Raw genomic sequence first — 144,179 nt, 5'->3', positions numbered from 1 at the left:
TATTTAATCTCCACATTTTTTCTCTGGGTATAAAATTCCTCTTTAAAACTGATAAAACGGATTTCTGCTGTGTCACAATTCCGTCACAAGGTATTACTTTCTTAACACTCAACAGCTTTCTGTCCCTTTTCTTTACCAACAATTTTTACTATTTTAGATTCATATGTAATTGTAACAGAGCAGGGCCATGTGTAGGGCAATTGTATGCAAATGACCGAGCCATGTGCAAGATGATTTCACAGCAAGGGAAAAAAAAGATAATAAAAAAAGAATGTGTGCAGAGACTGACGATCACATTAGAGACACGTGGGCAATGTCACAACTGAAACAAGAAGTCACACATGGCTGGTGAAGGAGGAATAAAGGTTTTTTGTTAAAACCTGAAACGAGTTGAATTTCTTTCCTCTTGCTTTATGTTTTTTTAGACGAAGTCTACAACATGTTGGGTGTTTACATGTTAAAAACTATGTTACATAATGAAATGACCTTTCCTTTTCTCCAAAACAGTATTTGCATTCCTATCACCATTAAAGTAAACTTGTTACAAAAGTGATCGACACTTAAACATTGTGATGCATAGATAAAAATAGCTGGGAAAATTTTCTCATCAACCATAAACTTCAAGAGTATGATTCAATCACTTACACGATTAATATTAATCATTTTATCTATGTCTCCGCAATAAAAATAGCATCATCACCTTTTCACTTCCAATCCCAAACAACTTATAGTATCGATTCTTTTCCACATTTAACAGATTTTTGTCAACATCGCTCAATAAATCAAGAAACTCGACAATCTGTGCTAACCTTTCTTGCAAACTTTTAACCATCAAACTTTTAACCATCAAACTGCACACTTTGAAGTTCAATCAATTGACTTTGGGAGACATTTAATAATTAAATAAGGCAAAATTTTATAAACCAGATGCGATTCCGGATGCCAATCCAATGTGATGATGCAGACCAATATTTTTATCAAGACATCATTTGTAGATGATTTTTATGAAGACATTATTTGTAGATTATTTTTATGAAAACATTATTTGTAGATTATTTTTATGAAAACATCATTTGTAGATTATTTTTATGAAGACATCATTTGTAGATGATTTTTATGACGACATCATTTGTAGATTATTTTTATGAAGACATCATTTGTAGATGATTTTTATGAAGACATCACTTTTAGATTATTTTTATGACGACATCATTTGTAGATTATTTTTATGAAGACATCATTTGTAGATTATTTTTATGAAGACATTATTTGTAGATGATTTTTATGAAGACATCATTTGTAGATTATTTTTATGACGACATCATTTGTAGATTATTTTATGACGACATCATTTGTAGATTATTTTTATGACGACATCATTTGTAGATTATTTTTATGACGACATCATTTGTAGATTATTTTATGACGAGATAATTTGTAGATGATTTTTATGACGACATCATTTGTAGATGATTTTTATGAAGACATTATTTGTAGATGATTTTTATGAAGACATCATTTGTAGATGATTTTTATGAAGACATCATTTGTAGATGATTTTTATGAAGACATCATCATATTTTTATGACGACATCATTTGTAGATGATTTTTATGAAGACATCATTTGTAGATGATTTTTATGAAGACATCATTTGTAGATTATTTTTATGAAGACATCATTTGTAGATGATTTTTATGAAGACATCATTTGTAGATTATTTTTATGAAGACATCGTTTGTAGATTATTTTTATGAAGACATCGTTTGTAGATGATTTTTATGAAGACATCGTTTGTAGATGATTTTTATGAAGACATCATTTGTAGATTATTTTTATGAAGACATCATTTGTAGATGATTTTTATGAAGACATCATTTGTAGATTATTTTTATGAAGACATCATTTGTAGATTATTTTTATGACGACATCATTTTTAGATTATTTTTATGACGACATCATTTGTAGATTATTTTTATGAAGACATCATTTGTAGATGATTTTTATGAAGACATCACTTTTAGATTATTTTTATGACGACATCATTTGTAGATTATTTTTATGAAGACATCATTTGTAGATTATTTTTATGAAGACATTATTTGTAGATGATTTTTATGAAGACATCATTTGTAGATTATTTTTATGACGACATCATTTGTAGATTATTTTATGACGACATCATTTGTAGATTATTTTTATGACGACATCATTTGTAGATTATTTTTATGACGACATCATTTGTAGATTATTTTTATGACGACATCATTTGTAGATTATTTTATGACGAGATCATTTGTAGATGATTTTTATGAAGACATCATCATATTTTTATGACGACATCATTTGTAGATGATTTTTATGAAGACATCATTTGTAGATGATTTTTATGAAGACATCATTTGTAGATTATTTTTATGAAGACATCATTTGTAGATTATTTTTATGAAGACATCGTTTGTAGATGATTTTTATGAAGACATCATTTGTAGATGATTTTTATGAAGACATCATTTGTAGATTATTTTTATGACGACATCATTTGTAGATTATTTTTATGACGACATCATTTGTAGATTATTTTTATGACGACATCATTTGTAGATTATTTTTATGAAGACATCATTTGTAGATGATTTTTATGACGACATCATTTGTAGATTATTTTTATGAAGACATCATTTTTAGATTATTTTTATGAAGACATCATTTGTAGATTATTTTTATGAAGACATCATCATATTTTTATGACGACATCATTTGAAGATTATTTTTATGAAGACATCATTTGTAGATCATTTTTATGACATCATTTGTAGATGATTTTTATGAAGACATCATTTGTAGATTATTTTTATGAAGACATCATTTGTAGATGATTTTTATGAAGACATCATTTGTAGATTATTTTTATGAAGACATCATTTGTAGATTATTTTTATGACATCATTTTTTGATTATTTTTATGAAGACATCATTTGTAGATGATTTTTATGAAGACATCATTTGTAGATGATTTTTATGACGACATCATTTGTAGATGATTTTTATGAAGACATTATTTGTAGATTATTTTTATGACGACATCATTTGTAGATGATTTTTATAAAGACATCGTTTGTAGATGATTTTTATGAAGACATCATTTTTAGATGATTTTTATGACGACATAATTTGTAGATGACTTTTATGAAGACATCATTTGTAGATTATTTTTATGAAGACATCATTTGTAGATGATTTTTATGAAGACATCATCATATTTTTATGAAGACATCATTTGTAGATGATTTTTATGAAGACATCATTTGTACATGATTTTTATGACGACATCATTTGTAGATGATTTTTATGAAGACATCATTTGTAGATGATTTTTATGAAGACATTATTTGTAGATGATTTTTATGAAGACATCATTTGTAGATGATTTTTATGACGACATCATTTGTAGATGATTTTTATGAAGACATTATTTGTAGATTATTTTTATGAAGACATCATTTGTAGATGATTTTTATAAAGACATTATTTGTAGATGATTTTTATGAAGACATCATTTGTAGATGATTTTTATGAAGACATTATTTGTAGATGATTTTTATGAAGACATTATTTGTAGATGATTTTTATGAAGACATCATTTGTAGATGATTTTTATGAAGACATCATTTGTAGATGATTTTTATGAAGACATCATTTGTAGATGATTTTTATTAAGACATCATTTGTAGATGATTTTTATGACGACATCATTTGTAGATGATTTTTATGAAGACATCATTTGTAGATGATTTTTATGACGACATCATTTGTAGAGTATTTTTATGACGACATCATTTGTAGATGATTTTTATGAAGACATTATTTGTAGATGATTTTTATGAAGACATTATTTGTAGATGATTTTTATGAAGACATCATTTGTAGATGATTTTTATGAAGACATCATTTGTAGATGATTTTTATGACGACATCATTTGTAGATGATTTGTATGAAGACATCATTTGTAGATTATTTTTATGACGACATCATTTGTAGATTATTTTTATGAAGACATCATTTGTAGATTATTTTTATGAAGACATCATTTGTAGATTATTTTTATGAAGACATCATTTGTAGATGATTTCTTTGAAGACATTATTTGTAGATGATTTTTATGAAGACATCATTTGTAGATTATTTTTATGACATCATTTTTAGATTATTTTTATGAAGACATTATTTGTAGATTATTTTTATGAAGACATCATTTGTAGATGATTTTTATGAAGACATCATTTGCAGATGATTTTTATGAAGACATTATTTGTAGATTATTTTTATGAAGACATCATTTGTAGATTATTTTTATGAAGACATCATTTGTAGATGATTTTTATGAAGACATCATTTTTAGATTATTTTTATGAAGACATCATTTGTAGATTATTTTTATGAAGACATCATTTGTAGATGATTTTTATGAAGACATCATTTGTAGATGATTTTTATGAAGACATCATTTGTAGATGATTTTTATGAAGACATCATTTGTAGATGATTTTTATGAAGACATCATTTGTAGATTATTTTTATGAAGACATCATTTGTAGATGAGTTTTATGAAGACATCATTTGTAGATGATTTTTATGAAGACATCATTTGTAGATGATTTTTATGACGACATCATTTGTAGATTATTTTTATGAAGACATCATTTGTAGATGATTTTTATGAAGACATCATTTGTAGATAATTTTTATGAAGACATCATTTGTAGATTATTTTTATGAAGACATCATTTGTAGATGATTTTTATGAAGACATCATTTTTAGATGATTTTTATGACGACATCATTTGTAGATGATTTTTATGAAGACATCATTTGTAGATCATTTTTATGACATCATTTGTAGATGATTTTTATGAAGACATCATTTGTAGATTATTTTTATGAAGACATCATTTGTAGATGATTTTTATGAAGACATCGTTTGTAGATGATTTTTATGAAGACATCATTTGTAGATGATTTTTATGAAGACATCATTTGTAGATTATTTTTATGAAGACATCATTTGTAGATTATTTTTATGACATAATTTTTAGATTATTTTTATGAAGACATCATTTGTAGATGATTTTTATGAAGACATCATTTGTAGATGATTTTTATGACGACATCATTTGCAGATGATTTTTATGAAGACATCATTTGTAGATTATTTTTATGACGACATCATTTGTAGATGATTTTTATGAAGACATCGTTTGTAGATGATTTTTATGAAGACATCATTTTTAGATGATTTTTATGACGACATCATCATATTTTTATGAAGACATCATTTGTAGATGATTTTTATGAAGACATCATTTGTAGATGATTTTTATGACGACATCATTTGTAGATGATTTTTATGAAGACATTATTTGTAGATGATTTTTATGACGACATCATTTTCAGATGATTTTTATGACGACATCATTTGTAGATGATTTTTATGAAGACATTATTTGTAGATTATTTTTATGAAGACATCATTTGTAGATGATTTTTATGAAGACATCATTTGTAGATGATTTTTATGAAGACATCATTTGTAGATGCTTTTTATGACGATATCATTTGTAGATTATTTTTATGAAGACATCATTTTTAGATTATTTTTATGACGACATCATTTGTAGATTATTTTTATGAAGACATCATTTTTAGATTATTTTTATGACGCCATCATTTGTAGATTATTTTTATGACATCATTTTTAGATTATTTTTATGAAGACATCATTTGTAGATTATTTTTATGAAGACATCATTTGTAGATGATTTTTATGAAGACATCATTTGTAGATTATTTTTATGAAGACATCATTTGTAGATGATTTTTATGAAGACATCATTTTTAGATTATTTTTATGAAGACATCATTTGTAGATGATTTTTATGAAGACATCATTTGTAGATGATTTTTATGAAGACATCATTTGTAGATTATTTTTATGACGACATCATTTGTAGATGATTTTTATGAAGACATCATTTGTAGATGATTTTTATGAAGACATCATTTTTAGATTATTTTTATGAAGACATCATTTGTAGATGATTTTTATGAAGACATAATTTTTAGATCATTTTTATGACGACATCATTTGTAGATGATTTTTATGAAGACATCATTTGTAGATGATTTTTATGAAGACATCATTTGTAGATTATTTTTATGACGACATCATTTGTAGATGATTTTAATGAAGACATTATTTGTAGATGATTTTTATGACGACATCATTTGTAGATGATTTTTATGAAGACATTATTTGTAGATTATTTTTATGACGACATCATTTGTAGATGATTTTTATGACCACATCATTTGTAGATTATTTTTATGAAGACATTATTTGTAGATTATTTTTATAAAGACATTATTTGTAGATTATTTTTATGAAGACATCATTTGTAGATGATTTTTATGAAGACATTATTTGTAGATGATTTTTATGAAGACATCATTTGTAGATGATTTTTATGAAGACATCATTTGTAGATTATTTTTATGACGACATCATTTGTAGATGATTTTTATGAAGACATCGTTTGTAGATGATTTTTATGAAGACATCATTTTTAGATGATTTTTATGACGACATCATCATATTTTTATGAAGACATCATTTGTAGATGATTTTTATGAAGACATCATTTGTAGATGATTTTTATGACGACATCATTTGTAGATGATTTTTATGAAGACATTATTTGTAGATGATTTTTATGACGACATCATTTTCAGATGATTTTTATGACGACATCATTTGTAGATGATTTTTATGAAGACATTATTTGTGGATTATTTTTATGAAGACATCATTTGTAGATGATTTTTATGAAGACATCATTTGTAGATGATTTTTATGAAGACATCATTTGTAGATGCTTTTTATGACGATATCATTTGTAGATTATTTTTATGAAGACATCATTTTTAGATTATTTTTATGACGACATCATTTGTAGATTATTTTTATGAAGACATCATTTTTAGATTATTTTTATGACGCCATCATTTGTAGATTATTTTTATGACATCATTTTTAGATTATTTTTATGAAGACATCATTTGTAGATTATTTTTATGAAGACATCATTTGTAGATGATTTTTATGAAGACATCATTTGTAGATTATTTTTATGAAGACATCATTTGTAGATGATTTTTATGAAGACATCATTTTTAGATTATTTTTATGAAGACATCATTTGTAGATGATTTTTATGAAGACATCATTTGTAGATGATTTTTATGAAGACATCATTTGTAGATTATTTTTATGACGACATCATTTGTAGATGATTTTTATGAAGACATCATTTGTAGATGATTTTTATGAAGACATCATTTTTAGATTATTTTTATGAAGACATCATTTGTAGATGATTTTTATGAAGACATAATTTTTAGATCATTTTTATGACGACATCATTTGTAGATGATTTTTATGAAGACATCATTTGTAGATGATTTTTATGAAGACATCATTTGTAGATTATTTTTATGACGACATCATTTGTAGATGATTTTAATGAAGACATTATTTGTAGATGATTTTTATGACGACATCATTTGTAGATGATTTTTATGAAGACATTATTTGTAGATGATTTTTATGACGACATCATTTGTAGATTATTTTTATGACCACATCATTTGTAGATTATTTTTATGAAGACATTATTTGTAGATTATTTTTATGAAGACATTATTTGTAGATTATTTTTATGAAGACATCATTTGTAGATGATTTTTATGAAGACATTATTTGTAGATGATTTTTATGAAGACATCATTTGTAGATGATTTTTATGAAGACATTATTTGTAGATGATTTTTATGAAGACATCATTTGTAGATGATTTTTATGAAGACATCATTTGTAGATGATTTTTATGAAGACATCATTTGTAGATGATTTTTATGAAGACATCATTTGTAGATTATTTTTATGACGACATCATTTGTAGATGATTTTTATGAAGACATTATTTGTAGATGATTTTTATGACGACATCATATGTAGATGATTTTTATGACATCATTTGTAGATGATTTTTATGAAGACATTATTTGTAGATGATTTTTATGAAGACATTATTTGTAGATGATTTTTATGAAGACATCATTTGTAGATGATTTTTATGAAGACATCATTTGTAGAGTATTTTTATGACGACATCATTTGTAGATTATTTCTATGAAGACATCATTTGTAGATTATTTTTATGAAGACATCATTTGTAGATTATTTTTATGAAGACATCATTTGTAGATGATTTTTATAAAGACATCATTTGTAGATGATTTTTATGAAGACATCATTTGTAGATGATTTTTATGAAGACATCATTTGTAGATTATTTTTATGACATCATTTTTAGATTATTTTCATGAAGACATCATTTTTAGATTATTTTTATGAAGACATCATTTGTAGATTATTTTTATGAAGACATCATTTTTAGATTATTTTTATGACGACATCATTTGTAGATTATTTTTATGAAGACATCATTTTTAGATGATTTTCATGAAGACATCATTTGTAGATGATTTTTATGAAGACATCATTTGTAGATTATTTTTATGAAGACATTATTTGTAGATGATTTTTATGAAGACATTATTTGTAGATGATTTTTATGAAGACATAATTTTTAGATTATTTTTATGAAGACATCATTTGTAGATAATTTTTATGAAGACATCATTTGTAGATGATTTTTATGAAGACATCATTTGTAGATGATTTTTATGAAGACATCATTTGTAGATGATTTTTATGAAGACATCATTTGTAGATGATTTTTATGAAGACATCATTTGTAGATTATTTTTATGAAGACATCATTTGTAGATTATTTTTATGAAGACATCATTTGTAGATGATTTTTATGAAGACATCATTTGTAGATGATTTTTATGAAGACATCATTTGTAGATTATTTTTATGAAGACATCATTTGTAGATGATTTTTATGAAGACATCATTTGTAGATGATTTTTATGAAGACATCATTTGTAGATGATTTTTATGAAGACATCATTTGTAGATGATTTTTATGAAGACATCATTTGTAGATTATTTTTATGAAGACATCATTTGTAGATGATTTTTATGACGACATCATTTTTAGATTATTTTTATGAAGACATCATTTTTAGATTATTTTTATGAAGACATCATTTGTAGATTATTTTTATGAAGACATCATTTTTAGATTATTTTTATGACGACATCATTTGTAGATTATTTTTATGAAGACATCATTTTTAGATGATTTTTATGAAGACATCATTTGTAGATGATTTTTATGAAGACATCATTTGTAGATGATTTTTATGAAGACATTATTTGTAGATTATTTTTATGAAGACATTATTTGTAGATTATTTTTATGAAGACATCATTTGTAGATGATTTTTATGAAGACATCATTTGTAGATGATTTTTATGAAGACATCATTTGTAGATGATTTTTATGAAGACATTATTTGTAGATGATTTTTATGAAGACATCATTTGTAGATGATTTTTATGAAGACATCATTTGTAGATGATTTTTATGAAGACATCATTTGTAGATGATTTTTATGAAGACATCATTTGTAGATGATTTTTATGAAGACATCATTTGTAGATTATTTTTATGAAGACATCATTTGTAGATGATTTTTATGAAGACATCATTTGTAGATTATTTTTATGAAGACATCATTTGTAGATGATTTTTATGAAGACATCATTTTTAGATGATTTTTATGAAGACATCATTTGTAGATGATTTTTATGAAGACATCATTTGTAGATGATTTTTATGAAGACATCATTTGTAGATGATTTTTATGAAGACATTATTTGTAGATTATTTTTATGAAGACATTATTTGTAGATTATTTTTATGAAGACATCATTTGTAGATTATTTTTATGAAGACATCATTTTTAGATGATTTTTATGAAGACATCATTTGTAGATTATTTTTATGAAGACATCATTTGTAGATGATTTTTATGAAGACATAATTTTTAAATTATTTTTATGAAGACATCATTTGTAGATGATTTTTATGAAGACATCATTTTTAGATTATTTTTATGAAGACATCATTTGTAGATGATTTTTATGAAGACATCATTTGTAGATTATTTTATGAAGACATCATTTGTAGATTATTTTTATGAAGACATCATTTGTAGATGATTTTTATGAAGACATCATTTTTAGATTATTTTTATGACATCATGTGTAGATTATTTCTATGACATCATTTGTAGATGATTTTTATGAAGACATCATTTGTAGATTATTTTTATGAAGACATCATTTGTAGATTATTTTTATGAAGACATCATTTGTAGATTATTTTAATGAAGACATCATTTGTAGATGATTTTTATGAAGACATCATTTTTAGATTATTTTTATGAAGACATCATTTGTAGATGATTTTTATGAAGACATCATTTGTAGATTATTTTTATGAAGACATCATTTGTAGATGATTTTTATGAAGACATCATTTGTAGATGATTTTTATGACGACATCATTTGTAGATTATTTTTATGAAGACATCATTTGTAGATTATTTTTATGAAGACATTATTTGCAGATTATTTTTATGAAGACATCATTTGTAGATGATTTTTATGACGACATCATTTGTAGATTATTTTTATGAAGACATCATTTTTAGATTATTTTTATGAAGACATCATTTGTAGATTATTTTTATGAAGACATCATTTGTAGATTGTTTTTATGAAGACATCATTTGTAGATGATTTTTATGAAGACATCATTTGTAGATGATTTTTATGAAGACATCATTTGTAGATGATTTTTATGAAGACATCATTTGTAGATGATTTTTATGAAGACATCATTTGTAGATGATTTTTATGAAGACATCATTTGTAGATTATTTTTATGAAGACATCATTTGTAGATGATTTTTATGAAGACATCATTTGTAGATGATTTTTATGAAGACATCATTTGTAGATGATTTTTATGAAGACATCATTTGTAGATGATTTTTATGAAGACATCATTTGTAGATGATTTTTATGAAGACATCATTTGTAGATGATTTTTATGAAGACATCATTTGTAGATGATTTTTATGAAGACATCATTTGTAGATTATTTTTATGAAGACATCATTTTTAGATTATTTTTATGAAGACATCATTTTTAGATTATTTTTATGAAGACATCATTTGTAGATGATTTTTATGAAGACATCATTTGTAGATGATTTTTATGAAGACATCACTTGTAGATGATTTTTATGAAGACATCATTTGTAGATGATTTTTATGAAGACATCATTTGTAGATGATTTTTATGAAGACATCATTTTTAGATTATTTTTATGAAGACATCATTTGTAGATGATTTTTATGAAGACATCATTTGTAGATGATTTTTATGAAGACATCATTTGTAGATTATTTTTATGAAGACATCATTTGTAGATGATTTTTATGAAGACATCATTTGTAGATGATTTTTATGAAGACATCATTTGTAGATTATTTTTATGAAGACATCATTTGTAGATGATTTTTATGAAGACATCATTTGTAGATTATTTTTATGAAGACATCATTTGTAGATTATTTTTATGACATAATTTTTAGATTATTTTTATGAAGACATCATTTGTAGATGATTTTTATGAAGACATCATTTGTAGATGATTTTTATGACGACATCATTTGTAGATGATTTTTATGAAGACATCATTTGTAGATTATTTTTATGACGACATCATTTGTAGATGATTTTTATGAAGACATCGTTTGTAGATGATTTTTATGAAGACATCATTTTTAGATGATTTTTATGACGACATCATCATATTTTTATGAAGACATCATTTGTATATTATTTTTATGAAGACATCATTTGTAGATGATTTTTATGACGACATCATTTGTAGATGATTTTTATGACGACATCATTTGTAGATGATTTTTATGAAGACATTATTTGTAGATGATTTTTATGACGACATCATTTGTAGATGATTTTTATGACGACATCATTTGTAGATGATTTTTATGAAGACATTATTTGTAGATTATTTTTATGAAGACATCATTTGTAGATGATTTTTATGAAGACATCATTTGTAGATGATTTTTATGAAGACATCATTTGTAGATGCTTTTTATGACGATATCATTTGTAGATTATTTTTATGAAGACATCATTTTTAGATTATTTTAATGAAGACATCATTTGTAGATTATTTTTATGAAGACATCATTTTTAGATTATTTTTATGACGCCATCATTTGTAGATTATTTTTATGACATCATTTTTAGATTATTTTTATGAAGACATCATTTGTAGATTATTTTTATGAAGACATCATTTGTAGATTATTTTTATGACGACATCATTTGTAGATGATTTTTATGAAGACATCATTTTTAGATTATTTTTATGAAGACATCATTTGTAGATGATTTTTATGAAGACATCATTTTTAGATTATTTTTATGAAGACATCATTTGTAGATGATTTTTATGAAGACATCATTTGTAGATGATTTTTATGAAGACATCATTTGTAGATTATTTTTATGACGACATCATTTGTAGATGATTTTAATGAAGACATTATTTGTAGATGATTTTTATGACGACATCATTTGTAGATGATTTTTATGAAGACATCATTTGTAGATGATTTTTATGACGACATCATTTGTAGATGATTTTTATGACGACATCATTTGTAGATGATTTTTATGAAGACATTATTTGTAGATTATTTTTATGAAGACATCATTTGTAGATTATTTTTATGAAGACATTATTTGTAGATGATTTTTATGAAGACATCATTTGTAGATGATTTTTATGAAGACATTATTTGTAGATGATTTTTATGAAGACATCATTTGTAGATGATTTTTATGAAGACATCATTTGTAGATGATTTTTATGAAGACATCATTTGTAGATGATTTTTATGAAGACATCATTTGTAGATTATTTTTATGACGACATCATTTGTAGATGATTTTTATGAAGACATCATTTGTAGATTATTTTTATGAAGACATCATTTGTAGATGATTTTTATGAAGACATCATTTTTAGATTATTTTTATGACATCATGTGTAGATTATTTCTATGACATCATTTTTAGATTATTTTTATGAAGACATCATTTGTAGATTATTTTTATGAAGACATCATTTGTAGATGATTTTTATGAAGACATCATTTGTAGATTATTTTTATGAAGACATCATTTGTAGATGATTTTTATGAAGACATCATTTTTAGATGATTTTTATGAAGACATCATTTGTAGATGATTTTTATGAAGACATCATTTGTAGATGATTTTTATGAAGACATTATTTGTAGATTATTTTTATGAAGACATTATTTGTAGATTATTTTTATGAAGACATCATTTGTAGATTATTTTTATGAAGACATCATTTTTAGATGATTTTTATGAAGACATCATTTGTAGATTATTTTTATGAAGACATCATTTGTAGATGATTGTTATGAAGACATAATTTTTAGATTATTTTTATGAAGACATCATTTGTAGATGATTTTTATGAAGACATCATTTTTAGATTATTTTTATGAAGACATCATTTGTAGATGATTTTTATGAAGACATCATTTTTAGATTATTTTTATGAAGACATCATTTGTAGATTATTTTATGAAGACATCATTTGTAGATTATTTTTATGAAGACATCATTTGTAGATGATTTTTATGAAGACATCATTTTTAGATTATTTTTATGACATCATGTGTAGATTATTTCTATGACATCATTTTTAGATTATTTTTATGAAGACATCATTTGTAGATTATTTTTATGAAGACATCATTTGTAGATTATTTTAATGAAGACATCATTTGTAGATGATTTTTACGAAGACATCATTTTTAGATTATTTTTATGAAGACATCATTTGTAGATGATTTTTATGAAGACATCATTTGTAGATTATTTTTATGAAGACATCATTTGTAGATGATTTTTATGAAGACATCATTTGTAGATGATTTTTATGACGACATCATTTGTAGATTATTTTTATGAAGACATTATTTGTAGATTATTTTTATGAAGACATTATTTGTAGTTTATTTTTATGAAGACATCATTCGTAGATGATTTTTATGACGACATCATTTGTAGATTATTTTTATGAAGACATCATTTGTAGATGATTTTTATGAAGACATCATTTGTAGATTATTTTTATGAAGACATCATTTGTAGATTATTTTTATGAAGACATCATTTGTAGATGATTTTTATGAAGACATCATTTGTAGATGATTTTTATGAAGACATCATTTGTAGATGATTTTTATGAAGACATCATTTGTAGATGATTTTTATGAAGACATCATTTGTAGATTATTTTTATGAAGACATCATTTGTAGATGATTTTTATGAAGACATCATTTGTAGATGATTTTTATGAAGACATCATTTGTAGATTATTTTTATGAAGACATCATTTGTAGATGATTTTTATGAAGACATCATTTGTAGATGATTTTTATGAAGACATCATTTGTAGATTATTTTTATGAAGAAATCATTTGTAGATGATTTTTATGAAGACATCATTTGTAGATTATTTTTATGAAGACATCATTTGTAGATTATTTTTATGACATAATTTTTAGATTATTTTTATGAAGACATCATTTGTAGATGATTTTTATGAAGACATCATTTTTAGATGATTTTTATGACGACATCATTTGTAGATGATTTTTATGAAGACATCATTTGTAGATTATTTTTATGACGACATCATTTGTAGATGATTTTTATGAAGACATCGTTTGTAGATGATTTTTATGAAGACATCATTTTTAGATGATTTTTATGACGACATCATCATATTTTTATGAAGACATCATTTGTAGATTATTTTTATGAAGACATCATTTGTAGATGATTTTTATGACGACATCATTTGTAGATGATTTTTATGAAGACATTATTTGTAGATGATTTTTATGACGACATCATTTGTAGATGATTTTTATGACGACATCATTTGTAGATGATTTTTATGAAGACATTATTTGTAGATTATTTTTATGAAGACATCATTTGTAGATGATTTTTATGAAGACATCATTTGTAGATGATTTTTATGAAGACATCATTTGTAGATGCTTTTTATGACGATATCATTTGTAGATTATTTTTATGAAGACATCATTTTAGATTATTTTTATGAAGACATCATTTGTAGATTATTTTTATGAAGACATCATTTTTAGATTATTTTTATGACGCCATCATTTGTAGATTATTTTTATGACATCATTTTTAGATTATTTTTATGAAGACATCATTTGTAGATTATTTTTATGAAGACATCATTTGTAGATGATTTTTATGAAGACATCATTTTTAGATTATTTTTATGAAGACATCATTTGTAGATGATTTTTATGAAGACATCATTTTTAGATTATTTTTATGAAGACATCATTTGTAGATGATTTTTATGAAGACATCATTTGTAGATGATTTTTATGAAGACATCATTTGTAGATGATTTTTATGAAGACATCATTTGTAGATGATTTTTATGAAGACATCATTTGTAGATTATTTTTATGAAGACATCATTTATAGATGATTTTTATGAAGACATCATTTTTAGATTATTTTTATGAAGACATCATTTTTAGATTATTTTTATGAAGACATCATTTGTAGATTATTTTTATGAAGACATCATTTTTAGATTATTTTTATGACGACATCATTTGTAGATTATTTTTATGAAGACATCATTTTTAGATGATTTTTATGAAGACATCATTTGTAGATGATTTTTGAAGACATCATTTGTAGATTATTTTTATGAAGACATCATTTGTAGATGATTTTTATGAAGACATCATTTGTAGATGATTTTTATGACGATATCATTTGTAGATTATTTTTATGAAGACATTATTTGTAGATGATTTTTATGAAGACATAATTTTTAGATGATTTTTATGAAGACATCATTTGTAGATGATTTTTATGAAGACATCATTTGTAGATGCTTTTTATGACGATATCATTTGTAGATTATTTTTATGAAGACATCATTTTTAGATTATTTTTATGAAGACATCATTTGTAGATTATTTTTATGAAGACATCATTTTTAGATTATTTTTATGACGCCATCATTTGTAGATTATTTTTATGACATCATTTTTAGATTATTTTTATGAAGACATCATTTGTAGATTATTTTTATGAAGACATCATTTTTAGATTATTTTTATGAAGACATCATTTGTAGATGATTTTTATGAAGACATCATTTTTAGATTATTTTTATGAAGACATCATTTGTAGATGATTTTTATGAAGACATCATTTGTAGATGATTTTTATGAAGACATCATTTGTAGATGATTTTTATGAAGACATCATTTGTAGATGATTTTTATGAAGACATCATTTGTAGATTATTTTTATGAAGACATCATTTGTAGATGATTTTTATGAAGACATCATTTTTAGATTATTTTTATGAAGACATCATTTTTAGATTATTTTTATGAAGACATCATTTGTAGATTATTTTTATGAAGACATCATTTTTAGATTATTTTTATGACGACATCATTTGTAGATTATTTTTATGAAGACATCATTTTTAGATGATTTTTATGAAGACATCATTTGTAGATGATTTTTATGAAGACATCATTTGTAGATGATTTTTATGAAGACATCATTTGTAGATGATTTTTATGAAGACATTATTTGTAGATTATTTTTATGAAGACATTATTTGTAGATTATTTTTATGAAGACATCATTTGTAGATGATTTTTATGAAGACATCATTTGTAGATGATTTTTATGAAGACATCATTTGTAGATGATTTTTATGAAGACATCATTTGTAGATGATTTTTATGAAGACATCATTTGTAGATGATTTTTATGAAGACATCATTTGTAGATGATTTTTATGAAGACATCATTTGTAGATTATTTTTATGAAGACATCATTTGTAGATGATTTTTATGAAGACATCATTTGTAGATTATTTTTATGAAGACATCATTTGTAGATTATTTTTATGAAGACATCATTTGTAGATGATTTTTATGAAGACATCATTTTTAGATGATTTTTATGAAGACATCATTTGTAGATGATTTTTATGAAGACATCATTTGTAGATGATTTTTATGAAGACATCATTTGTAGATGATTTTTATGAAGACATTATTTGTAGATTATTTTTATGAAGACATTATTTGTAGATTATTTTTATGAAGACATCATTTGTAGATTATTTTTATGAAGACATCATTTTTAGATGATTTTTATGAAGACATCATTTGTAGATTATTTTTATGAAGACATCATTTGTAGATGATTTTTATGAAGACATAATTTTTACATTATTTTTATGAAGACATCATTTGTAGATGATTTTTATGAAGACATCATTTTTAGATTATTTTTATGAAGACATCATTTGTAGATGATTTTTATGAAGACATCATTTGTAGATTATTTTTATGAAGACATCATTTGTAGATTATTTTATGAAGACATCATTTGTAGATTATTTTTATGAAGACATCATTTGTAGATGATTTTTATGAAGACATCATTTTTAGATTATTTTTATGACATCATGTGTAGATTATTTCTATGACATCATTTTTAGATTATTTTTATGAAGACATCATTTGTAGATTATTTTTATGAAGACATCATTTGTAGATTATTTTTATGAAGACATCATTTGTAGATTATTTTAATGAAGACATCATTTGTAGATGATTTTTATGAAGACATCATTTTTAGATTATTTTTATGAAGACATCATTTGTAGATGATTTTTATGAAGACATCATTTGTAGATTATTTTTATGAAGACATCATTTGTAGATGATTTTTATGAAGACATCATTTGTAGATGATTTTTATGACGACATCATTTGTAGATTATTTTTATGAAGACATCATTTGTAGATTATTTTTATGAAGACATTATTTGCAGATTATTTTTATGAAGACATCATTTGTAGATGATTTTTATGACGACATCATTTGTAGATTATTTTTATGAAGACATCATTTTTAGATTATTTTTATGAAGACATCATTTGTAGATTATTTTTATGAAGACATCATTTGTAGATTATTTTTATGAAGACATCATTTGTAGATGATTTTTATGAAGACATCATTTGTAGATGATTTTTATGAAGACATCATTTGTGGATGATTTTTATGAAGACATCATTTGTAGATGATTTTTATGAAGACATCATTTGTAGATGATTTTTATGAAGACATAATTTGTAGATTATTTTTATGAAGACATCATTTGTAGATGATTTTTATGAAGACATCATTTGTAGATGATTTTTATGAAGACATCATTTGTAGATGATTTTTATGAAGACATCATTTGTAGATGATTTTTATGAAGACATCATTTGTAGATGATTTTTATGAAGACATCATTTGTAGATGATTTTTATGAAGACATCATTTGTAGATGATTTTTATGAAGACATCATTTGTAGATTATTTTTATGAAGACATCATTTTTAGATTATTTTTATGAAGACATCATTTTTAGATTATTTTTATGAAGACATCATTTGTAGATGATTTTTATGAAGACATCATTTGTAGATGATTTTTATGAAGACATCATTTGTAGATGATTTTTATGAAGACATCATTTGTAGATGATTTTTATGAAGACATCATTTGTAGATGATTTTTATGAAGACATCATTTTTAGATTATTTTTATGAAGACATCATTTGTAGATGATTTTTATGAAGACATCATTTGTAGATGATTTTTATGAAGACATCATTTGTAGATTATTTTTATGAAGACATCATTTGTAGATGATTTTTATGAAGACATCATTTGTAGATGATTTTTATGAAGACATCATTTGTAGATAATTTTTATGAAGACATCATTTGTAGATTATTTTTATGAAGACATCATTTGTAGATGATTTTTATGAAGACATCATTTGTAGATTATTTTTATGAAGACATCATTTGTAGATTATTTTTATGACATAATTTTTAGATTATTTTTATGAAGACATCATTTGTAGATGATTTTTATGAAGACATCATTTGTAGATGATTTTTATGACGACATCATTTGTAGATGATTTTTATGAAGACATCATTTGTAGATTATTTTTATGACGACATCATTTGTAGATGATTTTTATGAAGACATCGTTTGTAGATGATTTTTATGAAGACATCATTTTTAGATGATTTTTATGACGACATCATCATATTTTTATGAAGACATCATTTGTAGATTATTTTTATGAAGACATCATTTGTAGATGATTTTTATGACGACATCATTTGTAGATGATTTTTATGACGACATCATTTGTAGATGATTTTTATGAAGACATTATTTGTAGATGATTTTTATGACGACATCATTTGTAGATGATTTTTATGACGACATCATTTGTAGATGATTTTTATGAAGACATTATTTGTAGATTATTTTTATGAAGACATCATTTGTAGATGATTTTTATGAAGACATCATTTGTAGATGATTTTTATGAAGACATCATTTGTAGATGCTTTTTATGACGATATCATTTGTAGATTATTTTTATGAAGACATCATTTTTAGATTATTTTTATGAAGACATCATTTGTAGATTATTTTTATGAAGACATCATTTTTAGATTATTTTTATGACGCCATCATTTGTAGATTATTTTTATGACATCATTTTTAGATTATTTTTATGAAGACATCATTTGTAAATGATTTTTATGAAGACATCATTTGTAGATTATTTTTATGACGACATCATTTGTAGATGATTTTTATGAAGACATCATTTGTAGATGATTTTTATGAAGACATCATTTTTAGATTATTTTTATGAAGACATCATTTGTAGATGATTTTTATGAAGACATCATTTTTAGATTATTTTTATGAAGACATCATTTGTAGATGATTTTTATGAAGACATCATTTGTAGATGATTTTTATGAAGACATCATTTGTAGATTATTTTTATGACGACATCATTTGTAGATGATTTTAATGAAGACATTATTTGTAGATGATTTTTATGACGACATCATTTGTAGATGATTTTTATGAAGACATTATTTGTAGATGATTTTTATGACGACATCATTTGTAGATGATTTTTATGACGACATCATTTGTAGATTATTTTTATGAAGACATTATTTGTAGATTATTTTTATGAAGACATCATTTGTAGATTATTTTTATGAAGACATCATTTGTAGATGATTTTTATGAAGACATCATTTTTAGATTATTTTTATGACATCATGTGTAGATTATTTCTATGACATCATTTTTAGATTATTTTTATGAAGACATCATTTGTAGATGATTTTTATGAAGACATCATTTGTAGATGATTTTTATGAAGACATCATTTGTAGATTATTTTTATGAAGACATCATTTGTAGATGATTTTTATGAAGACATCATTTTTAGATGATTTTTATGAAGACATCATTTGTAGATGATTTTTATGAAGACATCATTTGTAGATGATTTTTATGAAGACATTATTTGTAGATTATTTTTATGAAGACATTATTTGTAGATTATTTTTATGAAGACATCATTTGTAGATTATTTTTATGAAGACATCATTTTTAGATGATTTTTATGAAGACATCATTTGTAGATTATTTTTATGAAGACATCATTTGTAGATGATTTTTATGAAGACATAATTTTTAGATTATTTTTATGAAGACATCATTTGTAGATGATTTTTATGAAGACATCATTTGTAGATTATTTTTATGAAGACATCATTTGTAGATGATTTTTATGAAGACATCATTTTTAGATTATTTTTATGAAGACATCATTTGTAGATTATTTTATGAAGACATCATTTGTAGATTATTTTTATGAAGACATCATTTGTAGATGATTTTTATGAAGACATCATTTTTAGATTATTTTTATGACATCATGTGTAGATTATTTCTATGACATCATTTTTAGATTATTTTTATGAAGACATCATTTGTAGATTATTGTTATGAAGACATCATTTGTAGATTATTTTAATGAAGACATCATTTGTAGATGATTTTTATGAAGACATCATTTTTAGATTATTTTTATGAAGACATCATTTGTAGATGATTTTTATGAAGACATCATTTGTAGATTATTTTTATGAAGACATCATTTGTAGATGATTTTTATGAAGACATCATTTGTAGATGATTTTTATGACGACATCATTTGTAGATTATTTTTATGAAGACATTATTTGTAGATTATTTTTATGAAGACATTATTTGTAGATTATTTTTATGAAGACATCATTCGTAGATGATTTTTATGACGACATCATTTGTAGATTATTTTTATGAAGACATCATTTTTAGATTATTTTTATGAAGACATCATTTGTAGATTATTTTTATGAAGACATCATTTGTAGATGATTTTTATGAAGACATCATTTGTAGATGATTTTTATGAAGACATCATTTGTAGATGATTTTTATGAAGACATCATTTGTAGATGATTTTTATGAAGACATCATTTGTAGATGATTTTTATGAAGACATCATTTGTAGATGATTTTTATGAAGACATCATTTGTAGATTATTTTTATGAAGACATCATTTGTAGATTATTTTTATGAAGACATCATTTGTAGATGATTTTTATGAAGACATCATTTGTAGATGATTTTTATGAAGACATCATTTGTAGATGATTTTTATGAAGACATCATTTGTAGATGATTTTTATGAAGACATCATTTGTAGATTATTTTTATGAAGACATCATTTGTAGATGATTTTTATGAAGACATCATTTGTAGATGATTTTTATGAAGACATCATTTGTAGATTATTTTTATGAAGACATCATTTGTAGATGATTTTTATGAAGACATCATTTGTAGATGATTTTTATGAAGACATCATTTGTAGATTATTTTTATGAAGACATCATTTGTAGATGATTTTTATGAAGACATCATTTGTAGATTATTTTTATGAAGACATCATTTGTAGATTATGTTTATGACATAATTTTTAGATTATTTTTATGAAGACATCATTTGTAGATGATTTTTATGAAGACATCATTTTTAGATGATTTTTATGACGACATCATTTGTAGATGATTTTTATGAAGACATCATTTGTAGATTATTTTTATGACGACATCATTTGTAGATGATTTTTATGAAGACATCGTTTGTAGATGATTTTTATGAAGACATCATTTTTAGATGATTTTTATGACGACATCATCATATTTTTATGAAGACATCATTTGTAGATTATTTTTATGAAGACATCATTTGTAGATGATTTTTATGACGACATCATTTGTAGATGATTTTTATGAAGACATTATTTGTAGATGATTTTTATGACGACATCATTTGTAGATGATTTTTATGACGACATCATTTGTAGATGATTTTTATGAAGACATTATTTGTAGATTATTTTTATGAAGACATCATTTGTAGATGATTTTTATGAAGACATCATTTGTAGATGATTTTTATGAAGACATCATTTGTAGATGCTTTTTATGACGATATCATTTGTAGATTATTTTTATGAAGACATCATTTTTAGATTATTTTTATGAAGACATCATTTGTAGATTATTTTTATGAAGACATCATTTTTAGATTATTTTTATGACGCCATCATTTGTAGATTATTTTTATGACATCATTTTTAGATTATTTTTATGAAGACATCATTTGTAGATTATTTTTATGAAGACATCATTTGTAGATGATTTTTATGAAGACATCATTTTTAGATTATTTTTATGAAGACATCATTTGTAGATGATTTTTATGAAGACATCATTTTTAGATTATTTTTATGAAGACATCATTTGTAGATGATTTTTATGAAGACATCATTTGTAGATGATTTTTATGAAGACATCATTTGTAGATGATTTTTATGAAGACATCATTTGTAGATGATTTTTATGAAGACATCATTTGTAGATGATTTTTATGAAGACATCATTTGTAGATTATTTTTATGACGACATCATTTGTAGATGATTTTTATGAAGACATCATTTGTAGATGATTTTTATGAAGACATCATTTTTAGATTATTTTTATGAAGACATCATTTGTAGATGATTTTTATGAAGACATCATTTTTAGATGATTTTTATGACGACATCATATGTAGATGATTTTTATGACATCATTTGTAGATGATTTTTATGAAGACATTATTTGTAGATGATTTTTATGAAGACATTATTTGTAGATGATTTTTATGAAGACATCATTTGTAGATGATTTTTATGAAGACATCATTCGTAGATGATTTTTATGACGACATCATTTGTAGATGATTTGTATGAAGACATCATTTGTAGATTATTTTTATGAAGACATCATTTGTAGATTATTTTTATGAAGACATCATTTGTAGATTATTTTTATGAAGACATCATTTGTAGATTATTTTTATGAAGACATCATTTGTAGATGATTTTTATGAAGACATCATTTGTAGATGATTTTTATGAAGACATCATTTGTAGATGATTTTTATGAAGACATCATTTGTAGATGATTTTTATGAAGACATCATTTGTAGATTATTTTTATGAAGACATCATTTGTAGATGATTTTTATGAAGACATCATTTGTAGATGATTTTTATGAAGACATCATTTTTAGATTATTTTTATGAAGACATCATTTTTAGATTATTTTTATGACGACATCATTTGTAGATGATTTTTATGAAGACATCATTTTTAGATTATTTTTATGACGACATCATTTGTAGATTATTTTTATGAAGACATCATTTGTAGATGATTTTTATGAAGACATCATTTGTAGATGATTTTTATGAAGACATCATTTGTAGATTATTTTTATGAAGACATCATTTGTAGATTATTTTTATGAAGACATCATTTGTAGATGATTTTTATGAAGACATAATTTTTAGATGATTTTTATGAAGACATAATTTTTAGATTATTTTTATGAAGACATCATTTGTAGATTATTTTTATGAAGACATCATTTGTAGATGATTTTTATGAAGACATCATTTGTAGATGATTTTTATGAAGACATCATTTGTAGATGATTTTTATGAAGACATCATTTGTAGATGATTTTTATGAAGACATCATTTGTAGATTATTTTTATGAAGACATCATTTGTAGATTATTTTTATGAAGACATCATTTGTAGATGATTTTTATGAAGACATCATTTGTAGATGATTTTTATGAAGACATCATTTGTAGATGATTTTTATGAAGACATCATTTGTAGATTATTTTTATGAAGACATCATTTGTAGATTATTTTTATGAAGACATCATTTGTAGATGATTTTTATGAAGACATCATTTGTAGATGATTTTTATGAAGACATCATTTGTAGATGATTTTTATGAAGACATCATTTGTAGATGATTTTTATGAAGACATCATTTGTAGATTATTTTTATGAAGACATCATTTGTAGATGATTTTTATGAAGACATCATTTGTAGATTATTTTTATGAAGACATCATTTGTAGATGATTTGTATGAAGACATCATTTGTAGATGATTTGTATGAAGACATCATTTGTAGATTATTTTTATGAAGACATCATTTGTAGATGATTTTTATGAAGACATCATTTGTAGATTATTTTTATGAAGACATCATTTGTAGATTATTTTTATGACATAATTTTTAGATTATTTTTATGAAGACATCATTTGTAGATGATTTTTATGAAGACATCATTTGTAGATGATTTTTATGACGACATCATTTGTAGATGATTTTTATGAAGACATCATTTGTAGATTATTTTTATGACGACATCATTTGTAGATGATTTTTATGAAGACATCGTTTGTAGATGATTTTTATGAAGACATCATTTTTAGATGATTTTTATGACGACATCATCATATTTTTATGAAGACATCATTTGTAGATTATTTTTATGAAGACATCATTTGTAGATGATTTTTATGACGACATCATTTGTAGATGATTTTTATGACGACATCATTTGTAGATGATTTTTATGAAGACATTATTTGTAGATGATTTTTATGACGACATCATTTGTAGATGATTTTTATGACGACATCATTTGTAGATGATTTTTATGAAGACATTATTTGTAGATTATTTTTATGAAGACATCATTTGTAGATGATTTTTATGAAGACATCATTTGTAGATGATTTTTATGAAGACATCATTTGTAGATGCTTTTTATGACGATATCATTTGTAGATTATTTTTATGAAGACATCATTTTTAGATTATTTTTATGAAGACATCATTTGTAGATTATTTTTATGAAGACATCATTTTTAGATTATTTTTATGACGCCATCATTTGTAGATTATTTTTATGACATCATTTTTAGATTATTTTTATGAAGACATCATTTGTAAATGATTTTTATGAAGACATCATTTGTAGATTATTTTTATGACGACATCATTTGTAGATGATTTTTATGAAGACATCATTTGTAGATGATTTTTATGAAGACATCATTTTTAGATTATTTTTATGAAGACATCATTTGTAGATGATTTTTATGAAGACATCATTTTTAGATTATTTTTATGAAGACATCATTTGTAGATGATTTTTATGAAGACATCATTTGTAGATGATTTTTATGAAGACATCATTTGTAGATTATTTTTATGACGACATCATTTGTAGATGATTTTAATGAAGACATTATTTGTAGATGATTTTTATGACGACATCATTTGTAGATGATTTTTATGAAGACATTATTTGTAGATGATTTTTATGACGACATCATTTGTAGATGATTTTTATGACGACATCATTTGTAGATTATTTTTATGAAGACATTATTTGTAGATTATTTTTATGAAGACATCATTTGTAGATTATTTTTATGAAGACATCATTTGTAGATGATTTTTATGAAGACATCATTTTTAGATTATTTTTATGACATCATGTGTAGATTATTTCTATGACATCATTTTTAGATTATTTTTATGAAGACATCATTTGTAGATGATTTTTATGAAGACATCATTTGTAGATGATTTTTATGAAGACATCATTTGTAGATTATTTTTATGAAGACATCATTTGTAGATGATTTTTATGAAGACATCATTTTTAGATGATTTTTATGAAGACATCATTTGTAGATGATTTTTATGAAGACATCATTTGTAGATGATTTTTATGAAGACATTATTTGTAGATTATTTTTATGAAGACATTATTTGTAGATTATTTTTATGAAGACATCATTTGTAGATTATTTTTATGAAGACATCATTTTTAGATGATTTTTATGAAGACATCATTTGTAGATTATTTTTATGAAGACATCATTTGTAGATGATTTTTATGAAGACATAATTTTTAGATTATTTTTATGAAGACATCATTTGTAGATGATTTTTATGAAGACATCATTTGTAGATTATTTTTATGAAGACATCATTTGTAGATGATTTTTATGAAGACATCATTTTTAGATTATTTTTATGAAGACATCATTTGTAGATTATTTTATGAAGACATCATTTGTAGATTATTTTTATGAAGACATCATTTGTAGATGATTTTTATGAAGACATCATTTTTAGATTATTTTTATGACATCATGTGTAGATTATTTCTATGACATCATTTTTAGATTATTTTTATGAAGACATCATTTGTAGATTATTGTTATGAAGACATCATTTGTAGATTATTTTAATGAAGACATCATTTGTAGATGATTTTTATGAAGACATCATTTTTAGATTATTTTTATGAAGACATCATTTGTAGATGATTTTTATGAAGACATCATTTGTAGATTATTTTTATGAAGACATCATTTGTAGATGATTTTTATGAAGACATCATTTGTAGATGATTTTTATGACGACATCATTTGTAGATTATTTTTATGAAGACATTATTTGTAGATTATTTTTATGAAGACATTATTTGTAGATTATTTTTATGAAGACATCATTCGTAGATGATTTTTATGACGACATCATTTGTAGATTATTTTTATGAAGACATCATTTTTAGATTATTTTTATGAAGACATCATTTGTAGATTATTTTTATGAAGACATCATTTGTAGATGATTTTTATGAAGACATCATTTGTAGATGATTTTTATGAAGACATCATTTGTAGATGATTTTTATGAAGACATCATTTGTAGATGATTTTTATGAAGACATCATTTGTAGATGATTTTTATGAAGACATCATTTGTAGATTATTTTTATGAAGACATCATTTGTAGATTATTTTTATGAAGACATCATTTGTAGATGATTTTTATGAAGACATCATTTGTAGATGATTTTTATGAAGACATCATTTGTAGATGATTTTTATGAAGACATCATTTGTAGATGATTTTTATGAAGACATCATTTGTAGATTATTTTTATGAAGACATCATTTGTAGATGATTTTTATGAAGACATCATTTGTAGATGATTTTTATGAAGACATCATTTGTAGATTATTTTTATGAAGACATCATTTGTAGATGATTTTTATGAAGACATCATTTGTAGATGATTTTTATGAAGACATCATTTGTAGATTATTTTTATGAAGACATCATTTGTAGATGATTTTTATGAAGACATCATTTGTAGATTATTTTTATGAAGACATCATTTGTAGATTATGTTTATGACATAATTTTTAGATTATTTTTATGAAGACATCATTTGTAGATGATTTTTATGAAGACATCATTTTTAGATGATTTTTATGACGACATCATTTGTAGATGATTTTTATGAAGACATCATTTGTAGATTATTTTTATGACGACATCATTTGTAGATGATTTTTATGAAGACATCGTTTGTAGATGATTTTTATGAAGACATCATTTTTAGATGATTTTTATGACGACATCATCATATTTTTATGAAGACATCATTTGTAGATTATTTTTATGAAGACATCATTTGTAGATGATTTTTATGACGACATCATTTGTAGATGATTTTTATGAAGACATTATTTGTAGATGATTTTTATGACGACATCATTTGTAGATGATTTTTATGACGACATCATTTGTAGATGATTTTTATGAAGACATTATTTGTAGATTATTTTTATGAAGACATCATTTGTAGATGATTTTTATGAAGACATCATTTGTAGATGATTTTTATGAAGACATCATTTGTAGATGCTTTTTATGACGATATCATTTGTAGATTATTTTTATGAAGACATCATTTTTAGATTATTTTTATGAAGACATCATTTGTAGATTATTTTTATGAAGACATCATTTTTAGATTATTTTTATGACGCCATCATTTGTAGATTATTTTTATGACATCATTTTTAGATTATTTTTATGAAGACATCATTTGTAGATTATTTTTATGAAGACATCATTTGTAGATGATTTTTATGAAGACATCATTTTTAGATTATTTTTATGAAGACATCATTTGTAGATGATTTTTATGAAGACATCATTTTTAGATTATTTTTATGAAGACATCATTTGTAGATGATTTTTATGAAGACATCATTTGTAGATGATTTTTATGAAGACATCATTTGTAGATGATTTTTATGAAGACATCATTTGTAGATGATTTTTATGAAGACATCATTTGTAGATGATTTTTATGAAGACATCATTTGTAGATTATTTTTATGACGACATCATTTGTAGATGATTTTTATGAAGACATCATTTGTAGATGATTTTTATGAAGACATCATTTTTAGATTATTTTTATGAAGACATCATTTGTAGATGATTTTTATGAAGACATCATTTTTAGATGATTTTTATGACGACATCATATGTAGATGATTTTTATGACATCATTTGTAGATGATTTTTATGAAGACATTATTTGTAGATAATTTTTATGAAGACATTATTTGTAGATGATTTTTATGAAGACATCATTTGTAGATGATTTTTATGAAGACATCATTCGTAGATGATTTTTATGACGACATCATTTGTAGATGATTTGTATGAAGACATCATTTGTAGATTATTTTTATGAAGACATCATTTGTAGATTATTTTTATGAAGACATCATTTGTAGATTATTTTTATGAAGACATCATTTGTAGATTATTTTTATGAAGACATCATTTGTAGATGATTTTTATGAAGACATCATTTGTAGATGATTTTTATGAAGACATCATTTTTAGATTATTATTATGAAGACATCATTTTTAGATTATTTTTATGACGACATCATTTGTAGATGATTTTTATGAAGACATCATTTTTAGATTATTTTTATGACGACATCATTTGTAGATTATTTTTATGAAGACATCATTTTTAGATGATTTTTATGAAGACATCATTTGTAGATGATTTTTATGAAGACATCATTTGTAGATTATTTTTATGAAGACATCATTTGTAGATGATTTTTATGAAGACATAATTTTTAGATGATTTTTATGAAGACATAATTTTGAGATTATTTTTATGAAGACATCATTTGTAGATTATTTTTATGAAGACATCATTTGTAGATGATTTTTATGAAGACATCATTTGTAGATGATTTTTATGAAGACATCATTTGTAGATGATTTTTATGAAGACATCATTTGTAGATGATTTTTATGAAGACATCATTTGTAGATTATTTTTATGAAGACATCATTTGTAGATTATTTTTATGAAGACATCATTTGTAGATGATTTTTATGAAGACATCATTTGTAGATGATTTTTATGAAGACATCATTTGTAGATGATTTTTATGAAGACATCATTTGTAGATTATTTTTATGAAGACATCATTTGTAGATGATTTTTATGAAGACATCATTTGTAGATGATTTTTATGAAGACATCATTTGTAGATGATTTTTATGAAGACATCATTTGTAGATGATTTTTATGAAGACATCATTTGTAGATGATTTTTATGAAGACATCATTTGTAGATTATTTTTATGAAGACATCATTTGTAGATGATTTTTATGAAGACATCATTTGTAGATTATTTTTATGAAGACATCATTTGTAGATGATTTGTATGAAGACATCATTTGTAGATGATTTGTATGAAGACATCATTTGTAGATTATTTTTATGAAGACATCATTTGTAGATTATTTTTATGAAGACATCATTTGTAGATGATTTTTATGAAGACATCATTTGTAGATGATTTTTATGAAGACATCATTTGTAGATGATTTTTATGAAGACATCATTTGTAGATGATTTTTATGAAGACATCATTTGTAGATGATTTTTATGAAGACATCATTTGTAGATGATTTTTATGAAGACATCATTTGTAGATAATTTTTATGAAGACATCATTTGTAGATGATTTTTATGAAGACATCATTTGTAGATGATTTTTATGAAGACATCATTTTTAGATTATTTTTATGAAGACATCATTTTTAGATTATTTTTATGAAGACATCATTTGTAGATTATTTTTATGAAGACATCATTTTTAGATTATTTTTATGACGACATCATTTTTAGATTATTTTTATGACGACATCATTTGTAGATGTATTTTATGAAGACATCATTTGTAGATGATTTTTATGAAGACATCATTTGTAGATGATTTTTATGAAGACATCATTTGTAGATGATTTTTATGAAGACATCATTTGTAGATGATTTTATGAAGACATCATTTGTAGATGATTTTTATTAAGACATCATTTGTAGATGATTTTTATGAAGACATCATTTGTAGATGATTTTTATGAAGACATCATTTGTAGATGATTTTTATGAAGACATCATTTGTAGATGATTTTTATGAAGACATCATTTGTAGATTATTTTTATGAAGACATTATTTGTAGATGATTTTTATGAAGACATCATTTGTAGATGATTTTTATGAAGACATCATTTGTAGATGATTTTTATGAAGACATCATTTGTAGATGATTTTTATGAAGACATCATTTGTAGATGATTTTTATGAAGACATCATTTGTAGATGATTTTTATGAAGACATTATTTGTAGATTATTTTTATGAAGACATCATTTGTAGATTATTTTTATGAAGACATCATTTGTAGATTATTTTTATGAAGACATCATTTTTAGATGATTTTTATGAAGACATCATTTGTAGATTATTTTTATGAAGACATCATTTGTAGATTATTTTTATGAAGACATCATTTGTAGATGATTTTTATGAAGACATAATTTTTAGATTATTTTTATGAAGACATCATTTGTAGATGATTTTTATGAAGACATCATTTTTAGATTATTTTTATGAAGACATCATTTGTAGATGATTTTTATGAAGACATCATTTTTAGATTATTTTTATGAAGACATCATTTGTAGATTATTTTATGAAGACATCATTTGTAGATTATTTTTATGAAGACATCATTTGTAGATGATTTTTATGAAGACATCATTTTTAGATTATTTTTATGACATCATGTGTAGATTATTTCTATGACATCATTTGTAGATTATTTTTATGAAGACATCATTTGTAGATTATTTTTATGAAGACATCATTTGTAGATTATTTTTATGAAGACATCATTTTTAGATTATTTTTATGAAGACATCATTTGTAGATGATTTTTATGAAGACATCATTTGTAGATGATTTTTATGAAGACATCATTTGTAGATTATTTTTATGAAGACATCATTTGTAGATGATTTTTATGACGACATCATTTGTAGATTATTTTTATGAAGACATCATTTGTAGATTATTTTTATGAAGACATCATTTGTAGATGATTTTTATGAAGACATCATTTTTAGATTATTTTTATGACATCATGTGTAGATTATTTCTATGACATCATTTGTAGATTATTTTTATGAAGACATCATTTGTAGATTATTTTTATGAAGACATCATTTGTAGATTATTTTTATGAAGACATCATTTGTAGATGATTTTTATGAAGACATCATTTTTAGATTATTTTTATGAAGACATCATTTGTAGATGATTTTTATGAAGACATCATTTGTAGATGATTTTTATGAAGACATCATTTGTAGATTATTTTTATGAAGACATCATTTGTAGATGATTTTTATGACGACATCATTTGTAGATTATTTTTATGAAGACATTATTTGTAGATTATTTTTATGAAGACATTATTTGTAGATTATTTTTATGAAGACATCATTTGTAGATGATTTTTATGACAACATCATTTGTAGATTATTTTTATGAAGACATCATTTTTAGATTATTTTTATGAAGACATCATTTGTAGATTATTTTTATGAAGACATCATTTGTAGATTATTTTTATGAAGACATCATTTGTAGATTATTTTTATGAAGACATCATTTGTAGATTATTTTTATGAAGACATCATTTGTAGATGATTTTTATGAAGACATCATTTGTAGATGATTTTTATGAAGACATCATTTGTAGATGATTTTTATGAAGACATCATTTGTAGATGATTTTTATGAAGACATCATTTGTAGATGATTTTTATGAAGACATCATTTGTAGATGATTTTTATGAAGACATCATTTGTAGATTATTTTTATGAAGACATCATTTGTAGATTATTTTTATGAAGACATCATTTGTAGATGATTTTTATGAAGACATCATTTGTAGATGATTTTTATGAAGACATCATTTGTAGATGATTTTTATGAAGACATCATTTGTAGATGATTTTTATGAAGACATCATTTGTAGATGATTTTTATGAAGACATCATTTGTAGATGATTTTTATGAAGACATCATTTGTAGATTATTTTTATGAAGACATCATTTTTAGATTATTTTTATGAAGACATCATTTTTAGATTATTTTTATGAAGACATCATTTGTAGATGATTTTTATGAAGACATCATTTGTAGATGATTTTTATGAAGACATTATTTGTAGATGATTTTTATGAAGACATCATTTGTAGATGATTTTTATGAAGACATCATTTTTAGATTATTTTTATGAAGACATCATTTGTAGATGATTTTTATGAAGACATCATTTGTAGATGATTTTTATGAAGACATCATTTGTAGATTATTTTTATGAAGACATCATTTGTAGATGATTTTTATGAAGACATCATTTGTAGATGATTTTTATGAAGACATCATTTGTAGATGATTTTTATGAAGACATCATTTGTAGATGATTTTTATGAAGACATCATTTGTAGATTATTTTTATGAAGACATCATTTGTAGATGATTTTTATGAAGACATAATTTTTAGATTATTTTTATGAAGACATCATTTGTAGATGATTTTTATGAAGACATCATTTTTAGATTATTTTTATGAAGACATCATTTGTAGATGATTTTTATGAAGACATCATTTTTAGATTATTTTTATGAAGACATCATTTGTAGATTATTTTATGAAGACATCATTTGTAGATTATTTTTATGAAGACATCATTTGTAGATGATTTTTATGACATCATTTTTAGATTATTTTTATGACATCATGTGTAGATTATTTCTATGACATCATTTGTAGATTATTTTTATGAAGACATCATTTGTAGATTATTTTTATGAAGACATCATTTGTAGATTATTTTTATGAAGACATCATTTGTAGATGATTTTTATGAAGACATCATTTTTAGATTATTTTTATGAAGACATCATTTGTAGATGATTTTTATGAAGACATCATTTGTAGATGATTTTTATGAAGACATCATTTGTAGATTATTTTTATGAAGACATCATTTGTAGATGATTTTTATGACGACATCATTTGTAGATTATTTTTATGAAGACATTATTTGTAGATTATTTTTATGAAGACATTATTTGTAGATTATTTTTATGAAGACATCATTTGTAGATGATTTTTATGACAACATCATTTGTAGATTATTTTTATGAAGACATCATTTTTAGATTATTTTTATGAAGACATCATTTGTAGATTATTTTTATGAAGACATCATTTGTAGATGATTTTTATGAAGACATCATTTGTAGATGATTTTTATGAAGACATCATTTGTAGATGATTTTTATGAAGACATCATTTGTAGATGATTTTTATGAAGACATCATTTGTAGATGATTTTTATGAAGACATCATTTGTAGATGATTTTTATGAAGACATCATTTGTAGATGATTTTTATGAAGACATCATTTGTAGATGATTTTTATGAAGACATCATTTGTAGATGATTTTTATGAAGACATCATTTGTAGATGATTTTTATGAAGACATCATTTGTAGATGATTTTTATGAAGACATCATTTGTAGATGATTTTTATGAAGACATCATTTGTAGATTATTTTTATGAAGACATCATTTTTAGATTATTTTTATGAAGACATCATTTTTAGATTATTTTTATGAAGACATCATTTGTAGATGATTTTTATGAAGACATCATTTGTAGATGATTTTTATGAAGACATTATTTGTAGATGATTTTTATGAAGACATCATTTGTAGATGATTTTTATGAAGACATCATTTTTAGATTATTTTTATGAAGACATCATTTGTAGATGATTTTTATGAAGACATCATTTGTAGATGATTTTTATGAAGACATCATTTGTAGATTATTTTTATGAAGACATCATTTGTAGATGATTTTTATGAAGACATCATTTGTAGATGATTTTTATGAAGACATCATTTGTAGATGATTTTTATGAAGACATCATTTGTAGATTATTTTTATGAAGACATCATTTGTAGATGATTTTTATGAAGACATCATTTTTAGATTATTTTTATGAAGACATCATTTGTAGATGATTTTTATATAGACATCATTTGTAGATTATTACCCAACAAGGTCAAAGAGCATTTATTTGTTTTCCATAAAAAATAGAAAATAGAATGTGTGCTGCCATCCAGCATAAAGTCAGCAATATGCGATATACTTGGCTTTGATGGGGATATACAATCAGTATACTCATAGCAAGTACAACTTTTAATTGCTAAATTTTAATATTAATTCAGAATTTTGTTTTTGGAGAAATAGTAAATCTTGGTTGTCAGCCGAGTTGCATTTCCTGATACAAAACGAAAAGTTGCATTTCCTGATACAAAACGAAAAGTTGCATTTCCTTGTAGAAAACAAAAAAGAAGAATCAAAATGTTAGATATTCTCTTAGGAAATATGTGTTTGTGTTGTCTGTTTTGGATTATTTCATAACAATTATATGCAATTCATTGAACACAAAGCTAAGTGTGGAGCACTTATATCCTTTATACTTTAACATCATTTCATCTTTTAGCAAAATACCATTTTCCCTCCCCAAATCTTTCTTGGGTGCCTGGCATTGCCTGGGTGTTTGGAGATGTAAAAAAAAAAAGTTGTAGTAGGCAGGCTCAAACCCATGACGCAAAGGCAAAAAAGAAAATGAAAGAAAATCTGACGTCTTACTGCTACTCCATGACGCGAGCAGAAGTGTAAAGCGCTCAAATTTAAAGTAGTCAATCAAAAAGATGACTTGTGGAACTGGTATTGCTTTTAAATGCTTTTAAACCTCCCACGAAGGTCGTTTTTAATGTGGATGAAAAGCAGTCCCCCCACCCCCAAAAGGGGGCACTCTGACAGTATCCAAATAAATAGTAATTGTGTCAGTATGACGGGTTTACCTACATTGACCAAGGACTAATTACAGAACAGATACTACCCGGGCAAAGGCCAGGAGTTGGCATTTGCATTCACATATTTATTTATATGAAAAAGACAAACAAAAAGCCGACACGATGGGACAGTGGGAAATTTTTACAACTCGATAAAAAAAAGATAGAGACAATGTCCATTTGCGAATCTGAGATATTATAATCTAGGAAGTATAAGAAAACTCTCGGAATCTGACGTGAGAATCCAGACGCAAAAAGCCTTTCGTGGACATGCACAAACGCGCTCATTTTGCCTTTTATATATCAGACTAGCGTGGGTGCCCAGCGTTGCCCGGTTGTTTGTGGGTGTGTGTGTGTAGGAAAAAAGTTTTGGCAGGCAGGTAGGCTCCAACCTGAAGCCTTGATAGCCTGTTTGTTACGGATTCAGTTTCACTTTATTTATACGGAAAAGCCAAACAAACATGCAGAGTAAAAAATATTGCGAAAATAGTGTGTAAAATTTGCTCAAATAAAAGATACACACGACCTCCTTTCGTAAACCGTAGATATTATAATCTAGGTAATATATAAAAAGTTCTATGAAACAGTGACTGCCCCGAGCGCCCCCCCCCCCTCCAAAAGCCTTTGCTGGACATACGAAAAATATGCACACACTAACACACATTTTGCCTTTTATATATTAGATAAGGGGATTTGAAGTAGCGTGCAATGGATGTTTCATTGTCTATTGAACAGAATCCTTTATTTAATCCACAAGCGTAGATTGTTCTCATTCTGTCAGCCATGACCAGGTAAAAATGTTATGTTATTCATAGTTATTATTGCCTGTAGCAAAGATTGAACCTTCAACTCATATAAAACTCATCTTTAGAACTGATTGTTAACCAATGGTTTTAACCATGATGCCACGTATCATTGGCAGCAATTCTAGTATGAATGTTGAAAGTCTAGTCTAAATGTGTAGTGTTAATTTTTTTTTACCGTTACTCATATTACAAATTACTGACTGATGTTCTAATTTATGATTATTGGTTCACATATTATTCAATTCATGAAGGTCTTCCAACTTTTCTGTTGCGATTTCGCTTGCATCGCCCACCAGGAGCAGGTTGTTATGAACTGATCCCCCCCCCCCATGTCTTAATAAACCTAATGCAACTTTGAGCCATAGTAGGCCACTTAATGTATGGAAATCAATTAATGGCAGAAAGAATTTTTTTTGCAAAAATATTTTATTCAACATTAAAAATTAATTTTAATTTAAAAATTATAAAAAATAAACTGACTGTAGAATTGAAAAGGGAAAATTATGATCAGGTCATAATAAAACTGTAGTATCCATTTTGTTTCCAGCACGAAGGATAAATTCTCCTCATGTTACATGATAAGGGCTGTCCCCTTTTCATGTAAGTATAAAAATAGAGAGATTAGTTAAAATGAAAATAAAATGAGAGAAAGCAGAAATCGAACCCTGGAAATAAGTTTTAAAGAACAATAGGTTTAAATGGAATGTCCAGTAAATTGTTTATTCTGATCTTATAAAAATAAATAATTGTGAAGTCGGCCGTGGAGGGCTGAGTGAAAGAGATTTTGTTTTTTTTTTTTGTTTTTTAGCCTGATCTTTCCTAGCCGTGTGGTTGTGTAGATGTAGAAAAAAAAAAAATGTACTAAATTTAAAAATGCATACATTTTTTTTGTGAAATATGGAAGGGAGGGATGTTACATGATAAGGGCTGTCCCCTTCTCATGTAAGTATAAAAATAGAGAGATTAGTTAAAATGAAAATAAGAGAAAGCAGAAATCGAACCCTGGAAATAAGTTTTAAAGAACAATAGGTTTAAATGGAATGTCCAGTAAATTGTTAATTCTGATGAAATAAATAATAAATAAGCTATTCATTGTTAAAAGAATGTGGATAATAAAATATGGGTTAAATGAATTAGATATGTAGGTTGAATTCCTTTGTGAAAACAACAAAGAAAAAATAGGTTATTGGAAAATCAGAATGTTCGGAAACGTGCAGGTCGCGCATGTTGATGGCACGTGAATTGTAGTCACGTTGGCCGGACATGCATGGATTTCTCAATATAGGAAGTGAGAGTTAGTTAGTTAGTGAGAAACTCAGAGGGAGTTTGAGAATGACAGACGATAGTCTGGAGTTTGGAATTTGAACGTCTAGAAGCGAGACGGTCACTTTGAAACTTAATATGTGAAGTTTTGAATTCCTGAACGCAAAGCCACCAGCCGGTCAGTGGAAGAATAACTGTTCATCATGTTTTATAACTGCCGTCTCCTGTGTCCATCATTACATGAAAAAGATATTGTCTATTTATGTGTAAAAACCATTTGAAATTCATCATCTAAAAAATATATGTATTAGAAAGTATATGTGTCTATTTATGTTATACAAACACTCCCGTTGATACGAACTGTCAAAGCATAAATGCCAACCTGTCAATCCATCGGCATAAATGCAAACCTCTCAATTATCGGTCTGTCTATCTAGATATGAAAACACCTTCTCAAAATGTATTTATATGCAATCTGACTCAATTATAAACTCTCTATTTATATATATTTCACTAATGTGTTAATGTCTTACAATATGAACACTTACAACATGAACTCTCCTAAGACTCTCATCTCTCTTAAGATTCATATCCTTTATAACATGAACAGCAAAAGAACATTCATCATCTTAAGTATAATAAGTAAATCGGTTAAAATATAACACTCAGTTGGAATCATTGTCATTTTTATTCAGTGTGCCTCATTTTGAGGAGCTGGATACTCACATAAAAACTGATTTTGTGTTTAACTTTGCCCTCATCAGGATGTGGTAAATAGGCACAAAAAATTAAACAACAGAAACTTGTTTTTAAAACTCTATATTTTTAATGTTGATAATGTAATAATATTCATTTTTGGGTGCAAGTCTACAGTTCAATCTAAATAAAAAAAATAAAAATACAGAAAAATCTTTGATGTATATATTTATCACGGAACAAAAATGTCATATTCCAAAAGTCACGTAAATAGATCAAGTATTTTTTATATAAAGAAAACTATTTTTAAACAATTTTAAGCAATTAATGTGAAATCGTTGGCATTACAACACTGATCTTGCAAGTTTGAATTATTGTAGAGTTTTTTCCCTTGTTTTTTCCAAGATGGCGATACAAGTCACTTTTTGCTTACTCATAAAATTAGATTTTCTTAATAAAAAATTCCTTGATCAATTTATTTGATGTTTGGAATATGACATCTTTATTCTGTGATGGGTACATACATCATAATGATTATTCTATATTTTGGATTTTTAGTTAGGTTAAATTCTGGACAAGAACCAATTTTTGTTCTAAATTAACTTTAGGTTAATTTAATTGATGAAAACAAAGTGAAATTTCATATGTGAGTCCACATGCACTAATTTTAGAAAAAAATTTGATTCAATCTTTTGTAGAATTAAATTTCTCACTATTTTTATCATTTTAAATAATTTTTTTAAGTTCATACTTATTTTAAAAGATCTTTTCATTTATTAAAATACATTAGAAAATAGCCCCTTACACATATTTTCTAGTAAGTTAAAATATTCAACAATTAAAAAAATTAGGAAATTTTATAGCACATATTTTCAAATTTTTCATATGGATAAAAAGCTACATAATTATAAAAAAAAAATCAAAAAATGAATAAAGGTAATAATCCTCGATATTTTACACATTCAATTTTTTTCATTAAAATATCTTTGAATATAAATAAAAAAATAAGTTGTTTTTTAATTAGTTGATTTTACATAGGTGAGAATTTTTTAAAAATAATTACCTTTTTTTGTAAATAGTTTAAATTTTTGTAAATAACGAGTTAAAATTTTTTTATTAAAACCGTTTTTTCTATAATTTTAACATTTTGTTGGATTTCATTATTGCGACACATTTTCATTGTTTTAGTGCAAAAAATGTTTTTACAAAATTCAATATTTTAAAATCAATTAAAAGAAATTTTCACAAGATTTTTTTCAGCTCTTCTTGATATGTTGAATTATTTTATGAATTATAAACATTTTTTGTTAGATTTTGACCATAGCTAAAAATACTGTATCATTTTGAAATGGGAGGAAAATATTAAATTGTTATCAAAATTATTTACAAATAAAAATAAGTATTTGGTGGCTATGGAACCCCGACCCTTTACCTCTAAAATTCAGCGCTACTAATTTCCTTGAGAAGTTATTAGAAAGAAGTTATTAGAAAGAAGTTATTAGAAAGAAGTTATTAATGCAAATGTGGGATTAGAAAAACATTGCATGTTTCTAAATTTTTGAGATGAAGATTGATATTGGATCTAAAATTGATATTTTCACATTTCAGTTGATGTGCACTCGTTCAAGTGTATCTTGTTGAATTCTATCAAATCCAGGAATATGTATGGAATTTTGAATGGAACTATTTATTTAATCCATGGGGGTAGCATGCTCTCATTCTATCAGCCATGACGGGGTAGAAATCTTAAGTAATTCGCAATTATATTTTGAGTGTCGTCCACAATGAGGTTCACAAGCACCTGTGCTATAGTGAATAAAATACTTGGTAAAATTCAGTTGTAAGTTACATTTTTCTGGAGGTTGATAGTTCAATCCTCAGTGTAGGCAACACTTAAAATACAACTGAAAATTACAACTTTTACACAGTCATGGCTGACAGAATGAGAGCATGCTACTCTATGGATTAAATAAAAGGTTCTGTTCAAAATTTTGTGCAGATTTCAAAAGTTTAAGAAGATACACCTGAAGAAGATCAGAAGTTACATCATTCGAAACACTGTGAAAAAAACACTGAAGATGAGAATAGTAGTTGAAATATCCAAAACCATTTGTGCCAGACACAAACATGTAAGACAATGTTTTCTATTTAGAAAATGAACCTCGTCAATACAAAACACTACCTGTAACCTAACATCATAGTAGTAGTAAGAGTATTGTGCTGACTGAGAAAGAGTTGATGGGAAGATAGAAGCAAATAGCAACCCTTGAAGGAAACCTGTTACAATTAGAAAAAGACTCAAAACGTGTCGATCAAATTTCAGTTGGCATTGTTTACATCAAAACAATGTGTCAAAGATAAAAATTGAATTCAGTGGAAAGTTTTCAAAATTGTTCTTTACAGAAGGTCTTTATCAAATCTAACTTAGTTTGAGCTGTTTTCAAAGAAAAATTAAAAACATTTTAGTAAAATCAGGCAATTCAACAAAGTATTGACTTACTGAAGAGGTGAATATATAGAGAGTCTTTATCCATAATTATTAATTTTGCACCTTCAAAGAAGAGTTAAAATTAGTTCAAGTGCCATACTGCTCTCTACACACACAGAAAAAAAAATGTTTGTATAAATGATACAGCTGAGTTTCTCTTTGTATAATAACCCAGGACAATAATAGAAAAACATTTAGTAAAATGGAACTCTGTCAGATCAACCTGTTCTGTCTGAACAGTTGCATATTAATACAGTAATCCTCTTATAAAGTAACTATATTATTTATATTGCTTTTTATTGAGGAATGACAGAATATTGCACGTATATTGCATACATATAAATGAATGCCAAATGAAAGAAATGATCTTCATAGCTCAATTTGGGGATCTGAACCATTTCCAAATCGCATCTTCATTCTTCCTTCATTTTTCAACTTAGTCTTCTCTGTCCGTGTATGCCAAACTAAAATCTGAAAAAAATAAAAAAGAAGTGAATTCAGTCAAATCACAATACACCAACAATGGGTTATATAAATTATATGTAAATTAATGTCTGATATATGAAAACTGATTTTAATTGCTTTATCAGTGATTAATTGCTTAAAATATAGCTTTAAATTAATTTATCCTTGGTTAACATAATAAGATTTGAGCAAAGAGGACCAAAAAGTATAAAATGCTGATTCCTCTTCCAGAATAGAATCATGCATAAGAATCTCAAGAAGAAAAAGGACACACGTCTGATTGACATTCGGCAACTTTTTGATAAGATTAAACAAAAAAGACATTTCATAATTCAATCCACAACCAATCCCAGATTAATTTCTACATCGCATCCCAGTTGTCATTACACTATATCAAGAGATTATAGAGAGTCTTATATATTTAATGGGAGCAATGAGGCCTGACATATATTGTACAGTAAGAAAACTATCTCAAAAATATGCTGGACTGACAATTAAGGATTTAAACAGAGCTAAACAAGTCGTTCATTATCTTAAACGGACTACACAAGTCGTTCATTATCTAACATGGACTAAAAAAGTCGTTCATTATCTAAAACGGACTAAACCAGTAGTTCATTATCTAAAAGGAACTAAACAAGTCGTTCATTATCTAAAAGGAACTAAACAAGTCATTCATTATCTAAAAGGAACTAAACAAGTCGTTCATTATCTAAAACAGACTAAACAAGTCGTTCATTATCTAACAGGGACTAAAAAAGTCGTTCATTATCTAAAACGGACTAAACAAGTAGTTCATTATCTAAAAGGAACTACACAAGTCGTTCATTATCTAAAAGGAACTAAACAAGTAATTCTTTATCTAAAAGGAAGTACACAAGTCGTTCATTATCTAAAAGGAAGTACACAAGTCGTTCATTATCTAAAATGATTTAAACAAGTCGTTCATTATCTAAAAGGATTTAAACAAGTCGTTCATTATCTAAAAGGAACTAAACAAGTAGGTCATAATCTAAAAGGAACTAAACAAGTAGGTCATTATCTAAAACAGACTAAGCAAGTCGTTCATTATCTAAAACAGACTAAAAAAGTCGTTCATTATCTAAAATAGACTAAACAAGTCATTCATTATCTAAAAGAAAGTAAACAAGTCGTTCATTATCTAAAAGGAAGTAAACCAGTCGTTCATTATCTAAAAGGAAGTAAACCAGTCGTTCATTATCTAAAATGAAGTAAACAAGTCGTTCATTATCTAAAAGGAAGTAAACAAGTCGTTCATTATCTAAAAGGAATTAAACAAGTCGTTCATTATCTAAAACAGACTAAAAAAGTCGTTCATTATCTAAAAGGAACTAAACAAGTGGTTAATTATCTAAAACAGACCAAACAAGTAATTCATTATCTAAAACAGACAAAACAAGTCATTCATTATCTAAAAGGAACTAAACAATTAATTCTTTATCTAAAAGGAAGTAAACCAGTCGTTCATTATCTAAAAGGAAGTAAACAAGTCGTTCATTTTCTAAAAGGAAGTAAACAAGTCGTTCATTATCTAAAACAGACTAAACAAGTCGTTCATTATCTAAAAGGAAGTAAACAAGTCGTTCATTATCGAAAAAGAAAGTACACAAGTCGTTAAGTATCTATAAGGAAGTAAACATGTCGTGCATTATCTAAAAGGAAGTATACAAGTCGTTCATTATCTAAAAGTAACTAAACAAGTAGTTCATTATCTGAAAGGAACTAAACAAGTAGTTCATTATCTGAAAGGAACTAAACAAGTAGTTCATTATCTAAAAGGAACTAAACAAGTTGTACATTATCTAAAAGAAACTAAACAAGTAGTTCATTATCTTAAACAGACTAAACAAGTTATTCATTATCTGAAACAGACTAACAAAGTCGTTCATTATCTAAAACATACTAAATGAGTAGTTCATTATCTAAAAGGAATTAAACGAGTCATTCATTATCTAAAAGGAACTAAACAAGTCATTCATTATCTAAAAGGAACTAAACAAGTCGTTCATTATATAAAAGGAACTAAAAAAGTCGTTCATTATCTAAAAGGAACTAAACAAGTCGTTCATTATCTAAAAGGAACTAAACAAGTCATTCATTATCTAAAAGGAAATAAACAATTCGTTCATTATCTAAAAGGAACTAAACAAGTCGTTCATTATCTAAAAGGAACTAAACAAGTCGTTCATTATCTAAAAGGAACTAAACAAGTCGTTCATTATCTAAAAGGAACTAAACAAGTCGTTCATTATCTAAAAGGAACTAAAAAAGTCATTCATTATCTAAAAGGAACTAAACAAGTCGTTCATTATCTAAAAGGAACTAAATCATTCGTTCATTATCTAAATCGAACTAAACAAGTCATTCATTATCTAAAAGGAACTAAACAAGTCGTTCATAATCTAAAAGGAATTAAACAATTCGTTCATTAGCTAAAAGGAACTAAACACGTCATTCATTATCTAAAAGGAACTAAACAATTCGTTCATTATCTAAAAGGAACTAAACAAGTCATTCATAATCTAAAAGGAACTACAAAATTCGTTCAGAATCTAAAAGGAACTAAACAAGTCGTTCATAATCTAAAAGGAATTAAACAATTCGTTCATAATCTAAAAGGAACTAAACAAGTCATTCATTATCTAAAAGGAACTAAACAATTCGTTCATTATCTAAAAGGAACTAAACAATTCGTTCATTATCTAAAAGGAACTAAACAATTCGTTCATTATCTAAAAGGAAGTAAACAATTCGTTCATAATCTAAAAGGAACTAATCAAGTCATTCATAATCTAAAAGGAACTAAACAAGTCATTCATTATCTAAAAGGAACCAAACAATTCATTCATTATCTAAAAGGAACTAAACAAGTCATTCATTATCTAAAAGGAACTAAACAATTCGTTCATAATCTAAAAGGAACTAAACAATTCGTTCATTATCTAAAAGGAACTAAACAATTCGTTCATTATCTAAAAGGAACTAAACAATTCGTTCATTATCTAAAAGGAAGTAAACAATTCGTTCATTATCTAAAAGGAAGTAAACAATTCGTTCATTATCTAAAAGGAACTAATCAAGTCATTCATAATCTAAAAGGAACTAAACAAGTCGTTCATAATCTAAAAGGAATTAAACAAGTCATTCATTATCTAAAAGGAAGTAAACAATTCATTCATTATCTAAAAGGAACTAATCAAGTCATTCATAATCTAAAAGGAACTAAACAAGTCATTCATTATCTAAAAGGAACTAAACAATTCGTTCATTATCTAAAAGGAAGTAAACAATTCGTTCATTATCTAAAAGGAACTAATCAAGTCATTCATTATCTAAAAGGAACTAAACAATTCATTCATTATCTAAAAGGAAGTAAACAAGTCATTCATTATCTAAAAGGAACTAAACAATTCGTTCATTATCTAAAAGGAAATAAACAATTCGTTCATTATCTAAAAGGAACTAAACAATTCGTTCATTATCTAAAAGGAAGTAAACAAGTCGTTCATTATCTAAAAGGAACTAAACAATTCGTTCATTATCTAAAAGGAAGTAAACAAGTCGTTCATTATCTAAAAGGAACTAAACAAGTCATTCATTATCTAAAAGGAACTAAACAATTCATTCATTATCTAAAAGGAACTAAACAAGTCATTCATTATCTAAAAGGAACTAAACAATTCGTTCATTATCTAAAAGGAAATAAACAATTCGTTCATTATCTAAAAGGAACTAAACAATTCGTTCATTATCTAAAAGGAACTAAACAAGTCGTTCATTATCTAAAAGGAACTAAACAATTCGTTCATTATCTAAAAGGAACTAAACAATTCGTTCATTATCTAAAAGGAACTAAACAATTCGTTCATTATCTAAAAGGAACTACACAAGTCGTTCATTATCTAAAAGGAACTAAACAAGTCGTTCATTATCTAAATGGGACTAAACAAGTCGTTCATTATCTAAAAGGAACTAAACAAGGCGTTCATTATCTAAAAGAAACTAAACAAAGCGTTCATTATCTAAAAGGAACTAAACTAGTCGTTCAATGTCTAAAAGGAACTAAACAAGTCGTTCATTATCTAAAAGGAACTAAACAAGTAGTTCATTATCTAAAAGGAACTAAACAAGTCGTTCAATGTCTAAAAGGAACTAAACAATTCGTTCATTATCTAAAAGACAGTAAACAATTCGTTCATTATCTAAAAGGAACTAATCAAGTCATTCATTATCTAAAAGGAACTAAACAAGTCGTTCATTATCTAAAAGGAACTAAACAAGTCATTCATTATCTAAAAGGAACTAAACAAGTCATTCATTATCTAAAAGGAACTAAACAAGTCATTCATTATCTAAAAGGAACTAAACAAGTCATTCATTATCTAAAAGGAACTAAACAAGTCATTCATTATCTAAAAGGAACTAAACAAGTCATTCATTATCTAAAAGGAACTAAACAAGTCATTCATTATCTAAAAGGAACTAAACCAGTCATTCATTATCTAAAAGGAACTAAACAAGTCATTCATTATCTAAAAGGAACTAATCAAGTTATTCATAATCTAAAAGGAACTAAACAAGTGGTTCATTATCGCTAAAAGGAACTAAACAAGTCATTCATAATCTAAAAGGAACTAAACAAGTCATTCATTATCTAAAAGGAACTAAATCATTCGTTCATTATTTAAATCGAACTAAACAAGTCATTCATTATCTAAAAGGAACTAAACAAGTCGTTCATTATCTAAAAGGAACTAAACAAGTCGTTCATTATCTAAAAGGAACTAAACAATTCGTTCATTATCTGAAAGGAACTAAACAATTCGTTCATTATCTAAAAGGAACTAAATAATTCGTTCATTATCTAAAAGGAACTAAACAAGTAATTCATTATCTAAAAGGAACTAAACAATTCGTTCATTATCTAAAAGGAACTTAACAAGTCGTTCATTATCTAAAAGGAACTAAACAAGGCGTTCATTATCTAAAAGGAACTAAACAAGTTGTACATTATCTAAAAGGAACTAAACAAGTCGTACATTATCTACAATGAACTAAACAAGGCGTTACTTATCTAAAAGGAACTAAACAAGTAGTTCATTATCTAAAAGGAACTAAACAAGTAGTTCATTATCTAAAAGGAACTAAACAATTAGTTCATTATCTAAAAGGAACTAAACAAGTCGTTCAATGTCTAAAAGGAACTTAACAATTCGTTCATTATCTAAAAGGAAGTAAACAATTCGTTCATTATCTAAAAGGAACTAATCAAGTCATTCATAATCTAAAAGGAACTAAACAAGTCATTCATTATCTAAAAGGAACTAAACAAGTCATTCATTATCTAAAAGGAACTAAACAAGTCATTCATTATCTAAAAGGAACTAAACAAGTCATTCATTATCTAAAAGGAACAAAACAAGTCATTCATTATCTAAAAGGAACTAAACAAGTCATTCATAATCTAAAAGGAACTAAACAAGTCATTCATTATCTAAAAGGAACTAAACAAGTCGTTCATTATCTAAATGGGACTAAACACGTCGTTCATTATCTAAAAGGAACTAAACAAGTCGTTCATAATCTAAAAGGAACTAAACAAGTTGTTCATTATCTAAAAGGAACTAAACAAGTCATTCATAATCTTAAAGGAACTAAACAATTCGTTCATTATCTAAATGGGACTAAACAAGTCGTTCATTATCTAAAAGGAACTACACCAGGCGTTCATTATCTAAAAGAAACTAAACAAGGCGTTCATTATCTAAAAGGAACTAAACAAGTCGTTCAATGTCTAAAAGGAACTAAACAAGTCGTTCATTATCTAAAAGGAACTAAACAATTCGTTCATAATCTAAAAGGAATTAAACAAGTCATTCATTATCTAAAAGGAAGTAAACAATTCATTCATTATCTAAAAGGAACTAATCAAGTCATTCATAATCTAAAAGGAACTAAACAAGTCATTCATTATCTAAAAGGAACTAAACAATTCGTTCATTATCTAAAAGGAAGTAAACAATTCGTTCATTATCTAAAAGGAACTAATCAAGTCATTCATTATCTAAAAGGAACTAAACAATTCATTCATTATCTAAAAGGAAGTAAACAAGTCATTCATTATCTAAAAGGAACTAAACAATTCGTTCATTATCTAAAAGGAAATAAACAATTCGTTCATTATCTAAAAGGAACTAAACAATTCGTTCATTATCTAAAAGGAAGTAAACAAGTCGTTCATTATCTAAAAGGAACTAAACAATTCGTTCATTATCTAAAAGGAAGTAAACAAGTCGTTCATTATCTAAAAGGAACTAAACAAGTCATTCATTATCTAAAAGGAACTAAACAATTCATTCATTATCTAAAAGGAACTAAACAAGTCATTCATTATCTAAAAGGAACTAAACAATTCGTTCATTATCTAAAAGGAAATAAACAATTCGTTCATTATCTAAAAGGAACTAAACAATTCGTTCATTATCTAAAAGGAACTAAACAAGTCGTTCATTATCTAAAAGGAACTAAACAATTCGTTCATTATCTAAAAGGAACTAAACAATTCGTTCATTATCTAAAAGGAACTAAACAATTCGTTCATTATCTAAAAGGAACTACACAAGTCGTTCATTATCTAAAAGGAACTAAACAAGTCGTTCATTATCTAAATGGGACTAAACAAGTCGTTCATTATCTAAAAGGAACTAAACAAGGCGTTCATTATCTAAAAGAAACTAAACAAAGCGTTCATTATCTAAAAGGAACTAAACTAGTCGTTCAATGTCTAAAAGGAACTAAACAAGTCGTTCATTATCTAAAAGGAACTAAACAAGTAGTTCATTTTCTAAAAGGAACTAAACAAGTCGTTCAATGTCTAAAAGGAACTAAACAATTCGTTCATTATCTAAAAGACAGTAAACAATTCGTTCATTATCTAAAAGGAACTAATCAAGTCATTCATTATCTAAAAGGAACTAAACAAGTCGTTCATTATCTAAAAGGAACTAAACAAGTCATTCATTATCTAAAAGGAACTAAACAAGTCATTCATTATCTAAAAGGAACTAAACAAGTCATTCATTATCTAAAAGGAACTAAACAAGTCATTCATTATCTAAAAGGAACTAAACAAGTCATTCATTATCTAAAAGGAACTAAACAAGTCATTCATTATCTAAAAGGAACTAACCAAGTCGTTCATTATCTAAAAGGAACTAAACAATTCGTTCATTATCTAAAAGGAACTAAACAATTCGTTCATTATCTAAAAGGAACTAAACAATTCGTTCATTATCTAAAAGGAACTAAACAAGTCATTCATTATCTAAAAGGAACTAAACAAGTCATTCATTATCTAAAAGGAACTAAACAAGTCATTCATTATCTAAAAGGAACTAAACCAGTCATTCATTATCTAAAAGGAACTAAACAAGTCATTCATTATCTAAAAGGAACTAATCAAGTTATTCATAATCTAAAAGGAACTAAACAACTGGTTCATTATCTAAAAGGAACTAATCAAGTTATTCATAATCTAAAAGGAACTAAACAATTCGTTCATTATCTAAAAGGAACTAAACAAGTCATTCATAATCTAAAAGGAACTAAACAAGTCATTCATTATCTAAAAGGAACTAAATCATTCGTTCATTATTTAAATCGAACTAAACAAGTCATTCATTATCTAAAAGGAACTAAACAAGTCGTTCATTATCTAAAAGGAACTAAACAAGTCGTTCATTATCTAAAAGGGACTAAACAATTCGTTCATTATCTGAAAGGAACTAAACAATTCGTTCATTATCTAAAAGGAACTAAATAATTCGTTCATTATCTAAAAGGAACTAAACAAGTAATTCATTATCTAAAAGGAACTAAACAATTCGTTCATTATCTAAAAGGAACTTAACAAGTCGTTCATTATCTAAAAGGAACTAAACAAGGCGTTCATTATCTAAAAGGAACTAAACAAGTTGTACATTATCTAAAAGGAACTAAACAAGTCGTACATTATCTACAATGAACTAAACAAGGCGTTACTTATCTAAAAGGAACTAAACAAGTAGTTCATTATCTAAAAGGAACTAAACAAGTAGTTCATTATCTAAAAGGAAGTAAACAATTCGTTCATTATCTAAAAGGAACTAAACAAGTCGTTCAATGTCTAAAAGGAACTTAACAATTCGTTCATTATCTAAAAGGAAGTAAACAATTCGTTCATTATCTAAAAGGAACTAATCAAGTCATTCATAATCTAAAAGGAACTAAACAAGTCATTCATTATCTAAAAGGAACTAAACAAGTCATTCATTATCTAAAAGGAACTAAACAAGTCATTCATTATCTAAAAGGAACTAAACAAGTCATTCATTATCTAAAAGGAACAAAACAAGTCATTCATTATCTAAAAGGAACTAAACAAGTCATTCATAATCTAAAAGGAACTAAACAAGTCATTCATTATCTAAAAGGAACTAAACAAGTCGTTCATTATCTAAATGGGACTAAACACGTCGTTCATTATCTAAAAGGAACTAAACAAGTCGTTCATAATCTAAAAGGAACTAAACAAGTTGTTCATTATCTAAAAGGAACTAAACAAGTCATTCATAATCTTAAAGGAACTAAACAATTCGTTCATTATCTAAATGGGACTAAACAAGTCGTTCATTATCTAAAAGGAACTACACCAGGCGTTCATTATCTAAAAGAAACTAAACAAGGCGTTCATTATCTAAAAGGAACTAAACAAGTCGTTCAATGTCTAAAAGGAACTAAACAAGTCGTTCATTATCTAAAAGGAACTAAACAATTCGTTCATTATCTAAAAGGAACTAAACAAGTCGTTCAATGTCTAAAAGGAACTAAACAATTCATTCACTATCTAAAAGGAACTAAACAAGTCATTCATTATCTAAAAGGAACTAAACAATTCGTTCATTATCTTAAAGGAACTAAACAATTCGTTAATTATCTAAAAGGAACAAAACAATTCGTTCATTATCTAAAAGGAACTAAACAATTCGTTCATTATCTAAAAGGAACTAAACAATTCGTTCATTATCAAAAAGGAACTAAACAAGGCGTTCATTATCTAAAAGGAACTAAACAAGTCGTATATTATCTAAAAGGAACTAAACAAGTCATTCATTATCTAAAAGGAACTAAACAAGTAGTTCATTATCTAAAAGGAACTAAACAAGTCATTCATTATCTAAATGGGACTAAACACGTCGTTCATTATCTAAAAGTAACTAAACAAGTCGTTCATTATCTAAAAGGAACTAAACAAGTAGTTCATTATCTAAAAGGAAGTAAACAAGTCGTTCATTATCTAAAAGGAACTAAACAATTCGTTCATTATCTAAAAGGAACTAAACAAGTCGTTCAATGTCTAAAAGGAACTAAACAATTCATTCACTATCTAAAAGGAACTAAACAAGTCATTCATTATCTAAAAGGAACTAAACAATTCGTTCATTATCTTAAAGGAACTAAACAATTCGTTCATTATCTAAAAGGAACAAAACAATTCGTTCATTATCTAAAAGGAACTAAACAATTCGTTCATTATCTAAAAGGAACTAAACAATTCGTTCATTATCTAAAAGGAACTAAACAATTCGTTCATTATCAAAAAGGAACTAAACAAGGCGTTCATTATCTAAAAGGAACTAAACAATTCGTATATTATCTAAAAGGAACTAAACAAGTCATTCATTATCTAAAAGGAACTAAACAAGTAGTTCATTATCTAAAAGGAACTAAACAAGTCATTCATTATCTAAATGGGACTAAACACGTCGTTCATTATCTAAAAGTAACTAAACAAGTCGTTCATTATCTAAAAGGAACTAAACAAGTCGTTCATAATCTAAAAGGAATTAAACAATTCGTTCATTATCTAAAAGGAACTAAACACGTCATTCATTATCTAAAAGGAACTAAACAATTCGTTCATTATCTACAATGAACTAAACAAGGCGTTACTTATCTAAAAGGAACTAAACAAGTAGTTCATTATCTAAAAGGAACTAAACAAGTAGTTCATTATCTAAAAGGAACTAAACAATTAGTTCATTATCTAAAAGGAACTAAACAAGTCGTTCAATGTCTAAAAGGAACTTAACAATTCGTTCATTATCTAAAAGGAAGTAAACAATTCGTTCATAATCTAAAAGGAACTAATCAAGTCATTCATAATCTAAAAGGAACTAATCAAGTCATTCATAATCTAAAAGGAACTAAACAAGTCATTCATAATCTAAAAGGAACTAAACAAGTCATTCATTATCTAAAAGGAACTAAACAAGTCGTTCATTATCTAAATGGGACTAAACACGTCGTTCATTATCTAAAAGGAACTAAACAAGTCGTTCATAATCTAAAAGGAACTAAACAAGTTGTTCATTATCTAAAAGGAACTAAACAAGTCATTCATAATCTTAAAGGAACTAAACAATTCGTTCATTATCTAAATGGGACTAAACAAGTCGTTCATTATCTAAAAGGAACTACACCAGGCGTTCATTATCTAAAAGAAACTAAACAAGGCGTTCATTATCTAAAAGGAACTAAACAAGTCGTTCATTATCTAAAAGGAACTAAACAAGGCGTTCATTATCTAAAAGGAACTAAACAAGTCGTATATTATCTAAAAGGAACTAAACAAGTCATTCATTATCTAAAAGGAACTAAACAAGTAGTTCATTATCTAAAAGGAACTAAACAAGTCATTCATTATCTAAATGGGACTAAACACGTCGTTCATTATCTAAAAGTAACTAAACAAGTCGTTCATTATCTAAAAGGAACTAAATCATTCGTTCATTATCTAAAAGGAAGTAAACAATTCGTTCATTATCTAAAAGGAACTAAATCATTCGTTCATTATCTAAATCGAACTAAACAATTCGTTCATTATCTAAAAGGAACTAAACAAATCGTTCATAATCTAAAAGGAATTAAACAATTCGTTCATTATCTAAAAGGAACTAAACACGTCATTCATTATCTAAAAGGAACTAAACAATTCGTTCATTATCTAAAACGAATTAAACAAGTCATTCATTATCTAAAAGGAACTAAACATATCGTTCATTATCTAAAAGGAACTAAACAAGTCATTCATAATCTAAAAGGAACTACACAATTCGTTCATTATCTAAAAGGAACTAAACAAGTCATTCATTATCTAAAAGGAACTAAACAATTCGTTCATTATCTAAAAGGAACTAAACAATTCGTTCATTATCTAAAAGGAACTAAACAAGTCATTCATTATCTAAAAGGAACTAAACAATTCGTTCATTATCTAAAAGGAACTAAACAATTCGTTCATTATCTAAAAGGAACTAAACAATTCGTTCATTATCTAAAAGGAACTAAACAAGTCATTCATTATCTAAAAGGAACTAAACAATGCGTTCATTATCTAAAAGGAACTAAACAATTCGTTCATTATCTAAAAGGAAGTAAACAATTCGTTCATAATCTAAAAGGAACTAATCAAGTCATTCATAATCTAAAAGGAACTAAACAAGTCATTCATTATCTAAAAGGAACTAAACAATTCATTCATTATCTAAAAGGAACTAAACAAGTCATTCATTATCTAAAAGGAACTAAACAATTCGTTCATAATCTAAAAGGAACTAAACAAGTAGTTCATTATCTAAAAGGAAGCAAACAATAGTTAATTATCAAAAAGGAACTAAACAAGTCGTACATTATCTAAAAGGAACTAAACAAGTCGTACATTATCTAAAAGGAACTAAACAAGTCATACATTATCTAAAAGGAACTAAACAAGTCGTACATTATCTAAAAGGAACTAAACAAGTAGTTCATTATCTAAAAGGAACTAAACAAGTCATTCATTATCTTAAAGGAACTAAACAAGTCGTTCATTATCTAAAAGGAACTAAACAAGTCGTTCATTATCTAAAAGGAACTAAACAAGCCATTCATGATCTAAAAGGAACTAAACAAGTAGTTCATTATCTAAAAGGAACCAAACAATAGTTAATCATCTAAAAGGAACTAAACAAGTCGTACATTATCTAAAAGGAACTAAACAAGTCGTACATTATCTAAAAGGAACTAAACAAGTCGTACATTATCTAAAAGGAACTAAACAAGTCGTTCATTATCTAAAAGGAACTAAACTAGTTGTACATTATCTAAAAGGAACTAAACAAGTAGTTCATTATCTTAAAGGAACTAAACAAGTAGTTCATTATCTAAAAGGAACTAAACAAGTCGTACATTATCTAAAAGGAACTAAACAAGTAGTTCATTATCTTAAAGGAACTAAACAAGTAGTTCATTATCTAAAAGGAACTAAACAAGTCGTATATTATCTAAAAGGAACTAAACAAGTAGTTCATTATCTAAAAGGAACTAAACAAGTAGTTCATTATCTAAAAGGAACTTAACAAGTAATTCATTATCTAAAAGGAACTAAACAAGTAGTTCATTATCTTAAAGGAACTAAACAAGTAGTTCATTATCTAAAAGGAACTAAACAAGTCGTACATTATCTAAAAGGAACTAAACAAGTAGTTCATTATCTAAAAGGAACTAAACAAGTCGTACATTATCTAAAAGGAACTAAACAAGTAGTTCATTATCTAAAAGGAACTTAACAAGTAATTCATTATCTAAAAGGAACTACACAAGTAGTTCATTATCTATAAAACCAACACAAAGTCAAGTATCTGCAGAATGTCTTCTTGGTTCCTCCTCTTCTCTTTTCTCTCTCCCAACAATCGAACACAGCATATAATAACAAAACTCAAAAGCACGTCTGACAGCACTGACTTCTGCCAACAGTCTGCCCCTCCTCTTAACAACACAGGCTTTTTATATCGCAAAATCGTTCACCTCTATTTGCATATTCTTCTAACTCACGTGATCACTACTCTATAAATAAGAGTCTTGACCGTTTCTTTTCTTTCTTTTTATTTATTTTCGGTGACCGACCCGCACGTGGTCAATCCAGGTAAGTCACGCATTTCTCCACACTCCCCCCTGATCTCATGATCACAAACAGGACATGCGGGCAATCGTCGTTGGCGGGTACTCCTTCGAAGAATTGGGGGCAGCACTTCCTCATTGCTGTTTTCTTCATTACCACCATCATTACTACCAGTCTGTTCCATTATCCCGTCTCGTGGTTCCATAGGCGGTGTCTCACAATTAGGGCAGGGGGGCAGTATCCGTCTTTGTCGGGTACTTCTCCGAAGAATCGGAGGCGTCATCTCCTCGGTATGCTCCATCATCCCTTCTCGCGGGGTTTCGCAATCACGGGGGGTGGGCAGTATTCGTCTCTGTCGAGTATTTCGATGAGGCATTACTTCCTTGTGTCCATCGCTCTCCTCACTATTGTCATCAGTATGTCCCATCATTCCCTCGTCTGGTTCTGTTGGTGGTGTTTCTATGCTCACCTGAAGGGGCAGTAAGTGATCAGGATCATCTCTGAACGGTGTGTGATCCTCCTCATCGTCCTCAGAATCAGAAGAGGTATAACAAGGGCGGATATCTTTTACGTGACGTGGTATGCCACCAATCAACATGGTCTGAGGACTTATGATTTCGTCTATTTTTCCCCGGAAAAATTTTGTAGTGCACCCAGCATTCGGGGGTTTTATCCAAACAAGGTCTCCCACCTGATATGGTGTATTGACAACACTCACCACTGATGGTATGGCATCAACTCCTTTCACACGCTGTTCATATTGGTAAATCCCATTGGCTGGTGCAGTTGCTGGTGTTGCATTGTCTTTGGGTGTTATATTATACCAGTACACAGCTTCTGGAATAGAGCACTGCGTCCTGGCTGCAATTCTTTTGATGGTGCGGTGACACCGTTCTGCTATACCATTACCCTCGGGATAATATGCACACCGATAATGCATTTTAATCCCCCATTCGTGCACGAATTTCTGAAATTCTTGACATCGAAATGTGGCGGCATTATCAGTCAGAATTTCAATCGGGGCACCACGTTCAAAAAAGACGGCTCTCAACTGTTGTATAATGCTGGCTGCATCCTGTCGTGTCAACAGGCGCCATATTGTGAAACGCGTCGGGCCACAATCCGTCATGGTCAAAAAATGTTTGTCCCCATAATGTGTTATGTCCATCCCTACTCGCTGCCAGTTGCCCTCCACCTCGAGCTTCCCTTTTTGCCATTGGGATGGTGCCGGATCAATTCTCTGACACTCTTCACACGAACGTATGGCTGCTTTCACTGATGCTTTTGTAGTTGCAGGGCATACTCTTCGGACAAAATATGCAGTCCTCTGAATTCCAGGATGTCCAATCTGCTGGTGTATCATACGGATCTGGTCAGGTGTTAATTGATCCGTTACAGTCGCGCATGTTTGTTGTTGAAGATCGGATCCCTGCCTCATTGCATCGATCCACCTCTTTGGTACTCGAGTCAAGCTATCAGCCAAATTCTGCATCGACGAGACTAACGTAATGTCTACCTGCAAGCTGTATTCGTCAACTAGACGCTTAATTATTGCTAGTCTCCTTCGTACTAGCATTTCACTTGCAGCTCTAGTCTTAACTCGAGCCTTTCCAGTCAAGGTGTCGGTTAACCAATGGTAAACACACAATGAGTCAGTGTGGAGATGCACAACATTAGTCTGCCATTGCAATGCGAGATTAAGACCTTTTAACGTGGCATCAAGTTCTGCCAAATTTATATGTTGGGCGTCATTTTTCGGACGAAGCCAGCATGCATCTTCCACAACAACACCGAGTTGCTCCAACACGACACCTGTAGCCAACGAACTTGCGTCAACCCATGCATTTAGTTCGTTTCCAGACACTTGCCACTCACCCCGGGCAGGGTCATTCCTATGCACTCTGGACAACATTTCAGCCATCATTTGTTGGAGAGAATCATCATCCGCAACATCGTCCCATCCTTTTGTTACTGTAGTCACTCGTCTTTTCACCACTCCTGTTGCCGATCGGAGCCATCCACAGACAGGTAGATGTCCTACCAATTTACCACAGATAGAAAACACAGTACGTCTTGTTAATACATTGGGTAACTTTGGAAGTGGGCTCCCTCGTTTCCATCGCAACGTATTGCCCTCCTCCCAGACCTCGAGGCCTAGCACGGGCACTCCATCCTTTAGGCGCTTAGGGTCTTTGCTTATTAACCCAAACGCTTTCAGTTTTATTCGAACTGCATCCGCAGACATTATGTCCTCATTAACATAGATGTCATCTATGTAGGCTGAAGCAGCTTTTGCTGTGGTCTCATCCTGCATCAAAACAGTTTTAATAATGGTTGTCATAATCAAGGGTGCTACGTTTAGGCCAAAACCCAAACGTGTCAAACAATATAGTTTTCCCTTGAGTAGTACTGTCTGAAACGGCCATAATGACTCATGGACACGTATCTGCAGGTAGGCCCTCTTTAGATCCAGAAGTGCTACATTGCTCCCTTTTTGACGCCACTCTCTCAGTTTAGCAGCGCACACATCTGCGTTTCCGGTAAACGCATCAACATGCCGATTCAACTCTCGGTAATCCATTACGGGACGAATTTTTTCTTTGGTAGGTTGTTCAACAGCCATGAGCGGAATTAATCCCTTGGGTGGTCCCAGACGTTCCTGTGGGTATGGTATTAACCAACCGTTGTCAATCCACATCTGAAGTTCTTCTTCATATGCGGCCCTATTCTTGGTAGAAACTGCATACTCTGGAATCGTGTTGCACAGCCAATCTGGTTCCTGGCCCATGGCCAATTTCCACTTTGCAGTCCACACCCTTTCGTTGTCATCAAATGTAGCACAGAAGTCCTTTTCTTCAATCGACATGGCTGCACAGACGTCTTTCCCTTCTCCAAGCCTGATACCTCTAGCTGCTGTGATTGTAACACCTCCTAGTGCTTGTATTGCATCAATTCCAAGCAACATGTCGTAGCCAAGGGGTTTCTCCTGCATCACCAGAACGTCAACTTTAGCTGTGTCACTCTTCTCAGTGCAGATTGTGACTGTCCCTTCACCACAACATACCCGTGATAAGCCATTGATGGTCATAACGCCGACTGGGTTCCTCCGCCACACCGGACAGCAATGGGCACTAACTATAGACCGGGAACACCCCGTGTCTATAAGTGCTGAACACTGCACATCATCAAGTTTAACGCTAATGACAGGCAATCCTGTGTTTATTGGTTGGCAGGGGGCAAGGGTAGCGATAGTACCTTGCCCCCAACTTCGTTTCCCGAACAGTTGCAAGATATGTGCCCAAACTTATTGCAGCGATAGCATTGCACTGGTCTCTTTGATTGTGGATATACACCTCTCCTATCACTCCGGCACTCTTTAGCAAAATGATTGGCCTCCCCACATTTATAGCACACTGGGGTGGCATGCTTATTACTATCTGGAAGAGAGTCCACATTGCCTCCATGTCGAAAACGAGCTGCTGCTGCTGCAATTGGTTCCTGTTCCTTACAGATGTTTCGAGCTCGGGCCAATAACTCATCAGTTGACAATTCATCGATTCTTGATGATGCCCGCAAACGTTTACTGACCTCCTCGGGTAGGCCTACCAAAAAAGCACAGCTTAATATTTTATCGTTGACCCCACCAAACGGTACAGATAATTTTCGCAGGTCGGCTAGGTACACGTCGACTGTTTCCTTGGGTTGAAGTGTCCGGCTCGTGAACTGTTGCCACGCAACAAATGGATCTGTACCAAACACTGTATACAGGCTATGCTTGATTTCATCCCAGTCTGGTTCATCCCCGAGTTGTTGGTAGACTGCATAGGCCCCTCCGGTTAGCCTCAAAGGGATAACTGTGGCTGGTTCTTTAATTTTGCACAGTTTACAGATTTTCTCTGCCTTTTCAATCCATACGACGACAGCCGGTCCAGTGGTAGATCCGTCGAAGTTGGGTATTAAGCGAATGTCGAATCTGTCCATCGTTAGTCACCGCACACCAAGCGCCGAAATAGCTTAAAACCAACACAAAGTAAAGTATTTGCAGAATGTCTTCTTGGTTCCTCCTCTTCTCTTTTCTCTCTCCCAACAATCGAACACAGCATATAATAACAAAACTCAAAAGCACGTCTGACAGCACTGACTTCTGCCAACAGTCTGCCCCTCCTCTAACCAACACAGGCTTTTTATATCGCAAAATCGTTCACCTCTATTTGCATATTCTTCTAACTCACGTGATCACTACTCTACAAATGAGAGTCGTTCATTATCTAAAAGGAACTAAACAAGTAGTTCATTATCTAAAAGGAACTAAACAAGTCGTACATTATCTAAAAGGAACTAAACAAGTCGTACATTATCTAAAAGGAACTAAACAAGTCGTACATTATCTAAAAGGAACTAAACAAGTAGTTCATTATCTAAAAGGAACCAAACAAGTCATTCATTATCTTAAAGGAACTAAACAAGTCGTTCATTATCTAAAAGGAACTAAACAAGCCGTTCATTATCTAAAAGAAACTAAATAAGTAGTTCATTATCTAAAAGGAACTAAACAAGTTGTACATTATCTAAAAAGAAAAAAAACAAGTAATTCACAATCTAAAAGTAGTTCTAACACAGTAGTTCATTATCTACAAGGAACTAAACAAGTAGTTCATTATCTACAAGGAACTAAACAAGTAGTTCATTATCTTAAAGGAACTAAACAAGTAGTTCATTATCAAATAGGAACCACACAAGTAGTTCATTATCTAAAAGGAACTAAACAAGTAGTTCATTATCAAAAACGAACAAAACAAGTAGTTCATTATCTAAAAGGAACTAAACAAGTCGTTCATTATCTAAAAGGAACTAAACAAGTCATTCATTATCTAAAAGGAACTAACCAAGTCGTTCATTATCTAAAAGGAACTAAACAAGTCGTTCATTATCTAAAACACACTAAACAAGTCATTCATTATGTAAAAGAAACTAAAGCAGTCGTACATTACCTAAAAGAAACTAAACAAGTCGTTCATTATCTACAAGGAACTAAACAAGTCATTCATTATCTAAAAGGAACTAAACAAGTCGTTCATTATCTAAAACAAACTAAACAAGTCATTCATTATCTAAAAGGAACTAAACAAGTCGTTTCTTATCTAAAAGGAACTAAACAAGTCGTTCATTATCTAAAAGGAACTAAACAAGTCGTTTATTATCTAAAAGGAACTAAACAAGTCATTCCTTATCTAAAAGGAACCAAACAATAGGTCATTATCTAAAAGGAACTAAACAAGTAGTTCATTATCTAAAAGCAACCAAACAAGTTGTTCATTATCTAAAACGGACTAAACAAGTAGTTCATTATCTAAAAGGGACTAAAGAAGTCATTCATAATCTAAAAGGAACTGAACAAGTCGTTCGTTATCTAAAAGGAACTGAACAAGTCGTTCATTATCTAAAAGGAACTAAACAAGTCATTCCTTATCTAAAAGGAACTAAAGAAGTTGTTCATTATCTAAAACGGACTAAACAATTCATTCATTATCAAAAAGGAACTAAACAAGCCATTCATTATCTACAACGGACTAAACAAGTCATTCATTATCTAAAACAGACTAAACACGTCGTTCATTATCTACAATTGACTAAACAAGTTTTTCATTATCTAAAACGGACTAAACAAGTCATTCCTTATCTAAAAGGACCTAAAAAGTTGTTCATTATCTAAAACGGACTAAACAAGCAGTTCTTTATCTAAAACCGACTAAAAAAGTCATTCATTATCAAAAAAGGAACTAAACAAGTTGTTCATTATCTAAAAGGGACTGAACATGTCCTTCATTATCTAAAACGGACTAAACAAGTCGTTCATTATCTAAAATGGACTAAATAAGTAGTTCATTATCTAAAACAGACTAAACAAGTCATGTGAAATATTGCAACTTTTTGATATGTGAAATATTGCAACTTTTTGATATGTGAAATATTGCAACTTTTTATATGTGAAATATTGCATCTTTTTTATATGTGAAATATTGCAACTTTTTGATATGTGACATATTGCAACTTTTTCATATGTGAAATATTGCAACTTTTTATATGTGAAATATTGCAACTTTTTGATATGTGAAATATTACAACTTTTTCATATGTGAAATATTGCAACTTTTTCATATGTGAAATATTGCAACTTTTTGATATGTGAAATATTGCAACTTTTTGATATGTTAAATATTGCAACTTTTTGATATGTGAAATATTGCAACTTTTTGATATGTGAAATATTGCAACTTTTTGATATGTGAAATATTGCAACTTTTTGATGTGTGAAATATTACAACTTTTTGATATGTGAAATATTGCAACTTTTTGATATGTGAAATATTGCAACTTTTTGATATGTGAAATATTGCAACTTTTTCATATGTGAAATATTGCAACTTTTTCATATGTGAAATATTACAACTTTTTGATGTGTGAAATATTGCATCTTTTTGATATGGTAAATATTGCAACTTTTTGATATGTGAAATATTGCAACTTTTTGATATGTGAAAAATTGCAACTTTTTGATATGTGACATATTTCAACTTTTTCATATGTGAAATATTACAACTTTTTGATGTGAAATATTACAACTTTTTGATATGTGAAATATTGCAACTTATTTATATGTGAAATATTGCAACTTTTTGATATGGTAAATATTGCAACTTTTTGATATGTTAAATATTGCAACTTTTTGATATGTTAAATATTGCAACTTTTTGATATGTTAAATATTGCAACTTTTTAATATGTTAAATATTGCAACTTTTTGATATGTGAAATATTGCAACTTTTTGATATGTGAAATATTACAACTTTAAGATATGTGAAATATTGCAACTTTTTGATATGTGAAATATTGCAACTTTTTGATATGTGACATATTGCAACTTTTTGATATGTGAAATATTGCAACTTTTTGATATGTGAAATATTGCAACTTTTTGATATGTGAAATATTGCAACTTTTTGATATGTGAAATATTGCAACTTGTTCATATGTGAAATATTGCAACTTTTTCATATGTGAAATATTGCAACTTTTTCATATGTGAAATATTGCAACTTTTTTATATGTGAAATATTGCAACTTTTTTATATGTGAAATATTGCAACTTTTGATATGTGAAATATTGCAACTTTTTTGATATGTGAAATATTGCAACTTTTTGATATGTGAAATATTGCAACTTTTTGATATGTGAAATATTGCAACTTTTTGATATGTGACATATTGCAACTTTTTTATATGTGAAATATTGCAACTTTTTGATATGTTACATATTGCAACTTTTTGATATGTGAAATATTACAACTTTTTGATATGTGAAACATTGCAACTTTTTGATATGTGAAATATTGCAACTTTTTGATATGTGAAATATTGCATCTTTTTGATATGTGAAATATTGCAACTTTTTGATATGTGAAATATTGCCACTTCTTGATATGTGAAATATTACAACTTTTTTATATGTGAAATATTACAACTTTTTGATATGTGAAATATTGCATCTTTTTGATATGTGACATATTGCAACTTTTTGATATGTGAAATATTGCAACTTTTTGATATGTGAAATATTGCAACTTTTTGATATGTGAAATATTGCAACTTTTTGATATGTGAAATATTGCAACTTTTTGATGTGACATATTGCAACTTTTTGATGTGACATATTGCAACTTTTTGATGTGACATATTGCAACTTTTTGATATGTGAAATATTGCAACTTTTTGATATGTGAAATATTGCAACTTTTTGATATGTGAAATATTGCAACTTTTTGATATGTGAAATATTGCAACTTTTTGATATGTGAAATATTGCAACTTTTTCATATGTGAAATATTGCAACTTTTTTATATGTGACATATTGCAACTTTTTGATATTTAAATATTGCAACTTTTTGATATGTGAAATATTGCAACTTTTTGATATGTGAAATATTGCAACTTTTTGATATGTGAAATATTGCAACTTTTTGATATGTGAAATATTGCAACTTTTTGATATGTGAAATATTGCAACTTTTTGATATGTGAAATATTGCAACTTTTTGATATGTGACATATTGCAACTTTTTGATATGTGACATATTTCAACTTTTTGATATGTGAAATATTGCAACTTTTTGATATGTGAAATATTGCAACTTTTTGATATGTGAAATATTGCATCTTTTTGATATGTGAAATATTGCAACTTTTTGATATGTGAAATATTGCAACTTTTTTATATGTCAAATATTGCAACTTTTTGATATGTCAAATATTGCAACTTTTTGATATGTGAAATATTGCAACTTTTTGATATGTGAAATATTGCAACTTTTTGATATGTGAAATATTGCAACTTTTTGATATGTGAAATATTGCAACTTTTTCATATGTGAAATATTGCAACTTTTTGATATGTGACATATTGCAACTTTTTGATATGTGAAATATTGCAACTTTTTTATATGTGAAATATTGCAACTTTTTGATATGTGAAATATTGCAACTTTTTGATATGTGAAATATTGCATCTTTTTGATATGTGAAATATTGCAACTTTTTGATATGTGAAATATTGCAACTTCTTGATATGTGAAATATTACAACTTTTTTATATGTGAAATATTACAACTTTTTGATATGTGAAATATTGCATCTTTTTGATATGTGACATATTGCAACTTTTTGATATGTGAAATATTGCAACTTTTTGATATGTGAAATATTGCAACTTTTTGATATGTGAAATATTGCAACTTTTTTATATGTGAAATATTGCAACTTTTTTATATGTGAAATATTGCAACTTTTTCATATGTGAAATATTTCAACTTTTTCATATGTGAAATATTTCAACTTTTTGATATGTGAAATATTGCAACTTTTTGATATGTGAAATATTGCAACTTTTTGATATGTGAAATATTGCAACTTTTTGATATGTGAAATATTGCAACTTTTTAGTATGTGAAATATTGCAACTTTTTGATATGTGAAATATTGCAACTTTTTTATATGTGAAATATTGCAACTTTTTTATATGTGAAATATTGCACCTGTTTTTATGTGAAATATTGCATCTTTTTTATATGTGCAATATTGCAACTTTTTGATATGTGACATATTGCAACTTTTTGATATGTGAAATATTGCAACTTTTTATATGTGAAATATTGCAACTTTTTGATATGTGAAATATTGCAACTTTTTCATATGTGACATAGAGCAACATTTTGATATGTGAAATATTGCAACTTTTTCATATGTGAAATATTGCAACTTTTTAATATGTGACATATTGCCACTTTTTGATATGTGAAATATTGCAACTTTCTTATATGTGAAATATTGCAACGTTTTTATATGTGAAATATTGCAACTTTTTCATATGTGAAATATTGCAACTTTTTCATATGTGAAATATTGCAACTTTTTGATATGTGAAATATTGCAACTTTTTGATATGTGACATATTGCAACTTTTTGATATGTGAAATATTGCAACTTTTTTATATGTGAAATATTGCAACTTTTTTATATGTGAAATATTACAACTTTTTGATATGTGAAATATTGCAACTTTTTATATGTGACATATTGCAACTTTTTGATATGTGAAATATTGCAACTTTTTCATATGTGACATAGAGAACATTTTGATATGTGAAATATTGCAACCTTTTTATATGTGAAATATTGCAACTTTTTTATATGTGAAATATTGCAACTTTTTTATATGTGAAATATTGTAACTTTTTGATATGTGAAATATTGCAACTTTTTGATATGTGAAATATTGCAACTTTTTGATATGTGAAATATTGCATCTTTTTTATATGTGAAATATTGCATCTTTTTTATATGTGAAATATTGCAACTTTTTGATATGTGACATATTGCAACTTTTTGACATGTGAAATATTGCAACTTTTTGATATGTGAAATATTGCAACTTTTTGATATGTGACATATTGCAACTTTTTGATATGTGAAATATTGCAACTTTTTATATGTGAAATATTGCAACTTTTTGATATGTGAAATATTGCAACTTTTTGATATGTGAAATATTGCAACTTTTTATATGTGAAATATTGCAACTTTTTGATATGTGAAATATTGCAACTTTTTGATATGTGAAATATTGCAACTTCTTGATATGTGAAATATTACAACTTTTTTATATGTGAAATATTACAACTTTTTGATATGTGAAATATTGCATCTTTTTGATATGTGACATATTGCAACTTTTTGATATGTGAAATATTGCAACTTTTTCATATGTGAAATATTAAAACTTTTTCATATGTTAAATGTTGCAACTTTTTGATATGTGAAATATTGCAACTTTTTCATATGTGAAATATTGCAACTTTTTCATATGTGAAATATTACAACTGTTTCATATGTGAAATATTGCATCTTTTTTATATGTGAAATATTGCATCTTTTTGATATGTGAAATATTACAACTTTTTGATATGTGAAATATTACAACTTTTTGATATGTGAAATATTGCAACTTTTTGATATGTGAAATATTGCACCTGTTTATATGTGAAATATTGCATCTTTTTTATATGTAAAATATTGCAACTTTTTAATATGTGACATATTGCAACTTTTTGATATGTGAAATATTGCAACTTTTTCATATGTGACATAGAGCAACATTTTGATATGTGAAATATTGCAACTTTTTCATATGTGAAATATTGCAACTTTTTCATATGTGACATATTGCAACTTTTTGATATGTGAAATATTGCAACTTTTTTATATGTGAAATATTGCAACTTTTTCATATGTGAAATATTGCAACTTTTTGATATGTGAAATATTGCAACTTTTTGATATGTGAAATATTGCAACTTTTTGATATGTGAAATATTGCAACTTTTTGATATGTGAAATATTGCAACTTTTTGATATGTGAAATATTGCAACTTTTTTATATGTGAAATATTGCAACTTTTTGATATGTGAAATATTACAACTTTTTGATATGTGAAATATTACAACTTTTTGATATGTGAAATATTGCAACTTTTTCATATGTGAAATATTGCACCTTTTTATATGTGAAATATTGCATCTTTTTTATATGTGAAATATTGCAACTTTTTGATATGTGAAATATTGCAACTTTTGGATATGTTAAATATTGCAACTTTTTGATATGTGAAATATTGCAACTTTTTGATATGTGAAATATTGCAACTTTTTCATATGTGAAATATTGCAACTTTTTCATATGTGAAATGTTGCAACTTTTTGATATGTAAAATATTGCAACTTTTTTATATGTGAAATATTGCAACTTTTTCATATGTGAAATATTGCATCTTTTTTATATGTGAAATATTGCATCTTTTTTATATGTGAAATATTACAACTTTTTTATATGTGAAATATTACAACTTTTTGATATGTGAAATATTGCAACTTTTTTATATGTGAAATATTGCACCTGTTTTTATGTGAAATATTGCATCTTTTTTATATGTGAAATATTGCAACTTTTTGATATGTGACATATTGCAACTTTTTGATATGTGAAATATTGCAACTTTTTATATGTGAAATATTGCAACTTTTTATATGTGAAATATTGCAACTTTTTCATATGTGACATAGAGCAACATTTTGATATGTGAAATATTGCAACTTTTTCATATGTGAAATATTGCAACTTTTTCATATGTGACATATTGCCACTTTTTCATATGTGAAATATTGCAACTTTCTTATATGTGAAATATTGCAACGTTTTTATATGTGAAATATTGCAACTTTTTCATATGTGAAATATTGCAACTTTTTCATATGTGAAATATTGCAACTTTTTGATATGTGAAATATTGCAACTTTTTGATATGTGAAATATTGCAACTTTTTGATATGTGAAATATTGCAACTTTTTGATATGTGAAATATTGCAACTTTTTAGTATGTGAAATATTGCAACTTTTTGATATGTGAAATATTACAACTTTTTAATATGTGAAATATTGCAACTTTTTGATATGTGAAATATTGCAACTTTTTGATATGTGACATATTGCAACTTTTTGATATGTGAAATATTGCAACTTTTTGATATGTGAAATATTGCAACTTTTTGATATGTGACATATTGCAACTTTTTGATATGTGAAATATTGCAACATTTTTATATGTGAAATATTGCAACTTTTTGATATGTGAAATATTGCAACTTTTTCATATGTGAAATATTGCAACTTTTTTATATGTGAAATATTTCAACTTTTTGATATGTTAAATATTGCAACTTTTTGATATGTGAAATATTGCAACTTTTTGATATGTGAAATATTGCAACTTTTTCATATGTGAAATATTGCAACTTTTTCATATGTGAAATGTTGCAACTTTTTGATATGTGAAATATTGCAACTTTTTCATATGTGAAATATTGCAACTTTTTCATATGTGAAATATTACAACTGTTTCATATGTGAAATATTGCATCTTTTTTATATGTGAAATATTGCATCTTTTTGATATGTGAAATATTACAACTTTTTGATATGTGAAATATTACAACTTTTTGATATGTGAAATATTGCAACTTTTTGATATGTGAAATATTGCACCTGTTTATATGTGAAATATTGCATCTGTTTTATATGTAAAATATTGCAATTTTTTAATATGTGACATATTGCAACTTTTTGATATGTGAAATATTGCAACTTTTTCATATGTGACATAGAGCAACATTTTGATATGTGAAATATTGCAACTTTTTCATATGTGAAATATTGCAACTTTTTCATATGTGACATATTGCAACTTTTTGATATGTGAAATATTGCAACTTTTTTATATGTGAAATATTGCAACTTTTTCATATGTGAAATATTGCAACTTTTTGATATGTGAAATATTGACACTTTTTGATATGTGAAATATTGCAACTTTTTGATATGTGAAATATTGACACTTTTTGATATGTGAAATATTGCAACTTTTTGATATGTGAAATATTGCAACTTTTTTATATGTGAAATATTGCAACTTTTTGATATGTGAAATATTACAACTTTTTGATATGTGAAATATTACAACTTTTTGATATGTGAAATATTGCAACTTTTTGATATGTGAAATATTGCACCTTTTTATATGTGAAATATTGCATCTTTTTTATATGTGAAATATTGCAACTATTTGATATGTGACATATTGCAACTTTTTGATATGTGAAATATTGCAACTTTTTGATATGTGAAATATTGCAACTTTTTGATATGTGACATATTGCAACTTTTTGATATGTGAAATATTGTAACTTTTTATATGTGAAATATTGCAACTTTTTGATATGTGAAATATTGCAACTTTTTCATATGTGAAATATTGCAACTTTTTGATATGTGAAATATTGCAACTTTTTGATATGTTAAATATTGCAACTTTTTGATATGTGAAATATTGCAACTTTTTGATATGTGAAATATTGCAACTTTTTCATATGTGAAATATTGCAACTTTTTCATATGTGAAATGTTGCAACTTTTTGATATGTAAAATATTGCAACTTTTTCATGTGAAATATTGCAACTTTTTCATATGTGAAATATTGCATCTTTTTTATATGTGAAATATTGCATCTTTTTTATATGTGAAATATTACAACTTTTTTATATGTGAAATATTACAACTTTTTGATATGTGAAATATTGCAACTTTTTTATATGTGAAATATTGCACCTGTTTTTATGTGAAATATTGCATCTTTTTTATATGTGCAATATTGCAACTTTTTGATATGTGACATATTGCAACTTTTTGATATGTGAAATATTGCAACTTTTTATATGTGAAATATTGCAACTTTTTGATATGTGAAATATTGCAACTTTTTCATATGTGACATAGAGCAACATTTTGATATGTGAAATATTGCAACTTTTTCATATGTGAAATATTGCAACTTTTTCATATGTGACATATTGCCACTTTTTGATATGTGAAATATTGCAACTTTCTTATATGTGAAATATTGCAACGTTTTTATATGTGAAATATTGCAACTTTTTCATATGTGAAATATTGCAACTTTTTCATATGTGAAATATTGCAACTTTTTGATATGTGAAATATTGCAACTTTTTGATATGTGACATATTGCAACTTTTTTATATGTGAAATATTGCAACTTTTTTATATGTGAAATATTGCAACTTTTTTATATGTGAAATATTACAACTTTTTGATATGTGAAATATTGCAACTTTTTATATGTGACATATTGCAACTTTTTGATATGTGAAATATTGCAACTTTTTCATATGTGACATAGAGAACATTTTGATATGTGAAATATTGCAACCTTTTTATATGTGAAATATTGCAACTTTTTTATATGTGAAATATTGCAACTTTTTTATATGTGAAATATTGTAACTTTTTGATATGTGAAATATTGCAACTTTTTGATATGTGAAATATTGCAACTTTTTGATATGTGAAATATTGCATCTTTTTTATATGTGAAATATTGCATCTTTTTTATATGTGAAATATTGCAACTTTTTGATATGTGACATATTGCAACTTTTTGATATGTGAAATATTGCAACTTTTTGATATGTGAAATATTGCAACTTTTTGATATGTGACATATTGCAACTTTTTGATATGTGAAATATTGCAACTTTTTATATGTGAAATATTGCAACTTTTTGATATGTGAAATATTGCAACTTTTTGATATGTGAAATATTGCAACTTTTTCATATGTGAAATATTACAACTTTTTGATATGTGAAATATTACAACTTTTTGATATGTGAAATATTACAACTTTTTGATATGTGAAATATTGCAACTTTTTGATATGTGAAATATTGCACCTTTTTATATGTGAAATATTGCATCTTTTTATATGTGAAATATTGCAACTTTTTGATATGTGACATATTGCAACTTTTTGATATGTGAAATATTGCAACTTTTTGATATGTGAAATATCGCAACTTTTTTATATGTGACATATTGCAACTTTTTGATATGTGAAATATTGCAACTTTTTATATGTGAAATATTGCAACTTTTTGATATGTGAAATATTGCAACTTTTTCATATGTGACATAGAGCAACATTTTGATATGTGAAATATTGCAACTTTTTCATATGTGAAAAATTGCAACTTTTTGATATGTGAAATATTGCATCTTTTTTATATGTGAAATATTGCAACTTTTTGATATGTTACATATTGCAACTTTTTGATATGTGAAATATTGCAACTTTTTGATATGTGAAATATTGCAACTTTTTGATATGTGACATATTGCAACTTTTTGATATGTGAAATATTGCAACTTTTTATATGTGAAATATTGCAACTTTTTGATATGTGAAATATTGCAACTTTTTCATATGTGACATAGAGCAACATTTTGATATGTGAAATATTGCAACTTTTTCATATGTGAAATATTGCAACTTTTTGATATGTGACATATTGCAACTTTTTGATATGTGACATATTGCAACTTTTTTATATGTGAAATATTGCAACTTTTTGATATGTGAAATATTGTAACTTTTTGATATGTGAAATATTGCAACTTTTTGATATGTGAAATATTGCAACTTTTTGATATGTGAAATATTGCAACTTTTTGATATGTGAAATATTGCAACTTTTTGATGTGAAACATTACAACTTTTTGATATGTGAAACATTACAACTTTTTTATATGTGAAATATTGCAACTTTTGATATGTTAAATATTGCAACTTTTTGATATGTGAAATATTGCATCTTTTTTATATGTGAGACATTGCAACTTTTTGATATGTGACATATTGCAACTTTTTGATATGTGAAATATTGCAACTTTTTGATATGCGAAATATTGCAACTTTTTGATATGTGACATATTGCAACTTTTTGATATGTGACATATTGCAACTTTTTGATATGTGAAATATTGCAACTTTTTTATATGTGAAATATTGCAAGTTTTTATATGTGAAATACTGCAACTTTTTGATATGTGAAATATTGCATCTTTTTTATATGTGAAATATTGCAACTTTTTGATATGTGACATATTGCAACTTTTTGATATGTGAAATATTGCAACTTTTTGATATGTGAAATATTGCAACTTGTTATATGTGAAATATTGTAACTTTTTGATATGTAAAATATTGCAACTTTTTCATATGTGACAGAGCAACATTTTTATATGGGAATTATTCAACTTTTTCATATGTGAAATATTGCAACTTTTTCATATGTGACATATTGCAACTTTTTGATATGTGAAATATTGCAACTTTTTGATATGTGAAATATTGCAACTTTTTGATATGTGAAATATTGCAACTTTTTGATATGTGAAATATTGCAACTTTTTCATATGTGACATATTGCAACTTTTTGATATGTGAAATATTGCAACTTTTTCATATGTGAAATATTGCAACTTTTTCATATGTGAAATATTGCAACTTTTTCATATGTGAAATATTGCAACTTTTTGATATGTGACATATTGCAACTTTTTGATATGTGAAATATTGCAACTTTTTGATATGTGAAATATTGCAACTTTTTGATATGTGAAATATTGCAACTTTTTGATATGTGAAATATTGCAACTTTTTCATATGTGAAATATTGCAACTTTTTGATATGTGAAATATTGCAACTTTTTGATATGTGAAATATTGCAACTTTTTGATATGTGAAATATTGCAACTTTTTGATATGTGAAATATTGCAACTTTTTTATATGTGAAATATTGCAACTTTTTTATATGTGAAATATTGCAACTTTTTTATATGTGAAATATTGCAACTTTTTTATATGTGAAATATTGCAACTTTTTCATATGTGAAATATTGCAACTTTTTGATATTTAAATATTGCAACTTTTTGATATGTGAAATATTGCAACTTTTTGATATGTGAAATATTGCAACTTTTTGATATGTGAAATATTGCAACTTTTTAGTATGTGAAATATTGCAACTTTTTGATATGGGAAATATTACAACTTTTTAATATGTGAAATATTGCAACTTTTTGATATGTGAAATATTGCAACTTTTTGATATGTGACATATTGCAACTTTTTGATATGTGAAATATTGCAACTTTTTGATATGTGAAATATTGCAACTTTTTGATATGTGACATATTGCAACTTTTTGATATGTGAAATATTGCAACATTTTTATATGTGAAATATTGCAACTTTTTGATATGTGAAATATTGCAACTTTTTCATATGTGAAATATTGCAACTTTTTTATATGTGAAATATTGCAACTTTTTGATATGTTAAATATTGCAACTTTTTGATATGTGAAATATTGCAACTTTTTGATATGTGAAATATTGCAACTTTTTCATATGTGAAATATTGCAACTTTTTCATATGTGAAATGTTGCAACTTTTTGATATGTGAAATATTGCAACTTTTTCATATGTGAAATATTGCAACTTTTTCATATGTGAAATATTACAACTGTTTCATATGTGAAATATTGCATCTTTTTTATATGTGAAATATTGCATCTTTTTGATATGTGAAATATTACAACTTTTTGATATGTGAAATATTACAACTTTTTGATATGTGAAATATTGCAACTTTTTGATATGTGAAATATTGCACCTGTTTATATGTGAAATATTGCATCTTTTTTATATGTAAAATATTGCAACTTTTTAATATGTGACATATTGCAACTTTTTGATATGTGAAATATTGCAACTTTTTCATATGTGACATAGAGCAACATTTTGATATGTGAAATATTGCAACTTTTTCATATGTGAAATATTGCAACTTTTTCATATGTGACATATTGCAACTTTTTGATATGTGAAATATTGCAACTTTTTTATATGTGAAATATTGCAACTTTTTCATATGTGAAATATTGCAACTTTTTCATATGTGAAATATTGCAACTTTTTGATATGTGAAATATTGCAACTTTTTGATATGTGAAATATTGCAACTTTTTGATATGTGAAATATTGCAACTTTTTCATATGTGACATAGAGCAACATTTTGATATGTGAAATATTGCAACTTTTTCATATGTGAAATATTGCAACTTTTTGATATGTGACATATTGCAACTTTTTGATATGTGAAATATTGCAACTTTTTGATATGTGAAATATTGCAACTTTTTCATATGTGACATAGAGCAACATTTTGATATGTGAAATATTGCAACTTTTTCATATGTGAAATATTGCAACTTTTTGATATGTGACATATTGCAACTTTTTGATATGTGACATATTGCAACTTTTTTATATGTGAAATATTGCAACTTTTTGATATGTGAAATATTGTAACTTTTTGATATGTGAAATATTGCAACTTTTTGATATGTGAAATATTGCAACTTTTTGATATGTGAAATATTGCAACTTTTTGATATGTGAAATATTGCAACTTTTTGATGTGAAACATTACAACTTTTTGATATGTGAAACATTACAACTTTTTTATATGTGAAATATTGCAACTTTTGATATGTTAAATATTGCAACTTTTTGATATGTGAAATATTGCATCTTTTTTATAAGTGAGATATTGCAACTTTTTGATATGTGACATATTGCAACTTTTTGATATGTGAAATATTGCAACTTTTTCATATGTGACATATTGCAACTTTTTGATATGTGAAATATTGCAACTTTTTTATATGTGAAATATTGCAACTTTTTCATATGTGAAATATTGCAACTTTTTGATATGTGAAATATTGCAACTTTTTGATATGTGAAATATTGCAACTTTTTGATATGTGAAATATTGCAACTTTTTGATATGTGAAATATTGCAACTTTTTGATATGTGAAATATTGCAACTTTTTTATATGTGAAATATTGCAACTTTTTGATATGTGAAATATTACAACTTTTTGATATGTGAAATATTACAACTTTTTGATATGTGAAATATTGCAACTTTTTCATATGTGAAATATTGCACCTTTTTATATGTGAAATATTGCATCTTTTTTATATGTGAAATATTGCAACTTTTTGATATGTGAAATATTGCAACTTTTGGATATGTTAAATATTGCAACTTTTTGATATGTGAAATATTGCAACTTTTTGATATGTGAAATATTGCAACTTTTTCATATGTGAAATATTGCAACTTTTTCATATGTGAAATGTTGCAACTTTTTGATATGTAAAATATTGCAACTTTTTTATATGTGAAATATTGCAACTTTTTCATATGTGAAATATTGCATCTTTTTTATATGTGAAATATTGCATCTTTTTTATATGTGAAATATTACAACTTTTTTATATGTGAAATATTACAACTTTTTGATATGTGAAATATTGCAACTTTTTTATATGTGAAATATTGCACCTGTTTTTATGTGAAATATTGCATCTTTTTTATATGTGAAATATTGCAACTTTTTGATATGTGACATATTGCAACTTTTTGATATGTGAAATATTGCAACTTTTTATATGTGAAATATTGCAACTTTTTATATGTGAAATATTGCAACTTTTTCATATGTGACATAGAGCAACATTTTGATATGTGAAATATTGCAACTTTTTCATATGTGAAATATTGCAACTTTTTCATATGTGACATATTGCCACTTTTTCATATGTGAAATATTGCAACTTTCTTATATGTGAAATATTGCAACGTTTTTATATGTGAAATATTGCAACTTTTTCATATGTGAAATATTGCAACTTTTTCATATGTGAAATATTGCAACTTTTTGATATGTGAAATATTGCAACTTTTTGATATGTGAAATATTGCAACTTTTTGATATGTGAAATATTGCAACTTTTTGATATGTGAAATATTGCAACTTTTTAGTATGTGAAATATTGCAACTTTTTGATATGTGAAATATTACAACTTTTTAATATGTGAAATATTGCAACTTTTTGATATGTGACATATTGCAACTTTTTGATATGTGAAATATTGCAACTTTTTGATATGTGAAATATTGCAACTTTTTGATATGTGACATATTGCAACTTTTTGATATGTGAAATATTGCAACATTTTTATATGTGAAATATTGCAACTTTTTGATATGTGAAATATTGCAACTTTTTCATATGTGAAATATTGCAACTTTTTTATATGTGAAATATTTCAACTTTTTGATATGTTAAATATTGCAACTTTTTGATATGTGAAATATTGCAACTTTTTGATATGTGAAATATTGCAACTTTTTCATATGTGAAATATTGCAACTTTTTCATATGTGAAATGTTGCAACTTTTTGATATGTGAAATATTGCAACTTTTTCATATGTGAAATATTGCAACTTTTTCATATGTGAAATATTACAACTGTTTCATATGTGAAATATTGCATCTTTTTTATATGTGAAATATTGCATCTTTTTGATATGTGAAATATTACAACTTTTTGATATGTGAAATATTACAACTTTTTGATATGTGAAATATTGCAACTTTTTGATATGTGAAATATTGCACCTGTTTATATGTGAAATATTGCATCTGTTTTATATGTAAAATATTGCAATTTTTTAATATGTGACATATTGCAACTTTTTGATATGTGAAATATTGCAACTTTTTCATATGTGACATAGAGCAACATTTTGATATGTGAAATATTGCAACTTTTTCATATGTGAAATATTGCAACTTTTTCATATGTGACATATTGCAACTTTTTGATATGTGAAATATTGCAACTTTTTTATATGTGAAATATTGCAACTTTTTCATATGTGAAATATTGCAACTTTTTGATATGTGAAATATTGACACTTTTTGATATGTGAAATATTGCAACTTTTTGATATGTGAAATATTGACACTTTTTGATATGTGAAATATTGCAACTTTTTGATATGTGAAATATTGCAACTTTTTTATATGTGAAATATTGCAACTTTTTGATATGTGAAATATTACAACTTTTTGATATGTGAAATATTACAACTTTTTGATATGTGAAATATTGCAACTTTTTGATATGTGAAATATTGCACCTTTTTATATGTGAAATATTGCATCTTTTTTATATGTGAAATATTGCAACTATTTGATATGTGACATATTGCAACTTTTTGATATGTGAAATATTGCAACTTTTTGATATGTGAAATATTGCAACTTTTTGATATGTGACATATTGCAACTTTTTGATATGTGAAATATTGTAACTTTTTATATGTGAAATATTGCAACTTTTTGATATGTGAAATATTGCAACTTTTTCATATGTGAAATATTGCAACTTTTTGATATGTGAAATATTGCAACTTTTTGATATGTTAAATATTGCAACTTTTTGATATGTGAAATATTGCAACTTTTTGATATGTGAAATATTGCAACTTTTTCATATGTGAAATATTGCAACTTTTTCATATGTGAAATGTTGCAACTTTTTGATATGTAAAATATTGCAACTTTTTCATGTGAAATATTGCAACTTTTTCATATGTGAAATATTGCATCTTTTTTATATGTGAAATATTGCATCTTTTTTATATGTGAAATATTACAACTTTTTTATATGTGAAATATTACAACTTTTTGATATGTGAAATATTGCAACTTTTTTATATGTGAAATATTGCACCTGTTTTTATGTGAAATATTGCATCTTTTTTATATGTGCAATATTGCAACTTTTTGATATGTGACATATTGCAACTTTTTGATATGTGAAATATTGCAACTTTTTATATGTGAAATATTGCAACTTTTTGATATGTGAAATATTGCAACTTTTTCATATGTGACATAGAGCAACATTTTGATATGTGAAATATTGCAACTTTTTCATATGTGAAATATTGCAACTTTTTCATATGTGACATATTGCCACTTTTTGATATGTGAAATATTGCAACTTTCTTATATGTGAAATATTGCAACGTTTTTATATGTGAAATATTGCAACTTTTTCATATGTGAAATATTGCAACTTTTTCATATGTGAAATATTGCAACTTTTTGATATGTGAAATATTGCAACTTTTTGATATGTGACATATTGCAACTTTTTTATATGTGAAATATTGCAACTTTTTTATATGTGAAATATTGCAACTTTTTTATATGTGAAATATTACAACTTTTTGATATGTGAAATATTGCAACTTTTTATATGTGACATATTGCAACTTTTTGATATGTGAAATATTGCAACTTTTTCATATGTGACATAGAGAACATTTTGATATGTGAAATATTGCAACCTTTTTATATGTGAAATATTGCAACTTTTTTATATGTGAAATATTGCAACTTTTTTATATGTGAAATATTGTAACTTTTTGATATGTGAAATATTGCAACTTTTTGATATGTGAAATATTGCAACTTTTTGATATGTGAAATATTGCATCTTTTTTATATGTGAAATATTGCATCTTTTTTATATGTGAAATATTGCAACTTTTTGATATGTGACATATTGCAACTTTTTGATATGTGAAATATTGCAACTTTTTGATATGTGAAATCTCGCAACTTTTTTATATGTGAAATATTGCAACCTTTTGATATGTAAAATATTGCAACTTTTTATATGTGAAATATTGCAACTTTTTGATATGTGAAATATTGCAACTTTTTGATATGTGAAATATTGCAACTTTTTCATATGTGAAATATTGCAACTTTTTGATATGTGAAATATTGCAACTTTTTGATATGTGAAATATTGCAACTTTTTGATATGTGAAATATTGCAACTTTTTGATATGTGAAATATTGCAACTTTTTTATATGTGAAATATTGCAACTTTTTTATATGTGAAATATTGCAACTTTTTTATATGTGAAATATTGCAACTTTTTTATATGTGAAATATTGCAACTTTTTCATATGTGAAATATTGCAACTTTTTGATATTTAAATATTGCAACTTTTTGATATGTGAAATATTGCAACTTTTTGATATGTGAAATATTGCAACTTTTAGATATGTGAAATATTGCAACTTTTTAGTATGTGAAATATTGCAACTTTTTGATATGGGAAATATTACAACTTTTTAATATGTGAAATATTGCAACTTTTTGATATGTGAAATATTGCAACTTTTTGATATGTGACATATTGCAACTTTTTGATATGTGAAATATTGCAACTTTTTGATATGTGAAATATTGCAACTTTTTGATATGTGACATATTGCAACTTTTTGATATGTGAAATATTGCAACATTTTTATATGTGAAATATTGCAACTTTTTGATATGTGAAATATTGCAACTTTTTCATATGTGAAATATTGCAACTTTTTTATATGTGAAATATTGCAACTTTTTGATATGTTAAATATTGCAACTTTTTTATATGTGAAATATTGCAACTTTTTGATATGTGAAATATTGCAACTTTTTCATATGTGAAATATTGCAACTTTTTCATATGTGAAATGTTGCAACTTTTTGATATGTGAAATATTGCAACTTTTTCATATGTGAAATATTGCAACTTTTTCATATGTGAAATATTACAACTGTTTCATATGTGAAATATTGCATCTTTTTTATATGTGAAATATTGCATCTTTTTGATATGTGAAATATTACAACTTTTTGATATGTGAAATATTACAACTTTTTGATATGTGAAATATTGCAACTTTTTGATATGTGAAATATTGCACCTGTTTATATGTGAAATATTGCATCTTTTTTATATGTAAAATATTGCAACTTTTTAATATGTGACATATTGCAACTTTTTGATATGTGAAATATTGCAACTTTTTCATATGTGACATAGAGCAACATTTTGATATGTGAAATATTGCAACTTTTTCATATGTGAAATATTGCAACTTTTTCATATGTGACATATTGCAACTTTTTGATATGTGAAATATTGCAACTTTTTTATATGTGAAATATTGCAACTTTTTCATATGTGAAATATTGCAACTTTTTCATATGTGAAATATTGCAACTTTTTGATATGTGAAATATTGCAACTTTTTGATATGTGAAATATTGCAACTTTTTGATATGTGAAATATTGCAACTTTTTCATATGTGACATAGAGCAACATTTTGATATGTGAAATATTGCAACTTTTTCATATGTGAAATATTGCAACTTTTTGATATGTGACATATTGCAACTTTTTGATATGTGAAATATTGCAACTTTTTGATATGTGAAATATTGCAACTTTTTCATATGTGACATAGAGCAACATTTTGATATGTGAAATATTGCAACTTTTTCATATGTGAAATATTGCAACTTTTTGATATGTGACATATTGCAACTTTTTGATATGTGACATATTGCAACTTTTTTATATGTGAAATATTGCAACTTTTTGATATGTGAAATATTGTAACTTTTTGATATGTGAAATATTGCAACTTTTTGATATGTGAAATATTGCAACTTTTTGATATGTGAAATATTGCAACTTTTTGATATGTGAAATATTGCAACTTTTTGATGTGAAACATTACAACTTTTTGATATGTGAAACATTACAACTTTTTTATATGTGAAATATTGCAACTTTTGATATGTTAAATATTGCAACTTTTTGATATGTGAAATATTGCATCTTTTTTATAAGTGAGATATTGCAACTTTTTGATATGTGACATATTGCAACTTTTTGATATGTGAAATATTGCAACTTTTTGATATGCGAAATATTGCAACTTTTTGATATGTGACATATTGCAACTTTTTGATATATGACATATTGCAACTTTTTGATATGTGAAATATTGCAACTTTTTTATATGTGAAATATTGAAACTTTTTATATGTGAAATACTGCAACTTTTTGATATGTGAAATATTGCATCTTTTTTATATGTGAAATATTGCAACTTTTTGATATGTGACATATTGCATCTTTTTGATATGTGAAATATTGCAACTTTTTGATATGTGAAATATTGCAACTTGTTATATGTGAAATATTGTAACTTTTTGATATGTAAAATATTGCAACTGTTTCATATGTGACAGAGCAACATTTTTATATGGGAATTATTCAACTTTTTCATATGTGAAATATTGCAACTTTTTCATATGTGACATATTGCAACTTTTTGATATGTGAAATATTGCAACTTTTTGATATGTGAAATATTGCAACTTTTTGATATGTGAAATATTGCAACTTTTTGATATGTGAAATATTGCAACTTTTTCATATGTGACATATTGCAACTTTTTGATATGTGAAATATTGCAACTTTTTCATATGTGAAATATTGCAACTTTTTCATATGTGAAATATTGCAACTTTTTCATATGTGAAATCTCGCAACTTTTTGATATGTGAAATATTGCAACCTTTTGATATGTGAAATATTGCAACTTTTTGATATGTGAAATATTGCAACTTTTTGATATGTGAAATATTGCAACTTTTTGATATGTGAAATATTGCAACTTTTTCATATGTGACATATTGCAACTTTTTGATATGTGAAATATTGCAACTTTTTGATATGTGAAATATTGCAACTTTTTGATATGTGAAATATTGCAACTTTTTGATATGTGAAATATTGCAACTTTTTTATATGTGAAATATTGCAACTTTTTTATATGTGAAATATTGCAACTTTTTTATATGTGAAATATTGCAACTTTTTTATATGTGAAATATTGCAACTTTTTCATATGTGAAATATTGCAACTTTTTGATATTTAAATATTGCAACTTTTTGATATGTGAAATATTGCAACTTTTTGATATGTGAAATATTGCAACTTTTTGATATGTGAAATATTGCAACTTTTTAGTATGTGAAATATTGCAACTTTTTGATATGTGAAATATTACAACTTTTTAATATGTGAAATATTGCAACTTTTTGATATGTGAAATATTGCAACTTTTTGATATGTGACATATTGCAACTTTTTGATATGTGAAATATTGCAACTTTTTGATATGTGAAATATTGCAACTTTTTGATATGTGACATATTGCAACTTTTTGATATGTGAAATATTGCAACATTTTTATATGTGAAATATTGCAACTTTTTGATATGTGAAATATTGCAACTTTTTCATATGTGAAATATTGCAACTTTTTTATATGTGAAATATTGCAACTTTTTGATATGTTAAATATTGCAACTTTTTGATATGTGAAATATTGCAACTTTTTGATATGTGAAATATTGCAACTTTTTCATATGTGAAATATTGCAACTTTTTCATATGTGAAATGTTGCAACTTTTTGATATGTGAAATATTGCAACTTTTTCATATGTGAAATATTGCAACTTTTTCATATGTGAAATATTACAACTGTTTCATATGTGAAATATTGCATCTTTTTTATATGTGAAATATTGCATCTTTTTGATATGTGAAATATTACAACTTTTTGATATGTGAAATATTACAACTTTTTGATATGTGAAATATTGCAACTTTTTGATATGTGAAATATTGCACCTGTTTATATGTGAAATATTGCATCTTTTTTATATGTGAAATATTGCAACTTTTTGATATGTGACATATTGCAACTTTTTGATATGTGAAATATTGCAACTTTTTGATATGTGACATATTGCAACTTTTTGATATGTGAAATATTGTAACTTTTTATATGTGAAATATTGCAACTTTTTGATATGTGAAATATTGCAACTTTTTCATATGTGAAATATTGCAACTTTTTCATATGTGAAATATTGCAACTTTTTGATATGTTAAATATTGCAACTTTTTGATATGTGAAATATTGCAACTTTTTGATATGTGAAATATTGCAACTTTTTCATATGTGAAATATTGCAACTTTTTCATATGTGAAATGTTGCAACTTTTTGATATGTAAAATATTGCAACTTTTTCATATGTGAAATATTGCAACTTTTTCATATGTGAAATATTGCAACTTTTTCATATGTGAAATATTGCATCTTTTTTATATGTGAAATATTGCATCTTTTTTATATGTGAAATATTACAACTTTTTTATATGTGAAATATTACAACTTTTTGATATGTGAAATATTGCAACTTTTTTATATGTGAAATATTGCACCTGTTTTTATGTGAAATATTGCATCTTTTTTATATGTGCAATATTGCAACTTTTTGATATGTGACATATTGCAACTTTTTGATATGTGAAATATTGCAACTTTTTATATGTGAAATATTGCAACTTTTTGATATGTGAAATATTGCAACTTTTTCATATGTGACATAGAGCAACATTTTGATATGTGAAATATTGCAACTTTTTCATATGTGAAATATTGCAACTTTTTCATATGTGACATATTGCAACTTTTTCATATGTGAAATATTGCAACTTTTTTATATGTGAAATATTGCATCTTTTTTATATGTGAAATATTGCAACTTTTTCATATGTGAAATATTGCAACTTTTTGATATGTGAAATATTGCAACTTTTTGATATGTTAAATATTGCAACTTTTTGATATGTGAAATATTGCAACTTTTTGATATGTGAAATATTGCAACTTTTTTATATGTGAAATATTGCACCTGTTTTTATGTGAAATATTGCATCTTTTTTATATGTGCAATATTGCAACTTTTTGATATGTGACATATTGCAACTTTTTGATATGTGAAATATTGCAACTTTTTATATGTGAAATATTGCAACTTTTTGATATGTGAAATATTGCAACTTTTTCATATGTGACATAGAGCAACATTTTGATATGTGAAATATTGCAACTTTTTCATATGTGAAATATTGCAACTTTTTCATATGTGACATATTGCCACTTTTTGATATGTGAAATATTGCAACTTTTTTATATGTGAAATATTGCAACGTTTTTATATGTGAAATATTGCAACTTTTTCATATGTGAAATATTGCAACTTTTTCATATGTGAAATATTGCAACTTTTTGATATGTGAAATATTGCAACTTTTTGATATGTGACATATTGCAACTTTTTTATATGTGAAATATTGCAACTTTTTTATATGTGAAATATTGCAACTTTTTTATATGTGAAATATTACAACTTTTTGATATGTGAAATATTGCAACTTTTTATATGTGACATATTGCAACTTTTTGATATGTGAAATATTGCAACTTTTTCATATGTGACATAGAGAACATTTTGATATATGAAATATTGCAACCTTTTTATATGTGAAATATTGCAACTTTTTTATATGTGAAATATTGCAACTTTTTATATGTGAAATATTGCAACTTTTTTATATGTGAAATATTGCAACTTGTTCATATGTGACATATTGATCCTTTTTGATATGTGAAATATTGCAACTTTTTGATATGTGACATATTGCAACTTTTTGATATGTGAAATATTGCAACTTTTTGATATGTGACATATTGCAACTTTGTGATATGTGAAATATTGCAACTTTTTGATATGTGACATATTGCAACTTTTTGATATGTGAAATATTGCAACTTTTTGATATGTTAAATATTGCAACTTTTTGATATGTGAAATATTGCAACTTTTTGATATGTGAAATATTGCAACTTTTTCATATGTGAAATATTGCAACTTTTTCATATGTGAAATGTTGCAACTTTTTGATATGTGAAATATTGCAACTTTTTCATATGTGAAATATTGCAACTTTTTCATATGTGAAATATTACAACTGTTTCATATGTGAAATATTGCATCTTTTTTATATGTGAAATATTGCATCTTTTTTATATGTGAAATATTACAACTTTTTGATATGTGAAATATTACAACTTTTTGATATGTGAAATATTGCAACTTTTTGATATGTGAAATATTGCACCTGTTTATATGTGAAATATTGCATCTTTTTTATATGTGCAATATTGCAACTTTTTGATATGTGACATATTGCAACTTTTTGATATGTGAAATATTGCAACTTTTTATATGTGAAATATTGCAACTTTTTGATATGTGAAATATTGCAACTTTTTCATATGTGACATAGAGCAACATTTTGATATGTGAAATATTGCAACTTTTTCATATGTGAAATATTGCAACTTTTTCATATGTGACATATTGCAACTTTTTCATATGTGAAATATTGCAACTTTTTTATATGTGAAATATTGCAACTTTTTTATATGTGAAATATTGCAACTTTTTCATATGTGAAATATTGCAACTTTTTGATATGTGAAATATTGCAACTTTTTGATATGTGAAATATTGCAACTTTTTGATATGTGAAATATTGCAACTTTTTGATATGTGAAATATTGCAACTTTTTGATATGTGAAATATTGCAACTTTTTCATATGTGAAATATTACAACTTTTTGATATGTGAAATATTACAACTTTTTGATATGTGAAATATTGCAACTTTTTGATATGTGAAATATTGCACCTTTTTATATGTGAAATATTGAATCTTTTTATATGTGAAATATTGCAACTTTTTGATATGTGACATATTCCAACTTTTTGATATGTGACATATTGCAACTTTTTGATATGTGAAATATTGCAACTTTTTGATATGTGAAATATTGCAACTTTTTGATATGTGACATATTGCAACTTTTTGATCTGTGAAATATTGCAACTTTTTATATGTGAAATATTGCAACTTTTTGATATGTGAAATATTGCAACTTTTTCATATGTGAAATATTGCAACTTTTTGATATGTGAAATATTGCAACTTTTTGATATTTAAATATTGCAACTTTTTGATATGTGAAATATTGCAACTTTTTGATATGTGAAATATTGCAACTTTTTCATATGTGAAATATTGCAACTTTTTCATATGTGAAATATTACAACTTTTTCATATGTGAAATATTGCAACTTTTTGATATGTGACATATTGCATCTTTTTGATATGTGAAATATTGCAACTTTTTGATATGTGAAATATTGCAACTTTTTCATATGTGACAGAGCAACATTTTTATATGGGAATTATTCAACTTTTTCATATGTGAAATATTGCAACTTTTTCATATGTGACATATTGCAACTTTTTGATATGTGAAATATTGCAACTTTTTGATATGTGAAATATTGCAACTTTTTGATATGTGAAATATTGCAACTTTTTGATATGTGAAATATTGCAACTTTTTCATATGTGACATATTGCAACTTTTTGATATGTGAAATATTGCAACTTTTTCATATGTGAAATATTGCAACTTTTTCATATGTGAAATATTGCAACTTTTTCATATGTGAAATCTCGCAACTTTTTGATATGTGAAATATTGCAACCTTTTGATATGTGAAATATTGCAACTTTTTGATATGTGAAATATTGCAACTTTTTGATATGTGAAATATTGCAACTTTTTGATATGTGAAATATTGCAACTTTTTCATATGTGACATATTGCAACTTTTTGATATGTGAAATATTGCAACTTTTTGATATGTGAAATATTGCAACTTTTTGATATGTGAAATATTGCAACTTTTTGATATGTGAAATATTGCAACTTTTTGATATGTGAAATATTGCAACTTTTTTATATGTGAAATATTGCAACTTTTTTATATGTGAAATATTGCAACTTTTTTATATGTGAAATATTGCAACTTTTTTATATGTGAAATATTGCAACTTTTTCATATGTGAAATATTGCAACTTTTTGATATTTAAATATTGCAACTTTTTGATATGTGAAATATTGCAACTTTTTGATATGTGAAATATTGCAACTTTTTGATATGTGAAATATTGCAACTTTTTAGTATGTGAAATATTGCAACTTTTTGATATGTGAAATATTACAACTTTTTAATATGTGAAATATTGCAACTTTTTGATATGTGAAATATTGCAACTTTTTGATATGTGACATATTGCAACTTTTTCATATGTGACATAGAGCAACATTTTGATATGTGAAATATTGCAACTTTTTGATATGTGAAATATTGCAACTTTTTGATATGTGAAATATTGCAACTTTTTCATATGTGAAATATTGCAACTTTTTTATATGTGAAATATTGCAACTTTTTTATATGTGAAATATTGCAACTTTTTCATATGTGAAATATTGCAACTTTTTGATATGTGAAATATTGCAACTTTTTGATATGTGAAATATTGCAACTTTTTGATATGTGAAATATTGCAACTTTTTGATATGTGAAATATTGCAACTTTTTGATATGTGAAATATTGCAACTTTTTGATATGTGAAATATTGCAACTTTTTGATATGTGAAACATTACAACTTTTTGATATGTGAAACATTACAACTTTTTGATATGTGAAACATTACAACTTTTTGATATGTGAAATATTGCAACTTTTTGATATGTTAAATATTGCAACTTTTTGATATGTGAAATATTGTATCTTTTTTATATGTGACATATTGCAACTTTTTGATATGTGACATATTGCAACTTTTTGATATGTGAAATATTGCAACTTTTTTATATGCGAAATATTGCAACTTTTTTATATGTGACATATTGCAACTTTTTGATATGTGAAATATTGCAACTTTTTCATATGTGAAATATTGCAACTTTTTATATGTGAAATACTGCAACTTTTTGATATGTGAAATATTGCAACTTTTTCATATGTGAAATATTGCAACTTTTTCATATGTGAAATCTCGCAACTTTTTCATATGTGAAATATTGCAACCTTTTGATATGTGAAATATTGCAACTTTTTGATATGTGAAATATTGCAACTTTTTGATATGTGAAATATTGCAACTTTTTATATGTGAAATATTGCAACTTTTTTATATGTGAAATATTGCAACTTGTTCATATGTGACATATTGCTCCTTTTTGATATGTGAAATATTGCAACTTTTTGATATGTGAAATATTGCAACTTTTTGATATGTGAAATATTGCAACTTTTTGATATGTGAAATATGTCAACTTTTTTATATGTGAAATATTGCAACTTTTTGATATGTTAAATATTGCAACTTTTTGATATGTGACATATTGCAACTTTTTGATATGTGAAATATTGCAACTTTTTATATGTGAAATATTGCAACTTTTTGATATGTGAAATATTGCAACTTTTTCATGTGTGACATAGAGCAACATTTGTATATGTGAAATATTGCAACTTTTTTATATGTGAAATATTGCAACTTTTTTATATGTGACATATTGCAGCTTTTTTATATGTGAAATATTGCAACTTTTTCATGTTAAATATTGCAACTTTTTGATATGTGAAATATTGCAACTTTTTGATATGTGAAATATTGCAACTTTTTGATATGTGAAATATTGCAACTTTTTGATATGTGAAATATTGCAACATTTTGATATGTGAAATATTGCAACTTTTTGATATGTGAAACATTACAACTTTTTGATATGTGAAACATTACAACTTTTTGATATGTGAAATATTGCAACTTTTGATATGTTAAATATTGCAACTTTTTGATATGTGAAATATTGCATCTTTTTTATATGTGAAATATTGCAACTTTTTGATATGTGACATATTGCAACTTTTTGATATGCGAAATATTGCAACTTTTTGATATGCGAAATATTGCAACTTTTTGATATGTGACATATTGCAACTTTTTGATATGTGAAATATTGCAACTTTTTCATATGTGAAATATTGCAACTTTTTATATGTGAAATACTGCAACTTTTTTATATGTGAAATATTGCAACTTTTTCATATGTGAAATATTGCAACTTTTTCATATGTGAAATATTGCAACTTTTTCATATGTGAAATATTGCAACTTTTTATATGTGAAATATTGCAACTTTTTGATATGTGAAATATTGCAACTTTTTCATATGTGAAATATTGCAACTTTTTTATATGTGAAATATTGCAACTTTTTGATATGTGAAATATTGCAACTTTTTGATATGTGAAATATTGCAACTTTTTGATATGTGAAATATTGCAACTTTTTCATACGTGACATATTGCAACTTTTTGATATGTGAAATATTGCAACTTTTTGATATGTGAAATATTGCAACTTTTTGATATGTGACATATTGCAACTTTTTGATATGTGACATATTGCAACTTTTTGATATGTGAAATATTGCAACTTTTTTATATGTGAAATATTGCAACTTTTTGATATGTGAAATATTGCAACTTTTTGATATGTGAAATATTGCAACTTTTTGATATGTGAAATATTGCAACTTTTTGATATGTGAAATATTGCAACTTTTTCATATGTGAAATATTGCAACTTTTTGATATGTGAAATATTGCAACTTTTTGATATGTGAAATATTGCAACTTTTTAGTATGTGAAATATTGCAACTTTTTGATATGTGAAATATTGCAACTTTTTGATATGTGAAATATTGCAACTTTTTGATATGTGAAATATTGCAACTTTTTGATATGTGAAATATTGCAACTTTTTTATATGTGAAATATTGCAACTTTTTTATATGTGAAATATTGCAACTTTTTGATATGTGAAATATTGCAACTTTTTCATATGTGAAATATTACAACCTTTTGATATGTGAAATATTACAACTTTTTGATATGTGAAATATTGCAACTTTTTCATATGTGAAATATTGCAACTTTTTGATATGTGACATATTGCATCTTTTTTATATGTGAAATATTGCAACTTTTTGATATGTGACATATTGCAACTTTTTTATATGTGAAATATTGCAACTTTTTGATATGTGACATATTGCAACTTTGTGATATGTGAAATATTGCAACTTTTTTATATGTGAAATATTGCAACTTGTTGATATGTGAAATATTACAACTTTTTGATATGTGAAATATTACAACTTTTTGATATGTGAAATAGTGCAACTTTTTGATATGTGAAATATTGCAACTTTTTGATATGTGAAATATTGCAACTTTTTGATATGTGAAATATTGCAACTTTTTCATATGTGAAATATTGCAACTTTTTGATATGTGAAATATTGCAACTTTTTCATATGTGAAATATTGCAACTCTTTCATATGTGAAATATTGCAACTTTTTGATATGTGAAATATTGCAACTTTTTGATATGTGAAATATTGCAACTTTTTGATATGTGAAATATTGCAACTTTTTGATATGTGACATATTGCAACTTTTTGATATGTGAAATATTGCAACTTTTTGATATGTGAAATATTGCAACTTTTTCATATGTGAAATATTACACCTTTTTATATGTGAAATATTGCAACTTTTGATATGTGAAATATTGCAACTTTTTGATATGTGAAATATTGCAACTTTTTGATATGTGAAATATTGCAACTTTTTGATATGTGAAATATTGCAACTTTTTATATGTGAAATATTGCAACTTTTTGATACGTGAAATATTGCAACTTTTTGATATGTGAAATATTGCAACTTTTTGATATGTGAAATATTGCAACTTTTTGATATGTGAAATATTGCAACTTTTTTATATGTGACATATTGCAACTTTTTGATATGTGAAATATTGCAGTGTCTGAAAATTTTATGGCAAGTTTCCAAATCATAGCAGGCATTTTTTTTTTTAAGATTACACTTTTTAAATAATAAAGTAGAACCTCGGGATATGGTTGTCCCAGGATACGTTTTTTTTTTCAGGTTACAATATGGAATACAATGTTTTCTGGGCTCTGGTTACAGTATTTTCCCTATCATAGGTGTTATTTATAATATTATTTAATTATATACAAATGTATTATATACTTTACTGTATTTTGTTACTAATTTTTTTTGCCGTATCCCGGGGTTCTACTGTATTCTTACTTTATTTTTTGATTCAATTTGCCATGCGACTATAATCCATTATAGATTTTCACTATTATTAGTTTTCTTTATTTTCATCACAAATTATTTAAATATTTCATTACTTTAAACTTTACTTTGTTTTTATTGTTTATTCTACTTCATTTAGTTTGTATTTTAAGATATCGTATACTATAGTATAATTATTATTATTGTTGATGTTATAAATGAAGCTGCATAAAATTATAAACTGAAGTTCCATTTCTTATAATAATTGAATTTTTTGTAAATAAGTAAAACTTTGTTTCTTTTGCTTGACTTCTATTTGTGATGAGGAAAGACTGAAGAAAAAATGTTTTTGGAACATTTTTTTTTTTTTTTACTCATATTCATATTTTGTCACTTAGACGTAAGATGCTACTGTGAATTAGAAACCATGTCAAAGAATTCTGACTTTTCAAAGATTATATATATTTAATTATATATATACACTAGCATGGGTGCCCCGCGTTGCCCGGGTATTTGGAGGTGTATGTTAAGCAAAAAAAAAAAAAAGCGGTCAATTCTTTTAAAACTTTGACCCCTATTATGACCCCTTAGAATTTATTGTTTTGGGCTCAAATCCAGTTATTAAGTTAGATCCATGTCAAAGGAACCTATATCTAAAATTTCAAGTGTGTAGACCAAAAATTGTTGGAGGAGTTTGGTAGAGTTCTTAAAGGTCAAATCGTTGAACTTCGACCCCTTAATCGCCAAATTTCTGGCCAAAAACCGATCACATCAATTTTCCCAAATCTCAGTACCCTGTATATTAAATTTCGAGTCTGTAGACTAAAAATTGACAGAGTTATTGCATAGGGAAATGTACACAGACACGTTCACTTTTACAGATATATATATATATATATATATATAATCTTTGTAAGATCAGTGGAAGAGAACCTCAGTAGAGTGCTCTATTATTAAGAAAAGTAAAATAAAAAAGAGAATAATGTATATGTATTAGCGGGGGAGGGGGGTTTATTTATGTAGATTTCATTATTATATTTATTATTACAGAGCCAATTCTCTATTGAATATTATATTGTACCTGATATATAGAACTGATTTTGAAAGATTAAAAAAAAATGTCTTCGATGCCATCAGCTAGAACCACAACCATAACATTTAGCATTCCAACTGCAATTCCTATCATTTGAGCTATTGACAGATCCAAAAAAAGATTTTACTCATTATAAATCATGGTGTATGATTACTAGGACTGTGACAACAGCATATTCTTTTCATTGTTTTGACTCTTGAGTATATATCCGTTAATATCTTATATGTTTTTATATAGTCGGATATGATTCTCAGTTGATTAAGTGTGTCTAACTGTGTCGGATATATACCCGAGAATCAAAAGAATGAAAAGTAATCATTAGGGCTGTGATGATTATCACATGATTGTGATAATGATTACTTTTTCCTCTTAATTTAAATATCATGTGACCAGTATCTGTTTATGTAAAAAAAAATTTCTGGAAACCTTCTTATTTGTTTCTCAGTCTTCATTTTTAATGAGTGAATTTTTTGACAAAGGGAGAAGAAAAAGTTGTATTGTAGGTTTGCAGTATCTTGCATGAACAGTCGCCAAAGATGTCAGAAATTTTCTGTTTCTATATCTATCCTTAAGTAAGGGTGCTGGAGGGTTTTATCTGGGCTGACATTATCCGCTTGATAGTCAGGGACCCAAACTTTGGTTTAACCACTAAGGAGGCTGTCCTATCACCAGGTGCAAATTACTGGGACTGCTGTATTGCCATTTGGTGAATGGATTCTGGACAATGCAGCTTCTGGTGGGTTTCTATTAGTGGGTAATTGTTACGATTTTACCTTATGTGCTACAAAAAAAATATATATTTCTCTGTTTCTTTTTCTCTCTTACTTTCCCTCTCTGCCTTGCTCTAAGCAAGTCTGCCCACCTATTCCACAAATCCCAAAAATCCATCATGAAAAGTTTCCAGAAAAAAACACGTTTAAACCCAGATCCTCAACTTCCAACGTAGACGCCTACTACCATGTCTCATTCTCCAACATCAGGGGTCTACGTTCCAATCTTCCAAAGGTTGAAACCCAATTACAGGAGACTAAACCAGACCTATTATTCCTAAGTGAAACTGGCATTAAACCGACTATTTCTCTAGAAGAGTTTGGAATTAAAGGATACTCAAACTTACCATCCAAATCTGACCCTCAAGATCGCCATGGGCATGAAATATGTGCATACATTAAAGATGGCTTCCCATGTCATCTCAAGAGAAGATCCTAAATTACCCTATATGTGCTTCCGGGTTGCACTTGTTCACACAACAGTGTTTATATTTGCCTCTATTGACCCTACAACAGCCGAGTAACTATCTTTAAAAGCATATCTGAGAAAATTGACCACAACCTATCTGCTCATCCTTTGGCTAACATTCACATCTGTGGAGACTTTAATGTTCACAATGTGGAACGGTTAACCCACTCAAACAAAACAGATGATGAGGGGAGGTTCTGTCACGATTTTTCCATTGCTTATGACTTCACTCAGATTGTTCACCAACCCACCCGTGTGCCCAACAATGATGGTCAGTATGCAAGTCTTCTAGCTCTTTTCCTCACAACTTGCCTTAAGCTGTGTTCATTTCTGTTCTGTTTCCACTGGAATCTTCTGACCACTCTGCTGTATCAGTTAAAATAAAAACGAAATGTAATGTCCTCAGATATACCTCTCCATCGTACAGTATATCTATGGCTGACTGGGATGGCTTCCGTTCATTTATATCAGATCTACCTTTGCGTTTCATGTTTGAAAAAGATGTGTTGTCTATAGTATCAGATCTAATGAAATGGTTAATTGCAGGTATAGACTATTTCATACCCTAAAAAAAAAAAAAAAAAAAAAAAACCTAACGCCAGTTGTGGTTCTCTCCAAAATGTGCTGCTGCTATTGCGCACAGAAATCACGTTTTCCATTGCTTTCAACGTAACAAATGTACTGAGACTAAAGCCGCTTTCAGGACTTCCAGCAACCACTGTAAGAGAGTAATGAAGAACATGAGAGAGTTGTATGCTCAGTCCATTAAGTCCAAAGTGTCTGAACAACAGCTTGGTTCCAACCAGTTTTGGCAAATAGCAAACAGGATACTGAACAGAAGCAACAATCATCAATCTCGTCAACATCAGACAAAGCCAAAAACTTTGCAGCAAATTCTACTCTGTGCGACCAAGGCCGTCAACCCCCATATTTCCTCCTATATCAAAAAAAACACGCTATACGACATACAAATATCTGTGCATAATGTTGCCAAGCTAATCAAAAACCTTGATTCCAGTAAAGCAACTGGCCCTGACGGTATTCCAATTATAGTGCTCAAAAAGCTTCAACCAGAACTAGCTCCCATACTTACAAAGCTGTTTAAGCATTGTTTTAAAGAGAATTGCTTCCCAACACTCTGGAAAATCTCATAGGTATGCCCTGTATTTTAGAATTCAGGTGATCGGTCATCTCCCTCTCACTACAGACCAAATAAGTCTCCTGTGTGTCATGAGTAAATTACTTGAATCTGTGTTAAATAGAGAAGTAGTCAACCACCTTAACAAAAATAACCTTCTTAGTGACATGCAATATGGTTTCCATTCTGCTAGATCTACAGCAAATGTGCTTAAAGTTATTTCTCACAGGATTAGAAAATCTCTCGACAGAGGCTTCTTTTCTAGGGCAATTGCTCTTGATATATCAAAGGCCTTTGATAGAGTATGGCATAAAGGTCTACTTCACAAGATGGTATAGCTGGAAATATCTTTTCAATTATTAAATTATTTTTCTGTGATAGGTTCATAAGAGTAATGGTTGATGGGCAGAAATCAGAAGCTCATAGTATTAATGCTGGAATCTCTCAGGGGTTAATCCTGGGTCCAACTCTCTTCCTGATCTACATTAATGATCTTCCAAATCACATCCTTAGATCATTCATAGACACTACTATCTATGGCAGCACATCAAAGGCTGTAAATGACCAAGTTCTCTCTGATTCTTTCTCCTCTGATCTTGAGCATGTGGTACAATGGGGGAAAAAGTGGCTTGTTACTTTTAATGCATCTAAAACTAAGCTTCTATCTTTACATCATCAACGTTCTGATCCCCATCTGGCATCAATTGAAATGAATGGATCTCGTCTTAGGGAGGCTCTCTGTTTTGACAAGCTTCTGGGCTTGACCTTTACTCCTGATCTAAAATGGAATACGTACATCAAATCTGTTGTCAAGGTTGCTGGAAAAATGGTGGGATCCTTCTATCGATCTAGTAGATATTTACCTGCTGATGCAATTCTCTACCTATATAAGAGCTAGGTACGTTTAAGGATGTCACATTTTGGCAGAAGCTGGTAGGAAGAACTTATCTTGCCTTGACAGAGTTCAGAATAGACTTTCTAGCCTAGTGGGTGATGCCCTTTTCTCTTCCCTGCAACCTCTTTCTCACAGAAGAGACTTTGCGAACTAGTCTCTGTTTTATCGTTATTTTTATAGCAAGTGTTCATCCGAGCTCCAATCTATGGTCCCCTCTCGCCAAACATTCATGAGAAACACTGGTCTACCTGAAAACTACTATCAATAATTTCCTCCACTCTTTATCTGTGCCTAAACCTAAATGTACATTTCATGAACAAAGCTTCTTTCTTAGAACTGCACACCTGTGGAACTCTCTTCCATTTACCTGCTTTCCAGCTGACTACAATATGGCTGTCTTCAAGTCCAATGTGAACAAGTTCTTGATGAGCCATCCCCTTAAGTAATCCGATTTTACCAAATTTACACTTTTAACGATTACTATGATATTATCCTTTTGACCGCTGTACAATCTTTAACTCTTCTCCTCGAGTGGCCTCAAATTAGTTTGGAATGTATTTAAAAAATAGATCATCTATTTCTTTAATGCTATCAGCAAGCATGAATATATCATCAACCTAATGTAAAAGGTTTCTTTGTTGAATATTTTGTTTTCAAGATTGAGCATTGCTAAATGTTGTTCCTAGAACCCATAGCAATCCATCTGTGTGTAGATGTTGGTCATAAAATGGGACTTTAGTTGTGCACATTAATTATAATTTCTTCAAGATTATTGAACTCATTTTAAGTGGAGGAAGGGTTGAATTGTTATATTGTCAATAATAATGTTAATTGTTTCATGTACTGGGACATTAGTAAAAAGATTTTCAACATCTAGTAAGGCGATGATTTTATTGTTTATTTTAGTGGCTTGGAAATTCTGTATGAGTAGATTTTACGCTGTATCTGCAAGGTAAATATGGTGTGATGAGTTCATTGATTTTTTTTAGTTAACTTATATATTGGGGTTATTACTTGTGAGATTATAGGACAAGGTCGGAAATTGGGTGTGTAGGTTTTACATTACCATATAAGTATTTGGATTTGTAGTCATTAATTATTAGAGAGAGTTTTAGATTGTCTATTACAGCATTATTTGCTGTAATTAGATATCCCAAACCAAAATTTTATTTTCATTATATCTAAAAAAAAATTAATGTGGTCATATAGATTTTTGTAAACCATAAACAAACGCACCAAATTTATTTTGGTAGCTCAATTAGCCATGAAGGTATGATTGTTCAAAGTTTGTTGGAAAGTTGAAAACTTACTATCATGGTCCAGAAGCCAAATTTCATGGTATATAACTAAAACTGTAAGCTACTAACAAGTGAAAAATCCTTATAAATGTAATGTCATCTTGTGGTAAATGAAAATTAATACTAATGAAAGCAATAATTATTAAATGAAACCAACCTAAACACTAGGCAAAATCACACTACCGACGGGAAAAGAGTGCAAATATGACACGGAAATGCAACTTTGACTGTTCATATCAATTTCATTTCAATAACCAATGTATTGAATCTTCTTAGTATAAAGTACATAAGTATAGTGTCATTTCTAGTAAATTTGCTAGTAGATTTAATAGCTTAAAAGAAAACACAAATCTCTCTTGTTAGTAAAGGTTCCTTTAACTATTTTTCAGGGTAATAGTTCTGTCATTATCATTGCCAGAATCATAGAACTTGAATTTCTAATCAAACCAAAGAAATAAATGGCAAAATGACATTTTAATCATTTTATTGCAGTTATTTAATGCAAAAATTATTGATTGTATATAATTAATTAAATACAAATTACTATTTTACCTTTAGCTAGGGTGAGAACTTGAGGTCATACCATTCCCAATGGTATATCAACTCAACTAGTCGATTTTCACAACTACTCCCACCATAATCAATTACACAAACCACACAGGCATTGATTTTAAATCAATCAGTTTATAGGAAAATAATTAGGAATACAAAAATAATTATTTAAATTTAATTCAAGATTAGAAAAACAAAAAAACGTCACTACCTTTGTGCAGAATTCAGCTTTGGGTTCAAGATCTTCCATTTTCACATAAAGTCGCTTGAGGAGCACTGATTCCTGATAACCTCGGGGGACATTGTAATCAAATTTTGCATCTTTAAATTGGAAAAATCGTTGTAAATTCACAGCAAATCCTGCCATGTCCATTGCAAATGGCCGAGTTGGTTTCCAGTATGTAAACCATTCTGTTACCTTTCAATAGAAAAAGGATGAATATTGACATTTTATACTCCTTTTAGAAATACTTCATTAAACCCAAGAAAATCTGATGTAAAGAAAGTTTAAATGGTTTATTTGTTAATTGTAAAGGTTAAAGTAAATTGGTTTGATTAGTTTATTATAAAGAAGTTCAAGTAGTTTGATTAGTTTACTGTAAATAAATGTTCACTTAGATTGGTTTTCGGTAAATAAATGTTCAAGTAGTTTGTTTCGCTTATCATAAAAAAAAAATATTACCTTTCCATTATGTACAATTGGTCTTTCATATCTGAGGCCTCCAACCAACCCAACTGGCCACACAGAAACAATCTTTGTATCACGCATCTGAAAAAAACAAACAAATACGTTTTATTTTCAATTAGCAAATAAACCTGGCATTTCTTGAAATGGATGAATTTCCTTTCTTCCAGCCCTGGATCCCACATTACCATTTAGATATTAATTTTTATTTCTATGTATTTTTTTTTATTTTCAAGAATTAAATACACCAAAATGTTGTCTTTGCTGTTTAAAGATGTCCAACACAAACATTTTTATTATAAAAATTCTAATAAAAAATTAATTGGATTCCTCAGAAACATTTTATTTGCAAAACATTGCTTGAATTCAGTATTTGTTTGGAATTTCACTAGTATTGGGATGATTCCTAAATTTTTTCTGATTCTGATTCTCATGGAATTGTTGTGTTGTATACTATTATATAATCAAAAGTTTTTGTGTGGCGAAAAAATTTGTACAGCAAAAAAGTTGAAATACAATTAAGGGAATTTCAAAAACAATTTGACTTTTTTTGTAAAATTTATTTCATTGAAGATAAAAGTCAAAACAAATATTTTAACCATGAATTAAACATGCACCATGAAATTAATAACAATCAATGTCAGGAGTTATTTTATATATTAAAAAATATAAAGAAAAAGGGCAGACATACACGAATGCTACACCTGTAGTGAAATATGCATCGGCTCTGATGTTGTACATTGTTTGACTGAGGGAGAAATTATTATTTTTACAAGGAAAGAATTTTTTGCGTGTGTGACATAGTTTTTTTTTTATTATTATTTATTTTGACTTGAAATTCGCGCATGATTTTTTTTATCTTTTTTTTTTTTTTTTGAATGGATACTTTTTTTTGCCAGAGTTTAAATAATTATTAACAGGAAAATTGGTGAAAATCAAAATGGAATCGGCGCTATTTTCAAATATTATTTTGAAGTTTATATTCCTGGGACCATAAACCATTCACAAAATTTTGTGGATCCGCTTACTGGTGTTTGCACCAACAATATTGAAGCCTACTAGTCTTGTATTAAAAGAAGACTGTGTAGCAGAAACAAATAGAACTCTTTTCTTGTGCGTCAGTGCCTCCCCTGACTGTGCGATATGGCACATACTGACCAATCAGAGGCATAGCGCAGGGATCTTCCTTACCCCCTTAAGGAACTATAACTGCTTCCGTCCCAGACGAGAAAAACCCTTCCCTTTTCCAGCGAGACGTCTAAGAGAGCGGACCTGTTTCCTCACACTCTCCCTCTGCCTACACCGATATCTACAATTCCTACTTGGGATTAACTACCGGGCGACAAGTTCTATCCTAGCTATATCTAAATGGCATCACGCCCTTGCTTCAATAAACCTTTTCCTTGCAAGTTTTACGAAGTCGTTTGTTCATTTATTCAGTAGCTTGTGTTGAAATATTTATTTTATTAGAGAGTTTCGGGCACTCCCTAATAAAATAAATATTTCAACACAAGCTACTGAATAAATGAACAAACGACTTCGTAAAACTTGCAAGGAAAAGGTTTATTGAAGCAAGGGCGTGATGCCATTTAGATATAGCTAGGATAGAACTCGTCTGCCTTTGCCCGGTAGTTAATCCCAAGTGGGAATTGTAGATACCGGTGTGCGCAGAGAGAGTGTGAGGAAACAGGTCCGCTCTCTTTGACGTCTCGCTGGAAAAGGGAAGAGTTTTTCTCGTCTGGGACGGAAGCAGTTATAGTTCCTTAAGGGGGTAAGGAAGGTGCCTGCGCTATGCCTCTGATTGGTCAGTATGTGCCATATCGCACAGTCAGGGGAGGCACTGACGCACAAGAAAAGAGTTCTATTTGTTTCTGCTACAACTGAAATACATATCGGGATCAGTAGGAGAAATGAAATGGTCTCATGTGGATGAGGCCATGTATAGAGAGGCTTATAACATGAAAAGTGAAAAATATTAGATAATTTTTAAATAACATTTTTAGAGCATGTTCATGAAAAATATGGTAATTAAAAAAAATCCCAATAAACTTGGGGGGGGGGGAACATGTTTTGAACAATTAAAATTTTTATTTTTTATTTTTGAATAAAAAAGAATTATTAAAGCAAAAACAGTAGTGTTCTCCTCAAATAGTTTTTATTTTATTCAAGAAAATAAAAAGTACTCATGCACTTATTGAGCTGTGCTGAAATAATGACATTATTTAGAAAGCCATTCTTAACATGGGGACGGAAGGGTGTGGTGTACCTATTCTGTACTTTCACCTAACAATTTAATAAGAACAGGTATCATAAAACTTTAATTAAACTTGAAAATAATATTTAAAAATAGCACAGATCAATAAGTGCACTAGCACCAAATAACATTTCACTGTGTTTCGATCTACGACATTCCATGAGAGGTACATACATGCTAAAGCTTTTTGTTTATCGTCACAAGTGCTAATTTTGACTTTCAATTTTCCTTTAAAAAACGATTAGAAACTCTTCAAACATTGGGCGAGGCACTTAAAACCATTAACAAAAAAATAATGGTAACATAAGTGCATAAGCATCAAATTGTTTTGTTTTGCTTTCATTTTGTTTGTTAAATCTGGCAAAAAATAAATAAATAAATAAAAATAACAAAAGAATACAAAAACAATAATAAGAAAATGGTATTGTAAAACTTTAATTACACTTGAAAATAATATTTAAAAATAGCACGGATTCCATTTTGACTTTCACCAATTTTCCTGTTAATAATTACATAAAATCCGGAAAAAAAAATATCCATCCAAAAAAAAAAAAAAACCCCAGATAAAATCATAATAACAAAAATCGGTGAAGCTTAGATAAGTAGGTCTGGCAGACGAGCCTTGTTCTGACATTCGGAAAATTTAGGTTAACAATTGGTGAAGCTACCAAAAAGTAACCCTTTTTGAATGAAGATGGATATTATCAATATTTTTAAAATTAATTTCTTAATTTTACTTAAAAACAAAATGTAAATATATATAGACAAAATATTTTAGAAAATAATTTATTAATTTTAAATAAAAATTGATTAAAGAATTTTTTTAAAAATAATTATTGAAAAATATTGCAAAGTGTTTACATAGCTGGTTCTTTGGGATAATAGGGGCGCCTGAAACCTCCCTTCCAAAACGAAAAAAGCTTTAGTGTTTTTTACTATTTTAAAGTGCTTCTTTTTCTTTTTATTAAGTTTGAAACACAAGTAGTGGCTAGTTAACTTAGAACAACAAGGGTGCATGGCAGAAATTCTTTATTGTAATGCTTTTTATGGTGGTCGAAAAACGTTTTTCAGCCGCCATACTACTTCCTATTTACTTGCCTCCCCATGAGGGCAGAGTTAGATACAAGATCGGTTTTTAATGTAGAGAAGCATTTATTACTAAAAAACAAAATGGTGAAATATGAAAGCAAGTTAAACTAAAAGTAAAAAAAAAAATTTTTATTTCAAAGAATTAAAGAAAGAAAAAATTCAAAGAAATTTCGAAAGTCATTAAGATAAATAAAGATTACGTTTAAAGTAGTTAAAAAAATTCTTGTACATCATATTAAATATGTTATGAAAAGTTCTATGATGTTCTTATCATAAATTTTTGACAGCATTAATCTCACTTCAAACAAACAGTTCAACTTAAAAATATAAGAGAATTGTAATGAAAGAATCGTAAATCTAAGATATTTTTTAACGATGCGATTCTGATTCCCCCCCAAAATACATGATTCTTACGAGTAACGATTCCGATTAATCATTCCATCACTAAATTTCACCATTAGACAGATACAGACAAATAAGGACTACAAAGTACACAAATTCAATTACTTATATTCCATTTATAGCTGCAAATCTGGCTTGCTCAGCCTCCTTTTTAGCTTTATACATTCCTCTTCTTGCTCCCCTCTTTGTCTTCAGGTACACTAAACCTTTTATCCAGTGATTCCTTTGTTTCTGCTTTTTAGTAATACACTTTTCAAGTTCCTCATTCCACACTATGTTACTCTATGCCTTAGGGGCTCTTTCATACATCCAGTGTTTTTCAGTCTTTTCTACTTTTTTTCACATTTCCTGTAGTGAATCTAAAAGCTGAATACTATGAATCTATTAATCTATGAATTTGCATTTCATGAGTTTCTCATTCAACCTCCACACTTTTCTCTTTACCTCATGAGTTTTCTTCAGCATAAAATTGCAAATAGTCGTGTCACAATTTCTTCATGTCACTTTTTGTCCCTTTTCTTAATCAGCAGATAATTGGCTTGAGTCTTTGCTGTATCAGATTTATACATAATGAGATGACATTCCCTTTTCCTAAAAAGTGTGTTTGCAACTAACATGTCCATTGCAAGACCAAGAAGTGTTAGGCAATGGAGCAGTTAGAACTCAGATATGCAGAAAGTATATCTGAATAATGAAGTTATTAAATTTTGTTACCGCGGTGATATTATCAGAGAACAGAGTGGAGCTGCTACAAGTTTGATTACAAGTTTTTTTGTCTTTTTTTTTGTTTTTGTCTTTTTTGTTTTTATCAGTCACCACTTATCAAGGCCAAAAGGTGACTCGAAGAGGATATGGATTAGTGAGTTTGTCAGTGAGACAATGCTGTGATGGTTGAAATTAGACAGAATTTGATTATTTAAGAGAATGGTTCAACAAAAATTTGTTTATATTGGACTTGAAAACAAATATATTGTTATTAGCCAAGAAGCAGTTCAGTGATATTGTGTTCCACAGATGGATATTTCTAGGAAAGAAACTTTACTCATGGAAGCTCCATTTAATTTTAGATACAGAGAGAGAGAGAGAAAGAGAAATTATTATTTTTAGACGAGTTTTTGTTAAATATGTTTTACGGGGGTGGAGGGGCATAGATTGGAGCGCAATGAAGCACTTACCATGGAAATAATTAAAAAGAAATACTAGCAACATCTCTTCTGTTAGAAAGTGGCTATGAGAAAGATACGATGATATCAACCACTATACTACTAGCAATACTACACCATTTTTTTCTCTTTAGATCGAATAAACTCAAATCCAAGATGGCAACCACAACACGATTCAAAGAAATTAACAAAATATGGCTTTTAGCATATCAAATGAAAGGAAATTTTGTACAGATTACAATTATGTTTTCAAATATATTAAACTAATTAGAATAATTAAATTTCTTTTAATGGCTTCAAGTTAAAATGACAATTATCGGGTGAGTTTCTACCACTATTTTGTATATTTTTTATTTTTAAGTCATTATTGAGACTTCAAGAGACATCGCGCCCATTTTTTCTTATTCTCATTTAATGCTTGACACTACTTGTTTTGTGAACAAAATAAACATTTACAAAACTAAAAATTTATCGAAATAGGTAGAAAAGTAACTTGCTTTTGGTAACATTTATTTGTTATATATTTGTTTTTTAACCACTTTTTCATATCTCTGTGGATTGTAAAACAAACCCAATAAAAGTTATTCTTTAACTTAACTGCATAAGTGGTTTGTGTGTTTTAACTCATTTAAAAGCATGGTCATTATCAGTCATTCTTTTTCAAAGAATTTGTTTTTTTTAAATATTTTTTTCCTTTCCATAATTAAAATTTATACTTTCTAAATAATATCAAAAATAAAATGAATACTTTATGTTCATAAGTTAGCTGACAGACACTTGTTTACAGATTTTTTTTTTGTGCGTCTCATATTTATATGCGGTTCTCACTATTTCTATTGATTTGTGCATAACAAGTTTTTATCCAATTCTTTTCAAATTTCAGGAAAAAGAAATTAATATGTTTGCTATTAAATAGCGTTTGAACACAGTTTATATCTTTGTACTACAAAGCAACAACTTTGAGATATTCTAACTTTTGACTGGAAAGACATATGTGTTGTGTTCAAATTCTGTATTAAAGACAATTCTTTTTGATTAGTTAAAATAATTAGAAACGTTGTCAATGGGTACAACTTCCGCTTCAACTATTTATGTGAACACACTCCGATCGCTTATTTGAAAAAAGTGAACCACTGCCAGCGGACATGCTATGCTGGCATGTTTCGTTGTTAATAGTTGGATTTAAATAGCAATTTCTTCAAATGTACAAATCACAACAAAAATATTAAAATACCATTTTAAAGTAAATTTTATTGTGAATCCAGTTATATAAGTTTTATTTTGATGGACATAGGAGAAATGTACTTATTACTGTTTTAAAGACTATGAATGTCAAATTAAGTAGGAGTGTGCGCCTTGTGCAGTGCTGAATGTTATGGTGTCTGGTATTGCTAACACTACAAAGTCAGTTTTGTACTTTGATTCAAGGTATTTCTGTCATTACTAATCAGCAGAGTCTATTAGGCATGTGTACACAGTGTGATGATGTATGAAAGTGAAACCTGGCCAGTGAGGGTTGAGGACATGCGTTGCATGCAAAGAAATATGAAAATGATGCAATGGAATCTTAACACTGCATGGCAAAACATAGTTTGTATTGTAATCATTATACTACCTATATTTCCTTAACACTTGTCAACCATGAAGTCTCAGTCAGGATGAAGGCTAATAAAAAAGAATACATTATTCTATTTACCTCTTTCTTATTGGAATTGTTCTACACGACTTTTATGCCCCACTTCAAAGATTAAAATCTAAACCTAATGATAGCAAATCCTTATATTACAATTTTCAGCAAAAACCCTTATATGACTTTTATTCTAGAAAATGTCTAAAATATAAGGCTTAAGGGGTTTTAAGAAGAAACCGAAATTCAGGGAATCTTGCTTAATTGATGGCTAATAACTATGGATCAAATAATATCTTAATTTTAATCTTTGTCACGGAACATAAAAGTATCTGTTTGGAAAATTAATTCTCCCTGTCCTGGGATGGGTATTCTACATGCATGATGGCAGCAAATTAGTTTTCGAACATTGCCATTACTTGATATAGCACAAAAAAAAAACAAAGTATACAGAAACACAAAAACATTCAGTGATGGGCCGCACAAAGGTGGCTTTTAAGCCCTGCCAAACTCTGGCATTCCTTGGCACACTTTGTACACATATGTGTGTGCACCACTAGCAGCACGTTCTGGGTGTTCTCTTCTATATATAATCAAATGCCGCTTCAAACCACCTTCCATTTTGTACGTCCTCCCGCAGTTGACACAATTTAGCTCTGGCAACACAAGACTGCTTTGTGGCCCACTGAGCCGATGAGTAGTCTGGTGGCTCATCATCCCAGCTCTGCTCAGACATAATCTTCCGCATACCTCACACTTCTAACCCTAACCCTAACCTCACACTCAAGACCAATTTGGCGTCCCTGCCCATCCACAGCTCCTTTCACCTTCCCTTTCCGGATATAGCGCTTCAGCTGCTCATACTGGGTTCGATCTCCTTTTTTTTCTTCTTTTTTTTTTTTTTTCTACATAGGCATCATCGCTTATCGAGGCCAACAGGCCACTCGAGGATAAAGGTTAAAGACTGTACAGTACAAAATTGGACAATATAGTAATTGTTAGTGAATGGAAATTTGGTAAATTTGTTAACAAGTGGAATGGCTAATCAAGAACTTGTTCACGTTAGACTTGAACACAACCATATTGTAGTAAGCTGGAAAGCAGGAAAACGGAAGACAGTTCCACAGGCGTGCAGTTCTAAGAAAGAAGCTTTGTTCATGGAATCTATGTTTAGGTTTAGGCACAGATAAAGAATGGGGGGAATTATTAATAGTGTTTTCAGCTAAACGAGTGTTTCTCGTGAAAGTTTGGCGACGGGGGGCATAGACTGAAGCTCAGTTGAACAATTTCCATGAAAATAACGATACAGCAGAAATAAACTTGCAACATTTCTTCTGTGAGATAGAGGTTGCAGGGAAGAGAAAAGGACATCTCCTACGAGGCTACAAAGTCTATTTTGAACTCTATCAAGGCAAGACATGTCCTTTCTAGCAGCTCCTGCCCAGATGTGGCAACAGTATTCCATCCTTGGACGTACCTGGCTCTTATATAGATAGAGAATTGCATCAGCAGTGAGATATCTACTGGATCGATAGAAGGATCCCACTATTTTTCCAGCGGCCTTGACAACAGATTTGATGTACGAGTTCCATTTAAGATCAGGAGTAAAGGTCAAGCCCAGAAGCTTGTCAAAACTTGTGACCTCCTCAAGATGCGAGCCATTCATTTCAATTGATGCCAGATGTGAGTCAGAACGTTGATGATGTAAAGAGAGAAGCTTGGTTTTAGATACATTAAAAGTAACCAGCCACTCCTTTCCCCACTGTACCACGTGCTCAAGATCAGAGAAGAGAGAATCGAAGATAACTTAGTCATTTACTGTCTTAGATGTGCTACTTACTATAAATGGTAGTGTTATCAGCATAAATGTCTACAAATGATGTAAGGATGTGATTTGGAAGATCATTAATGTAGATCAAGAAAAGAGTTTGGCCCAGGAATACTGTGAGCTTCTGATTTCTACCCATCAACTACTACTCTTATGAACCTATCAGAAAGAAATGATTTAATAATTGAGAAGACATTTCCAGCTATACCATAGCTAGAGATCTTGTGAAGTAAACCTTTATGCCATATTCTATCAAAGGTCTTAGATATGTCAAGAGCAATTGCCCTAGAAAGGCTGCCTTCATCGAGAGATTAGCTAATCCTATGAGATAACTGTAAGCACATCTGTTGTAGATCTAGCAGAACGGAAACCATATTGTGTGTCACTAAGAAGGTTATTTTTTGCTGAGATGGTTGATTACTTCTGTATTTAACACAGATTCCAGCAACTTACTCATGACACACAGGAGACTTATTGGCCTATACTGAGAGGGGGATGAGCGATCACCTGAATTCTTAAATACAGGGTATACTGATGAGATTTTCCAGGGTGATGGGAAGCAATTCTCCTTAAGGCAACGTTTAAACAGTTTTGTAAGTATGGGTGCAAGTTCTGGTTGAAGTTTTTTGAGTACTATAATTGGAATACCGTCAGGGCCAGTTGCTTTACTGGAATCAAGGATTTTGATTAGCTTGGCAACATCACATACAGATATATGTATATCACATAGCGTGTTTTCTGATACAGGAGGAAATATTGGGGGTTGGCGGCCTTGGTCGCAAAGGGTAGAATTAGCTGCAAAGTTCTTGGCAAGGAGTTTGGCTTTGTCTGATGCTGACGAGATTACCTCAGGTCCATTGATGATAGTTGGGATAGAGCACACGCTTCTGTTCAGGATTCTGTTTGCTATTTGCCAAAACTGGTGGGAACCAAACCGCTGCTCAGCTATTTTCGACTTTGATGGACTGAGCATACAACTCTCTTGCATTCTTTATTACTTTCTTACAATGGTTACTTGCAGTCCTGAAAGCGGCTTTAGTTTCCATACATCTATTACGTTGTAAGTAGTGGAACAAGTGATTTCTGTGTGCAATAGCAGCAGCACATTCTGGAGAGAACCATGGCTGGTTGTTAGGTTTTTGCTGGAACTTTTTCGAGGGTATGAAACGGTCTATACCTACAATTAACCATTCTGTCAGGTCTGATACTATAGACAACACATCCTTTTTAAACATGGAAGCTATCCCAGTCAGCGATAGTGTATCGATATACTGTACGATGGAGAGGTACGTCTAGGGACTTATTACATTTCATTTTTGTCTTAATTGATACAACAGAGTGGTCAGAAGATCCAAGAGGAGACAGAACAGAAACTGAACATAGTTCAGGGCAAGTTGTGAGAAAAAGGTCTAGTAGACTTGCATACTGGCCATCATTGTCGGGCACAGGTGGGTTCGTGAACAATCTGAGTGAGGTCATAAGCAATGGAGAAATCATGACAGAACCTCCCCTCATCATCGGTCTTGTTTGAATGGGTCAACCATTCCATGTTGTGAACATTGAAGTCTCCACATACGTGAATGTTAGCTGAAGGATAAGCAGATCGGAGTTGGTCAATTTTCTCAGATATGCTTTTAAAGATAGTAATTCCACTGTTGTGGGGGCGATAGAGAGTAAATATAAATGCAGTAGTGCGAGCTAGTGCAACCCAGAAGCACATAGATGGTAAGTTAGGATCTTCTCTGGAGATGTCTCTACCACATGGAAAGCCATCTTTAATATAGGCACATATTCCATGCCCATGGCGATTTTGGAGGTCAGATTTAGAAGTCAAGTTAGAGTATCCTTTAATTGCAAACTCATCTAGGGAAATAGCCTGTCCAATGCCAGTTTCACTTAAAAATAAAAGGTCTGGTTTAGTCTCCGGTAATTGGGTTTCAACTTCTGGAAGGTTAGAATGTAGACCCCTGATGTTGGAGAAGGAGACATGGTAGTGGGGGTCTACGTTGGAAGTTGGAGATCCGGGTTTAATCGTGAATTTTTTCTTGAAACTTGTCATGATGGAATTTTGGAATTTGTGGACTAGGTCGTCAGATTTGCTTAGAGCAGGACAGAGAGGGGAAACTAAGAGAGAAAAAGAAACAAAGAAATTTATTTCTATTTTTTAGAACATGATAAGGTAAAGCCGTAACAATTACTCACTAATATGGCATCGAGAGGCCCCACCAGAAGCTACTGCATTGTCCAAAATCCATTCACCAAATGGCAATACAGCAGTCCCAGTACTTTGCACCTGCTGATAGGACAGCCTCCTTAGTTAATCCAAGGTTCGGGTCCCTGACTATCAGGCGGATAACGTCAGCCCAGAATAAAACGTTTACCTCCAGCACCCTTACTAGTGACATGGCTACAAGGATAGACATAGAAACAGAAAATTTCCGCCATCTCTGCCAACTGTTCGTGCAAAATACTGCCAACCTAGAATACAGCTTTTTCTTCTTTCTTTGTCCGAAAAATCACTCATTTAAAAAATGAGGACTGAGGGACAAATAAAGAGAAGCAAGAGTAACGGGAGCTGCCAATAACGCATCCACAATGTGTTTTCTACTCTCTATTAAAAAAAATAAAAAATTATTAAGTATTATACTTAATAAAAGTCCAACTGGCGTGTTTAAGGGAAAGTATGGTGATAGATTCCCCTCTCACGAACTAAAAATGAATACAATTACCTAATCTATTTTTGCAATCAACTTGGTAAATAAATAAACAACATTTATGGACGAGAAAAACGCTAGCATCAAATAAAGCAATCAGAAAATAAATATATAAATTAAATACTGAAATAAAATGTAGTTATTAATATTTGAATCTAAAGATAAAAAGTAGGATTAATATAGAAGTCACTTATCTCGAAAAAACATTTCCGTCTCCAAAAATGCAAACTGTAGAAGAGAATTTTAGCTTTAATAACAGCGTTCCAAAGATTTTTTTTTTTAAATTAACCGTTAAAAGAAAAGCGTCATCATATTCTGGACTTTAGCAAGTGACGTTTTAAGAAACTTGTGATATAAAAGAAAAGCGGAAGGAGGAGGACTTCCGAAAGTCAGCTGGATACGTTATAAGTATTTGCGAGATAAAATAAAAGCAGAATTGAGGGGTGGGGACTGAAAGGAAAATATAATGGTTGAGTCTATGCTATCTTTAAGATCAGCTTGGTAGATAAATAAACTACATTTATGGATGAGAAAAACGCTAATTAAATAAATAGCATTAAATCTGCCTCAAACTTGCTCACACCTCCCCGCAAGATCCTTCTCCACTCTCCGCGATCCAAAGCAAGACTCTCCCAGGTTTTTTCATCTATCTTGTATTTTTTTAAGGTGGACCTCAAACAATCTTTGAATCTCATTTTAGGCTTTTGAGCCAGACGTCTTCCCTCAGTGAGCTTGCCATAAAGGAGTTGTTTGGGAAGTCGACAGTCTAACATCCTCACCATATGTCCACTCCATCTTAGTCTATGTTTGATAATGTGAGCTTCAATGCTTAGACATTGGGTCCGTTCAAGCACCTCCACATCACTGACATACATTTGCCAACCCACACCTAAGATTTGCTGTAGGCACATCTGGTGAAACCACTCAAAACGTCTCAAATGCTTCGTGTATGTTGTCCAAGTTTCATAGGCATAGAGAAGAGTAGAGAGAACGCATGCGGCATAAACTTTAATCTTGGTTGGCAGCAAGATCCCATGACAGCTCCACAATCCAACTTTCCAAAGGCATCACTTGCCCTGCTGATCCATAACGATACCTCATCATCCAGGGCACCAGACATACTCAGTGTGCTACCCAAGTAGACAAACTTAGATACAACCGCTTTCCTTGACCCACATATATAAACTGATGGTTCATAGTATGGCATGCCTGGAGTAGGCTGATACATTAAGACAGTTTTTTTCAGATGGATAGTCAGGCCCAATGCGCTGCAGGCAACCGCAAAGGCGTCTACAAGATGCTGCATATCAGCCACCGTAGGAGTCATCCGCATAGAGCAAGTCATGGATCATGTTGGTAAGTACCTTTGTACTTGCATTGAAGCGCCTAATGTTGAACAACATCCCAGTAGTTCGGTGGGATTGTCTCGATGCAAAGTCTTTCCTCACTATAAAAAGCCTCATGTACAAGTATTGCTCGATATAAATTAGATACACTTTTTACCATCTCATATACCTTGATAGCAAAAAGGCTGACTGTAGCCTAAAACGGCAAAACATTTAATGAAGTTGGCAAATATGATTATGAACGTAAATGGCAATAAGGGAACTGGCCCGGCAGGTGTCTCAGGGCTCCACAGCCTGGACCCGGTCGTCATCATGCTACTGCGAGGAAATATATGACAATGACCATCGGCTGTTGGAATGTGCGGACATACATACATAAATATATCTCGTTATCCATTGGCACATATTATTTCTACTATGACTAATCATTTTGACAGCAGGACAACAGGATTCAAAATCAGGATCATAATGATTGGTGCCTGATTCTCTACTGACCGAACTACTTAGAAGTGAGAAATGATATTACTTTACATTTTTTACAATACTGATAACTTTTTCTTCTTTTGCTTATACATTTAGTACATTTAGTTATCAGCAACAATGATAACTAAATGTATCAATTCTTTTAATAGAAGAGTATTGCTTTATGCTAAGTGGAAACTTTTCCTTTACCTAGGTATGTGCAAAATAAATGGCCAATGCCTAAAATATATCAACATTTGACCCCTCCCTTTACTTAAAAAATTATCCAAAATTCAGGAAATCAACAAATTTTAATGAGATTTTCAATATTTATTAAGTAATGATGACGGAATATAATGAAGTGATTATTATTTCTTTATATCTTACTGGAAATCTATTATTTTGTGTAAACAAAATCACCTTTAATAAAGTTATAGTTTTAAATACTAAAAATAAATGTATGAATTTACTTTTGCTTTTTTTATAAAAATAAAGCATTGTAGATTGTAACAATTTAAAGAAAAAAATGATTTAATTTTTCTTCAAATCAGCACTATTTGTGTTTATATTTTTAACAAGACGTTTTTTTTTTATACTGTGAATTGCTTTTTGGTTTATTATGCAATTTTTTTTATTATAAAAATACATGTACAGATTTAAAATTCGGCATCTTATGAGTTTAATTTATTAATTACTGTTGAAATAAGAAAACTGATAATCATTTTTCCAGAGATTTTGAAGTTGATTTATTCAGACTTGAAATTCAAACAAAATATTGTGTTTTTTCATTGTAATTTTTATTTAACACATAAATATAATGTTTTTTCTTTTTAGAAATTAACTTTGGTTTGTTATATTTCAAACACAATCAAATTTAGATGTAAACTAAAAAAAAATAATTATGATAAGTCTAAATCACCCTCTATCAGCAATGCCTACATAGAGAAGATTTCTTGTCAGAGTCTGGAAAGTTTTTGATTTAAACAGAATGATGGAAAAAGTTCAATTGCCATCATGGAGCAAGGTCACATCAATTCCTTTCTTGACAACCTGACTGCAATGGTAAAGAAAAATGAACACAAGACCACATAGTATATCGTTCTGGTAATGTAATCTATGATGTGAATGTACAATCATCTATTTGGGCCAGAAATGCAAATCAATTTTGTCACTCATATCTTTCAAAGAAACAATCAAATGACAAGTATTCCCTTAAACTTTTTACTGGACACATTTGAATTAGCCTAAAGTGTTCAAGCAACATGCAGTCAACAAAGCAAGTCTCATAAGGTCCAACCAGAAGCAGTATCCACTAACGCGTTTCCCGGTGGAAGCATGTCACCCATCTCAAAAATAGTATAGTATGGTTGTTGTTGTTGTTGGTGCTTCCCACAGGTATGGAAAACAAAAAAGGCATTGATTAAGCCATTGAAGCTGTGGTAATGTTGACTGGTTACTTACCGACCTCTGTGACTAAAAATAGTTTTTCTTGAAGTTTTATTAAGAAGTAGAAATTTATTTAAGAATGAAAAGATGGAATCCTATCCTATGGAAATGAAACAAAGCTTCTTCCGTGTATTTAGCATTTATTATGTATTTCATTAATTACTGCAATAGTTGGTTGCAATTATGTCACTTATCATCATAATGAAAGGAAAACAAAAAACAAAATATAAAATAAAAATAAACTCATAAAATAAACAAAACAGAAAACATCCCAAAAACAAATGAAGATTTTTCTTTTCATTTTGATAAAAAAAAAGATACCAGAAAAGTGGACCCTGTACATACTCATTCTTTCATTTGTTTTTTTTTTAAAGCCCTCTACAACTCATGCTAATTTTCAATAGTATTTTAAAGTTAAATTCAAGTTTTTACAATATCTTTTTTATTGAATTGTTAGGTAGCATGGGTCATAAACTGCAAATGTATTAAAATAAAATGTAACGAAAAATTCAAAGGACAAAGTTTGTTTTCTTTCATTTTGTTCGTGCATGTTGTTTTTTACACACCATTCACCAGTTTAAATTTATGTAATCACAAACTAAACCAATTGTTTAAATATGTTTATTACATTAAATTAACAGTTTTAAAACAAAGTTGTTGTATAAATTCTCCTAAAAATAATGTCATAGAAAACTAAAAATTTAATTTAATAAAAATAAAATATGCGCACATAAAAAGGGAATATTAAAAAATAAAGGAAAAAACAAATAAAAGTATGTTAACTGGATAAAACAAAACTGTAAAAATGGAGATCCCTACATAAATGTTAAAACATTCCAAAATAAAAAAAAAAGTATGCTCCGATGACTGGGAGCGAAAGTTCAACCCGTAACTTATGAAGCGAACGCTCTTATACGTTCATCCACAAAGACATCGCTGGTATAAGATATGTTTTATTCTATTTTAAACAATTCAAGGAAAATGGCTAAATCCGCATGTTTGGTTGGTGAAAGGAACAATAGCCTCGAAAATGAATGGGATGTTTTCAAAAATGAAAATAAGCAAACATGGTGTAAATAATGAACCCTCACCCCACAAGAAAGAAATGAAAATTGGTTGTGAATTAACAGTTATAACACCTGATTGACCCAAATACTGTAAAACGGCTTATTTCTCTCTCTCTCGCTCACTCACATTCTCTGTATCTCTATCTCTAACTGTCCCTCTCTCCGAGTGACTATAACCAGAAGTAGTTTTGCGTAGTTGTTTATGATTTTGGGTGTTCGTTGATGTCAAATAAATCTAATAGAATTGTCAATGATTTATTTTTTGGAGTGTAATATTTTCACAAATAATAAAAGTTGACAGTTTCTAATTTTGTGAATTATATAAATAAAACACAAGAATATTGTGTACATACCGAAAATGGTGGCATGCTTCATAATTGAGAACTGTTCATTTATTGGTGAAATAACCAAATAGGGGAATTGTAGAATGTATACTTCTCATCCAATCATCTGGGCCGGATATTTCAAAGGGAGAAATCATTATTTGTGTCAGATGTAAGAGGCAAGAATATGTGATTGTCTAGGAAATCTGTAGTCAGTTAATGTAGAATGGTGTCATAAAAGGACTTGGTTAAGTAAGGATGAAATTTTAGCTACTTCCTCTGTGGGTTCAGGATGATAATAAACATGGCTCTCCTCCGACTAAATGTACTGTTTTAATATTATGAAATAATGTGTATGTAATTGTGTTCCATAGTTAGATAACATGATGGATAATGGCATAAACATAATTTTTGATGTGCCATCTTTTGTTGTCAACCTATGGTAGTTTCGTCCAGAGGGGAAAAATTGCGCCTCTTTTATTAAAATACAAGATAAAAATATGCGTTTGGAACTTTGCATCAATTTAAATTCATACAACAACAACAATACCAAGTAGAAACAGAGAAAGTGAAAGCTAAATTTGTTTTTCTTTTTCCCAATCCTTGCTGGATTTTTTTTCTAACGTCTTTAACTGCATTTGGAACTTTGCATCAATTTAAATTCATACAACAACAGCAGCAGCAAATACGAAGAAAACATTTGCGCTGCTTTTATTTCTTTAATGGCATTTATTGCGTTTTTGAAATTTTATGCATTGACTACAATTTAAAATAACAAAAACAACAGGATCGGCAGCAGCAACAAAAACAACAGCAACAAGCAAGGGAAGGTGGAAGAAAAGTTTGCTTTAATTACATTCATATGGCTGTTGTGTACCATGAAGAATCCCCCAGCTAAGGGCAAATAACTCCACTGTCTTGTGAATCCCTTGGGAAAGACAAAGGCTAAGGGAGTAAATCCTGACAAAAAATCCGGTCTGGAGTTCTGATAGGCGGATGATGAAGCTCTGCAACATTTTTTCAGCAGCTCCTACCGCCACGCTGGCACCTACTGTATTGGCTTGCCTTTCTGTTGGCGTCTCCGTGCAACGCCGAGAGAGGAACCCTGATAAATGGGCAAACCAAGGTTCTCTTATTACCTGTGCAAGCCTGCACCTGGAGAGATCTCTCCAGTTTTGCTGTACTAATATAGAAATAACACAGGGAGTCAGCAGTTACCTATTTTAGGCTTAACACCAACTGATATAGAGCTGGGTGCAAGGGTTTGTTCCTGAAAGTGAGATGGATTTCTAGAGCCTACGGGCAGTCACTGCCCACCACAACCCAAACAGTCCTCTGGCAATAAGCTCCTACAACACCACAGCTTGCTTGTTTCCTTAGGTGTGTGAAGATTCAACAGTCAGAAGACTTACTCAAAAACCTAGCACTAAGTAAAAATATAAAAGAAAAAGAAATGAAACCACCAGCCTTGCGAGTGGCAACTTGGAATGTTAGAACCATGCGTTCTGGCCTCTCCGATGACCTTCAACAAATTGATGACACTAGAAAAACAGCAATCATCGACTGTGAGCTAGCTAAATGGAACATTGGCATTGCTGCCCTTCAAGAGACACGTTTAGTCAACAGTGGCAGTCGCAAGGAGAAGTTCTATACATTCTTCTGACAAGGCTTGGAATCAAATGAGCACCGGATTCACGGAGTTCGCTTTGTAGGGCGCAACTCCATGCTGCCGTCAGTGGAACCTCCTTCCCAAGAAACTGAGCGCATTCTGTCACTGCACCTCATCACCTACTAAGGTCCAACACACATCTTCAGTGTCTATGCCCCCACGCTCTGCTCACCTGCCAACATCAAAACTGTTTTCTACGAGGAGCTTGATGAGAGGATCAGACTAATCCCAGAAAATGAGAATGTGCTCTTGCTCGGAGACTTCAACGTCCGAGTAGGTGCAGACCACAACTCTTGGCCACACTGCATTGGACACTTTGGCATTGGACACTTTGGCGTTGGACAATTTGGCATTGGACACTTTGGCGTTAGCAAGCTCGATGAGAATGGCCAGCGGCTACTGGAGCTCTGCTCCTACAGAAACTTGTGCATTACCAACACCTTCCTTGCCACCAAGTTACAGCACAGAATGTTTTGGAGACATCGCAGATCCAAGCATTGGCACCAGCTGGGAAAAGGACAAAAAAGAACAAAGACTGGTTCAAGGTTGGGATAGAGGAGATAGAACCTGCCATCATTGCAAAAGGAGCAACCCTCTTGGAGTACAAAAGTCAGCCCTGCAATAAGACACTAGCTACTACAGAGAAGCCCGCAACAATGCCAAGAGGATCTCTCGCAAGTGCGCTAATGACTACTAGCTGAGATTATGCAGAGACATTCAGACAGCTATGGACAGTGGCAACACCAAGGCCATGTATGATGGGATGAAGAAAGCCTTTGGTCCCAGCTTGTACCTGTCAAGTCTACTTCTGGAGAAATCATCAAAGATCGCAGTAAGCAAATGGAGAGATGGGCTGAGCATTACTGAAGGGAAAACGTCATCAGTGACAAAGCTATTCAGAACACAACACCATTGCCCACCATAGACAAGTTTGACTCCCCACCCATGATCGATGAACTGGTGAAGGCCATTGACTCACTTTCCTGTGGAAAGGCTCCAGGCAGCGATGGAATTCCACCAGAAATTTTGAAAGCAAGAAGAGAGAACTCATTCCTGGGTCACCTCTTTGAGCTCCTGTTACAGTTGGGAAGAGGGCATGATACATCAGGATATGCAGGATGCAAAGATTGGCATGATCTACAAGGGCAACCATAGTGACTATTACAACTATCACTGAATCCTCAGCGTTGTTGGCAAAGCCTTTGCATGGGTGGTTCTCAACCGCCTTCAACTGCTGGCTGACCGTATTTACCCAGAGTCACAATGTGGGTTTCGGGCCAAGCGATCAATGACTGACATGATGTTCTCAATAAGGCAGCTGCAAGAAAAGTGCCACGAACAGAGAAATCCCTTATATTTCGCCTTCATCGACCAATTTGATTTGGTCAGTAGATCAGGTCTTTTCATCCTCCTTTCAGGATTGGATGTTCCCCCAAACTCCTTAAGGTTATAATATCATTCCCTGATGGTATGATGGGCACCATCCAGTATAATGGATTTTCCTCAGACACCTTCCCAATCAAGAGCAGCATTAAGCAAGGATGCATCTTGGTGCCTACACTCTTTGGCATATACTTCTCCTTGCTCCTGCGCTATGCATTCCATGAATCAGACGACAGCATCTTTCTCCATACTAGGAGTAATGGTAACCTATTCAACTTCATCAGTCTCAGAGCAAAGACGAGGCTGCACCAAGTGCTCATTAGAAAGATGATGCAGCTCTCAGTGTTCATTCAACAACTCATTTCCCATTTTGCGAACGCATGCAGAAAGTTCTCCCTCACCATCAGTCTGAAGCAAACCAACATCATGAGCCAAGATATCAACCCCTAAAATTACTATCGGTGACCACACCTTGGAGGTGGTCGACAAGTTCACATACTTCGGATCCACTATCACCAGTAACTTGTCTCTGGACGCAGAACTCAACATAAGGATAGGTAAAGCAGCTACTACCATGGCACGTCTAGCCAAGAGAGTGTGGGACAACATTTTGCTGACACCAACCATAAAGATAAGAGTATACCAGGTCTACATGCTGAGTACTCTTCTTTATGGTAGTGTGTCCTGGTACTTTGTACTCACACCAAGAACGAAAACTGAATGCTTTCCACATGCGCAACCTCAGACATCTTTTGTGCAGAATGAAAGTTGGTCGCATCCCAAAAAACATCCTGTTTGGCGAGCTGGTCTCTGAAACACAGCAAATCAGACGACCAACTCTGCGCTACAAGGACACCTGCAACAGAGGCCTAAAGACTTGAGGCATTCAGCCACAAGACCTTGAGTCAGAGTCGTCTGATCGTACAGCTTGACGAGCAAAGGTCAAAGATGGCATCAAATTAGCAGAAAAGAAGAGAGAAAGACAATGTGAAGAAAAGAAAACCTACAGGTGAGAGAGAATATAGTCCACCCCTGCATCCCCATTCCTACTGTTGACTGTAACTGAAAATCTAAAATTGGACTATTTAGGCTTTAGGCACAGCATATACTGTAGTAAACCAAACTAGATGCAGAATGATACTGTCCCAAGAGACAGAAAGTTGCCAATATATATATATATATATATATATATATATATATATATATATACTAACTGTACCCGGCCACGCGTTGCTGTGGCTCAGTTTGTTAAAATGGAACACATTCCTCATAAAAAATTGCATTTTGTATTGTTTATTTATTTTATTATTTTTGCAATTTCTTTTTATCAATAAAAGTTGTTTTTTTCCCCCAAGAAAAGGTGAATTATTTACCATAAATTGCTAAGTGAAAGTTTTTGTTTGTTTTTTTTCAGGAAAACTTGCACTTTTTCTTTTAAAAGAAAGTTGGCAGTAAACATTTCTTTTTGAAACAGAATTTTTATTATAAAAAGAAAAGATGAATGTAAATAGTTAGGTGAAAGTAGAGAAAAGTTAGATTTTTTTTTCAAGAGAATGTACAATTTTTTTTTGTCAATAGATGTTAAGAAAATAAACAAAAGATACTCCCATCATTAATTAATTATGCAAAAAAAAAATAAATAAAATGTTGATTTAGTGTTTCAACATTTGAACAATGCTTGGCTGAATCTGGTGATTGCCAGTCGAACCCTAAAATAATTGGAATCCGGTGCAGGGGGGGGGGGTAATTCTGCATGAGTACCATTCTTTTTAATTTTGTCTTTTGTTCAATTTTTTGTGTGGGCTTTTAGCTCTAGCAAACTAACAAATTTAACGAAAATGCAAAAAAAATTCAACAATTAAATAATTTTAATAAGTGCCTAGCTTCTAATACAAATCCTAGTAAATCAATCCCCCTTATTGGACACACTGAAGGGAAGGACGAAACCAAATTATTGCCAGTATGTTTGGGAGAGGTTCTATAGGTGTATCAGAAAGTGGCCATTAAAAATGATGATCAGAACCTTAATAATTCAACTTACTATTTTTTTAAGCTTATAACTACTTGAAAATATAATTCAAACCCTATTTTATTTTTCAATTAAAGGAACAAAGACCAAATTTTTTAAAAATAACAGGTTCAATAGCAAATTATGCAATATTTGTTTCTTTAAAGCGGTTTTCTTTAAAAACATATAAAGAAAATCAACATATTTTGACTTGCTTATAAATATATATATATGTATATATATATAAATGCCAAAAAATCACTTACCTAAAAAAAATACTATTAAATGGGTAGTTCCATTCTTCATTGTTAAGAATTTATCCATATTTATATTTTAAATTCCATGTATTTTTTAAATAAAAGGATTTTTTAAAGCAAGGGTCCTAGAAAATCGCATTTTTGTAACACGTTTTGCGTTAAATAGCTGCTGCTGCTAAAATGAAATTTTTTATTATATATGGTTTATTGGAAAGAGCATAAAATTTCACATTGACCCTGAAAATATCGTAAAAATTGAACCAGTAGAAAAATTTTGATAGATTTTTAAAGTTTAAAAATTGAAAAATATTTAACTCGTAAAATTCTATTACGTAAAAAAAATAGCTGCATGAAGGCACGCTAGCATTTTGTAAACATTTTGTAAACACTGTTTTTTTAAAAAATAAAAAATAATATTTCTATTATTTTTAAACAACTTTAATTTTGGAAGTATATTCCATACAGAAAATAAACAACCCACTTTAAAAAGAGAAATTATGAGTTTTTTATATTTATATGCAGTTTTCAGTTAGGGGTGTCAAAAATTCATCCAAATTTCTGATGCACATAGAGGTTCTATTCTTTTTTTTTTTTTTGTAATATTTTAAGCAAATTTGTCACTCAGCTACCAAATTTTTATGGGTCGCTATTTTTGCCATAAATTGTTAGGTGAAAGTTTTTTTTTTGAGGAAAACTTGCACTTTTTTTTTTAAAGAAAGTTGGCAGTAAATGTTTCTTTTGGAAAACAGAATTTTTATTATAAAAGGAAAAGATGAATGCTTTATATGAACACTGTAAATAGTTAGGTGAAAGTAGAGAAAGTTTGATTTTTTTTTTTCAAGAGAATGTACAAATTATTTTTTGTCAATAGATGTTAAGAAAATAAACAAAAAAATACTCCCATCATTAATTAATTATGCAAAAAAATAAATAAAATGTTGACTTAGTGTTTCAACATTTGGACAACGCTCGGCTGAATCCGGTGATAATGGCCGGTCAAACCCTAAACTAATTGGAATACGTGTGTGGGGAGGGGGGTAAATTCAGCATGAGTAGCATTCTTTTTAATTTTGTCTCTTGTTCAATTTTTTGTGTGGTCTTTTAGCGATTGCAAACTAACAAATTTAACCAAAATGCAAAAAATTCAACAATTAAATAATTTTGCTCAGCTTCTAATACAAATCCTAGTAAATCAATCCCTCTTATTAGAACAAGGACGGAACCAAATTATTGCCAGTATGTTAGGGAAAGGTTATATATATATATATACTAGTGGGGGTACCCGGCGTTGCCCGAGTGTTTGTTTCCGGGACGGGGGGGGGGGGAGTTTTAAAAAATGTTATGGTAGGTAAGTAAGAAGGATCAAACCCGGAGTCATGAGTAAAAGTAGGAAAATAAAGTGTGAAAAAAAAACAAAAAAAAAACATCTGCAACGTTAACAGTTCGGCCACCAAGAAAAGTCCATTCCAGTTGTTTAGGAAAAAAAAAAAACAAAAAAAAAAAAACAACTACGGTAGGTCGGCGCGAACATGAAAATATAATGTGAATTGTCCAGCACGCTAACCACTACGCCACAGAGCACTGCAGCTTAGTTTAGTGATTTTAAATAACTTCACATGAAAGAACTACGAAGCCAAACCGGTGTTCTCTTCTCAACTGTTCCTTGTGAACGATCCCCAAACGGTGTTAAGTGGTGGCAGGGGGAGGAGGAATTTATTAGAGAGAAAAAATTTTACCACTTCCAATGATCTTAACCGATTTTGGCCGTGACTTCTCAGCAGAAAAAGTATAGAAATCTAAGATTATCGAGGAATTTGAGAAATAATAAGCCTATAACACACCTCAGATATTGTTCTGCCGTTTGTGCATATTATATTTGCATGAAATATCTTGATTTTTAATCCTATTAATGTCAAAATCAGACTGGAAAAAAATGAGTTCATTTTATTTATATAGAGATATATATATATATTTTTTTTACAATATTTTAAGCAGATTTGACACTCAGCTACCAGATTTTTATGGGTTGCTCGTTAACTTATGATAAAACTTGCGAAGTATGCGCTTGTTTAAGGTTGTTGTAAAAATGGAATGGAAATTTAAATTTCACTTAGTTTTAATCATTTTTTTTTTAAATTGTGCTTCTCCCAAACAAATATAATCAAAAGAATAACATTCCACAATTGTACTTTATATATAAAACATGAAATATTAATAAAAAAAAAACATTAACGAAAGAGAAATAATTCCATTTTTAAATGAAAAATGTCAGTTTGGTATATAAAAGTTCCATTTAGTGATGTCACACGGTGTGAAATAATTGTCTCCAAAAAAAAAAAAAAAATGGCCTATCCGTACAAAGAAAACCATCTATTTATTATAGAAAAATTAAGTATAATGTTATAATTAAAAAGAGATATATAAAAACACGCATGGGTACAGTAAACATATTATACCAAAATGCCGAAGCAGTCATTCCAGTGGTTATTTAGACTACTAATTACGAACGAACCAAGAGTTACATTTTTATATATATAGATGGGGAAGTTAAAGAGAAAGAGTAAAATCAATTCTTTAAGGGGAGACTTATCGAGATAATACAAAGCTCAACAAAATGATGGAGCTTATTTAGAAGTAAATAAGAAAAGAAAATGAAGGTTTAAAAACTATATAATTAAATACATATATTTATTAATTTATTCAATAAGAATATACATCAATTAGGGGTGTTGGGTAAGTGAGGACTCTTTATGCCATGGCATTTCGAAGCCTAATACTTCTCATCGGGTAACATAATAGGGATGCGATATCTAGCGATAGTTACATTAGGAGCAAAATGAAGTATTGAGGTTGTTTAATAGTTCCCCCACACAGTCTCAATAATTTATTTCACTCAGAATGTAACTATGGCTAGACGTCGCATCCCTATTAAGTTACCTAGCACCTTCTCCATTCTTTTGATGAAAAGCATTAGGCTTCGAAATGTCATGGCATAAAAAGTCCTCACTTACCCAACACTCCTAATTGATGTATACTCTTATTGAATAAATCTCTATATATTAATATATAGCTTTTAAATAAAAAAGTAGGCTTTTGATATCATTTTCCTTTCTTACTTACTTAATAAAATTTTAGTCATTAAATAAATTTTAAACATTTATGATGTGAAATGGTTAAATTTCAAATCAACAGATTTTTATTATTCTATGTAAGATAAAGAATACATTCGAAATATTATAACTCCTTATATATAGGATTTCGATGTCTACCATCTCTTTAGAGGAGAAAATATTAGCAAATAATTATAATGGTTTACACCTTATTTGCTAAAGTCAGTGAGACAGACTTATAATCACAGGTTTCCATACCAGTTGACTGTTAGATAATTTTATTCTGAAAAGTATATATATATATATAAATATTTCTATGTGTTAGAACATTTTCATCTTAAATTCTACGTAACTATGCAGAATGTAGACACTATGCATAAATAGAATTCAGCCTTATAGTGAAATGAAACCAATCATCTAACAGGAAACCATAAAAAATGAATAAGTAATTAACGATTGTTTTTCAAAGGAATATGCAAATTACTTAACCTCCATGTAATCACTCACATATCCATGACTGAGTATGTTAAGTTTGTTTTAATATTTTTTTAAATAAAAAAGTAGGCTTTTGATATCAATGTCAACTTTATAGATATATAGATAAAATATAAAAGAAAGAAATACTGCAAAATAAAAAACAAGATAAAAGAAAACTCACTTCTTCAAAAAGCTTCAAGGAATATGTATTATCATCATCGGCAAAGTATACAACACCCTTTTGTTGCTGAATGTAAGTGTTATTCCGCAACCAATGAAGAGCCAAATTCCGCTGCAAGACACCACGAGGTTTCAACCAGTTTGGGTCTTTAGAACCCAGTTTATAATTATCAGGTGTTTTCACATTCAAATGAGTATAATTAAGGCCACTGTCGTGTAAAAATTTTGAGACCAAAGCTGTCTTTGCTGCTGAGTCTTCCACAATAATCCAATGCAAATTTGGAACATGGAGTAAAGTTTGAGAGAGGCGGGTTAACTCCGCTTTTTGTTCAGGCCGTGTGTGAGTTGGGGTGATAAGGAAGAGAGTCGTTTGATGTGCAGAGACAGAAAATTTCTTGTCATGTGATCTCAACATTGCTGCATCCAAATGCTGCTGCCTTAGAAGTGACAACTGCTTCTCAGCTTCTTGGAGTTGTCTTTTATAGGCCAACAATAATTCAGTAGCTTTACTTGATGTTTTAATGGATGGTTCTGTACAAATCATTCCTATTGCAAGAGGACAATATAGAAAAAATAATTTAGATGAGCACAATTATGAGAAAAAATTTTATATATTTAGAGGTACAAAACTGTCAACAGATCAGAAAAAATTGTTAGTTTTTAATGAATGACGAGATGTCAGTTTAAAAGGCAGAGATTATTACAGTCATTTATTCAAATGTGTGTGTACATATATATAAACTCAGTCTTTACTCTTATTTATTTTTTGCAATAACAAAATTGATAGTTTTACAATCATTTTGAAACATGTAATAAGTTATAATTAAATGCAATTACATTCTGCTCTTCAGAAACTACAATAAAAACATTTACAAAAATGTTATTTCATGAAAAAAAGTTAATAGAAGAAAACAGAAATCAGGCAACACTCACATGTTATCCCCTCCCTCGGTAATAAGATGAAAAAATTCAAATCAAGCTGTCATTTTTTAAATTTTACACACAACACACACACACACACATATATATATATATATATATATATATATATATATATATATATATATATATATATATATAATGCGTATTTATGCAGCATTCTTTCATTTTAAGCAAATATAACAGAATTCTTCTGAAATATTTTTTCAATTTTTCTTAGGATTTTTTATGTCAACATCAAAAAAAATTTATGTATGTTCAATATGTATCAGTAACGTTTTCAATTCTTCATGGAATCATCTTCAAATGACAAAAACAAAAAGTTGGACTGAAGAGAATTTAAAAAATTAGATGAGAACACACACGTGAAGTTAAACATAAAAAAAAAGAATCAATTTCAGGAGAAATGTTAACAATCGAAATTCCAGAACACCAGAATTAGTGTCACCAGAATTGCATTAAAATTAAATTTAACTATTATTACTGTTATTTATTGCAGATTTCTGTGTTTTAATAAAGATAGCTTTGAGTATTTTTACTTTTCTTTTTAAATTGGTTTCAGAATGCATTATGCATAATTTTTGTATTGTGAACTTTTTTTAAATCAGGGGAGTTATATTTTTGTAAATGTAAGTTAGCTAGGATTTACAAGATGCATTGTGAGTCAGCAAGACTAGTGGTTCTAAAAGCAATGTAGCTATTAGCTTATAATAGTAGTAATAGTAGTAGTAGTTGCTTAACCTAATACAATGCATCCTGTGATGCTAATTCTATCATCCTGGGATATAAATTTCTAATGTTTCTCCTGAAACTATACTGGTTTGTTCTTTTGACATCTGACTACACGTGTAATCTCCGTCACTTTTTTTAGATTAGAAGATTATATATTCGATGAAGACTATATATTTGATGAAGAATAGAAAATGTTAATGATGCATATGGAACATATGATTTTTTTAACACAAAAGATAATTAAAAAAACTGAAAAAACAAAAATTGGTATGATAAAACAGAATAATTGCTATGTTTAAAACAATGTTTATATATATATATATATATATATATATATATATATATATATATATAAATGCACATTTCCAAGGATGAAATCAAAATTATTAGAAAGTGTCAAACAACTGTACTATTAAGCAATTTCAAACAATTAACCAAAAAAGATCAGGTCAGGCAATTTGATGTTTCTATAGGGTCTTTGGACTCATCAGGGATGACCGATTTGGTAGGTCTCTACATTTTATATAACCTAACAAAGGATATTGAAGTAAAAAATATTAGACTTTATAGAGACAATGGACTCATAGTTGTAAAAAATTACAACTGCCTAAAATGTAGACACTTAAAAAAGTAATCCTCAAAGATTTCAAATGAATTAAATTAAAAGTATAAATTATTTCAAACATTCAAATAGTTAACTGCTTAGATATAACCCTAAACTTAAAGAAAAAATATATGAACTATATAAAAGTTTAATGCTTACCAAATTCATGTAAATCCCCTTTCCAATCACCCTAAATTCATAATAAAGCATTTCCTTAAATCAATCAGCCAAAAAATTAGCAATAACTCTAACAAGCAGTTTTAACTCCCACAAAACTTTCTATAACAAAGCGCTGAAGGAAAATGGATATAAAAACACACAATTAGAATATGTTCAGCCTACATCTGTACAAACATTTTGTACGAATACACCCAAAAACAGTACAAAAAGGAATATTACATGGTTTACCCTCCCTTCAATCTAAATGTCAAAACCAACTTGAAAAACAATTTCTAAATATCATAAGGCTACATTTCTCACTTGATAATATGTTACATATAATCTTTAACAAAAACACAGTAAAATTGAATTACAGTTGTAACAACAATCTGGAAAAAATAATTAAAAAACATAATAGGAAAACTGAATCAAACACAAATAAATTAACTCAGATAACTGCTTGAATAATGCTGTGTTATATAAAGCCACAATATCCACCAAAGAGTACCCAAATATTAATAAATTTTATACTGGTATGGTTTATAAGTAGAGGTGTATCGATTAATCAGCAGATAATCAGTAATCGGCCTAATTAGCCACTTTGCCGATTAATTTTCTCTTTCCTATTAAATTTAAACCATTTCATCACTGCCAAGTGACTCATTAGATAGATTTGACACATTTAAATGGTAATTGCTAATTTAACTTAACATTTGTTAAGTATCTTGCTCACTATTATGGCTTTTTGCCTTTATTAAATAAAATTACAAAAATACAATTTTCAATTCTTAAACAAATATAATTAAACAATTAGATAAGAAAAAAGAAATTACAAACCAACTACAAAGTACAAATTGTAATTCTTGAAGTGAATAACTCCTCAGTATTTACCATTGAATATTTTTAAGTTGTAATATAGAAACATAAGAGTTTCTCCATTCTCAAGACATAGCCTATTCCTCGTACAGTCATACACATTACCAGCTGTACTAAAGAGCCTCTCACTCTCCACAGATAAAGGTGATGTGCTTAAATATTTTGAAGCCAGTTTACTCAGCAGTGCTAAGGTCTCCTGAGTTTTCTTCCACTACTGAAATGGATCATCCATCACCTCTTGTGAGTAGTGGTAAAGCTACATAATGATCAAGTTCTTTTTGCACTTAAACATGAGGGATTTAATTCTTTTCAGTTTAGATTGTGATTTCTGTTGTAGCTGCAGTCTCCATGCTTAATTCAGCTTCTACCTGCTCTAAGCTTTGATTAGTAGGTTTTTTTAAACTAATTCATCAAACAGGCTTGAAAGAGATACAGTTTTACTTTTACTTTGATCTTCTTGACCTCAACAGAGTTTGAAGAAGTGTATCCTGCTGATTCTGCTTCATCATCAGTAGAAAGTAAATGCGGAATCCAATTCTTAACAGTGTTTTCCATGTCATTCTTTTGAAATTTAAATTTGAATCTTGGATCAAGGAAAATAGGCACACAAGTTTTTATGATTTAAATAGGATGAAAATCTTGTTTCCATTGATTCATTGAACTGTTCAACAGTGGTAAGGATTCCACTAAAGTAAAAAATATCAGATTTACGAGGGGCGTGCAATGTAATGCCTCTGATCCACTTTCCATAGCACAGTTATTAGTCTTTCTTTACATAGGAACCACCCAGAGTTATGCATTTCTGCCATCGTTTGATACAGCTCTGGAGACCGTTTTTGCAGAACATCCCAGGTTGGTCCTCCAACCATGACGTGACTTCAGAAATCAAGGCTGCATCATCTGGGAAACACTTTCCTTTCAAAAACAACTTCATGGCTGAGAAGAGGTGAAAGTCAGAGGGTGCAAGGTCAGGAGAGTAGGGAGAATGGGAGAAGATTTCATAACCACACACCCGTGCTTTTGATCTGGCGACATGCGAGTTGTGAACCGGAGCGTTGTCCTGCAGGAGGAGGGTACCTTTGCTGATCTTGCCCTGCCTCTTGATTTTGATAGCTTCCCTTAATTTCCTCAAAAGTGAAGCATAATAGAATCCTGTAATTGTGGTACCCTTTGCCAGCAAATCTGTCATCACTACTACGTCCTGGTCCCAGAAGACTGTGAGCATGACCTTGCCAGTGGAGGGCTGCACCCTTGCCTTCTTTGGAGGTGGTGAGTCCAAGTGTTTCCACTGCATTGACTGGGCTTTGGTCTCTGAATCATAGTGATGGACCCACGTTTCATCCTGTGTAATCAGTCTTTTGAAAAACTTTGACTCATCTTCTTGGCACATCTCCAAATTCATCCTTGAGCACTCAACGCATTCTCGCTTCTGAAATGGTGTGAGCAACCTGGGAATCCATCTGGCAGACAGCTTATACATATGCAAATGGTCATGAATGATAGTTTCCACAGACCCTGTACTAATCTTGACATCTTGGGCTATTTGGCGAATAGTAATGCGCCGATCTTCCAAAATGGCAGCCTCAACTTGACGGACATGCCTCATCAATGGCAGAGGGGGGGGGGTGACCAGGTCTGGGAGCTGTTTCTACAGACTTCCGGCCATGTTTGAATTCACAATGCCAGTGTTTTACAAGGTCATATGATGGGGCATTATCACCATAAGTTTCTTTCATTTTATCAAAAGTCTCCTGTGGTGTGCGTCCTTTCAAATACAAAAACCGGATCACTGCTCGACATTCAACAGGCTCCATTTCACACCTGACTCAGTTCAAACACCTGTAAAACAGAAACCACAATTAGTTCAGAGCTGTAATTTGCCACATAACCCGTAGAGATATAAATCATTGCACATGCAAAATTTCAGCTAGATCAGACAACTGGAAGTGGGTCAGGGGCATTACTTATTGCACGCCCCTCGTAGATTGGACAGCTTCTGAAAGAAATAACCTCAAAGCTTAAATTAAAGGTATTATCATCAATATGGTTGAAGTTCTATGACTTGCTTCTTTGGTGATTTCTTTAAATGAACCCAATAGCTAGACAATTTTTTAGAACAAGTCCACATTGGTAAGTTGTTAAGTTAGGAATCTTATCAACAGCATACATGACAAAAGCTTTTTGTTCTAAATTTCTTTTTAACATATAATGCCATATTCCACTGTGTGATCACCTCTTGAATTAGTTTGTTTTTCCAAATTAAACTGATTCCGTATTTCAGTTAATTTGCTAATTGCTAATGAAGAGTGATTAAAGTGAAAGACTATATTTCTGTTAGTTGTAATTGTGATTCTAAACCACATTTCCTGACACCATCAAACATATTTGTTTCTGAATCCTACAAAACTAAGACAAGTTTGTTGAAAATTTTATACTCATCCAGAACATTGTGAAATTATTCACTTATTCTTACAAGTGTGTGTGTGTGTGTGTGTGCACCAGGGAATGCTTTGCACTGTTCAAAGTCATTTGAAAGTCAATGACCTGTCAAACTCATAAAGGAAGTATTCTTTGTAGCAGCTGTCTAAATGTCTGTAGTCAAAGAAATGCTGTCAATTTCATTGAGATTTGAAGATAGGGGCAATTAAAATGCTCAATAAAAAACAAGAAACTTCCTTAAATTTTGTAGGCATTATAAAAAAACACCTCCTCAGCAATCTAAAAATTATTTCATAAACTAAAAGTAATTGTTTATAACAAACTTTTTCTTTAACGTGAACCGACACCTTGCTGCCCAAATCCCTACATAGTACCACAGTAGTTGTTTCCCCTGATAGTAGCTCCCTACACCAAAGTGGCAATTTGCCTTGTTTGGGGTGAAAATGTAATAAAAAAAAAAAATAAATAAAAAAATTTTTTATTGGTTATGAACTTTTTCCATATCTGAATAATACCATACCACATTAACCCATCTCATTTGTTTCCATAATATACTTGTTGGATATATATATATATATATATATATATATATATATATATATATATATATATATATATATATATATATATATATAGTAATTTATAAAATATATATGGCGATTAAGCTACACTGAATATTCAGCGTTTCATCCACTATAGGATTCGTCAGGCTTATGCGCGAATTCTGTGGTTGTTTCTCATTTTTATATATGTTGAGGATTTTATTTAGCCAATCAGCTGTCTAGTATCCACCACGCCCCTTCCTATCAGCCAATGGGCATGCATTTTATCGAACAAAGGATCTGTTTTAGAACTAAGTTAGTGGTTTAAAGCAGACGATTTTCCTCCTTTCTTTCTTTTTTTTATATATATATATATATAAATATACATATGTGTACACACATACATACACACATACATACATATGTATATATATGTATATATATACATATATGTGTGATCGTTTATGTATATTCATGTTTATTTAATTTATTTATTTGTTTGTTTTCTATTGTTTTGTTAGTTTTAAAGCTATTTTGTATCGCTATCCTAGAGTAAGTTTTATTTTGTGAACACAGTTGTTTGCTATTTCTCATCTACAGTTTAATAGATTTTGGGGTTCTTTAAAGTACAGGATAGCAAATTTTTCATGAAGGCATAATTTACATGGGTCGTCTAAATGTTTGCACGTGGTAGCTTGTCTTATTATTTTCCATTCGACTACCGGCGAATGTCCGCTTTCTTTGAGTTCCCAGTATTTATTCGCTAGTGTTGTTTTTATACAGTGTTTTTTATTGTTGAATGTACTTTTGTGGTCATAGTATCGGGTTTTGAAATCTAAGGAAGTCATGCCTACGTAATATTTCTTGTTATTCGGGTTTTCTTTCGCAAATATTGTTGCTTGATAAACTACGCTTTTTGTTAGACATTTATTTTGAACTGGGCAAAGTGTGCGGTGTTTACAGTTGCATTTATCTTGTTCGTTATTAGTATTTTTATTTATGGTATGATTGTTCTTGTCCGGGGTTGGTTTATTATTATTATTATTATTATTATTATCATTATTTCTGCTAGTGTTGGTTTTATTTTTGTCATGGTGTCTACTTTTTTATTGTTTATTTTGTTGTTGTTTACATTGTTTTCATTTAGTATTTTGCTATTATGTGCTTTAATTATCATCTCTAAATTTTCGCAACAACTGTAAGATAACTTCAAGGTATTTTTATTGAAGATTTTGTGTAAGGGGTTGGTTGCGGGAAAGTGTTTTTCGATAAGATCTAGAAATTTCTTGCCAAGTTTTGTTTTTAACATTTGATTGTATGGGGCCGTATACCAAATTATAGTTCTTGTTCTTCTATTTTTAATTTTATTATAGTTGTTGGTGGTTTGTTGCTTATATTTGATATTGATATTTTTGTATCCACTATTTTTTAGGGCTGTTTCGTAGATATTGATTGACCTATTAAATGCATTTTCATCGCTTGAGTTATTACTGAGTCTACTTACGATCGAGTTAGGAATGTGTTTTCTAATTGATGGTGGGTGGTTGGACTTAGGGTTTACGTAAATTGGAGTAGCATTATCTGTTAAGTATGGTTCATATGTGTTTTTATCTAAGTTTAACATGACGTCCAGGAAGTTTGTTATTTTTATGTTAGCTGACACATCTGCTTTTAGGCCTAATTTTTTCATTTCCTTGTGTATGATTTTCTTAAAGTTTTCTCCCTTGACTTTATTGGAGTTTTTTTATTATAGCTAGTCCGTCATCTCTATTTCAGTGTAGCTTAATCGCCATATATATTTTATAAATTACTAACTAGCTCTACCTATGTATTGAGCACTTTTGAAGCAAATACTTAAAGTTTACGCATAAATCTATACTTTCGTATATTAATTTTATGTGAGTAAATGAAGTAGTTTTATATATATATATATATATATATGTATATATATATATATATATATATAGATAGATAGATAGATAGATAGATAGATATTATTTGCATTTTTATGAAAACCTAGATGACGTGCAACTTCTAGGACACCCTGTATATACATATATGTACTAGTTGAAAGATCCGACATTGCCTGGGATTGAATGATGATCAACGAATGTTTCACACTTCCATATTTATATTGCCAGTGAAATCGACCATTTTTCAATCAAATCGATTGATTGCCTGCTCTAGTTGGGGACCCATCATGGTGCACTGGGAGAAAGCTTCATATGACTCTTCGCAGTAACTAGACATTATAGTCTACATTGCACTGTAGAGAACCTGTTGATTTTATAAAATTATTTTTATACATAATGGCTTGCATTAAACTTTAAAATATAAAAGTCAAGTATCATATTTCAAGTATGCTTTAAAGAGAAACATTCATTTCGAATGGACCTCTGTCATGTCAAAGAATTTACTGTCGATTTTATGACTGGTCTTTCTACTTGTGCAGTGATAATGGCTTGAATTTAAGCATAAAATGAAAAAGTCTAGTATCATGGTGCAATTGTGCTTTAAACAGAAACATTCATTTCAAACATGCCCCTGTCATATCAAAGAACCCACTGTTGATTTCTATATGTTGGGCCTTTTGGCTTGTGTAGTAATAAAACTTCTCAAATGCACTTGTAAAGTTGTGTAAGGTCTAAGTTGCCTGTTCCTTCTTTTGAGTTATTTCAATTATCGATACTTATCAAAGACATTCTGATACAAAACCTAAGAACACTGACAGGCACATGAAGTACCTTCATGTGAAATTTCATATACATTGGCCCAGCCATTTTCTAGTCCATAGGGAACGAACTCACACACAGACATACACACAGTTCCTTTTATATAATAGTAGAGATAGAGATATTATATTAAAAGCCTACTTTTTTTATTTAAAAATTATTATTAAAACAAACTTTTCAATATTCAGTCACTGATATGCAAGCAACTACATGAGTGTCAACTAATTTGCATATTCCTTTGAAAAACGAGCATTAATTACTTATTATTTTTTTATGGTTTCTTACTAGATGATTGGTTTCATTTCACTATTATGCTAACTAAAATAAGTTGGATGATATGTAATAAAAACACATTTAAAATATTTTGAAAAATTAGCAGTGTTTCACGTCATAGAAAACATTTTTCAAAATAAATGGGAAATCTTTGAAAACCAAGACATGCTAAGAAAATATTTATTACATGATTTTATCTTAAAAAAAATATGATTTTATCATTTGATAAATATTTTCTTAACATTTCTTGGTTTTCAAAGATTTCCAATTTATTTTGAAAAATGTTTTAGTGAAATATCAACTTTGGTAAGCAAGAAAATCAAAATTAAGAGAAAGACACACAGTATAAATGTAAGGGGAGGGGGAAACAGGGAGTGATTTTTTGCTGAATCATGAATTGTCTGAATTCACAGCAAAATTAACATTTTCAGTTTTCAGAGTGAACTGTCATAAGAAGGAAGCAAGAAAGAGAGATAAAAAAAAAAAGCAGGAAAAGAGAAAGAAAAGATAAAGTTAAATAAAAGAAAGTGCCAAATTCAGGAATATGTTCAGAATTTCAAACACTTTATTTAATCCATGGGAGTAGCTTCCTCTCATTCTCTAAATGATTACTGATAAAAGTCGTACATAATTCATAATTGTATTTTTAGTATCATCTGCACTGAGAATTGGGCCATCAACTATTGAAATAAATTTTCCCGAAGCAAAATTTATAGTCTGAAACAGAAAATATTTTTTAGAAAAGAAGAGCAAAGAACTTACCAAATGCTAAAAGAATCCAACCAATAATGCCTAAAATTCCAACTATATAGAGACATGTCAAATTCTTTTGATACCCTGGCCGCCATGTCATGCCTGGGTATGTAATGTTGGTCAATGAATCCAATATCACAAAAACTACCAGGAAAAAAAGTAAAAGACAAATATATACACAAATGGATTTTACAAAATTGTTGAATATTTAAAAATATATTTCAAGTATATTTTAATCAGCATCACAATATCTGTTAAGTATGAATTACTGCACGTTGTAGTAAATATACCATTGCATGTTGTAATAAATATACAATTGCATGTTGTGTTAAATATACCATTGCATGTTGTAGGAAATATACCATTGCATGTTGTAGAAAATATACCATTGCATGTTGTGTTAAATATACCATTGCATGTTGTAGGAAATATACCATTGCATGTTGTGTTAAATATACCATTGCATGTTGTGTTAAATATACCATTGCATGTTGTAGCAAATATACCATTGCATGTTGTAGTAAATATACCATTGCATGTTGTAGTAAATATACCATTGCATGTTGTAGTAAATATACCATTGCAGGTTGTGTTAAATATACTATTTCATGTTGTAGTAAATATACCATTGCATGTTGTAGTAAATATACCATTGATATTGTGTTAAATATACCATTGCATGTTGTGTTAAATATACCATTGTATGTTGTAGTAAATATACCATTGCATGTAGTGTTAAATATACCATTGATATTGTGTTAAATATACCATTGCATGTTGTAGCAAATATACCATTGCATGTTGTAGTAAATATACCATTGCATGTTGTAGTAAATATACCATTGCATGTTGTAGTAAATATACCATTGCATGTTGTAGTAAATATACCATTGCATGTTCTAGTAAATATACCATTGCATGTTGTAGTAAATATACCATTGCATGTTGTAGTAAATATACCATTGCTTGTTGTAGTAAATATACCATTGCATGTTGTGTTAAATATACCATTGCATGTTGTAGTAGATATACCATTGCATGTTGTAATAAATATACCATTGCATGTTGTAGTAAATATACCATTGCAGGTTGTGTTAAATATACCATTGCAGGTTGTAGTAAATATACCATTGCATGTTGTAGGAAATATACCATTGCATGTTGTAGGAAATATACCATTGCATGTTGTAATAAATATACCATTGCATGTTGTAGTAAATATACCATTGTATGTTGTGTTCAATATACCATCGCATGTTGTAGTAAATATACCATTGCCTGTTGTAGTAAATATACCATTGCATGTTATAGTAAATATACCATTGCATGTTGTAGTAAATATACCATTGCATGTTATAGTAAATATACCATTGCATGTTGTAGGAAATATACCATTGTATGTTGTAGTAAATATACCATTGTATGTTGTAGTAAATATACCATTGTATGTTGTAGTAAATATACCATTGTATGTTGTAGGAAATATACCATTGCATGTTGTAGGAAATATACCATTGTATGTTGTAGTAAATATACCATTGTATGTTGTAGGAAATATACCATTGCATGTTGTGTTAAATATACCATTGCATGTTGTAGTAAATATACCATTGTATGTTGTAGTAAATATACTTGTGTGTGTTGTAGTAAATATACCATTGCAGGTTATAGTAAATATACCATTGCAGGTTGTAGTAAATATACCATTGCATGTTGTGTTAAATATACCATTCCATATTGTAGAAAATATACCATTGCATGTTGTAGGAAACATACCATTGCACAATATAGTGAATATACAATTTCACCTTATAGTAAATATGCCATTGCGCATTAAAGGATATATACCATTGCATATTATAGTAAATATACCATGCACATTATAGTAAATATACAATTGCACATTATAGTAAATATACAATTGCACATTATAGTAAATATACAATTGCACATTATAGTAAATATACAATTGCACATTATAGTAAATATACAATTGCACATTATAGTAAATATACAATTGCACATTATAGTAAATATACCATTGCACATTATAGTAAATATACAATTGCACATCATAGTAAATATACAATCGCACATCATAGTAAATATACAATCGCACATTATAGTAAATATACAATTGCACATAATAGTAAATATACAATCGCACATTATAGTAAATATACAATTGCACACTATAGTAAATATACAATTGCACACTATAGTAAATATACAATCGCACATTATATTAAATATAACATTGCACATTATAGTAAATATACAATCGCACATTATAGTAAATATACAATTGCACATTATAGTAAATATACAATTGCACATTATAGTAAATATACAATTGCACACTATAGTAAATATACAATTGCACACTATAGTAAATATACAATCGCACATTATATTAAATATAACATTGCACATTATAGTAAATATACAATCGCACATTATAGTAAATATACAATTGCACATTATAGTAAATATACAATTGCACATTATAGTAAATATACAATTGCACATTATAGTAAATATACAATTGCACATTATAGTAAATATACTATTGCACATTATAGTAAATATAACATTGCACATTATAGTAAATATACAATTGCACATTATAGTAAATATAACATTGCACATTATAGTAAATATACAATTGCACATTATAGTAAATATACCATTGCACATCATAGTAAATATACAATCGCACATTATATTAAATATACCATTGCACATTATAGTAAATATACAATCGCACATTATAGTAAATATACAATTGCACATTATAGTAAATATACAATTGCACATTTTAGTAAATATACAACCGCACATTATAGTAAATATACAATTGCACATTATAGTAAATATACAATCGCACATTATAGTAAATATATAATCGCACATTATAGTAAATATACAATCGCACATTATAGTAAATATACAATTGATTGCACATTATAGTAAATATACAATTGATTGCACATTATAGTAAATATACCATTGCACATTATAGTAAATATACAATCGAACATTATAGTAAATATACAATCGCACATTATATTAAATATACCATTGCACATTATAGTAAATATACAATTGCACATTATAGTAAATATACAATTGCACATTATAGTAAAATAAACAATTGCACATTATAGTAAATATACAATCGCACATTATAGTAAATATACAATCGCACATTATAGTAAATATACAATCGCACATTATAGTAAATATACAATTGCACATTATAGTAAATATACCATTGCACATTATAGTAAATATACAATCGCACATTATAGTAAATATACAATCGCACATTATATTAAATATTCCATTGCACATTATAGTAAATATACAATTGCACATTATAGTAAATATACAATTGCACATTATAGTAAATATACAATTGCACATTTTAGTAAATATACGATCGCACATTATAGTAAATATAACATTGCACATTATAGTAAATATACAATTGCACATTATAGTAAATATACAATTGCACATTATAGTAAATATACAATTGCACATTATAGTAAATATACAATTGCACATTTTAGTAAATATACAATCGCACATTATAGTAAATATAACATTGCACATTATAGTAAATATACAATTGCACATTATAGTAAATATACCATTGCACATTATAGTAAATATACAATTGCACATTATAGTAAATATACAATTGCACATTATAGTAAAATAAACCATTGCACATTATAGTAAATATACCATTGCACATTATAGTAAATATACCATTGCACATTATAGTAAATATACAATCGCACATTATAGTAAATATACAATCGCACATTATAGTAAATATACAATTGCACATTATAGTAAAATAAACCATTGCACATTATAGTAAATATACAATCGCACATTATAGTAAATATACAATCGCACATTATAGTAAATATACCATTGCACATTATAGTAAATATACAATTGCACATTATAGTAAATATACAATTGCACATTATAGTAAATATACAATTGCACATTATAGTAAATATACAATCGCACATTATAGTAAATATACAATCGCACATTATAGTAAATATACCATTGCACATTATAGTAAATATACCATTGCACATTATAGTAAATATACCATCGCACATTATAGTAAATATACAATTGAACATTATAGTACATATACAATGGCACATTATAGTACATATACCATCGCACATTATAGTAAATATACAATTGCACATTATAATAAATATACCATCGCACATTATAGTAAATATACCATCGCACATTATAGTAAATGTACCATTGCACGTGGTAGGAAATATACCATTGCACATTATAGTACATATACTATTGCACATTTTAGTAAATATACCATTGCAATTTATAGTAAATATACCATTGTGCGTTGTAGTAAATATACCATTGCACATTATAGTAAATATACCATTACACAGCGTTTATCTTCAATTTGTGATATATAAAACTTTGGCACATAAATTAATTATTAAAATTTTAATAGACATTTCAAAATGGAGGGGGGGGTGAATTTGAAAAAAAAAAAAAACGTTTCTCTAAAATATTATATTTGGTTTATTGGAAAGAGCATAAAATTTTACATTGACCCTGAAAATATCGTAAAAATTGAACCAATAGAAAAATTTTGATAGATTTTTGAAGTTTAAAAATTGAAAAATATTTAACTCTAAAATTCGATTAATTTTATAACGTAAAAAAATGGCTGCATGGGTAAAATCCATTGAGTGCGTACGGTGGTTATATGAGAAAATAAAGCTGTGTACAAATTGTAAATGTTTCCTTTCTGTGTCTTATGTTATACATTAGTATAGGCACCTGGCACCGCCAAAAGTGGCCGCAAAATCAAGTTGTTGTTGTTTTTTAAAACTAAATTACATTTATTAAAATCCATTATTTCTGAGTAACTTTTTTTTTCCAGAAAGATAAAACCCTGAATTTTATCATATAGAAAACAGAATAATGTAAAACTTTTTCTACTATTTTTAATTCAATTTTAAATGTTAAATTTTCCCAAAAAGTTAACAATTGACATTTTTTGTCTTGCACAAAAAACGTACTTAAAGATTTAAAAAAAAAAAGGTTTTTGAAATAATTAATTTATTTATTTATTGTCTAACTAAGATTTAGGATGATTTTCTAAGAGAATATGCAAAAATATTATAATATAAGTACCTGAATTTCAAATAATTCCACTTATTCATATAGGTAACCAGATATCTCGCGTCGATCTAGAGTTTATATCGACTCTGTTTACGTTTTGCGTTTGATAAGAAGAAAACTATGGAAGACCAAACAGGCCAAAAAAAACTTATTTTTCAGTGACGAAAATTTCAATGTATTATTAAGCTGAGGCTGGCCAGTACCAGATGGGTGACCATTTGTATGAGTTTGGTTTTTAATGTGTATGTGTGTGAGGGGCCAGGCTCCCCAAAATGGGGGGGGGGGGGCAATTTAAAGCAGAATAAAAAAAAATTATTTCAGCGCGTTTGGTCCACCGTAGTCGAAAGGCGGCAAACGTTTTCAAACGGGATCGAAAAAAATTATGCTATTTTTAACACAAAGGGCACAATATTTATCGAATTTTTTTTTTGTATCGATTATTCAAAGCATGCCCTGTTTAATAATGGTCATGCATTATTCGGCTCGCTAAAAAAAAATTGTTAATTTATTTATCAAAAATTTTAAAATGGCTTTTTTCGTATAAATATTAAAAAAAAATTTTTTTTTTGTTTTGCTTAACTTAAATTAATTATTTTACTTAACATATTCACCGAATTTCACACTTCAAAACTCAAAAGCGGGATAATTAAACACAATCGAAGTTCTGATATTCAGACGTCAAAATAAGGTATGCAAACAATTATTTTTTTTTTTAATCTATAATTCTGTCCAACAACACAATATGTTTTTTTTTAATCTATAATTCTGTCCAACAACACAATATGTTTTGTTCAGTTTCAGATGATTATTTTAAGCATATTTGTTCCCACTTCAAAACAAGGGGGGGTTGTAAGCAAAAAAATATATATATATATAAATATCGTTTATGAAAAATAAGTACACTGTTATAAAGTTCATTCTTCTAATCGCTGAAAATTTCGTATTGATCGGATAATTACCTGATTTTTGGTAGATTTTTAAAAAGACGGTCCGTCAAAAAGTACTGATTATTTTTTATTTTTATTATTGTTTTTTAGCCGGATTTAACTAACAAACAAAACAAAACAAAAACAATTTTGGTGCTTCTTATGCACTTATGTTACCGTTATTTCTTATGGTTTAAGTGTCTTCTCAAATGTTTTTACTTATAACTATAATCTCTGGCAACCCCCCCCCCCAAAAAAAATATCCACCAAGAAAATAAAACATAAAATAATCCGAAAAGCGCAAAGTTTAAGCAAAAAAAAAAAAAAAAAAAAAAGGCCAGGTGTCAATTTGGTCTCATTTCGTTTTCCGGTACGCTCGATCTGACTTTTTGATCACCTGTCTGGTCGGCTATATTAGATATTCATCGTTAGTTATTTACACGAGACCTACACATTTAAATCATGATTTTCTCTAGTTCAGATGTGTGCAGTAAATAAACTTTTAACTCGAAATGACCCCTAATGTACTAATGTATAACATAAGACACAGAAAAGAAACATTTATAATGCGCACACAGCTTTATTTTCTCATACCGGACGCACTCAATGGATTTTACCAAAAATTCCTCCAAATTTCTGATACACCTAGATACAGTACAAAATAGTGCGAGGGTTCAGGGGTTAATACTATGCAAACGGTAAATTTACGACGGGTTTGAATATCAGATTCGTTGTCAGCGACCGCGAAAACCTTTAAAGAATCAAATTTTATTGGTCGGTGTTCTGTTGTAGTTGAAGTAAACATTTACCAAAATTTCACTTAATTTAATCTTTTTTTTTTTTTTAATTAAATTTTTTTTTTTTTTTTTTGTTACAATACCGAGCAAAAGGTTCGATTTTTAGGAAGAAAACCTAGTATTAAAGATGGGAAGGGAGTGTCGTCGCTTTAAATTGAGTTATCTCCCCGTGGCATGTTCAAAACATTCCTAGATGACTACCTTCAACGCTGTCATAAAACGTGTTTTTCCGCTGTAAAAAATAAAAACTACTCGATCAAATTAACTGAAAACTTTTTTCGGATATCTTCAGTCCAAAACGGATACATACAATATAATCTTTTTTTCGATATTTTCATTTTTTAATCAAATTAATCTGTATACGTGCCAAAGCGGAAATTAATAATTTTTCTTGAGATTGTTTAATTTAAAGACATTCTTGAGGTTAAAACGGTTAATTGTGAAAAAATTCCACACTTACCGCGAATACAATGCGTAACCCCACATAAGTTTTACATAAGTCGTATTTCAAAATGTATCTAAAAAGTGACTAAATATTTAGGTAAAAATGTGCATACATAACACCGTCTCCGCAAAGAAATTGTTTAAACCGGTGTTAACCCTAATTTATTGACATAAAAACAAAGTTCCAACTAACAAAGTAAAGTAAAGTAAAAACACCTCTAATTTAATAAGACACGTAGCATAAAATGTAACGTAGCATAAAATGCAGCATGTTCGAGGGAACTATTGTTTCTCAGATTAATAATCTGAAAAGAAAGGAAATAATTTTGTCGTCGTCGTCATCATTATTCTTTTTATTTTTTTTAATTGTTTTTTTTTTATTTATTCATTTTGGTACTTGTACAGTTTAATCAAGACATTCAACAATGATAATATCGAAAAAAGGTTATATTGCACGTATCCATTATGGAACGAAGTTCTCCGAAAAAAAAAATGGAACTCTACTCTTTTGACTCTGTTTCATCGGCTAAAATTTTAATCACGTGATTACAGAGTAGCAATAGCATAAATAAAATAAACCATCAAGTGCCGCTTATTATGAATTTAGCTGAATACTATATTAAAAACCACTTTTTTGGTACATATGCACTTATGTTACCGGGCTGGTGGGTGTATTGTAACTATTCTGTACTTTCACCTACTAATTTAATAAACAAAAAGATAACGTAAAACTTGAAGGACCGTTTGAATACATTGATTTAAATTTAAATTGTGTTGTGTAATTATTTTAAAAAATTCAGTTGCGCTTGTGTTTTATTTCCTCAATTTTGAATAATTTCACAATTATGAATTACTTCGCGTGTACTTAAAAAAAGGGTATTTTAATCAGATTATTATTTGGTTTATCTTATTATTTGAATTGAATTGATATATTGCAAAGAAACCAGCAAACGAACAAAAGTATATATATATATATATATATATATATATATATATATATATATATGTATATATATATATATATATAGAATAAATCCTTACAAAACTGTTTAAACGTTGTCTTGAGAACTGCTTCCTGTCATCCTGGAAAATCTCAACAGTATGCCCCGTATTTAAGAATTCAGGTGATTGCTCATCTCCCTCTCAGTACAGGCCAATAAGTTTCCTGTGCGTCATGTAATGGACCAGGATATAATACCCTAGCTCGCTACAAGAAAATAATGAAACGAATGGAATTGAAGGAAACAAAGACTCAATTGATGGATAAGATAAACGTTGTTTATTTACTATTGAAAGAATGAACGTTTTAGTTATAACATGTGTTCATGTCCGCGCGTGTGTAACCAATGTTCGTTGCGGGACTGGTGTTGTAGAAAGAAAAGGAAATGTGTGTTCATCTCACTATCGTTTGTTCGCGCGTGGGAATTAAAGTGAGTAATGTAGTGGAAATTGGAATGATAGTCCAGTGTGTAGACAAAGAAGAGGATAGAGGTTAAGCTGTACGCCATGTTAGCAGTCAGCTATGCGGTGGTGTTCTCAGGGACCAGTAGTAGATAGAGAGAGAAAGAGTGAGAATGTGTACTGTCTGTTGGCCTTTTGTCCCACATAGTAGTAAATGGCTTGACACGCGGTTGGTCCGTAGACCGACTGACCAGCTCGAAAGCTGGGCCTAAAAGGAGGAGCCGCTTGTTGCTCTCTCTTTTATACTCGTTTCCGGTGGTCTTTTGCGCATGTGTGTATTTCCTTAGAAAGTGGAAGTGACGTCGTCCATGTATGCATTCGTGTGTGCGTGTGTGAATACATGTGCGTATGTTAGCGTGTGTGTATATACACGTGAATGTGAGTGTATGTACGTGAATGTGAATATATGTACATGTGTGGACATGGGCGTGTATGTTTGTGTGCGCGTATGTATGCGACAAGTAATATAACTTGAAATGTGAATGCGTGTTTTTGTGTGAGGCTTGAAAAAGGCTCGTACAGTCATGAGTAAGTTGCTGAAATCTGTGTTACCACCTTGTAAAAAAAAACAAAAAAACAAAGTAATCGACCATCTCAACAAAAATAACCTTCTTAGTGACATGCAATATGATTTCCGTTCTGCTAGATCTACAGCAGATGTGCTTACAGTTATATCTCATAAAATTAGCGAATCTCTTGACGGAGGCTACCTTTCTAGGGCAATTGCTCTTGACATATCAAAGGCCTTTCAAAATAGACTTTGTAGCCTCGTAGGGGATGCCCTTTTCTCTTCCCTGCAACCTCTTTCTCATAGAAAAGATGTTGCGAGTTTATCTCTGCTTTATTATTATTTTTATGGCATAAAGGTTTACTTCACAAGATCTTCAGATACTGTATAGCTGGAAATTTTGTCTCAATTATTAAATCATTTCCCTCTGATAGGTTCATAAAAGTAGTGGTTGATAAGCAGAAATCTTAGTATTAATGCTGGAGTCCCTCAGGGGTCCATCCTGGGCCCAACTCTCTTCCTGATTTTACATTAATGATCTTCCAAATAACATCTTTACATCATTTGTAGACATTTATGCTAATGACACTACTATCTATGGTAGCACATCTAAGACTGTAAACGACCAAGTTCTCTCTGATTCTCTCTCCTCTGATCTTGAGCAAGTGATACAATGGGGAAAGAGGTGGCTGGTTACTTTTAATGCATCCAAAACCAAGCTTTTATCTTCACATCATCAACGCTCTGATCCCCATCTGGCATCAATTGAAATGAATTGTTCGCGTCTTGGGGAGGCCTCATGTTTTGACAAGCTTCTGAGTTTGACCTTTACTCCTGATCTTAAATGGAACACATACATTAAATCTGTTGCCAAGGCCGTTCAGATATCTCACTGCTGATGCAATTCTCTATCTATATAAGAGCCAGGAATGTCCTAGGATGGAGTACTGTTGCCACATCTGGGCAGGAGCTGCTAGAAAGGACTTATCCTGCCTTGATAGAGTTCAAAATAGACTTCATAGCCTCGTAGGGGATGTCCTTTTCTCTTATCTGCAACCTCTTTCTCATAGAAGAGATGTTGCGAGTTTGTCTCTGCTTTATTGTTATTGTCATGGCAAGTGTTCAGCTGAGCTCCAATCTATGGTTCCCCCCTCGCCAGACTTTCACTAGAAACACCCGTCTAGCAGAAAACACTATCACTAATTTCCTCCACTCTTTATCTGTGCCTAAACCTACATGTAGATTCCATGAACAAAGCTTCTTTCTTAGAACTGTACGCCTGTGGAATTATTTTCAGTTTTCCTGCTTTCCAGCTGACAACAATATGGTTGTCTTCAAGTCTAACGGAAACAAGTTTTTGATGAACCCTTCTATAAGTTAACAAATTTACCGAATTTCCATTATTAACGATTGCTATATTGTCCAATTTCTACTGTACACTTGAAATTCACAGACATGTTTAATTTTACAGATGAAAACCCGTCATATGAAGAAGATGAAATTATATTCCCTCAAATAATTAATACAAACAAAGACAATAAAAATAACGGAGACGAGATTGTCCATGATGATGATGATGAAGTCGAAAGATATCCCAAAAGAAGGTGACCCGATTTTTTTGTGGTCGACAATATAGAAGATTATCAAATCGACTATTGCTATTCAATGGAAAATGCTCCAAAAAGCTTTAACGAAGCAATTAATTCAGAACATTGTGATGAATGGAAAATTGCCATGAAAAAAGAAATAGATGCCTTAACCGAAAATGATACCTATATGGTAGTGCCTCTCCCAAAAGATAAACATGTTATTTCTACAAGATGGGTCTTTACAAAAAAAACTACAGCATCAGGCGAAGAACAGTACAAAGCTAGATTTGTCGCTAAAAGGTACTCTCAGATTTACGGTATGGAATATTTTTCTACGTTTTCACCGACCACAAACCTAATGACAATCAGAATTTTACTGCAAGTTGCATCACAATATGACCTAAACATCCATCAAATGGACGTAAAAAATGCTTATTTGAATGCCCCAATAGACTGTGAAATTTATATTACCCCTCCAGAGGGATTTATAATGAAAAATAAAAATAGTGTGTGACGACTTAACAAGTCATTATATGGTCTAAAGCAGAGTGCTCAGTGTTGGAATATAGCATTTCATGATTATATTATCAAACAACAATTTAGACAATGCGTTGTAGACCCCTGTTTATATACCGAACACAAAGACGATAAACTACTGATTTTGGTTTTGTGGGTCGATGATATTTTAATCGCATCAAATTGTGACATAATGTTAACTGATGCTAAGAACAAATTAAGTAAAAGATTCAAAATGACCGATCTCGGCAAAATATCCTGGTTTCTGGGGATAGAATTTACTCAATCCTGGTTTCTGGGGATAGAATTTACTCAAAGGACTTGTTACGATGAATCAATCGAGATACATCGACAAAAATTATTAAAATTTGGAATGGGAGAGTGCAAGAAACGCTCTACACCGGTCGAAAATGATATTGATAAAAATATACACACAGAATCTGAAATAATAAATGACAAACAGTATTGTGAAATTATAGGTAGTCTTATATATTTAATGACTGCAACCAGGCCCAACATATGCTATATAGTAACAAAACTGTCACAAAAATTATCCCGACCGACAATGAAGGATTTAAACAGAGCTAAACAAGTCCTGCGTTATTTAAAAGGAACTAAAGAACAGAAGTTAGTATTTAGAAAATCAAGAAACCCCTTAAAATTAGAAGCCTTTTTGGATTCAGACTGGTGAAACGATGAAGATCGCAAGAGTATATCTGGATATTGTTTCAGACTCTCAGAAAATGGGCCTATTATTTCATGGAAATCTAAAAAGCAACAGATTGTATCTCTCTGTACATGTGAAGCAGAATTTATCGCGATCACACACACGACCCAGGAAGCACTCTACCTTAAAAATACCCTAAAGACTATTTTAGATCCAGAATTGACTAAAAGCCCCGTAGTAATTAATTGTGATAATCAAGCCAGTATAGTCTTAGCACAGAACATGATAATCAACCAAAGATCTAAGCATATAGATATAAAATACCGTTTCATAAAAAACGAGGTGAAAAAGGAATCCATTATTTTGAATTACATATCATCAGAACAAAATATCGCTGATGTATTCACGAAACCCGCAACAAGAATAAAGTTACAGCGATTTTTCTAAAAACTTGTTGGTGGATTCGACTGAATAATTTTTTTTTTTTCACGGCCCTGTATGTATATACATTTCTATATATCAAAAAAAAAAAAAATAGTCCTGGACAAGACGTTAAACTGTATCCATTTTATTTGTATTAACACTTTAACCTACTAATGCGTAACTAATACTTTTGCTGAAATAAAAAAAAACAAAAGAACTCTTTGTAATTTTCCTTGTCGACAAAATACTTTTTGCATGCTTATTTTAAGGCGTGCAGAAATTACAATTGACTTTTATTTTATTTTTTTGTGCACATTAGTTTCCTTATTTTTCAAAAATGTCCCATCTATTTTTTGCATTGTTTTCATTAAAAAAAAAAACTCTTTAAACGGGTACATATTGCATGTATGTTTTATGTATATTTATTTACATGTATGCGTTTTTCTTTTCTTTTCTTTTTTTTTTTTTTACAAAACTGCATAATCAAATTTAAGAAATGGCTTCTTTTTTCACATACCCACCCCTTTTTAAGGTTAAAATACCTTCCATTTCTTATATTTCTCTTCTCTGTACA

The 144,179-nt window shown here is 28.7% G+C and overlaps 1 protein-coding gene across 3 annotated transcripts; it reads right to left on the bottom strand.

Moving 5' to 3' along the window:
- Nucleotides 1-40,942: 40,942 nt before the first annotated feature.
- LOC145260559 (galactosylgalactosylxylosylprotein 3-beta-glucuronosyltransferase 1-like) lies at nt 40,943-138,605 on the bottom strand. Of its 3 annotated transcripts, none has more exons than XM_080118800.1 (6): nt 138,458-138,605; nt 131,082-131,216; nt 121,025-121,569; nt 96,216-96,302; nt 95,745-95,951; nt 40,943-41,523 (listed from the first exon to the last, which is right to left on the bottom strand). In XM_080118800.1, the coding sequence occupies exons 2-6, from the start codon at nt 131,170-131,172 to the stop codon at nt 41,422-41,424; spliced, it is 1,032 nt and encodes a 343-aa protein (XP_079974926.1). In that variant the 5' UTR covers nt 131,173-131,216; nt 138,458-138,605; the 3' UTR covers nt 40,943-41,421. The 3 variants fall into 3 exon arrangements, with proteins under 3 accessions (XP_079974926.1, XP_079974927.1, XP_079974928.1); XM_080118801.1 differs by lacking the exon at nt 138,458-138,605 and adding an exon at nt 136,287-136,369; XM_080118802.1 differs by lacking the exon at nt 131,082-131,216 and having other exon boundaries at nt 138,458-138,580.
- Between the last annotated feature and the right edge of the window lie 5,574 nt (nt 138,606-144,179).

Source organism: Euprymna scolopes, chromosome 36 (genome assembly GCF_053919585.1).
Source record: "Euprymna scolopes isolate OS-2025 chromosome 36, ASM5391958v1, whole genome shotgun sequence".
NCBI classification, from domain to species: Eukaryota; Metazoa; Mollusca; class Cephalopoda; order Sepiida; family Sepiolidae; genus Euprymna; species Euprymna scolopes.
The sequence above is the reverse complement of the archived record's forward strand: the minus strand, read 5'-3'. Positions and strand labels throughout refer to the sequence as shown.

Excerpts from the sequence above, each read along its gene's own strand:
- LOC145260559 (XM_080118800.1), bottom strand. The coding sequence starts at position 131,172 with ATGACATGGCGGCCAGGGTATCAAAAGAATTTGACATGTCTCTATATA. Across the intron at positions 96,303-121,024 it reads CCTTGAAGCTTTTTGAAGAA|ATGCGTGATACAAAGATTGT; the intron begins GTGAGTTTTCTT and ends TGTTTTTTTCAG. Across the intron at positions 41,524-95,744 it reads AAGCTGAATTCTGCACAAAG|ATTTTAGTTTGGCATACACG; the intron begins GTAGTGACGTTT and ends TATTTTTTTCAG.